This window comes from Myxocyprinus asiaticus, chromosome 16, assembly GCF_019703515.2.
Source record: "Myxocyprinus asiaticus isolate MX2 ecotype Aquarium Trade chromosome 16, UBuf_Myxa_2, whole genome shotgun sequence".
In the NCBI taxonomy this organism is placed as follows: domain Eukaryota; kingdom Metazoa; phylum Chordata; class Actinopteri; order Cypriniformes; family Catostomidae; genus Myxocyprinus; species Myxocyprinus asiaticus.
Window position 1 is genome coordinate 40567208 of NC_059359.1, and position 144179 is coordinate 40711386.

The following is a 144179-nucleotide window of genomic DNA, read 5'->3' on the forward strand; positions in this document are numbered from 1 at the left end:
TCTATAGTTTGTACAGTATAAAAATCATTAGGTCTATGGAGAGTCCTCACAATAATAGCTGCACCAACATGTGTGTGTGTGTGTGTGTGTGTGTGTGTGTGTGTGTGTGTGTGTGTATTAGTGAAGAGGCTGTTACTTCTATAGCAGCAGGGGAAGCCATTATCTCTGTAATCTACTGATGATTAAAATTAGCACTGCTGATCCCCTCAAAGCTGCAGTTGATGTGGTTTAGGCTCTAAAAGAGGACCACCCCTCAACCCCTCTCTGACCACACTCCTTCCTCTTTTGCCACTTAACAGCACAGCTAAAGCTAATTGTTGTCACCATTTTGCTTTACAATTACCCAGCATGCCCAATAAGTGACAGTAATTAACAAACTCCACAGAGTCTCAAAGAGGAAGTGGATAGTTGTATTATGACAAAACCTACAACACGACAAACTAGACTTTTAAATTTTTAAAAGAATATTTGAGTGGCGCTTGCATGTGCAAAAGTTTTGTGTGTGGTGCAAAAGTGTTGTGTGTGGTTGCCAGGGTGTTGCTATTCAGTTGCTAGGTTTATCTGGGTGTTTGCTAAGTGATTGCTTACTGGCCCCAGTCAACAGAACCTATCCCCTAGTCTCTATGACCCCATTTACATCTGGTATTAAGATGTGTCTCGTTATGTTGTCAGATGATACTGTAACTGTTTACACATGATCGCATAAATGCGTCTCCTGTGACAGCTTGTGTTAGGATTTCGAGGGAAGGATCTGTGATTTCATGACGACATACAACAGTCACTACAGTATATCATTGTATATCATTACTGCATGATAATAAACCACAAAAAGTAATAAAAGACAAGGACAGTGCGTACAAAACCAGTGCGTAGTTTCCACCACATGCAGTCATTAAATTTAAGCACATACGCAACATTTTGAGCAGAATTATCCATCATCTTAATGCACTACCTGTTAGCTGAGCTGCAGATGTGTGTGCTTCTCATCTGTGTCACTGCATGTTGATATCAGACACACTGAAGATGATCCATGAAGTAAACCCAATTTCGTACAATTGTATTACATATGCGGCATAGTGTAGGGGATAACACACTCATCAATGTATCTGAAAAACTCCATATTTGGGTTCGATAATGACTATCTTTATAAGCATACATATTTTAAAAAATGTGTTTATACAAAACAGTGTTTTTTTTTTTTTAATTGGTATTTAAAAATAATTTTGAAATGGTAATCATAAAAAGGCTGACTATGAATGACATATTCTGCAAAGATTTACATCTGTTTATTACAGGACATGGCAAGTAAATCATTTTTTGCATTGTGTTATTGCTGCAGCTTTTGACTTGAGTCTTCCTATTGCATTAACATGTCTGTGACCAGATGTTCTCAGTGTGCTGTGTTTCGAGCATTTCGAAACTGAATCATTTTCTGAAGCGATTGGTTCAACTGATTAAAGTTTTGAAAAGCTTTGTTTCTCTCATCACTAGTGTTTACACCTCAAATACAATGTGGTCACATGTGTTTTTGACTGCTTCTGTATGTGGTTTTTGTAATCCGATCTCAAAACGTTTTAGATCCCATTTAAACCTGTACAACTGTGATCGGACCACCCGAAATGCATCAAAATATCAAGTGTAAACAGGGTCTATAAAATTATTTTCCCTAGGAGTCAAGTTGGATTTTTTCATCTATTTAAAATTTTTGCCATGCGAAAAGTTTAAGTGATCACTTAGAAAAGTAACAGCACAGCTCTCCTCCACAAGCTGACCAATTTGAGGTATTACTTATATCCATAGCACAAACATGCGGGATAAGTTGCCCTGCAAATTTAATACTTAAAGTTGGTGTTTGTTAAAACAGACTGCTGCAGACTGCAGACGCTGTGAAATCGGGCAACAAGAGGTCAAATATTCTGCTGCTGAAATCAATCTGCGTTTACTGAAATTTGAACCACTGTCCCCAGTGGCCGAATCTGGAAGTGTTGTTGAATGAATGGGCATGTATGAGTGTTCATTTCTTTGTGAATTGCCCACAAAGTGGCACCAAAGCAAGTTGTATTTTTAATTGTAAATTATGTAATACAGTCAACAGGAGTTAATTTTATTAACCCTACCCCATTACCCAAACTCCAACCCTAAACCTAACCATCACTGGAGTAAAAATTTAATTTTAAAGTGAAAATGCAACCTCCGAATCACGCTCACCATTGTTTATGTGAATGCGATTACTTCCTGGTTCCCATGGGAACAGAACCTGTGTCTCAGAGGGTTTTTGCACAATGAGCTATAAATAGTGCTAGAAGGAAAGGTAAACACATTTGAATTGATGTGAAAATGTCTTATGGCGAATGTTGCTTGTCAGTAATTCGGCAGTATGAGGTTGGTTTCAGTGTTGTGTTCACAGTGTGATCAGTCTGGTTAATTTGCAAGTCTCTTAGAATTTAAGTAAAAAAGTATTTTACATGTAGTGTGTACACATCAGACAATGAATACAATTTTAAGAAAGCATTGCTGTCATTTTGGGCTCTGTCAGAATACGATGCCTGTGCTTGTCCCTGTGCTGTCGTGTAGATGTGGTTGACATCAGGAGACTGGCTCTAACCATCTGCCATGAAATGATACTGTGCTCACCTTGTGCAGTTCGCTGCTAAAACACAGTATCTTCAAACATCACCAAGAGCTCCATTTATTCACCAACCTCTAACATTCTTCTCAAACACACACCATAACCTGGAGCCAAAAGACAAGTCATATTCCTGAGTGCTGACAGAACCTCATATTAGTGCACTACTGTGACATTGGTTAGACTTCTTGGGAACACTGTGTTAGTGCTGTGTTCATTTCATACGCCATATGAATGCCTTAATGTTTACTTCTGTGTACTCACTACACAAGAATTGTCAACTAGGAACATCCATAAATGTGATTTATTGTCCTTAAAGTCCACAATTTCTTACACTGTAATTATATGCCAAAAACAGTCAATGTATTTTTTTTTCCTTCATAGTGTTTGTTATATGCCATTTCAAATATTAAATGAAAAATGTTTACATAATGCTTTTTTAATAACCATGTCTATCCAAATGTTCTACATTTATATGTCATAATGTAATGCTATATTTTTAAACTGCATAAAAAAAAGCCTTTATTATACATTTATGATAAAGTTCATTCATTAATAAATGAATTGTTGAAAAACCATCTGCTTTGTTCGTTATTAAATACAACGCAGAATATTATGTAGCAGATAACAACTAAGGGTCCTTAATCTATGTAAAATCATTTTACACAGGCAATTCAAGAGCTAATCCAATCAATAAAAACAACGTTTTAAACGCTGCCCATTATGCCAATTTAAAAATGTCCAACAGACGATCAATTTAAATTTTTTAGGAATCAAGTGCTTACTTAATCTAAACTACAACAAAATGGAGCTGCTCTGTATTGATTAGATTTTAGATTAGGACAATAACCTGTGCTTCAGCGACTTTCAATAGACCGCGGCTGTTCCCTCTTAAGTGTGTGTGTGTGTGTGTGTGTGTGTGTGTGGGAAAGAGAGAGAAAGAGAGGGAGATCTCTCTCTCTCTCTCTCTCTCTCTCTCTCTCTCTCTCTATATATATATATATACTGTATATATATATAGTGTCTGTTTTCTCACCATAGACTGATTCCAAATGCATGGTTACATTTTCACCCATCCCTTTTCAGAGAGCTCTCATGGCAGTGGATCGATTAAGTCACCTTGGTTAGCTATTTGTAGCCCATTGCCCATTGAAGTGTCAATGTTTTTGTGCTGTGTGTATGTGTGTGTGTGCGGGGGTCGAGGGGTTGTGGTGGGGGGGTCACAGGGATGGACATTAGTTCCACAGTCCCTCTCTCTTCTCACCTTTAGCTTGATCAAAGGAAACATTAGTTAAAGTCCATTATGCATATCTTACCCCAGTGTGCCAGCTAACAGTAGTGGAAATGCACAGGAATACAATGTAAATAGAAAAAAAAATAAATATTTTTTTTTTTTTTTTTTTATGCCAACAGCCTGTAAGACAGCGTAAAAAATAGAGGGAGAGAGAGAGGACAAAAAGAAAATTAGGCAATTCTTAAGCGTGCAGTTAAAGTCGCACCTTAAAAGACTCTTTAGAGCATGTGTGTGTGTGTGTTTATGTGTGGTTTAACAGGTTTATTAAAAGCACTATGGCTGTCATTTATACACTCACAGTTTTGCATCAGGGTGAAATAATGTTAGTGGCATTTTGAATATCACTCTTACTCCCTACGAGACGCTTAATTTGATCAGTTCTCTGATGTGGATGCTCCTTGTTTGGATTATATTTATATTCAAATATGGACGCTTGTGAGCGTTTATTTATTTAGCTATTTGCCAGCTTGGCAATCTCTTCCTTGCACTGGTACTTGTGGAGAAACTGTAAACCAAGCTGAATATTATATAAATGAAAATTCATTTGAAATTAATTTGTTGAATTGTTTAAATATGTGTATAACATATTTTAAAACATTACGGAATTAATAACTATGGTGGTCAAACAGGAAATAATTCTATATGTTTGAATACATAGTTGTAATTCTTATTATATTGTTTTAAACCATGAATATCCAGTATAAATCTGATTTTATATATATATATATATATATATATATATATATATATATATATATATATATATATATATATATATATATAAATTTGAATGTATATATACATTTTTATGTGTAATTATTCAATATAATATGTAGCTATAAATCCAGAATATATAGATATAAATATAAATGTATAATTATTAATTTGACAATTTAATTATAAATTATGGATATATAGCTGTATGTCAGAATATATAAATATCAATCCTAATGTATAATTATAAATGTGAATATATAGTTATAAAGTTATAGCTATAATTACAGGATATATAAAAGTAAATCATTAATACATAGTTGCAACTCTAAATAATAGGGGTTATAATTCTGAATATATAGTAAATATGAACATTAAAATGTAAGTCTAAATCGTTTTTTGGATTTATAACTATATTCAGGAACTGTATTTCCAGATTTGCATGTATATTCAAATCCAAAACTATATAATTATGGCCCCATGTTTTTTTATTTATTTTTTTATAATAATGGTTATTGTAAATGACTGTGTGTCAGTTTTTAGCTACTGACACGCCTGACTGATTCATGTTTGATACAATATTACAGAGATTTAGATCTGAATAAACATTATTATCAGACAATTATACACACTCATCTTTGCTCTAACATTTCATCCCTAACATTCATTATCATCCATTCTTTAGGAGGAATCAGCAATTCATACCTGCATGTTTTCATTTGATTATCTTTTGTTTGAGAAATGTGTGTGTCCTGCATTTTGATTTAACAGACAGGCTAATCTGTTTTTAGTCATACTGCTGTTGAAATGTGTATTAGTTTGAAAGAGAATGAGTTAAGCCGAGTTAACAATGGGAGCCAAATTTATATGATTTGTATGGTGACTACTTAAGATTTATAGAGCAATTCATTTGAATAGATTAGTGGGTTAGGCAATTCTGTAATTGAATGAGTCATGGTTCAAAGAAAAGAGTTGCTTTTCTTGAGCAATTACAGTAATTAGATTAACAGAACAAAAGTTTGTTAAAAAACTAAAAAACTAAAAACAAGGAAAGAAACCATGTATTGTTTGATACAACATTTGTCAAATATGTGGGATAAGTTCCTGGGTACGTTTTTTTCCTGGAATGTGCACAAAAGAAAAGTTGGCAAAGGTCAACTGTCCGGACATGAATCTCCAACCAAACATAATCTTATTAATTACTGAAATATGAGATGTTTAAATGTGAATTAATTTAATTATCATAATGATCTTATTAGTAATATTTTTACAGTTTTATTTTCACAGTTGTATTTGCTTTATAATAATTTGTATGTATGGGATACAATTCAAGTATTTACAAAGTGACTTTCTTAAATTCATACACTCTTAAAAAACAACATATGTCATCCAGAACAGTATAAATCAAACGATGATGTATTTTGACAGTATGACAGTATCCTAGCATGAGAAGAAGACTGCGGTCTTTAGAGGCGATGTACTGGAAGTTCTTTAATAGTAAGTGCTCAGATATGTCCTGTGTTCATAGAAAAAGGCAACATTCCAGACCCATCTTTGACTCTGGCTCTGATGCTCATGTCTCTTTCAAGTGGAAGCACTACGCCCCCTGAAGGTCACAAGAGAAAGTGTACTTTCACCCCTCTCCTCCACTAGCAGAACTAATATTAGCGGCTCCACCTCTCCACTCGGTCCTCGCCCTAACTCTGGGTTCTTCTATGATTTTGCTGCTGCGTGCCTCCATCTTAGCGCTTATGATCCATTTTCTCATGGCTGGGCAGATTTGAGAAGTTGCTTGCGGAAGAGAGCAGTCAATCAATGCCACTAAAATAGCAGAGCTCCATTAGCAGCCGGTAACAGTAGCTGTGTCCTTGCGCTGGGGACTCAAACTTGGCGACACTAGTCTATGTGCTCTCTCTTTTCCTGTATCACTTTTTAACTCTCACTATTTTGCTGCTTTTTCATATTTCCACTCTTCTCTGTGGGGCAAATTCACTAAAAAGTTTCATATTTCAGCACAAAAAAACAACCAACCACACTCAATCCAGTTTAACCTGCTGTTATCAGTACTGTTTTAGCCATGTGCAAGTCAGTGTCATTTTTTTCAGTGCAAACACGCCTCTGTTTTATTTAAATTAGGCTTATAGTGGATTGCACATTACTCACAAAAGTCAGTGCTGTTTGTCTGTTGCAATTAACATTGCGCTAATACCTGAGTTACTGAAATTTTGTTTAAAACAGACATTTCTAGATCATGACAGCAGTAATTTATCAAATGATGATTAAAGTATTATATGCATATATCCCAATACGCCGAGCAGTCAAGCACTAGGGATACCAAATACTATCAACATCGACATTGCCGTTATCGATACCAATACCTATAATTCTATTACGTTTTTTTTAATAGAATATAACCATTTATTTGGTTATTTTATAATTTTTTATTATTTATTATTACTATTTTTAAGCATTTATTGTTATATTATATTGTAACATTTATAGGCATAAACTGAAAATGATCAGACTTCTGTTTAATTAATCAAATTAATCATTTATTAACAACAATTACAGAATATTATATTAATGTTTTAAAAACGTTTAAAGCCTGGGTATACTACGTTTTGCTGTGTTCTGGATCACATTGCGCCACGAATAGGAACGCGTACGACGCATGCGCACTACAGCTGCTTTGTGACACTCCTTTAGTACAGTCAATGGCCAGCGCATGCGCAAACGATGTGCACTGATGAGGACTATGTGTGCGAGTCAAGAAAATCTAGGCGGCAAATGGCTGTGCTGATGAAACAGTTTGTGTCACACATACTGTGCGCGTAGAGATCCGCAACGTGCACACCTGAAGTATACTTTGGCATTTATTAATAAACATATTACAAACCCATTAATAAATGTTATATTTAGCTCCTTCGTTACTTAGTGAGAATTAACTAATTAATTAAAGTCTTTCTGACATTACCTCAAGCAAATATTGCTTCATCTAGTTTGAATGTGCGCCATCTGTGTATGAGCGCTTTTGTCTTTCAGCATTTCTGCGTGTTAAGACAAGCGGAAGAATAAATAGTTCCTATCCCACGCAATATCTGTTATATATATTATTATTATTATTATTATTATTTTTAATTCAAAGCTTATGATATGCATACAAGTTTGTGGTAAATCTATAATAAAATCACTGTTTTAAAAAAAAACAACTTTAGGATTTATATTTTTTCGCAAGGATCAATCCTCAATCTGGAAGTATCGAAACTTAAGGATCGATCCTCCCATCCCTATCAACATTTTCTGCATTTTAAATAGCCAATTTTTTGTGTCTGGATTGCAGTGATGTCAAGCAAAGTATACCAGACTGTGGTAGTCTGCTGCATCCTCCACAATTTAGCACTTTGAATCGGCCTGCAAGATGGACATGTTTAGCACAGTTACCAGATTTGCACAATTCCTTCAGTGAATTATGTGATAAAACCATGCAGACAGCCAGTGCAAATAAATGATGCTATCAGTGGGCACATTTCATTCTTAGTTATTTCTTCCCTCAGTCTCGTAGCTACTCGAAGTCGTATAGGCTTACCTTTCTCCATGTTTTGCTTTTTTCTTCTCTCTTCTCCACACCTCCATCACTCTCTTGCAGACTCATGGGTGTCACTTACCGCACTTACCCTGCCCTCACTGTACTGTTTCCCCTTAGTTTGTCACTGTTAAACAGCCATCTCTGCCTCTAAAGTATGTTGTGCTGACCGCCCTGTTCCACTCCCTCATTCTTTGTTTTGATGAAACCCAATACCTCAAAGCATCTTTTGTTTTACAAGAGGGGACGAAAAGGGTTTTCAGAGCAAAGCTAGTAAGCGAGAGAGAGTTTGAGAACACCCTGGGTTCCCCACCTGGCATACATGCCTCTCTCTCAATCATGGATTATTACAAGGAACATCTGCTCTGGGGTCGGCATTCACTGTCAGCTGGCACCGCTAGATATGACACGTGGACCATCCCCAGCTTCTTCTCTCTCCGCGCGAAGCGTTTGATGTGCGAACCCCATGCCTGTTATTCATCCGAGTTCGGATGTTAGGCCTGGCAAGAGGCAACTGTCTGACTGCTCAAACCAAGACTTGTAGATTTACTGTAAAAGCATACAGATCCACACTGCAGGGGACAGTTGTTAAATGAGATACATGTATTGTATTGTTACATCGCTCAATGTGAAATGCAAGTGTGGAGTTGAGAACTTTCCCATGAAATTCCCAGCGGCTTTAAGCCAAAGATTCAACGAACATGCAGAGTGTTTAGTGTGCACCTGGCACCAAACATCCAGCAGTCTCTCGAACCTTCGTTGCCCGCACATTTGGCACAGCTAAAGAAAACGCTGGTCCAAAAAATATATGCAGAGCTTTCTGAAAACAGCTTCTCAAAACCCAGAGCTGTTCTTGCTGGTGTCAAAATTTTTTATAAAATGGATAGTTCCGAAACTTAAATCTTATTGGATGATCCTCATTTGAAGCAGTTGTAAAACAGACATATCTCACTGTAAATTCGGCAAAAGGAGGTCGAAAGTTCTACTGATGAAATCAGTCTGTGCTTACTGAAATTCTAACCACTGCCCCCAGTGGCCAAAGCTGGAAGTGTTGTTGAATGCTGGGCACGTGTCAGCTCCAGTTTTTAGATGAAATGTCCACACAGTGGCACCAAAAGCAAGTTGTTTTTAGTTGTATCTCCTAACCCAAATCGCAACCCTAAACCAAACCATCAGCAGAGTAAAAATGTAATTTTTTAGGGAAAATGCAACCCAATTCCTGTGTGATGACTTCCCATGTGATCATGTTGACTGAACACAGGGGTTTAATTTTTAAAAGTTGAAATTCTTCTAACTTGACACAACACCTTAAAACGCTGCACTAATGATGCAAAATGTTGAATAAGGAGTGAGACACATTGCAACGATTAAAGATGTCCATCTAATCTATGTTTACATAGACCAAATATTAGAATAGCATATGGAATGCAAGAATGCACCGTGTGAATGACTCCTAAGGCTTCTGAAATGTAGTTCTTGGAGGAAGAATTGTTTATGATGTAACACTTTACAATACTTTTGTATCTGTTACTTTTAGTTAACTACATTAGTTAACGTGAAATAACAATGAACAATTGTATTTCCACAAATTAACATTAACCAAGACTAAAAAATGCTGTAAAAAAAAATATTGTTTATTGTTAGTTCATGAATGCACCTAATGCATTTAGCAATGTTAAAAAAATAGAACCTTACTGTAAAGCATTATCATTTATTCTGATTATTAATATATATTAAGCATTGGCATTACGCATCTATAGAACATTTGTGTTGTTTATCATATTGCTTTTGCCACCATTTTGTAAAGCAATAAGCCACTTGAAGCCTTCCGTTATTGGTTTCACCTCATCTTTGCTTTTTCACCCTTTCACCATCGTAAAATCACTGTAGCACATGGGCTCGAGTGACGAAGCTTGAAATGCTGTTGTCACAAAATGCAACCAAGATCACAAAACATTGATAACATTAATAATGGAGAATTGAAGCCTGATTGATGTAGAATTAAAGCAGCATTGATTGTTGGAGATAAGAAGAAGATATGAAAACTTCTAAGAGGTTAAGAAAAGGTCATCAGTCTCAGACTGTGTGATGCTTCTGTCTGGACATCTCAATCCCTGTACCACCTTTTTTCTGAGCCGCTGCACCACATGTTGTCACTCTTCAAAACCAGACCTAATCTCTGTTCAGAGCAGGGCCCCCTTTCCCAGTGCTCTCTCTCTCCCCCCCCCCCCCCCACGGGGGCATGAGAGATCATGGCATGCTGTATTGCTGTGTCAGGTGTTATTAGGCTGTGCGGGGTGGCGGCTTCATCAGTCTGATGCTCGTGTCCACTCCAGGATGGATAAGGACCAATTGTTTTAAGTACAGTGACAGAGCAGGGGGTGACTGGCAGCAACATGGTCCTGTCTAGGACAGGAGGACAACAGCTCTGCAGAAGTGTTATTCCAGCAACCTCCAATGAAGCATTGCACATGCACTCACACACAAATGCATGTGTGTTTTTTTTTACGTCTTTCCATGTGTGCATAAAATAGTGGACACAAATTTAGGAATTAATTTAGGCTTTGTCCACACTATACCTAATTCCATTTTTTTGATTTTTTGTTTGTTTTTGTTTTATTAAATGCTATATTTACGACTGAACATCCGCACAGTCATTTTGTAAGTAATGATATCAGATCCATTTTCTCATACCAGGGTTCCCACCCTTTTTATCCAATGAATTTCCATTACTTTTCCATGACCTTTCTGGGCATGTATGATTTCTGGATCATTTAGATTGAATTGTCAACCATTTTGACTAATTCATTTAAAAGTACAGACTCAAAACGATTCACTGACTAATCGGACATCACTATGACTTTTTACTCTACAAAAGAGCAATATTTTAGAAAAGAGAAAAACTACATACATATATTCATTATAGAAATTTCTTCATAGACTTTTCCAGGCCTGGAAAACACAATTTTAAAATTCCCTTATATTTCCAGGTTTTCCATGACCCCTGGAAAGCTATCAGACAGTATCAATGTCTGGTATACTGTCTGGTCTGGTATATAGTCGATTTCTGGAATATTCGCATTGATTTCCTTGGTTGTGACTTAACTATAAACTCCTTATGTAAACAGTTCATCTTATAATAATTTGACTGTGGGTGCTAATCTTCAATGTGCTTGCCATATATATATATATATATATATATATATATATATATATATATATATATATATATATATATATACCTACATATGTTTCAAAATTACAATTAATTTCTTTAGGAGTAAAAACATTTTAATGAGGAAAAAATACTGAGTGCACCTTTAAATTCTGAAAGTGTTTTCATATCTATGGTTGTACTTATCAGAAATCAAAAGTCTGGCTAACTTAACATGTGTAATACAAGCTCTTAAGGTAATATGGATGTACATATAAATTATAGACTATAAATTGCACTGCAATTATTTTATTATCTCAGTTTAAATACTAATTTAGTTTAATAGTGCTGTGCAACAGGTTAATAGCCCAGGTTATGTATTAATATAAACTCAGCAAAAAAAGAAACGTCCCTTTTTCAGGACACTGTATTTTAAAGATAATTTTGTGAAAATACAAATAACTTAACAGATCTTTATTGTAAAGGGTTTATACAGTGTTTTCCATGTTTGTTCAATGAACCATAAACAATTAATGAACATGCACCTGTGGAACGGTCGTTAAGACACTAACAGCTTACAGATGGTAGACAATTAAGGTCACAGTTATAAAAACTTAGGAAAACTCTGAAAAACACCAAAATAAATATGCCCAGGGTCCCTGCTCATCTGCGTGAACATGCCTTAGGCATGCTGCATGGAGGCATGAGGACTGCAGATGTGGCCAGGGCAATAAACTGCAATGTCCGTACTGTGAGATACCTAAGACAGCACTACAGGGAGACAGGAAGGACAGCTGATCATCCTCGCAGTGGCAGACCATGTGTAACAACACCTGCACAGGACCGGTACATCCCAATAACACACCTGCGGGACAGGTACAGGATAGCAACAACAACTGCCCAAGTTACACCAGGAATGCACAATCCCTCCATCAGTGCTCAGACTGTCTGCAATATGCTGAGAGAGGTTGGACTGAGGGCTTGTAAGCCTGTTGTAAGGCAGGTCCTTACCAGATATCACCGGCAACAATGTAGCCTATGGGCACAAACCCATCTTCGCTGGACCAGACAGGACTGGCAAAAAGTGCTCTTTACTGACGAGTCGTGGTTTTGTCTCACCAGGGGTGATGGTTGGACTCGCGTTTATCATCGAAGGAATGAGCGTTACACCGGGGCATTTACTCTGGAGCGGGATCGATTTGGAGGTGGAGGGTCCCTCATGGTCTGAGGCGGTGTGTCATAGCACCATCGGACTGAGCTTGTTGTCATTGAAGGCAATCTCAACGCTGTGTGTTACAGGGAAGACATCCTCCTCCCTCATGTGGTACCCTTCCTGCAGGCTCATCCTGACATGACCCTCAGGCATGACAATGCCATCAGCCATACTGCTCATTCTGTGTGTGATTTCCTGCAAGACAGGAATGTCAGTGTTCTGCCATGGCCAGCGAAGAGCCTGGATCTCAATCTCATCGGAGGGTGAGGGCAAGGGCCATTCCCCCCAGAAATGTCCGGGAACTTGCAAGTGCCTTGGTGAAAGAGTGGGGTAACATCTCACGGCAAGAACTGGCAAATCTGGTGCAGTCCATGAGGAGGAGATGCACTGCAGTACTTAATGCAGCTGGTGGCCACACCTGACGACAACCCCCCCCCCCCCCCCACACCTTTGTTCAGGGACACATTATTCCATTTCTGTTAGTCACATGTCTGTGAAACTTGTTCAGTTTGTCTTAGTTGTTGAGTCTTTTATTTTCATACAAATATTTACACGTTAAGTTTGCTGAAAATAAAAGCAGTTGAAAGTGAGAGGACGTACATTTTTTTGCTGAGTTTAGTTGCATTTGCGCACAAAGATGGGATAGGAGAAAGTATTTTAACACCAAACAATTTACACACTTCAGCTTTTATTCATACACACATGCTACTACTATCTGCACAATATACTACACTTTGTGTATGATGTTATGTTACATCTCAAATGAGGAAAAACACTTGTAATCCAGTCTAAGTGTTCAGACTGAAACACATTCCAAAAATCTTATTTTACATGGTTTTCAAACCACATATATTTGTGGTTTGGATCAGGCATGTAACACCAGATTTCCAGGGGTTATATACAATTCAGGCTACATACAACGAAGGATCTCAGTAGAATACGGCAAACAAATCTTAAGTTTTTCTGCCTATCTGAACAAAGCCGTAGATACCCTATGAAAGATTTACTTTCATTTCAATGATGTGTCATGTTAATGTGTTTATTCAATGCTATTTTGTTTCTTAAAAGAGAAATGAAAAAAATAACATTAACTTTTGGGGGAACTAAATATAGTTTACTACCTTTTTTATTTTGTTTGAAATTGTTGAAGATTTAAAACAACTTTGTATGCAGAGTCTACATAAGAAGTAAAACGTAATTCAGCTAATCAATTCAATTGATCATCTTCAGACAACTATTGATTGCTTATTCGCCATAGCAATCATTTCTATTAAACTCCACATCAGTCACTAAAGATACATTTGACATTTTAAATGTTCCTTTTGACTTCATACAAATTAATTTTAGTATTGTAATAAAACTGGGTCAGTTAAAATGATTGGTAATAATATTAGAACGTTATGCATCACAAATCAATACACCAATAATATTAGCATACAGCCCATTTAAAATGAACATTCTGGTAATGACAAGCATGAGTTTTAAGAGCTGGTTTGAACATTTTCATACCTACCATCCCTCGACTGAAGAGCCCCTTGAAACAACAATGCTTTTCTCTAAATTAGCATATCAGCTTCAACCATGGTATCTTTGCCTTGAGGAGAGAATGTGTTGGAGTCTGTGTTAAGATGTACTGATACTCCATCACAAAATAATTATGTTAAAATAATGATCGTTCTTTGGGCTATGGGCCCTCAGGAACTGTTCTGCACTGAAAGCTACACTCAAAGCCTTCATTTTTACAATTGGATATTGGAGAACTGATTTTCCCTCTGTGTGAACATATAACCCTTCACCATAACAGGTTAGTGTATGTTTGAGAGTCTGGCACATTACAAAGCTTACATTGTTTGTTGCTCATAACTGTATTATGTTTTGAGAGCACACAGAGTTATCATGGGGTAATAGGGTGGCAATGGTAGTGGCCCTGTGGAAAGATGAGAGGTTATTTATTTACTAGCTGAACCTTACAACAGATAAAAGCCCACTGGGAAGTTCTTGCAGCTATCTGTAATAATACAGAAGTTATCAAAGAGAGTTAAGGTGCCAATATACTTCCAGAAAAATTTAATAAAGTATGGCCAAAAAGAAGGTGCTTTTCAGTTCGTTGCAGTAGTTCGAGACAGCTTGCCAGTGCAAACTTTCAGGAACACTTTGTGTCGGCTGTTCTTAATGCCATTGGTCCATGTAATAGGTGAGTGGGACCCTGTGCTCCAACTACTTTGACACCAACATCTTTTTCCGGTTAATTTCTTCACTCAATCGAGAACAGTCGACATGGACACACTGGAGTGGAGTGCCCCCCTTTTATATGCCCATTTTTGCAGTAGTACTGATGCCGTACCCTTTTCATGATCGTACGTGGATTATTTTCACAAAATTCATCCGTAACGGTGCATATTATGCCCACATATAGCTTAGGTGTTAGCGGCATGAATGCAGAATGTAAGCATGACAAATTACTCATTATCTACTGTATATATATATATATATATATATATATATATATGACTTTAAATCATCATCGAGTGATTAAAACAGCTTCTATTACTGATCTCATGCGGATTCTATTCTTTGATGTCTTTGAGACATTTATGAATTAGAATGTTTGTAAATATGTGTAATTTAAGCAGTAAAACAACTGAAGCACAAAGTGATTCAAGAAAAAGCAAAAACATAAGAGATAGCATACAAAAATATCAAACTATTGTTAGGGCCAACAGAAATGGAAAGTAATAAATTGCATTAAATTAAAACATTTAAAACACATATGACAACCTGCCCCGATACAAACTTGCCCCCCCATTTAAATGTGACCACCTGACATAAAAATCAATCTAGTTGACCCTTTCATTGATGTTTGCTAGTGTGGTTTTATTGCTTGTTCATGTTCCTTATTATAGTCAATGCTTTTCTTACATCAGAAGCTAAGACAGTGTCTGGCTGGAACAATAGCTTATATTTGAGATCAGAGCTTCACATGTTTCCAATAGGATGTTCATGAATATCCCCAAAACAGCCAAAGTTCAGTGTTGCAACACGCCTGTCAACAGCACTGAAAAAAGATTGCTGGACCAGCTAAATAAAAGGCATTTTTGTTACTCACTTGGACCGAGCTTGACTCAAGATCACCTTTATGACCTAATTTGTACTCCAATATCTCTTTCCTGCCAAGCAAGAGGCTTCACTCACACAATGGCTCAGTGGGTTAGCACAAGCTCCTTATTTGGTTTGATGGGTGGCAGTGTGAGGCAGGTGATGATTTATAAATGGACTATTGGCTGGTGCAGCCCACAGGAATGGGGAGGACTTGGACACGGAGAGTGGGGAAAGTGCCAGAGTGCTTACTGGAGCTCTCACCAGCGAGCTGAGGCACATTAGCACAGGCTGTAGCATCTGCGAGCCGAGCGGGTCTCTCCTCACTGCAGGGCCATATGGAACAGACAGGATGCTGAGCACTAATTAATTTGAGTGAAGAAGATTTGCACAACAAAGAGAGATATAAAGTCCACCACCCCTCTTTTCAAACCCATGCATTTAGTTTTTGATTAAAGTATTTTTTAATTATGTATTATCTCCATCGACTATATCTTAAACTTACTTACACTAGAATATTTAAAATGATAAATGATTTTTTTTTATTTTTTTTTATTTTTTTAAGTAAATATCCCATAGCCTTCCAAATAATATGTGGTCATAAAAACTGAATGCATAATAATATTTTTTCCCCTAATTAAGTTGGCCAAAAAAGTGAACCGAGTGAAAAAGGACCCCCGTTTTCTTTGCATTCACACTGTCCGTTGCCATAAAAGTGGGCTCAGATCTCTTTTTGGTCCACTTTACCTGTTACAGGGTCTCAGTCCATTTTGCATTCACCCAGTATTGTTTTGTAAAACCCAACTCATATTATATTTAAAATATAATATTGAGGATAATTGCTATTATTAGGGCTATATTTTATGTTAAGGGTACAATTAGCTCTACATATTAACTTAGGAGATTAATTAAACATGTTTAATACTTTTATTAAGCCGCACTCACATGACTTCCCCGGTGCCACGTTGCGCTTTCATCATACACTGCGCTCAAATTCAAACAATTTTAACTTTGATCCAATTGCCACTGACACAATGATTATCGGACAATTAAAGTATCATTATGTGGACAGTACCAGTGCAAAAAGCAGAGCAAGATGTTGTCTGCAGTGCTTTTCATGTAGAGTCCAAATTGGCGTGAATCATGTGAATGCGGCTTCAAGGTTGCTGTAGCAAAGTGGATAGCCCAAGCCTGCCAGCCAAATAATATAGTGGAGGAATTGCGGTTTAAGAGATTTAATGTGCATTGCAATGAATACCCCTACCTATGGGGCTAGTTCTTTCAGTTAGTTAACCTCCCACTTAGACTTTAGGAAATGTTTAATGTTACTTGAACTGGTGCTATTGTAGTACATTTCTATCTTTGTACTGTAGAAGGCTTTGTTTGAAATACGTTAATAAAAAAAATATAGAACTAAATGCATTTTGACAGGAAAAGAACTATATATAAAGTCAAATATCAGCATGTTGATTGACTGACATGACTATTTTATTATCCATTAAAAGTTGTGATTTTTTTGAAGGAGCAAATAGCGTCAAGGTCAGCATAATGCTAGTATTCTGATTATATTTGTTCTGAACACTATAAATGTTGATACAATGAGATGCACATATGCAATACAGATACAGAGAATGTGTAAGACTGTTGTTGATATGTTGATGTGCAGTACTGCAGCTCCCTATACGCATATTACGCAGTCTGCATCGGGCATCTACTCCCTAGGGGGGCACCACCTTACCCTAAGGGGGCACCAAAAACTCCACCGGCTGCCCTTCCTCACACGTTATACATTATTTAAGGACCCGATAGCAGTCGCCGAACACAGAAGATCGCCTCGCAGCTTTCAGCTCGCACCACACCAACCCCCCTACAGTCCCCCCTTTGTCACCTACAGTGCCCTTAATTCTACCACAAAACATTCAATTCTGTGAGAGTTAAATAAGATTCTGAAATTATACTGACACAAATTCGTCAACTCCTCATGTAGCGGAAGGAGGGCAGACACCCAAATGTCCCTGCAGTGTAAAATGCAACTCGTGTGATGTTGGGTGGATGGCCTCTTTTTCAACACGATCTGCCTTATTAGTAGATGTTTGTCCCTTAACTCTAAAATCCCAGCAAATGACATGGGACTTAATTTAATACATCAGTCAGCTACAGATGAAAGGAACATAGTAATTAACACAGACTGATTAATGTTTGTCAGTATCTGAGTTTAAGAGAATGTAAAAACACATATTCAACAAAAACATATCGGCCTCTGTGAAAATGCCCCAATGGAGATGATAAAAACAGAGAATGTTAGATGTGTTCATGTATCATCCTTAAGATGAGTTTCCATAATAAGATCATTGTGTTAATGATGTCTTATACATGGTTTAAAGTTACTAATATATCATATGAACCAGTTGAATGTAAACATCTTGACATGTATGGGGAAAATCCCATGGTTTTCTTGTTTTTAGCGTTGTTTGGGATTTCAAAGTAATTCAAAATCTCTTTTCAATCATGTCAATGGCATTTCGAAAGTGTTTTCAATAAAGATAACATTGCATGATTCCTAAAAAAAAAAAAAAAAAATCAATGAATTATGTAAATTACTCACCAGTGTGGTTATTTACAAAAAGGGCTTATCACTTTACTAGATGAAATGCATATTAAAAAATATTTTCTAATTATTTGATATTGCCGATCAATTATTAGTAACCGTATTATTATATAATTATATAACCGTATAATTTAGGTGCCACAGATTTTATTTTAAGATTTTATTTTAGGTTTGAATGCATGTTACAAAAGAGTATCCAATATAATGTACATTTGTTTATTATGTAATTTTTTATTTATTTTTTTATTCATATGATTCACATTCCTAAAATGAGTTCACATAGTGTTTATGAACACGCAACCAACGTCAAGAATTTTACCAAATAATTATTTACATTTCAGGTTTACACCAAAGCCTATCCTATGCCTTTAGCATGAACTACTTTTTTTAAGCTTTAAAGTGAGTCACTATCAACTGCCATTGTACTGAAATAACGGATGAGGATATTCATTAACATGTATCTTGTGTTTTACTTAAAGGTGTGATACCCCATGAGGGTGAGTAAATGAAGATAGAATTTTCATTTTTTGGTTTAACTATTCATTTAAAGAACAGAAGGGCAAAGATGTGGTAAAGACTGAACACTTATGAGCATTAATGAAGCCAGATTTCTGTCTTGCTGCTCCATTCTCTCATCCCTTCTGGATTTTAGTGAGGTGAGAGGTCCCAAATCCCCCTCTGGATGGCTTAAACTCCTCAGACCCATTAGAGTGAGCAGAGGGTTAAGCTGAACTTATATGAATTGGAATTAATGCCTGGTTTCCTTCTTTCTCTAAATCAAGCAAAAAAAAAAAAAAAAAAAAAAAAAAAGAAGTGTGCTCCAGAGTGCATGTGAATCACAGAGAGCTGTGAGAGCAGCTTCCACCTCTAAAATATCCCAAAACTCACTAAGAGGAAATGGAAAGAACTTTCAGCCCAGCGAGGGAATAACAGCAGTGAGAAGCTTCCCTGGAAGTGTCTGTGGAGAGTGCTGTTCTCAAAATCAACTTCAGTAATAACCTCATTACTACTAGCTCTGATGGACGCTTATGTTTATTTCTAATTTACATTCTCTTTTGCACCTTTATTTCACATAACTGGAAAAAGCATCAACCTCGCCAATGTCCCATCGTAAGTGAACCTTATTATGTTTCCTTGTTTTCTTATTTAATGGAATAGTTCACCCAAAAAATAATAATAATAAAAAAGTTTTTTTAAAAAAAAACATCTGTCATTATTTTATCACCCTCATGTTGTTTGTTTTTGGCTTGCTTTCTTCTAATGGCAGAATTAAACATTTTGGGCTATCTATTCCTTAAGAAGAGGATATTTAATATGCAATGTCTTTCAATCAGACTGCTGCCGATATTGCAAGGGTGGTTGTGGGTGGGACAAATTGTCCGCTAAACAATCAGGGGTGCTTTTCCCATACAACTACATAACTCACTGCTTAACCACCATCCATCGTTCGAACCACGTTGGTTCAACAATACAGAGCTGTCTTTAATGATGTTATGCAGGGGGTGGAGTAATAACTTCTGAGGATATCAAAACATAATAGATTATTTACACGTACTCCAGAAAGATGTTTAATGTGCTAAAGCTGCTGAAGACATGAAAGCTGTGTGCACTGTATGTAAATGTGACAGATACATTGAACTGCAATAGGGGTCTCCCTTTACATCAGACTTTGGGGTTCCCCCAACGCACATGCGCACTCTTCAAAAACATATACGAAATTAATTTATGCAATAACATGGAAACATATGCCGTATTCTCTGACAGTGTTAAAGTGCTTTCTCTTGACAGCCTTTTATTCCTTAAACGGCTGCATTCGCATTTATGTGACGTTTGAACGCTGAAAAATCTTGGAGTAAGCAGTTTTCCTAAGTGCATGTAAATGTGATCAAAGTCTTGATAAAATTAAAGATATATATGGAGTGAAAGACATAGAAGCCTCAGTGATGTCAAATGATGTCCACACAACAAACTAACAAGGAACTATGCTTCTAACCACAGGTGGAGCAAATATTTGTTGGAACTATGGTTTCGGGAAACACCAAATCATTTAACTATGTTGGTAAGGATGGAACTTGCGAGCATTGTTGGCTAACTCTGCTTTTGGGAAACGCACCCCTGAAGCTTTTTCCAATGCAAATAGCACTGCTGAAGCTCCTATAGTCTCCCAGAGAAGCACAGCATCTGGGCAGACCCAAAATTATGTGTTTAGAGCCTCTTGTTCAATCAACATTGATCTTTACTCCATTGAAATCTAATGGTGCAGCTGTCTGCCATAGACTCCCAATGGGCCGCTCATCCACCGACTTCTATGGACGTATTCATGTAGAAAAAACACAGATTGCATGTAGATTGTATACTTTAATTTGCTTAATCTGTAAATATATTAAACATGGCATTGCTGCATTTCTTAAAAACATTTTAGAAGTTGTGCTTCCCCTGCAGTCTTCTGCAGAAATCTCCACTGTTTCGCAGAAACTATGATTACAGTGGTACAATTATGTAAGGACTTACTCCCCAGTAGTGTGTGGGAATCTTGCAAAGTTTTCTCTGACAATATTCATACATACATGAGATGACTTGGTTTCTGATTTCGAGCAAGATTTTCTGCAGATGTTTAGTTGTTAAAGTTTGTTTCGTTCAGTTTGGCTGAGTGCTTCACTCCAAACTTGTTTCCAGCACGATGGCTCCACTTGACCCCTCTTGTCCCCTGAATGGCTGCTACTATTCTGTCCTCTCATCTGTTAGCTCTGACGGATTATATGCATTTACGCTGTGAGTAGAAACGGCCGTTCTCCTGTTTATGTTAACATTGCCTCATAAAGAATAAATCACCCGTTTTAGAGGACTCTAAGTTCACTACTGTTGTTCAAGCGAGGAAACCAGTGAAAGTTGGCTATATATAGAAGTTTAAGTAGTTAATTTTTACATTTGCTTTTTATGCTTTTCATATCCTTCATGTTGAGAAGCTGAAGAACAAGGGAGCCGTTATCCACCAGGGCTAATAAAACAGTTATTGCTGCTATCTTTAACATGCTGGGAACATCCAGGGCCTTAAACTAAGTACTGTGCTGCAGAAATGATTAGCTACAATTTATTACGTCCACCCAAAGGAGCCATTCACTCTTCCCCCTTAAAATCGTATTTCACTCACATGACAACCATCAAGACTGCTCACGAGTGCAGTTTCTGAGGAAACATTTCCTTTTGACAGGTAAAACTATCTCACAGGTTAAAAAGGAAGTGTGTAATTTCTGCCGCACTAGCATCAAATGGTATTACAAATATAATGACTATCTTCAAACACTCACCCCATCTTCCACTGGTCGAAAAACAGAGAATTCTGACCCAAACTCAAGTCATTGGTTGATCTGATGTTGCTGTGTTGGGCTGGTCAGTCTGGGGCAGCATTATCACACAAGAAATCGGCATGTTGTTTCCAAGAGTTCCGGTATCCTTGGATCGGCCACATACCTGCAAACAACTAGCTTTTGGCACACCTCTGTGGATATTTCAACCCAAAAATGGAGCTCACACAGTCTTTCACCCAACAACACTTACCGGTTTGGCCACTGGGGAGAGTGTTTCGTATTTCGGTAACCACAGACCGATTTTAGGTAAAGGAAAGTCAACCTACTGTTTCCGATTTCACTGTGAGATCAGTCTGGGTCCGGATGCTCAAACTAGGGTTGTCAACTTTTTGCCACATGGATACAGGAGGCTTGAGCATTTTCCGCTTCAATACGAGACACGTCTTAGATATAGAATATTTCCCTGCCCGTTAAAATACGGGAAAATAGGCGACCCGTGCAGGACCTTCGCAATTTCTCAAAAAATACAGAGCTCAAACAGAATTCTTTTTGAAAGTGGCAGAGAACCACAGTGTTTACACCTTTCTGGGGAATTAACTTACAAGTGGATAACTTACAGTTGTTGCTGAGTAAGTTTCTATAGTTGCTTATTAAACTTTAATAGGAAAAAGTATTTTAACTAGGGCTGTCAATTGATAAAAAATGTTTATATATATATTATAATACAGAAAATTAAAATGCATTACATTATTTTGGCAAACATTAAAAAAGACAACACAAAAAGTGGCTATAGAATGCAATATATTGTTTACTTCCATATTATTGAACATAAACCTATCATTGACCTACCGTTCACAGCAATCCATTTTGAATTCGTCAATCAGTCGAAGATCTACTATAAGGGCTTGTCTAGGGACGCATCTACGTACACCTACATCAGATGGACACTTTTGGAGTGTCTCGGTTGCGTTGCATCATAAACATTCCGTTTTTAGGTCAGTGTGTCAAGTTAAAGGAAGTTTGAAACTTAAAAAAAAAAAAAAAAGTCTTGAGATCCCTGCTTTCGGATTTGAGCTCCATCAAGCTGTGTTTGTACGCAAGAACATTTGCTGTCAGATGTTGTCTGCTGTCGGTAAGTGTGGTTTGTTTGAGCAGCAAGTTGCCTATGCAGTGAGTTTTTGCATACTGCCCCCTGGAGAAAACAGGTGGTACTTAAAGCTTGAATTGCTTATATGGAAGGAATATTCCTTATTATGGTCCGAGGACAATTAATTGCATACTTTTTTTTGAACACGTTATTTTATATATAATTAGTCGCACTGAATTAATGCATTAAATTGACAGCCCTAATTTTAACAGAAAAAATATTATATAACCTTTAATTCTGGATGTCTTATTACCATTTCTTTATTAATGTACCTTCTTTTACGCTAGATTTAGATTATTAGTTTGTTTATCTTGCAAAACTTTTTGAAGCCAAGCAACTGACAAATAATTCACATAGTAACAAATAAGCGAGCAGCTCTTAAGAGAACCAAATGTGTGAGCACCAAACAATGTCTGCTCTGTAATGGATTATCTCTCTCAGACATTAGGTTTGGACTTGTCGAAAACAGGTTTTCAAGACTTGGAATCAGTCAGACATACGTTTATTTACACAGCTTCAACTGTTCATATGATAAGTAAATGAGTTACATGCTTGTATAAGTGATGTACCCCAGCTGCTAGAAAATAACAAGTGTGAATGTCGTGACATTTCATGACGCCTGGACCACGTTTGCATGTACAAACAATTTCACAAACACATGTTCATCAAGGTGGATGCTGTACACTGGTGGTGGTTGAGGAGACCCCTGTTCACTATGTAAAGTGGTTTGAGTGTAGTGTCAGAAAAGTGCTATATAGTGTATTGTAATGTTCATTCATTCATCTGTGTTCTGCTGAAGCATTCCAATGATGTCAACAAATGTTGTATAAATACACTTGATATGCCAAAAGTCTTTACTGACCTGGTGATTTTTTATTGACCCCATTTGAAACTAGAAAAAACAGATAAAAAGTGATGAAATACATTTTTTTAAAGCATTTTATTGAAAAAAATAAATACAAATGCTTTAAAAACATTAACTGCATTTCCTTTCAGTTTTATGTCACTTTTTCTGATGAATAACGAAGAGTGTTTTATCAAGTGTGTATCAAAAAATATGTGTTAGCAAAAAATAAAAAATCATATTGAACTTTTTCGCATGCAACAACGTCTTAAGCGCAGTGAGCACACCTGACACCATATAAGGAGAAAAAGGCGGGAGTAAATTTGTTTTGACAGTGCATCAAGTTGACTAAGGAGAATGTGGAAACAGCTACTCTTACAGGAAAAGGCCAGCCAGAGTTTATGTATATTCTCTGAGTTATAGTTTACCGTCCACAACTAATTACTCAAGAAGCCGATGTGCATGCACAGTTTCCATAAGCTTCATTATGAAAGGTCCAAATAAATCAATGCATATTTACAGAACATATGTTACAGGAGTAGGATTCTGGTCCATTAATGAATTGAGAGAGTGAGGGTTCATTACAGTAAAGATGTCAAGCATACTTCTATGCAAATGCCCGTAAAACACAAACGCTGAGCCTGTACATCATCGAGAAGGTCACTTAAATAAATTGACTTGCATCATTGCAATGCGTACCACAAACATATCCATGCGACTGACCTATCCATTTTAGAAATCATAACTTGTTTTCAATAAAGCCATGCCAACATTCAAATGCGTGGCATACATTATGTCAGGCAATATCTATTGGATTTCCTGTTGATATAAGACCACGGAGGTAAGTGGTTTGCCATTCCTTTGACAAATGCCCATTAACTTCCTCTGGATGCTCCTAAATGGCCATGTTTAATTGGCCCTTGAGGCTGAACCTCCAATTAATAATCAATGGTGTCAAGGGAACCAGGTCTGGTTTGTGTTTAAAGCAATAAATTACAGCATTATATTCATATTTATTCTAAGTAAGTCTTTGTTGTAATTGGCATGTTATTAGAGTGGGAGCTTTTAGTCTGTATCAAAGTAATTAAATTAAAACGTGAAATATAGATCCAGCTCGGATAAACAAACAACTCCGCTGTAATATGACAGAGGAACAGAGAACCATCTCGTTGACTCTCTCATTAATTGTGGCCCGTCTTCAGAAGATAAGAGGGTGAGCTGTGCGCTCACGAAGAAGAGTCAAAAACTACAGACCAACAGAATGAAGACAACTCATCCATCTACCTTCCCTCATTGCTTTGGTTGGATAATCACCGTGCCTGACACTAATGGTGAGGTACCCTGATGAAAAAAATAAATATAGAGAGAGAGAAAGAGACGAGAAGAGAAGAGAGAGAGAGAGAGAGCTTTTCTTTCTTAACTTCACTGTTCAGTCTGAAGATAATCCTAAGCTTCTTATCAATGAGAGGAATTTACCGCATTACTCTTGATAACACTGAGGGCTCTGGTAAAGCATGTTAAAAACCCTAACACAAGTCAACTAGAGACTTGGGGGTATGTTAACTTTATTTTAAGTGTGGTTCACAATGAGTGCGTTTACATGCAACACCAATAAGCTGATAACTATCAAAAATCAGGTAAATCAAAAAATCTGATAACACAATAAAACCACAATAGAAATTATCAAGGTTGTCTTCAGTTTTAATGTCAAAATGTAAACAAATTTGTTCACAAGACATGCACACATTGAATAAGCCGCAGAAATGGCAGTAGAGGTGTGCAGAGCGAAACTGGGATAATGGGTAAAATCTATGTATCTGTTGTTGCCAGCCGTGGCCCGTGCATTTTAAGTCTAGGCCTTCAGTGTGACTCATGCCATTAAGAAAACACAGTTTCACAATGAATAAGACACCGTATGTCTATCATACATTATGTGGCAGTCAACTAATAATACCAATTGACATTTTAAAAACACGTCCATGCATGAAAGCTAGAACCAAGGAAAAGCAATACCAAGAAAAATCTCTCTAATAATATTTGCGATTTAAATTTTGCTTGCAATAAATTTTGTTTCGTCAGTGTACACGGTTACACTGAATGCTCAAGCAGACTATTTTACACTTAGAAAACTCCTGATGTTGCTATAGCAATGCAAAAAGCACTTACCAATTTGCTTGAAGTGAAAATCAGTCCTCCTTTCTTGTTTACTTAATCAATCACACAATCATGCAGAACATCTCAGGTTTTTAAATCCATAAGGATATCTTTCTCAATGGTGATGAGGCAATGATGACATCTGTCTCGTCAGCAAGATCTCGCGCTCTTCACTTTCAAATTACGTACATCACTTAAAGCATGATTGTGTCAATCAAGGCCAGCTAGATGGCCTGGACTGGAACATGTCCTAAAGACCACACCCACCAAGAACAAATAAATCAATCTGATTGGCTGATGAATCTGACAATCTGACTTTAGATGCCTATTCACTGCAGTGTTGAGGGATTCTGTGGAGCTCAGACTCACGCGCTGCTTCGGCTAAGGAGCGTGGCTTCGGGCATGCGATTTGTGAAACAGTCATCACACTTTGCTTGTAAGCATAAAGGAATAAATTCTGATTGGATAAACTTTTTGTTTTTTGCTATTCGTTTGTAGATGAATTAGGAGTGGAAAGCGATTGAAATTACATAGGCAAAAAGGTCAATGAGAATGAAAAAATATTTATTTATTAGGTATGTTATGCCAGCAGAGAAGGCTTTGCTGGCCCTGCAAAATCGCCACTGGTTGTTACCAAGAAAACAGTTTAAGGCGTTTAAACAGCCTGATCTCATCAAGTTATGTAACAGTGGTGACATTTTTGCAAAATTATATTACATGGTTCATTACATGTATCACAGCAGTTTCAAGGTGAAATGTCCACTGTATGGTGCTAAAAGCAAGTTACATTTTGTCCCAAACAGATGAGGTTAATAAGCTTTTGAGTTTTAAATCGGCAAAGCCAACTTCCCTACCATAATCTAAACCTGACCGTTAGTGTCATAAAAAGCAAATATGACATGAAAAACCCAATTGCTGAAGCAACCATGTGATTTTTTGGTGCTTCTATGACATTTTCGACTCACATGTCGACTCGCATGCTCTTCAGGACTCATACCCCGGTTGAACTACCACGCAAGTTGATCATTCCGAAATAAGATTATAAATGTAGTTATGTATTAAAAAGGTTCAAATGTATCACCTCACAAGTCATGCACTATAGTAAGTGTTTTGATGTCATAAGATAGCATTGTGTGAGGAAAAAGGTTAAAAGTTAATGTATATGAACTGAAAATCTGCCCTTTTACTTGGGATTTGTGTTAGAGTAAATAAAAGTCATTGTTGTTCTAGTGCCTCTAGTGTTCATTTAACCAGGAAACTGCCACGATATGACAACAAGCCACATAAAATTACATTTTGCACAAATGTTGGTATAGTAATGTGATTCTATGAGACAAGGTTTACATGTTGTTGGGTCATTAATCATAATCGATGTAAGATTGTAAAGTGTGTGAACATGCTCAATGTCTATCGCTACATCACTTCAAATTTAAACGCTATGTGGGAAATTCAATAAAATGTAATTGTGCCTGCTAAGAGTGTTGTTCATTTGCACATGCTGTCTGCACTGTTTCAGTGGCCAATTCACTAAATAAATCATGTAAATCATGCAACGGCGCAAATTACATATGTTGTGTGTCGGTTCTAACTGGTAGGTTGTGGAGGTAGCACACTACTGCTTTTAAAAAATAACGAACTAGCTAAAATTTGATGTCTGTAATGTATTGATTTGAAATTCTGTTTGTTGGTTGGTTGGTCTCTATGGAAATAAAAGCCATGCTGTTTGAGCCAAGTCTTATGATATCTTACGATTATGGTGTCTCATTCGAATTTTTCCAATTTGTCATAAAACTATGTTGACTTTGTGGGTGGTTAGTGAATATAACGCAGGTTTTTGAGCTAAAATACAACACACAAATGAGGCACAACTTTTGTAAAAGTTGTACTGCTCTGTTTTACTTGGCAAAGACTTAAAATATAAGCCGCCAAGTGCATATGAATGCCAGATGTATATATTACTACCTATTCTGTGTTTTTCATGAAAACTGTGCATTGTGTCTCGAAAAGACTTACTGCCTCTCAAAGTCTTGATAAACACATAGAAAGCAAAATGGATGATTTTACGTTAAGTACTCAGATTAAATATTTTTATTCTGCAATAAGTGAGCCCTAATAACTTTAATAACAAGAAAGTCGCAGTCACCAAAATATTTATTTATTGGCAAGAATGAGTCTCACAAGACAAGCACAAAAGTGGCAGTTGCTGTGCATTGGAACATATTGCAACATTTTATGTGCGATAGAAATCAGAGAATGCTGGCAGAGCTCTGTGATTTACAGCTTTCAGAGAGCTTGACTGCGGTGGGGTTTGGGGAGGGTGGGAGATTTATCATTTCTATGAACTTTTTTACTAGACACTTGCCTTCTCCAGAAACAACAACACAGGTATTTAACCTGCTCCATGTCAGCCCTGCACGGAAAACTGACATTATTCACTGGGGGAGTAAGTGAACATTTGTTTATTTTCACGTTCAGCTAAAATGGCTAAACTATCTCTGTTAGTTTTCCAGGGGCGTGTAGAAGGTTGTGTTCCAGGAGGTGGGCTGATGGGAGCGGTTCACTCAGAGGTAACAGACGCACCAAGGGAAGCCTTTTCTCACCATCCATATTGTGCCCTACTGCATTCCATAGCAATGTATAAAGAACGGTCATTGATTTTCACTATTGTTTTTGAGAATGGGCAAGTGTGAAGATGTAAAAAAAAAATTCCTGTTCATTTAGTAGGATGATAATAGATCCTTAAAGGTGCTGTAAGTGATTTTATTTTATTTTATTTATTTATGTATTTATTTATTTTTAATATTCAGAAAACATCCGTATTACCTGATGGATATAATTGAAATAGGTGCCATTCCAATATCACACCTGTCTCTGTAACAAACCTAGGTGTCAGTGGGCCATGGTCAGATCATTTATATAGCCAATCAGAAGAAATTCTGTCTCTCAATCATTGTGCGCATTCACAAGGCAGCCCTTATATGCTGGTATAAGTGCTGGTACGGTGTCCTGCTTCCACAAAACGCTCATGGTCAGACGGCAAATTGCTCAGAGGGACCCATCACCCTCCATCTGCTCTAATAGAATGGTCTCCAAGTGTGTCTGTGTGTGTGACCAACAACTAATCTAATCAACAACTAAGTCTGCTGGAAGTTCCAGAATGGTTTAAATCGGTTGCAGCACCTTTAAGCACCCAATGAAAAATCTCTATACTTTGTTAGCTTAAAATGTTCACATTCACAAGAAATTGAAATGCTGTGATAGTTCAACAAGATAAAAATAGCAAATGAGATTTTTAAATTGAAGAAAATAATAACATATGATGTTGTGTTTTGTGATGTGAGGTGACGGTTAATCCCGGCTCTGAGACTGATCAAACTTGCTACACTATATTACAGAGGTTTAACAGAGTTTGAACAGAGGCATAAAACTATTGCAATGTCTCATTACAGAGGACAGCAGAGTAGGCACATTAAGCTCCTGAGACCCTAGCGTGACAGCTGTGTGCATTTTCCATTTCCCTTTTTTATTTGAAACTAGTAGCACCTAATAAAAATGTTCTAGAGCAAATAGTTTTCCTAAAAAATTATGGCCACATACAGTTGAAGTCAGAGGTTTACATACACCTTAGCCAAATACATTTAAACTCAGTTTTTCACAATTCATGACATTTAATTATAGAAAACATGCCCTGTCTTAGGTCAGTTCGGATCACTACTTTATTTTAAGAATGTGTAATGTCAGAATAATGGTAGATAGAATTATTTATTTCTTTCATCACATTCCCAGTGGATCAGAAGTTTACATACACTTTGTTAGTATTTGGTAGCATTGCCTTTAAATTGTTGAACTTGGGTCAAACGTTTTGGGTAGCCTTCCACAAGCGTCTCACAATAAGTTGCTGGAATTTTGGCCCATTCCTCCAGACAGAACTGGTGTAACTGAGTCAGGTTTGTAGGCCTTCTTGCTCGCACACACTTTTTCAGTTCTGTCCACACATTTTCTATTGGACTGAGGTCAGTGCTTTGTGATGGCCACTCCAATACCTTGACTTTGTTATCCTTAAGCCATTTTGCCACAACTTTGGAGGTATGCTTGGGGTTATTGTCCATTTGGAAGACCCATTTGCGACCAAGCTTTAACTTCCTGGCTGATGTCTTGAGATGTTGCTTCAATATATCCACATAATTTTCCTTCCTCATGATGCCATCTATTTTGTGAAGTGCACCAGCCCATCCTGCAGCAAAGTACCCCCACAACATGATGCTGCCACCCCATGCTTCACGGTTGGTGTTCTTTGGTTTACAAGCCTCACCCTTTTTCCTCCAAACATAATGATGGTCATTATGGCCAAACAGTTCCATTTTTTTTTCATCACACCAGAGGACATTTCTCCAGAAAGTAAGATCTTGTCCCCATGTGCACTTGCAAACTGTAGTCTGGCTTTTTTATGGTGGTTTTGGAGCAGTGGCTTCTTCCTTGCTGAGCAGCCTTTCAGGTTATGTCGATATAGGACTCATTTTACTGTGGGTATAGATACTTGTCTACCTGTTTCCTCCAGCATCTTCATAAGGTTCTTTGCTGTTGTTCTGGGACCGATCTGCACTTTTCACGCCAAACTACATTCATCTCTAGGAGACAGAATGTGTCTCCTTCCTGAGCGGTATGATGGCTGCATGGTCCCATGGTGTTTATACTTAACTACTATTGTTTGTACAGATGAATGTGGTACCTTCAGGTGTTTGGAAATTGCTCCCAAGGATGAACCAGACTTGTGGAGGTCCACATTTTTTTTTTCTGAGGTCTTGTCTGATTTCTTTTGATTTTCCCATGATGTCAAGCAAAGAGGCACTGAGTTTGAAGGTAGGCCTTAAAATACATCCACAGGTACACCTCCAATTCAGTACACCTCCTATCAGAAGCTAATTGTCTAATTGTCTAAAGACTTGACATAATTTTCTGGAATTTTCCAAGCTGCTTAAAGGCACAATTCACTTAGTGTATGTGAACTTCTGACCCACTGGAATTGTGATATAGTTAATTAAAAGTGAAACAATCTGTCTGTAAACAGTTGTTGGAAAAATTACTTGTGTCATGCACAAAGTAGATGTTCAAAACGACTTGCCAAAACTATAGTTTACTAATACTGAATCTGCGGAGTGGTTAAAAAATGAGTTTTAATGACTTCATCCTAAGTGTATGTAAACTTCTGACTTCAGTTGTATGTGAACAGCAGGACTAAGTTGTGAAATCTGAAATAATACTAAGCTATAGAAAGCCAGATTCTTTTTTTTTTTTAATCAAATTGTTTATGTTTCCAGGAGTGTTGGTTATTCAGGTTTTTGAGACGTTACAGTCATTACATCAGAAATTAGCATAAATATATCTGATTCAAAGTAATGGACAGCATCATCCAATCATTGTCAACCATGTTAAAATAAAATGTAACATTATAAATTCTGAACCTATGTACTGATTACCATTGTCCCATGTCTGCCAAATATGTTGAGTGGTCCAAACATCATCTGCAGCCTGATACTGAACTTTTGATTGGAAGTTTGGAAGCTATAGGATGCTCCCTTGCTCCCTACTTAGTGAATCCCTTAACTTCCAGTGTGCAGTCTGTCTGCACTGGTCTCAGTTCGAAATGCACCTTATTTTCATCCTAACTCCATAGAAAGCCTCTGAAAGCAAAATTGTTCAGCTTTTGGATGAACCCATTGATTCTCAATCTGATAATTCATTGTAAATATAGGGTTTATTAGGAAAAGATGCGCTAAATTAAACATTAGTGTACACTGTGTTTATCTTTGTGGCGTTTCACAATAAATAACTCAAATTTATAAAAATGATATAACGGATGAAACTAGAGACTAATCTTTTAAATCAAACAGGTTTCAATGTAAAAACTTAATTAGGTTTCTTACCAGATGTAGTTTGGTTGATGTTTCTCCCAAAGACAAACTTCACTGTGGCTGGCGCCATGTTGCTTGGTCATATGAATTAAAATGAAAGTTTAAAAACTTTAAATGAAAAGTTTAAATGAAAGTTTAACCCTTTACTCACAGCACAGAGTCTCCTGAACTGAGATCAGTCAGTGTAAATGAATTTAAATGATGCATTGCATATAGCGAAGCCAAAATACAACGTCCACACGTGTATGCAGGGTCGTAGAAGGTTAATATAGAAATGTGATTAAAACTGGAACTACCTGTGCATTAAACGGTTTTAACACACATATTCTAGCCAATCAGAATCAAGTATTTTCGAACAGACTATGGTATAAGCATTTATAACATGTAAGTTAAAAATTATTCGTGTTGTTATAACTGCATCAGATTTAGTATGCATTTGTAAATGAGTAATTAATCATTAATGAACCTCTTTATAAACTCTAAACAAAGGGAACATTAATATAAGTGTTACTTCATGATAAATGTATGCCAAACAATGTAAATTTCTTGATTTGAAAACATTTTAATTATTCAAGTGATTCAAAGTGTCAAGTGCAAACTTAACTTGTACAGAAACTTTAGAAGTTGCTTAGCATAAGCTTTAAACATCATTATTATTCCAAATAACAAGATACAGTTAAACCCCACACACTCCACCAAATATATATATATATATATATATATATATATATATATATATATATATATACATACATTAAAATGCAGATTTAGTTGACAGCAACAGAGTGACTCAGAGTCAACAGGAGTCTTCTCGGGCTGATATCGGAAACATTACCGGCTGTCAGGGCAAGCTACAGAGAATTCACATTACAGCAATCTCTATTTAGTAATGGAGAATTCAATTAGGGACATTCAGCAAGGAGAGTTATTTCCCAGGGGCCTCAGTGGCAAGGCAATATTCAGATTTCATTGTCAGCGACTTGTGACTGCAGTACAAAGGGTTTAGTCTGAGATACTGAGTGAGGTTTGGATGGTTCTATGAGCGGTATGATTTTCTGGGTAATTTTGTTGTGGCTTCCAATGTATATTATTTTGTCATTAAGAGCATTATTTGTCTCCCAAATTTGCATAAAATAGCCTAGTAATAATGTATTTTTATCTATTTAATTTAATGCATTGCAACAACAAACACATGCAGATTTAAAGTTGAAGCGTGTCATTTCTGCAACACTACCATCACCTTGGGGGCCTGGGTAGCTCAGCAAGTAAAGACGCTGATACCACACCTGGAGTCACAAGTTCGAATCCAGGGCGTGCTGAGTGACACCAGTCAGGCTTCCTAAGCAACCAATTGGCCCAGTTGCCAGGGTGGGTAGAGTCACGTTGGGTTAACCTCCTCGTGGTCTCTATAATGTGGTTCGCTCTCGGTGGGGCGCGTGGTGAGTTGTGCATGGATGCCACGGAGAATAGCATGAGCCTCCACACATGCTAGGTCTCCACGGTAAGGCGCTAAACAAACCACGTGATAAGATGTGTGGATTGACTGTCTCAGACACAGAGGCAACTGAGATTTGTCCTCTGCCACCCGGAGTGAGGCGAGTCACTATGCCACCACGAGGACTTAGAGCGCATTGGGAATTGGGCATGCCAAAATTGGGGAGAAAATCCAAAACAAAACAAAAAACTACCATCAACAAACAGAATTTTTTAAAGGACTGTTATCAAAAATGTTTTCCAGAAGAACCTTCAAATGGCTTACTCATATGTCTATACTCTAATGGCTTACTAACAAAACTACAAATGGCTTATTTATAATTGTCAATGCATATTAAGCTGGGATATGAGAAAGTATTAATCAAATAAATTACACACTTCAGATTTAACTTACAGTTTATATATTGTCTTCACAAAACACTGCGAATTATTACAGAGGGTCAATAATACGTTAAAATCAGATGCTGAATTTATGAAGAATCCGGTGACATAATTGAAGAATGGCTTCGACATCATCCCTGACAACCGCAGAATTTCCACATGTGTAGATCATGACTTTCAAGACTATGAAAGATTATTGCTTAGAGCCAATTCTGTTTATGGTATTAAAATATCTTTGCTACACCTGTTCTGACCTGAAATCCGATCATCAGTTGACATATTATTGCCTGTAATACCTTAACCAGTTCAGTAGCCTCCAGGGTCATGACTGGCCATAAATTCAGCCTCCTAAAGATGTTATACATGTAACTTAGATGCAGACAAATCAATTCACACTTTTACAATTTGACCGTAAAACTCATGGAAATTATTATGAAAATGCTGTGGGATGTATATTCATTCTGCCACAGATGAGATTTCCAAATGTACCCTTTTGTGATTTGACAACCAGAGCAGATAATCTTAATGGCCTTTATTATCAAATAAAATTGCTAGAGCTGAGCTCAGTGGTGTAAATAAGAGGCCATTTGAGAGTTGCAGAAGTGTGCTAATTGAAATCTTAATCAACTGACCGAAATCTAATCTGAAGACAATCAGGTTGGATAGAGGAAATGGACCCTCCTCAGACCTTTAGAAACTCTAGGGTGAATTCACTAAACAGTTGCGCCACTTTAGTGTGTTGTATTTCAATGCAAGCCTCACGTCTTATTAACTAACTTCCCACAATTTAGTTTAAGTGGGTGCAAAATGTACTGAAAACATTATTTTCAGCACAAACACTCATCCTTTCTATGTAAATTAGGCTTATTAGATTGTGTAGATATTCACAAAACTCAGCACTACTTGCCTGGTGCAATTAAGATAACACTGGAATCACCCACAAAAAGCAGGTGGTAAATTAAATTGTATTTAAGAGCCCTTCAGGTGCCTGGATTGCAGTGATAATGTACAGTCTCAGTAAAGTATGCTGAATTGCGGTAGTTTGCTGCATCCTCCACAACCAAGCACTCAGAACTGAGAAGCAAGATCATTAGCACACAAAATGTTGGTGTGTTTGCACCTTTACCTGATTTTGCATATTACCTTTAGTGAATCTGGAGCTAAAGCAAAGCAGACAGCACATGCAAATAAATCATGCTATCAGCACTCTTAATGAACTCCCCTGTTCTATGAGTTAGCATGACTGAAACCAGCAAAATTTTTCTACAAACTCAAATTAGTATTGCACTCTTATCTTGTGATACCTTAAGACAAAAATCCAGGGCTCTTAAAAAATGCAGTTGATTGTGGGAGATAGTGCTCATGAGAAAGCCTTTCGTAACACATATTAAATGACAAAAGACGTGGCATATTCAGACAGGCTCCTAAGATTTATTCTGAAATCCAAGCAGATCGCATAGCCATCTCAGAGAAATATAAACTGTATCTTCGACTCTTCATGCATCAAACAGTATATAATGCATGTAACCACCCGATTTACACTTGCTCACATGTGCTATTCGAGCATCCGGGAAATGTCTTCTGATATCAGGTCAAATAATAGGGGAGACCAGGGCTAGTTGTCAGACAGGGACAAGGGCTATATGTCAATAAAATTTACACAAATTACACAAATGCTTGTTTTCTGTATAGTTTTGTATGTTGGTTTATCATTTACTTAAATACCCTATTAAATTAGAATATGTTTTGTAAATTCCTTCAAACATAAATTCCAATATTGTCATATTTTTGTAATAGCTGTTGGATAAACATTGACAAAATGTCCCATGACAATGTGTGTTCAATTAAGTGTATAACTTTTAGTAGTTTTTTTAGCCAAGACTTTAAGGTACACTACCAGTCAAAGTTTTGAAATACTTGACTGAAATGTTTCACATGATCTTAAAAATCTTTTGATCTGAAGGTGTATGCTTAAATGTTTGAAATTAGTTTTGTAGACAAAAATATAATTGTGCCACTATATTAATTTATTTCATTATAAAACTAAAATGTAATGAAAAAAAAAATTAAAAAAAAGTTTTTGAAATGGATGACTTGGACCAAATAATAAAGAAAAGCAGCCAATAAGTGCCCAACATAGATGGGAATTCCTTCAATACTGTTTAAAAATCTTCCCAGGGTGATACCTCAAGAAGTTGGTTGAGAAAATGTCAAGAGTACATGTCTGCAAATTCTTGGCAAAGGGTGACTACTTTGAAGATGCTAAAATATAACACAGTTTTGATTTATTTTGGATTTTTAATCACAACATAATTCCCATAGTTCCATTTATGTTATTCCATAGTTTTGATGACATTACTATTATTCTAAAATGTGAAGAAAAAAAATAAAATAAAAATAGTAATAATAATAATAATAATAATAATAATAATAATATATATATATAAAGAATGATTAAGTGTTTCAAAACTTTTGAGCGGTAGTGTATATGTCTATATATATACTGACTTTCAGAAATAAACCCACCCTGAGAAATATACACTGAAGTAAAAGTGTGACAACTAGTCCTGGCCTTTCCTATTTGATCACTTATACTGGTATTATCAGTCACCAATATCTGACGTTGAGCACTTTGGCTGACAAAGTCCTCTTCCACTCTCAATGACATGGGCCAACGTCTTTTAATGAAGAGCGACTGGTCATTTCTCTCCAGATCTGAGCGCAGCTGCTATCAGCAGTGCTTAGCCTGTGGTTTCCACAACCCTCCGAGGAGCCCGACATCATCACTAACTGCAGTAATGCCCTTCGCCCAAACAGTGGGCATCCACTCATTTAAAACCACGGGAAAGTTTACAGAAAAGTCCTTTGTATTGCCGCAGAGACTTTTTGCATTTTTTCCATCTGGCAAAGTTTTGACTGAAGTGCTTTTTTCGAGGAGCGATGGGGCAGGGGGACACAACAGCGACCATATGTTCAAAGTGACCCTCATTATTCTCAATTAGGGCAGCCATCCATGGAATGGTCTTGCTGATAACAGTCCACAACACATTTGGAGAGAATGGTGTATGTGTCTCTTTCCACTGCGGAAGATGAGGCTGGGTTCCTGGAAGGCATACTGCAGGATCGGGGTCGAAGGCCCCTCGGCGGGGCGTCGCGATGGATGACTTGATTGAGAATAATGGGGGTCATATTGAACAGCTGATGTAAGGAGACTAACCTTATGCCTACTCGTTAATGACATTACCAGTTAGTGGCACCATTTCTCTTGTTCTGAGGGATGAAACACTAGAACAATTATTTCAAGGAAGGGAAATACAGTGCTAATGGCCTGATTACCTTTGTTTTCCACTTGGCATTGATAAGTGTGTGCGTGAGTGGGAAAGGTGACCCTCTAGTTTGGGGCAGGAAGTGCAGCATGCCACAACACGAGAGCCTTATCTTTGACACAAAACATGTATGTGCATCTAAAATGTGCTACAAAACGTTCTATTTTCATTTAAAGATTCTGGGTTACACTTCATATATTAAATACGTTCAGGTAGTAATAATGTAGGATACTAATAAGCAGGGTTGGGGAGTAAAGGGATACATGTACGTATTTAAAATACAAAATATTAGTAACTGTATTCCACTACAGTTACAATTTTAATTATTGGTAATTAGAATACAGTTACATTCAAAAAGTATTTTGATTAATGAAGAGATTACTCTGCACTTTATTGTCATTTGTTTCATTTAATATTTAGTCCTTTCAGATGGAAAAATATATACATATAAATGATGCGATCCAAAGTGCATTTGAACAGCGGTGAAACACTTTCTTATGATGTGTTACATTCATACGAGCAGACAGAGAAGTAAGTTTGAAGTAAGTTTGGAGCACAAGAAATAGAAATAATCCTTGAGTAAATTGTTAGCTTTACGCTAAGCTAAAATGCTGTTTCTAGCCATTTTACGTTACCAGGCACGATCATATTTTTTTATCAAGAAAATTCACGTTGGATCATAATTTCTTTTTTTTCTAGTAAGACCTTTGATATTAGGGCAAAAATCTTATTCTTAATAATAATTTTTGTATTGTTTTCCTGTAAAAATATCTAAAAATCCTTAAAAAAAAGATCAATTTGATTTATCTTGTTTTAGAAACAACACTGCATAATATATTTAGGTTTTTCAGAGAATGTATTTTTAACACGTGTATTTTGTCTTACTGTACTGGCAGAGTTTTTATAGTCAAAACAAGTGAAAAAATCTACCAGTGCTGAAGAAGTAATCCAAAGTATTTAGAATACGTTACTGACCTTGAGTAATCTAACAGAATACGTTACAAATTACATTTTACAGCATTTATTCTGTAATCTGTCGTGGAATACATTTCAAAAGTAACCCTCCCAACCCTGCTAATAAGGTAGCATCCTAAAGGAGATATATGGTCATAGGTGACTGATTTGGAATGCTCCACATAGGCAGGAACTCGATGCACTTCACATATAGCACTCCACATGAGATTCAATTTATTCCAATAGAGTTTGATGATAACATGTTGCTAAGCTAACCAACACAAAAAAAATGGTTGGTAAGATTCAAAGCAACCATGGAATCAAGTCATTGAATCAAAACATTGTTAGTTAACAGACATGCCCTGATTCAGAGGATTGTAAAGTAAAATTTGTTGAATTTAAATGAAAAGGGAGTGCTTATTGGCTGTTTTATCATAAACTGATATCCCTTACCCCTTTATATAGAGATGCAAAGTTACCTAACATTGACATCACACTTTTGATGCAGTGTGTTAATACTAAGTATTTTGTACGTACTTAGCATTCAAAGGAACTGGTTACAGAAAAATAAAATGTAATTATTTACTCACCCTCATGCCGTTCCTAACCCATTTTATTTTCTTTATTTTGTGAAACAAAAAGGAGAATTTTTAAAGAATCTGCATGTAGCTCTTACAATGCCAGTTCACAGTGACCACAAGTGTTGGGTAAGTTCAGCTACAAATTACCAATTACTTCTTAAAATCAGATTACCAATTGCTTCATCAAGAAAGTAATCTCATTACTTTACTTTTAAGTTACTTTATTAAAACACTTTTCCATGAAAGCACACATACTTCTCTGAGATGTCTGTTTTAGATCTTTTCATCTGGAAAGCATCACAGTCTAATTAACATCTGCTAAACAAGATCAGATTTACAAACATTCTAAATCTCAAAGACATCTGATGAATGTTTTATTGACATCCGAGACATTCTTATTGACATACTTGGGATGTCTCAATACCATTTTTTTGAGAATGAGTACCAATATTTTTTTTTTTTGGTACTCGTCAATACCGAGTCCGATACCTTTTTTTTATCAACAGTTTATTTAAATTTTATCATTAAAAAGGTGTTTAAATGAATTAATTCATTAAAACTTTTATCAAATGAAAGTATAACAATTAGTGCTGTCAGTCGATTAACATTTTTAATCACGATTAATTGCATTTTTGTTTTGTTAATCGTGAATAATCGCAGATTTTGAAAATGCTGAAATTTGACACTATATATACTTATTTTCTTGTCAAAATGTATTTATTTCCATCTTAGAAAGAAAACAAAACAATATGTAGCAATATAATGCTTTTATTAACATTTTCCAAACAAAGCCTTCCACAAAGAATACATAGAAATGCACTAAAATAGCACCAACTCAAGTCACATCAAACGGTTCCCAAAGTCTAAAGGGGAGTTTGACTAATTGAAAGAACTTGTCTCCCCATAAGTTGCATATTCATTGCAATGGGCATTAAATCTCTTAACACTCTCTTCATCCACAATATTAATCTACCGGTAGACTGTGGCTATCCGCATTCCTACAGCAATCGTAAAGCTGCATTCATGATTCGCGTCAGGGCGGCAATGCCAGCGTCGAGCGCCGCTTTGAACTCACCAGTACATGAGCGTGGTAGCGGACCCGATTCCGATATCAATATCGGTATCGGTACATCCCTATTATAGACGTATACTTCTTCCAGATGGAAACACACACAACAAATAGACATCTGGGTGATTTACATGTGCTATCAGGGTTCACGGACATGTGTTTATTTTCCCGCTCAACATATTCAAAATAATGTCTATATTCCTCCAGTTTCATTGTGGCATGCAAGTCATTTTTGGGTGAACTATTCCTTTAAGTTTAAATAATATTTAAGTATTCCTTGACAACCTATCTGTGAAGGTTCCAACAAAGAGAAAAAATAAAGAATGACCTTTGGACTGACACAATGACACTGTTGTGCTAATGTTCTTGCAAAATGGAATGGCAGACTGTGGCCCTTATAACCATAAACAAACTCTTCTGTACCCCCTCAAAAAACACAACCATACAAGTTCGAAATTGATGAGTGCACCACTACAAGTTCATGACTTTGACCTACAGGGCATTTGATCCCTTGACATCAAGTTTATTTTTCCAAAGCTACACCTTGATATTCCAGCACTTAATTTAAGAGCGCAGTTAAATCACAGAAGCCATAATATGTCAAGTGATCCCACTGGTAGCTAGCGAGGGGGACAAAAGAGTAAGTAATGAAAAAGCTATGATTGCTTTTCTGTCCCACCAAATGACAGTTATCACCTCAATGACCTGCTCGGGGCTGGCCCCATCTAGAAATCACACGTTACGGCATAACGTCATCTAACAGGGTAGTTACAAAAATCAATACAAAACCCATTTCAAAGACACTCGGTCGGGGCGAGACAGGCCCCCTCTCTTGCGTTCATTTATTGAATAGCCCTGAAGGGAAAAAAACAAACTTTCTCTGATCCAAACACATTACCTTCTGAGCAAAGGCATCTGAAGACGAGGTCTGAGCTGATTATTGCATTCGTTGTCTATTACTTAACCTTGCACTGGTTACTCTAGAGGAGTTAGAGTCATGTCTCGGCAGTGGCACGGCATTTCTGCACTCAGTTTGCAATTCTGATGCCGTTAAGTAAGGATCAGGTTACAGAAGAATCACTCTTTGTCCGTCACTTGTCTCCTGGGACGATCGATAGTGTCCTCGCCAACTCTTCCAGTAAACACATGTAGACTTGCTAGGCAAGATGTGTGGCTATCTGGTCAAGCCCCTGGCCTTCAAAAACACTACCATATATTATTCCGCTTAGATTTGCTGTCAATACACAATCAAGTGGAAGATGGGTACGAGCTTGTGAGAGCAAAACTGTATGTTAAGCAGACAAATGAACTGTAGATACGTACGTCAATCCCAACAGGCCCGTCAGCCCACCCCCAATGAAATACTGCACATAAGCACGATTTATAGACAGTAACATGGTAAAGTGCTTGCAGCCAGCTGGGTCAATAGCTGACACCTCTGACATGGCTTATTCTTCAGCTTTATACATCATAAAGGCCTTATGCAGTTTGAACAATGGGGTATAGCAAAATGGCTTTGTTTGAGCAGGAACAGTTTGTTTGAGAAATCGTTTGGCCAATAGACATTTGTGAAGAGTAAAGAGCTGGTCAATTCAATGATTTGGTGAGACCGGTGTGTAAATAACATCAGGACAATCACAGCATTACAATACAGGTCAAACACAAAAAATATTCACATATTTGTAAGATTATTTTATCTGAAGCAACTTACAGTGCATGCATGGTATACATTTAAACAGTTTGTGTGTATCCTGTAAATCAAACCTTCTTGGCTGGTTCTGCTTCAGGACCAAGAGTCTACATTGGACATACAAAATACAACTTATTTTACCTTATATTAAAGGCCTGGCAAAAATGACCCCAGGTTATACTAAACCTGTGCGAACTGACATGCTGGTAAAAAGCTAGTGAAACTGCACTGTGTGTCTTTTAACTATAGTTGTTTCTCAAGTGCTCCAAGGGTCTAAAGTGGATGTTGGCCAATGAAAAGACATCAGAAAATATAAGACACACTTCAAAACTTCAGATAATGCTGACTTTTGCAGATGGACTGATGCATGTTTTTCTCAAGCATTTTATGTTGTCGAGTGTTATTTACTCATGTAAAGAGAAAGATTAGGAAAATTTGAAAAATTTGTTTTGATTAGGAAAATTTGAAAAGTACACATGCACATAATTTTGTGATGGTGGAAATTGTGTTTTCGAACATATTTCCATAGGGTCAAATACAATTACATAATGTGAACAGATTGTCCTTTTTTTTATTTTTTATTCAAGAGTGTAATATGGGATTAAAGGCTCGCTAATGTCAGCAGTTTGGTTGTATTTTGCCAGATATTCCAACCAGTTTCTTCCAGTAATCCCAGATACAGTGTATGCTATTTTTTATATTATCTTCATATTTAATCAGCACATTAAATGTATATTCCGAACTGTCAGTTATGTGATGACAGTGTGTAAATGCAGTAAATACACCCATCTCTGTAAATTCTACAGACATCGCTAATCCTGTGCAAATCAACTGTAAACATTACAGATGTCCACAGTAATAATTACTTTACAGACATACACTGGCGGCCAAAAGTTTGGAATAATGTACAGATTTTACTGTTTCGGAGTATGTTAATTTACCAAAGTGGCATTCAACTAATCACAAAGTATAGTCAGGACATTACTGATGTAAAAAACAGCACCATCACTATTTAGAAAAAGTCATTTTTGATCAAATCTAGATAGGCCCCATTTCCAGCAGCCATCACTCCATCACACCTTAGCCTTGAGTAATCATGCTAAATTGTTAATTTAGTACTAGAAAATCACTTGCCATTATATCAAATGCAGTAGAAAGCTATTTGATTCGTTAAATGAAGCTTAACATTGTCTTTGTTTTTGAGTTGCCACAGTATGCAATAGACTGGCATGTCTTAAGGTCAATATTAGGCCAAAAATGGCAACAAAGAAACAGCTTTCTCTGGAAACTTGTCAGACAATCATTGTTTTGAGGAATGAAGGCTATACAATGCTTGAAATTGCCAAAAAACTGAAAATTTCATACAAAGTTGTACACTACAGTCTTCAAAGACAAAGGACAACTGGCTCTAACAAGGACAGAAAGAGATGTGGAAGACCAGATGTACAACTAAACAAGAGGATAAGTTCATCAGAGTCTCTAGTTTGAGAAATAGACGCCTCACATGTCCTCAGCTGACAGCTTCATTGAATTCTACCTGCTCAACACCAGTTTCATGTACAATAGTAAAGAGAAGACTCAAGGGTGCAGGCCTTATGGGAAGAATTGCAAAGAAAAAGCCACTTTTGAAACAGAAAATCAAAAAGAAAAGGTTAGAGTGGGCAAAGAAACAGACACTGGACAACAGATAATTGGAAAAGAGTGTTATGGATCTTTACCCCATTGAGCTTTTGTGGGATCAGCTAGACTGTAAGGTGCGTGAGAAGTGCCCGACAAGACATCCACATCTATGGCAAGTGCTACAGGAAGTGTGGGGTGAAATGTCACCTGAGTATCTGGACAAACTGACAGCTAGAATGCCAAGGATCTGAAAAGCTGTCATTGCTGCATGTGGAGGATTTTTTGATGAGAACTCTTTGAAGTAGTTTAAGAAGTTCTGAACATATTTTTCAAATTGTAATAGTAATTTTTCATGTTATTAATGTCCTGACTATACATTGTGATTAGTTGAATGCCACTTTGGTGAATAAAAGTACCAATTTATTTCCATAAGAGCAAAATCTGTATATTATTCCAAACTTTTGGCCGGCAGTGTATTTCCAGTAAACTAATCCCATCTAAATAATACTTTAGATTTACACTGCCTCTAAATTGAGGGTTTGGTTTCTAAATGTCTTGAATTTTGATGGTTTCATGCTCTCGGCAGCCAATAATTCACTGCACAAACTATGTTTATCATTACTGTAAGTGAATACATATTTAATATAGTCTGGGTCATATTTTCTATTGCCTTGTGCAGTTTAGGATTTTTGATGATAAGGGCATGCAATACAACTGGTCCCCATTGGTATGTGCCTAATTTATCTAGGTTCTACAATAATAGATGAATTTGCAGCCAAATACAACTGAGTTTGAATGGTTCACAGCCTTTAACGTCAACAACAAAAGATGCAAAGTTTGTTCTCATCCCTTTTAAGAGTTAAAAAGCCTATTTTGCTATGCTGCATGGTTCTGTGGTTAGTTGCATTTTAATATTTTGACCTTTTATGTGAATGTTATGTGAAAACCAAAAATAGCAATCTACAAGACTTTCTCTGTTTACTATAATAATATATGTTTAAAAAAAATGTTTTTAATTTTTTTAACTGATTCTTGGGTTGGAGCCATGGCCTAGCAATTAGTGCATGTGTTTCAAATGTTTTGAGTCTTGGCGCTTAAGGGTAAGATTCAGGATTGAGTCTGGCCTGTAGCACGTCCCTTCCTCTCTTGCCCAATGTAATTCCCTGTCTTTGCTCAACTTTTGCTCTCAATAAAAATGTCAAAAAAGCCAACAAAATGAAATAAGCTTAGATGGGATACTTGAGTTTCAATTCCATGTGTGGGTAACATGAAGGAGCTTTTGAGTGCAGCAATGGAATAGGTTTGTCTCAGGCTTTGTAGCTGCTGATTTGATTGTGTTTTCTTGTTACGTGTCTACAGATACTGAGAATGCATGCGTGTGCATATGACAAGAATGTTCATTCTCCCAGTTATATATTATATAACCTTTACATGATTCTTTCCCTTACACACACTCTCTCACTCATACACACTCATTCCTGTTTCTATTCAATGAAACAATGGTACAGAAGTGTCTCATGTAAGGCAAAAAGACCTCACCTCATAATTAAAAAGTCAGAGAGAGAGAAGCATTTCAGAGAAGTAGGAATGGAAGAGAATACCAATCAGTGCACCAAATGCATTTCTGAACTATATTTAAGGCTGTGACATGCTACCGCAGATGTACATATGTCCAAGTTTCTATTTTGCAAAAGATATGGCTTGTGATAACCTATTACAAGACATTGTTGGAGTTCCCCTCTCCCATACCATGGTAAGGAAAAATTCCATCACTCCCTGCTGTCAGAAAATGCAATACAGAAACAAATTATGGTTGGAATTGAAAAGTCACCGGCATATTCTGTCTTAATAACCGTCTGTCAGAAGAGCTAAGTGCAGAGGTAGAGAGACTCCCCAAATGTTCTTACAGTATGATTAGCTGTGACACCTGGACCTGCGAGAGATGGACTACCTCTCCTCTGCTGCTGTTTTTTTTTTTTTTTTTATCCTTTCATCCTTTTCATTCGTTTTTCACCTTTAACATTAACTGTGTCCATCTGTGTCCATATATATATATATATATATATATATATATATATATATATATATATATATATATATATATATATATATATATAAGCATTATCAAGGTATTATTAATGCATTATAAAGGTGTTAATAATGCTTTTACTACACATTGAATATTTTCTGATTAAAAAAAACTGGGTAACACTTTACAGTATAGTTCCATTCGTTAACATTAGTTAATGCATTAGGTATCATGAACTAACAATGGACAATATATTTTTTTACAGCATTTATTAACCTTTGTTAATAAATAAAGTATTCATTGTTAGTTCATGTTAACAGAGCATTAACTAATGTTAACATACAGCTTTTGATTTTGAAAATATATTACTATATGTACAAATTAAAATTAACCAAGATTAATAAATGCTGTAAAAATATTGTTTATTGTTGGTTCATGTTAACTAATTTTGTTAACTAATGTTAACAAATTGAACCTTATTGTGAAGTGTTACCAATAATTTAAACCAGTTATAATAGGCCTTCAAAATAATTTCTACCTTTCGTACATTTAAAAGGTATAGTGGATTTTAACTAATGCTAACACATGACATAAGTCATTTTTATTTTATATAGCACTTTTCACAACACACATCATTTCAAAGCAGCTTTACTGAAAATCATGCATTAACAGAAAATGAAACTGTAATATCTATAAAGTCTTAAAAATAATTAAATAGTTAAAAAATAATTGTATTTAGAACCTGTGAGCAAACTGAAGGCAACTTTGGCAAGGAACATAAAACTCCATAAAATTTTGGTTTTAATTACATGAATTAAGTACATTTATTTTTGATCATGTGTTTTAATGCATAATACTATTTTTTAAGTTATAACCATGAATATGGTTGTAGTGAAAAGCATTATTTATGTTGATACACATATTTAGAAGAGCATATTTATAATGCATACAGGCTTCATTGAATGTGTTACTTTTTTTTCTGGTATAGTGGGTAAAGGGCTAACTGAATGATTTGATGCTTTCTATGAAGTCTGCATATAAAGCATTATAAAGGTATTATTAATGCATTATAAACATGTTAATAATGCCTTTTAATGCATGCTGAATATTTGTTGATAATTGAAACCACAATTATAACCCTTACAATATAATGCCTAGCTATCTTACCATTGAAAATTATACCTCATGATAACACATGACATAATTCGTGTTGATCATGTGTTTTAATGCATACTACTTTTTTATAACCATAAGGGTAGTAGTATTAAGAATTATTTATTTCCATACACTTATTTTGATGAAAATATGGTGTATTGTAGGGCATGTAATGCATTTATAATATGTTTATAATACATACAGGCTTCATAGGATGTGTTGCCTATATGTTTTGGTGTGGTGGGTGAAGGGCTAACTGAATGACTTGATGCTTTCTATGAAGCCTGTATATTGAAACCATAGTTATGATAGTCATTTAATATAATTCCTACCTTAACTTTAAAGTATAATGAATTGTAATGCATGATAACACATTCATTCTATTTATTGTTGAACGTGTTTACATTTATGATATATATATATATATATATATATATATTTTACCATGCATTGGGTAGTAGTATAAATCATTATTTATGCTGATACACTTAATTAGAAGAAGATACAATGCATTCTATACATGTTATAATGCATTTAGAATACATTTGTAAAACATTATCTGTACAGGCTTCATAGAATATGTTACAGCAGAATATATTTCTTGATATGGTGAGTGAATTTATAACCATTATTATAAATTATGTCATTTACCTTCCTTTTTGAAGACATTTAAAGTTCAGTGGAGTCAGATACTTTCTGGATACTTTCTTTCATGAGCAGCATTGTCATTTAACACATGTAGTGGCAGGGCCAGCCCGTGGGTTTTTGGGTCCCTAGGCAAAATCATGAAAATGGGCCCCCAGTGTGAAAATTGTCATAACTTTAAAACATTGATAGAACCACTGCAAACGTGATGAGCAGATTTTTCTAATAGAAAGCACTTAAAAAGAAGCACTATATAGCTTTTCTCCCCCCCCCCCCCCAACATGAAGATGTTTGGTTAAAATGTACATGAATGCATAAGGGAATATGTGTATTTTAGTTGCTGTGACAAGTCACCAATTTATTGAATTATTTTGATCACCTTTCAACCTTTTTCTATAAGTACAAATAAACCAGTGTCTCAATTAATATTATGTCATGGAAACTGCAAGTATGATAATTATTGGGTAACATTTTACAATAAGGTTTACATTAGGCATCATTAACAATGTATAATACAATGTTCTTAAATTATACATTTATTAATCTTGGCTAATGTCAATCTATAAAAATACAATTGTTTATTGTTTGTTCATGTTATTTCATATTGTATTAACTAATGTTAAAAATGGAACAGTACTGTATATGAAGAAATTAACATTAAATAAGATTTTTAAGTATTGTTCATTGTTGGTTCATGTTAACTAATTTTGTTAACTAATGTTAACAAATTGAACCTTATTGTAAAGTGTTACCAATAATTTAAACCAGTTATAATAGGCCTTCAAAACAATTTCTACCTTTCGTACAATGTAGGTAACTAACGTTAACAAGCATGACCACCGCGTAGCCAATGCGTGGTCTGGTTGAACATGCTTAATGTGCGTTCTTGCGTTACTGTGGCGGGAACAAACCTTAGTACTCAAGGGGGCAATTGATTTACCTTCAAATGTCTGTGCCTAAACTGGATGTGTTATTATTCAGGTAAGTGGCTATAAATATACTGACTTTAAATTACTTGTTCAGAAATATTCACTTCAAACTGATGCTCCACAATGACAGTAGTTATGTTGGAAGAAAAAACACAGTAGAAGCGGACAGTTGACACTAATCTTGCTCTAGTGCCCCTTGCGGCAACGTTGAAAATGCAACGTGTAGTTGCGTTAAATTATGAGGGTGGGGGGTTGGGATTATGTATAAATAATATTACATATATTAAATAGGGCCTATAAACACAACACCTTGAATATATATTTGTAAACAAATGTAAAGAATAAACACATACCTATTAGAGAGCAGAGATCTTTACAGATAGGATGGTTTGTTTGTTTTTTCCAGATTAACTGCTCATATTTTCAGAGTTTTTTGTGTCTTTATATCGACTGTGTCTGAATTCCTTACCCAGCAGATTATTCTTGTGAAAATGTGAAAAGCCCTAATGATGTCAAGCGCTTTTTCTGCTATACTTTACACAAAATAAGCCTCAATAGCCACACAGCAATATTTTTCATAACTCATTTCCTGCGTTTCTGTCAGGCGTGCGCATTAATCAGCAAGATGTGCAATCTGTGTCTAATAATACTGTAAAAAGAAGCCGTGCAGTTCCCAGCAATGCTTTGCGCTATGAATAAATTATGCAGATTAGCGTGTACTGCTTAGCTTTACTTCTTGCATATTTTAGATATACTGCTGTTATTTTATTTGTTGTAACTTTGTTATTTGTCTTTTTGTGATTATTCAGACTTAATTTTATACTTAATATGTTGTTTTTAGTTTTCACCGTTCTTGTGATTTGTATGTTAAATGATCACGTCCACGCGTTGCATGCTCTTTTGAGTGTGTGCGCGACAGAAACCATTGGACTGCTGAGAATTTCAAAATAAAAGTCATCAATGTGTCTTAATCTTATGACTTGTTCATTTACTCTGCACATGTTTGCGCCTTCACGGGGCCCCCCACGCAGGTCAGGGCCCTAGGCAGCCACCTATTTCGCCTGTAGGACGGGTCGGCGCTGTGTAGTGGAAATGATACAGTGGGCTGTCTGTCCTTATATGGATTTTTCAGGATAGTGCAGGCATATAGTAAACACATGGTTAATATTGTTTTGTGTGTTGTGGACAGCAGTTTTCTTGTCGGGTTTGTTTCAACAAATGTAAAGGTCTTGCCTAGTCTACAAACTCTGATTGAAAAAGCAATTCAGCTCTTGAGTTCAACAATAAAAATCTCTAATCCTACTTTATTACCAGGAATATTGAACACGGTGGATGTTACCACACTGGCCTGAAGGTATCTTTCCCTCTTTTATCAGGGCAGTAACTCTCGCTAATGCCTCACAAAGCTGAAGATTTTTCTTATCACTGGAGATCAAACAGCTTTGAAGTACAGAACATACATAATTTGGAATACAACTTTCAGATCTCTTTCTATATGAGAGCTTAACCTGAAAAATTATGTAGGATTTTGTGGGTGTTTTAAACACAGAGGGGCTCATTGAAGTAGACACATCTCATCAGGGGAACTGACCTCTTGACCTGGCTGAACTCTCTCCAGCACAACCGTGAAGGGAAACGAGACCCCGCTTTACTCTTGTGGGTAAGAGGAGCCCATCAATAATTAAAAAGCATCTGATTGAAATTTTAAATTCACTGCTACCGTCCTAATCAGAAGAGGGGCAGCACTCTGAGGACAGGGCAGCTCTCCAACACTGCATTTACTAACTCTTCAACGTCAATTAGCTCTGAACTCTGAGCAATCATATAGAGCAATGGATAAACATATTGAATTTGACAATATTCATCCTTTTTAAAATGTGATGCATAATGAGAATATGAAAACAACTTTGTACTATTAGTTGTGTACATGTGTTAAATAAATAAATCGTTTCCATAATGTCCAATAATAATATTTCCTGAGCAAAACCTATTTCTAATGGGAAGACCATATGTATTACAAATATTTAGGCCTACTGTGCAAGGATGGTAATTATTTGATATTTAGTTTTTAAGAGGCACTTATTTGGAGAGAAACGTCAAATAACCTGTTTTGTCAGGCTTACTACCGTAATGTCAAAATCACAAGAAAAATAGCCAGCGATCTCATTTACATTTCTGCAATTGCTTAATATGCATTCAAGATATACATTTGATCAATTTGTGTATTTCCTGGCAAACAAAACCATAATTTGGGAATTGGTAGCACCATAAAACCCATTACAGAAACAGTAACAAATAATTATAATTATATTTATTTATCACACATTATACATTTGCACATATACAGTGAAATTCTTTTTTTTTTTTTTCACATATCCCAGCTAAACTGGGGCCAGAGTGCAGGGTCAGCTGTGATATGGCGCCCCTGGAGCAGATAGGGTCAGGGGCCTTGCTCAAGGGCCCAACAGTGGCATATATATATATATATATATATATATATATATATATATATATATATATATATATATATATATATATATATATTTTTTTTTTTTTTTTTTCACATTTTAGAATAATAGTAAAGTCATTAAAACTATGGAATAACATAAATGGAACTATGGGAATTATGTTGTGACTAAAAAAAAAATCCAAAATAAATCAAAACTGTGTTATATTTTAGCATCTTCAAAGTAGTCACCCTTTGCCTAGAATTTGCAGACATGTACTCTTGACATTTTCTCAACCAACTTCTTGAGATATCACCCTGGGATGCTTTTTAAACAGTATTGAAGGAGTTATTGGAAGGAGTTATTGGCTGCTTTTCTTTATTATTTAGTCCAAGTCATCAATTTCAAAAAATGTTTTTTTTATTTTTTTTTTATTACATTTTAGTTTTATAATGAAATAAATTAATATGGTGGCACAATTATATTTTTGTCTACAAAACTAATTTCAAACATTTAATCATACGCCTTCAAATCAAAAGATTTTTAAGATCATGAGAAACATTTCAGTCAAGCGTTTCAAAACTTTTGACCGGTAGTGTGTATACAGTATATGCAGTGTTAATCTCGTCAACAAAATCACTGATGGAAACGTTTGTTGACAAAGGGTTGTTTGATTTCATCAACGATAACAAAAACAAGACAAAAAAGGCGCATAAAGACGATAATTCAATTTTTTTATTAAAGCATACTGTTGACAAAAATATGACGAGATAAAAATTATACTGCAAGATATTAACAGCACAAGATATAACCAGAAAAAGAAACATCTAGAGAATCTGTATATAGAAGAAGATATTAGATGGATTAATCTAATCCATTAATTCAGAATTTTAAGGATTTTTCCACTTGAGCTGCACGGCAAAAGTAACCGCTTTAACATGGGGAAAATACCTAATACAAATGCATCCTATTTATACATGATTTTAATCACTATAGTGGCTTATATACACAACATACAGTATGCAATATATCAATTTACATCTGCACAGTGAAGCGAATGAACAGGTGATCTTGAACTAAATGACGTGCAAGTCAGAATATGCGTAATTTGTTTAAAAATCATGTTTAAATTCGAAAATACTTATATATATATATATATATATATATAATTTTTGTTTTTTTTTTTCTGAATGAAAATTAATATTTTATTAAAGTTTGGTCTGTTACAGTTTGACACACTTATTTGTCCATTTTGCACATCATCATAAACTAAAAGATATTATTTCCGTTGACTAAAATTGCATGTCATTTTTAACATTTTTAATTTTGACATTAATGTCAAAATTAATGAATATGACATGATGAAATATTGACTAATTTTAAGAAATTTTCATCAAAAGACTAAACTATGACTAAAACCAAAAACTGTGAAAAAAATAACACAGCATTAATGTATAGTTTTTTTTAAGGTTTTATAAAATGGTTTATGAATGACTACTAAGTCATTTACAAATGCATTGTAAATCATTTAAATGTAGTTATAACAACATGCATGTTAAAACATTAGTATTGTGTTGTTCCTGCAATACTGACTAAAATGTGAGCCATTTTACCTCACGTTACACATGCTCAATAACACTACTTCAACATTAGTAACCTATGAAAATGTACCTTAATGTAAAGTGGACACATATGAATAAATTATTAATTGTGGAGTTGCCTACTTTAGAAACCTATATGCATAAAGTTAAGTTTGGTTTAATGGTCGTCAGGCTTTATTTTATGATTTATGCTGAATATGAGCATGACAAAGAAAGCGACAACACAAGTGAATCAAGACATTACCGTAATTAATATAAACACAAAGCGGACTGTAGCAAAATGGCATAATACCTTCTTTTAATCTCACTATACCTATTTTTGACGCATTGTGACATAATTCAAGAATTAGGACATTTTATGTTTTGATTAACAGAAGTATGAATAAGTGTTTATTAAGCTTTAATAACATGTTAACAGGTTCAAATGCTCAATATTTGCTCCTTCTATTCATGTTATTATAACTGCATATCAGTTATTTATAATGCATTTTAAATGACTTATTAGTCATTAATGAACTCTTTATAAACCATTAACAAAGGCAATATTAATGGAAAACATTACCCTTCTGCTTTTCAGAATGCAGTCCTTGCCGCATGAATTTGCTGTGTATTGTCACGCACGACATTTCAATCTCACAGTTTCATTCAATTTAGCTCTGATTAAAGAAGTGTCTAGCTTTTTAAAGTACTAATAAATGATAATGTTCTTCAGTATTAACCATGGGGTCTTCTTCTAATGGGGGGCCCAGTGTGGGGGACCGAACTGGCTCCATTGAGGTCAGGCCGAACATTCATCCTGATGCCTGGGGCCAGTCATCCACTCTGGCCTTTATGGAGGCATTAAGGCAGTGGGCTATTGGAGTGTGTCTGATTAGATGCTCTAATATGCTATTTGTGACTAATTTCCACTGCTGCGAAGTCACAGATGATGGCCTTTCTCCATAAATCCTTACCTCCCAGACTTCTTTCAGCTCTCTCTCTTTCTTGCTGACCCTGTGTGAATACGCTTGGGCTGTTTAGGCAGGTTATAAAAGTGATGGATTTCTTATGCAATCTGTCATAGTCTGACTAGTCAAACACCTCTACACACAATGATAAGTATTTTGCATCTTGCGTTATGTATTTTTATCTGAAACAAACAAACAAAAATCCAATGTTTCTCATCCCACTTAAATTTCTTCTGCACTAACAATCACACACGTGTGCCATTCAAAATTGAGAAATGCCTTGCAATTTTATTCCAATATGATTTAAATTTAAAATTTTATTTTATTATTATTATTATTGTTGTTGTTGTTGTAAAAAGTACCAACAATTATGTCGTCATATGCACAACATATAGGGTATTTCTGGAAATATTGGGCAATACCAATAAATAATGTTTGAAATGCCACCTATAGAAATGTGTATTTAATTAAAATTTTTCTTTATATTTGAATTCACTTTTTACCATTTTATGGACCATGATAGAAGAACATCATTTTTCAGAATGCTCTTATTTGATATATAATTCATATGTTGGCGTAAATATTTAATTTGAGAAAGTTGTCTGAAACCAGTGTTATGCACGTTTAGTGGTACTGTATGGCAAAATTTACATATGTTTTGATGTTTATGTTAATTGTATTTAGTTTAGAGTCTAATCAGTTGAGGAAATAAATGTATTCCACACACTGTTAAAGTGGTATCTTGCAATTGTTACCTTAAGGAGCTATTTTTATAAGATTTAACCCTCAAAATTAGTTTTGTTGGTGTAAACTTGATTCAGTTATGGTAAATAATACTTTTTTACTTGAATAAAACCAATTAATATAGATGTTGCCACATGAAGCACATTTTGGGATAGCATGTTTCTGTGTATATCAAGAAATACAAACTGTAGGCATAATTATTCAAAATTAATGACGTAATGTTGTGTTACAATACGCGTGACTGTGTTGAACTTCTTTGAATTGCAATTCAGTAAATTTACTTTACCATCCTCTGCAGAGTGGCCAATCCATTGCAATTTAAATTGAAAAGGAGCCAGTTCTTATATTCTGTATTTTGCCTAACCATACTAACAAGGTCGTTCAATCACATTTGTGCTTAAGTAGTTTGCAAAAATGTAAGCAGCATGAGTTAATCAGTGTCTCTGGCCACTTAAAAGGTGTGAATAATGAAAAACAGCTTCCTGTAGCAAAAATTCACTCATCTACAGGTTTTGTATTGTTTTTATCGTTTAGATATTGTTGTATAAATACAAACAAACAATAGCATATCCTGTCTGATTCCAACATTTGATGGCAATGATATTTTGTCAAGAGTTCCCTGTTTCAGCGACTTCCCTGTTATCCCTGATCAGTGTTTGCCTGACCCTAGCTTGAGTTTTGACAGGCATGGGGCGTAGGGTTGCTGGGCTAATGCTGCCATGGAGAATGGGGGCATGGGAGGGGCTGTAGGGGATGTGGGGTGGCCCATCTGGGACTGAAGGCCTGAAGCTAACACCAGGGGTTGTAGGAGAATGCTGTCAGCTTAGAGGACATACTACTAAAGCAGAGGTCACACAAACACACCAACACACAAGGGAGAATTCACTAATAATGATTTGCGGCTTCTGATAGTGTTGTTTATTTAAACTCACTGTCTGTGTCATTTTAGTGTCTGATTAACTTCAAATCAGGAAAAGGCACAATCATGCCTTCAGAATCATAACCTGGTGTCACAGAATCATGTTACTATACCTTCATTTTTGCAAAATGATTTTTTACGTTGCTCGTTTTACTTATCGCGGCAGTTTTCTGGTGAAACGATCACTAGAGGCACTACAACAACAATGAATTTTATTTCCTTTCACACAAATCACTGGTAAAAACAGCAGATTATTAGTTTATAAACAAATACTTTTCACTCTGTTCCTCACACAATGCTATCTCATGAGGTATATTATGGGGCTAAATTGCGGTGAAATGGCTTGCAACAACCTTCTGGCACATCCGATTAAAAAAATAAAATAAAAATGTTGTCAGTTTGTTCGTCACTTCATTCTATTGATAGGTTTTCCCTCGTCAAAAATCCTAATTCACACAGACCTACATGACTATACACAGAAGACATTTCGCCTCAGAACTGCCTCGATACGTTTAAGGAACTATGTGATATCATTTTGCAAAAATCTTTTTTGTAAAAAATCATTTATATTCCTGTCACATTAAATGAGATCAGATTGGAGAGAGATCAGAGGATGTGACCCAAATGCAAAGAAGGTGGATAAGTTTGTGTAAACCCACTGCAAAAAGTCCAGTGTTTGTATAAGGTTCTGACAAAGACAGTAAAGGAGAGGTTTACATCTCTCCCACAATCATCCAGATCTCACAGATAATTCACCAAGAGATGGAGGGAAACAGAGGTCAGAGGCAGCTTGTAAACCCACCGGTCTCACACAATTAAACACAAGAGGTTAAAATATAGTGGAAATAATTGCATGCACCTCCAGACAGGTAAGTTAGTGTGAGATGTTTTCTCTTCACCCCCAGCAGATCCTTTCAAATGCTGGCGGAGGCTCTGCTGTATGAAAATGAGATACAAAGAGGTGTGTAAATACCACTGCACGCGAGAAGGTGCCAAAAAATGTCCCTGGCATCACATTACACAAACACATCCAGCCTTCACTTCCAGCATTAGGGACATTAAGAATCACAAACCGAAGACCTGCTAATTATTACTCTTTCCGCACAGACCGGCAGCCAATGGAGCACAGACCACCAAATTCTCAATGTCAATTTCGCAGGGTAACAAATATATAAAGGTAAGAGAGTTCGCTCCCAGGGAATAAGAGCAGTGGTGAGGTGCTTAATGATGTGTTTCTGCCCCTGATCACCCACAGATGGCTGGGTTAAGATTATACTGCCCCCTGCAGTTCTGGGGATTAACACTGGTGGACAAAGTTAACAAGCCGGGTAACAATATTAATAACACAACACAATAGAATAATTTAACTATTGTGACCATGTTGATTACAATGTTAAAATAAAAAAAATGCTTGAATGTTATTAACCAAATGCACCCACTCAAATTGAAAACTTCTGTTTAATTGTTGCTTCAAAATTTTAAGTAAAATCAAAGTGGTTAAAAAGTAAAAAATTGAGAGAAGTTAATACTTACATTTACAAGTACTTACATTACCTTGCACTTTACTCACATTTACTTTTGATATACTGAAACTGAGTAGAAACTTTGAAAACTTGTGGAAATGGCAAACATCATTATGACAAATTAAATGCATGAAAACACTGTTGTATAACATAATGATTTTTTTTTTTTTTTTTTTTTTAAATGTCTCCATATATATATATATATATATAAAGAATTATGAATTGGAAATGCAAGAGACATTTTGGGGTAACTGATGGGTCAGGATGTCAGCTTGTCGATTACTAGACAGTTACTGGGTTCGACTGAGTTCATCTTTTTACATTTATGTTAACCTTTATAGCATGTAAACAGTAGTTGTTGAAGTGTCAGCATGCTAAAACCCTCTTCAAGGAGTTATTCTCTAAAGTCATTTACTTCAAAGCAACACTTTTTGCAACAAATGTATCACCTTAATTAATACATTCCATTTTTATATTGTTGAAAAGTGGTGGTGATTAGGCATAGGGGTTGGGTTAAGGGATCTAAAATGTCTACAAATAGTAAAAAAAATAAATAAAAAAAAAAGATCTATACAAATACATTTATAACAAATAATATATACAGCTCTGGAAAAAAATTAAGAGACCACTCCAAATGTTCAGTTTCTCTGGATTTACTATTTATAGGTATGTGTTTGAGTAAAATGAACATTTTTGTTTTATTCTATAAACTACTGACAACATTTCTTCCAAATTCCAAATAAACATATTGTCATTTAGAGCATTTATTTGCCAAAAATGACAACTGGTCAAAATAACAAAAAAGATGCCGTTTTCAGACCTCGAATAATGCTAAGAAATCAAGTTAATATTAATTTTGAAACAACACAATACTAATGTTTTAACTTCAGAAATCAATATTTGGTGGAATAACCCTGATTTTCAATCAAAGCTTTCATGCGTCCTTGCATGATTGCTGTTGGATGACATTATGCCACTCCTTGCGCAGAAATTCAAGCAGGAATTCAACAGACACTGGAATGGAATGGCTGACATACATGTAGAGATGCTTATTTAATAAACATTTGGAGTGGTCTCTTAATTTTTTCCAGAGCTGTATATTTATGTGCATGTATGTGAATTTCCAAAGTTTGAGTCCACTTGTGAAAATGTTTCTATTTTGAATTTTTCTAATTTAATAGTTTATTTTTCATTACAAATTATATTATCATAACAGTTTGAGTGAAAAGTTTGTGCAAAACCCAATGATTATGATATAATCTTGATCCTGCATGCAAATTTTCACAGAGCATCTTGTGAAAGTGCTTTAATGAAAGAAAACCTGTCCTTTTGTACAAAATGAGTTAACACAGTTAATGTCACAAATTTGCTTATTTGATGACTGATCACGAAATTGTGTGGAATCTTAAATATTTCTTAAATTATGTAATACATTTTTCAAAATCACACAGAGGGTCACTTATACGCAAGCAATAGCAAGAGCGGAGCAGGCTATTTTATTTATATGAAGTTCTTTCGCACCTGCATTCCAATCTACATCTTGATGTAATCCTCATGATCACGCAGCATGTTTTCATCAGCTGAATAAACACCATTAAAGTGTGACGAAACTCTTATATCCAGGTTTAATTTATATTTTGAATAGACTCAGACTTTTATGTTTTATATTTTCTCTTTTAATCGTTTAATGTAATTTTGAGTGTGACCATGGTTTAAGGAGGGAGTACCTGTATGCTGGGCTTGAAATCTCAAGGATTAATAGTGGTGTTTTCCTTATTACATCACATGTTGTTCTGTAAACAAAAAGAAAACAATTAAACATGGAATGTAAGCTGTCAATCATTCGTGCAGCCTAACCGAAGACTCTATGAGGTGAGCTACCGCCGAAGCTAATCACATTGGAATAAGTGTGTAAATGTAGGTGAGTCTATAATACAGGCGTTAAAATATATCTTCTTTCAAATTAAAATATGTAATAATTGGGCTAGTTGGGCTTACACAAATGTTTATGTTTGATCATTTAAATATAATATGTCACACTAAAGTCACTAAAACATCTAGCTACTTCTAAAAAGAAAACAATCACATACTGTACCATCACCAGGGACATTGTTTGGAGATTGCTCAAGGCTTTTGACACAATTAAAATATAAAATATATTTAAAAAATGTGTCTAAGCCTGCTGATTGTGGCCACAAATAACACCACACCAGAAACAGTCGACAACTCAAAAAAGATGGTCCATTAAAGAACATGTGATGCCTAACAATGAGTCTGTGTTGTTGGGCCAACTGTGAGCACTACACTTTTAACTGACATTTGTTTTGATATGTGGGGACAGTAATTAAGTTCCTCACCTAATGGAGAAGGTGATCTCTTCTTTCAGATTGATAGGACTCCCAGCCACAGGTAAAGCCAAATAGTTACATGCTTGGTAGCAGCAGAGGAAACAAATGGTATAATGATTGCATGAGAGCGCAGGCATGACTCCAAGCTGTTACCAGTGACAGCATCTCCTTGTGAGCAATGGCAGAATGTAACGTCCTCGGCAGGGTCATTATTGCTTATGACATACTGATGTTACCCAAAGCAGCAGAAAACAGGGTTGTGTTTGGACCAGGTTGGTGATAGTATTATGTTTGCTCAGACCATTCTTTAAAGACTTTATTACTTAAGTTAATTAGATGACCTGTATACAGTAGGGGTTGCATGACTACTGAATTTTAATAGTCAAATTGTTGAGCCCATTAGTCGAGTTGAATTTAACTAGTCATTACATCATTTCACCCCCAAACCACTGCACACCCGACCCCGAACCTGAGGTGTCAATAATGGCAGACGGTCTTAGCGTTGTTTTGTATGTGAACAGATTAGATCAGATAAAATAAGCATCAACCATAACATTATGTCCTGGTGAGCATCTTTCTATTAGAAGTGTGTCAACATAGGTAGGCATATGTCAAACTGTAACGTAGCTGTAAGTTAAAATAAGTGTCTGAACATATTTAGCTTAGCTTGGACTACCTGTAGCTGCAGGCAGTTCCATGTCCTCTTGCAGCTGCTTGCTCACATAGTTTCACAATGAGAATTCTTTCTGTCAGTGCACTTGAAGCGCTTTTCTAAACTGTCGTCGTATAGTGTCCTTGAAGGAGCGAACAGCATCCAAGTCAGATGTCCCAACATACAAGCTGACAACTGGGATGTATTCCAAAAGGTCATCAAGCTCCAACTTAAAGAACTTTTTGATCAGACTGATAGTGTCGACAATGCTAGTTGTTGTTCAAATACAAATCTGTTATATACAGATGCAAGGGAATGTATGGCAGAGGAGGGTATGTTGGATAAATATAAATAAACTAAGCTGTGTATTGCACAAAATTATTGCTCAATGGGGCAGTTTTAACTGTTCATGAGCTGGATAGCCGGAGGGAAAAAAAACGTTCCTTTGCCTGACAGTTCTGTTGCTCAGTGCTCTGTAGCACCATCCAGAAGGCAACTGTACAAAAAGGTAATGGGCTGGGTGAGTGGGGTCCAGAATGATTTTTCCAGCCCTTTTCCTCACTCTGGAAGTGTACTGTTCTTGAAGGGAGGGCAGGGGGCAACCAATAATCCTCTCAGCAGTCCGAACTGTCCTTTGTAGTCTTCTGATGTCCAATTCCATAGCTGAACCAAACCAGACAGTTATTGAAGTGCAGAGGACAGACTCAATGAGTGTTGAGTTAAACTGTATCAGCAGCGCCTGTGGCAGGTTGAATTTCCTGAGCTGGCGAAGAGAGTACAACCTCTGATGGGCCTTTTTCACAGTGGAGTCAATGTGGGTCTCCCACTTCAGGTCCTGTGGGATGGTAGAGCCCAGGAACCTGAATGACTCCACTGCTGCCACAGTGCTGTTCAGAATGGTGAGCAGGGTCAATGTTGGGGTGTTACTCCTAAAGTCCACTATCATCTTCACTGTTTTGAGCGTGTTCAGCTCCAGGTTGTTTTGACTGCACCAAGGAGCCAGCCATTCAACCTCCCTTCTCAACAGACTCATCATTGTCTTGGATGAGGCCGATGACAGTAATGTCGTCTGAAAACTTCAGGAGCTTGACAGAGGGGTCCTTGGCAGTCCAGTCATTGGTATACAGGGAAAAGGGTAGCTATGTACAAAGTACTGCTCACACAGAGGTCACTGCCAAAGCAATTGGTCAATGATGCGAATTTGCCAAACTTGAACTCCATCCAAAATTCACATATGGAAATTTTTGCCACCAGAAGTCCATCAGGCGAAATTCGTGATTGTGTGGATTCCCATTGAAATGACTGCATTTCACCCACATAATATCACCATGCAAAGGTAAATGTGACCGTACTTCAGGCAAATATCCCAATTGCACAGATTCCCATTGAGATGACCGTGTTTTGCTCACAGAATTTTTTTGTGAAAACGTAAATGTGACTGTGCCTTCATGTAAAATTAAAGTTTGCACAGATTCCTATTGAGATAACTGTATTTCGCTTGTGGAATTTCGCCATGCAAAGGTATGTGTGACAGCGCCTTCAGGCAAAATTCCTGATTGCACAGATTCCCATTGAGATGACCTTATCTCTCTCATGGAATTTTGTCGACTAAAAGTAAATGTGACTGTACCTTCATGCAAAATTCCAGTTTGCACAGATTCCCATCGAGATGACAGTATTTCACCTTTTTTGCTGTGCAAAGATAAATGTGACCGCACCTTCAGGAAAATATCCCAATTGTATGAATTCCCATTGAAATATCCATATTTCGCTCACTGAATTTTGTCTTGTAAATGTGACTGTGCCTTCATGCAATATTCCAGTTTGCACAGATTCCCACTGAGCTGACTGTATTTTGTTTGCAGAATTTTGCCGTACAAAGGTAAATATGATGCTGCCTTCAGGCAAAATTCCCAATTGCGTGGGTTCCCATTGAGATGACCATATTTCACTTGTGGAATTTTGCTATGTAAAGGTATATGTGACAATGCCTTCAGGTGATGTTTTGATTCAGTTTTTTGTCTAGGGTATCCATTGCAAACCACAGCCTTAAATGTTACTGTCACCTGAGAAGAGTTTAAAGATGCATTTATCAACTTTTTTTGGCACTCACTGCTGTGGGCCTGTGTTTTTATCTTTTACTCTACCCACTCACACCCATCTAATTATTGTAGCAAAGAGGAAACAATTACACTTAAGATCTGAGCAATACATGACTTTAAGACCAGGTGAAGGGGTGGTCTGTGTTACCAGCTGTTCACTGTGCTGCAAACATGTGTTTTACTGTGGTCTTAAACAAGGAGTGTTTTGATGCCACCTCATCAGACATTCTGTAAAAATTAAGTTGTCACTAGCTTGTCAAAATCACAATTATTGTTTTTTTTTTTTACCTTGAAGAAGATTCAAAATTAAATTTTAAGTAACTTTATGACACTTAAAATTAAAGACCTAGTGACAGACCCTTCTATAAATTATGACCAGGAAACTTTAATTAAATACAGATCAAATTATTTCATCCATTAGGCATATGTTGAATTGTCAACACAGGCACATTTTGACTGGCGACAATCTGTCCACCTCAAAATAAACATATATTTCTGTGCAAATATACGACAGACACATTTCTCCTACCATGGGTCAACTCAGACCACGGAACCTGGCACGAAGTGTGATTTTGGTTTGGACGATTTATCAATCTACTGGCTACATTAAACGGATTTCTTAATGAAGAGAAATCTTTATAAGGATTAGCCCGCCACCTGCAAGGTGCCACCTGCTCATCCAGTATAATTGGCAGGCTTGGCAGAGCTGCCATCAGCATAAAGATACTGAGAGAGGGCAAAGGAGCAAGCGAATGCAGTGTCAGAAAACGAATATGAGCGTCCACACAAATATCTCTGGGAAAAACAAAGTATCTTATGACACAAAGTGAGCATCCAACTTTTTTGCTTGTTCTGGCTCTCTCATATCAACTTTGACATGGATCACACCCCCAACTGTACCAAATACAGGGTGCACTGTTAATACGCACAATCTTTTTGTAAAAAAAATTAGGCACAATCTTTTTTGCAACAAAATAATGTCAACACCCATGAAAGTGTTTCATTTATTCACAGAGGTAACTTTTATTGTTCGAAAATTTATCTTTCAGAACTCAGAAACTTTCAGTGAGGTCTTAGTCATGTTTTGTTTAAATACCACCATTGTTTCGCTTAATGTTATTTGGGTGAAATAAAAAATATATGAGACAAATAAGACAATTGTTTACATACATTAAGAGTATAAAGCTATAAAATGAATGTGGATTGCATAGCTCAGATCATTTAGTCTTGTAAGACTTTATTGAGAAATGTTTGTTCATATTACAATATCTGACTTTTGATTGCAGACAAATCTAAGAATAGTTTTGAAATCTCTTCTGAAACTTTTGAAAATCTTATTTGAGGTTTCTCTGTTCTAGGTTCAAACCTGAGATGACTTACTCAATGCTGATTTCCCATGCTATAGTGTAAGTGAAACCAGTTTAACCTGTCGCCAGATGTTCTGCAGGCGATTGTATAATTATTGTGCCTTGATTTATGTCTAATTACATATTTCATGATTGAAAGGAAACAAGTACAACTTGGAATAGGTGTGTGTGAAATGTGTGTGCTTGTGCATTTCATTTTCAAATGCCAGAAAGTATGGTTTGAAACTTTGCTATAAGTTAGTGGCGGGGGGGCGGGGGAGGGTCTGGATATGACTGGATTCTTCATTTTAATGTGAGTTGTCATGATTTCCTACATATATAGCAAAATTACAATTCATGCTTTTAGGAGTTAAACTTTTTTAATCAAGTAAAAATTACTGAGTGCACCTTTAAGAGTGGACATGATTACTTCCTGGTTTCAATGGGACCTCAGAGGCTGCTGACCTGCTGCTGATCAGTAGAGCCTCATCAAATGGAACACACAATTGAATTGATGCAAAAATGTCTGTTGGGGGATGTCAATAATTCAGCAGAATGGGGTTGAACATTTGGAAGCAACATGTTGATTTCCTGTGTGAATTCATGCTGAACTGTATGCCACTTGCTAAAGTAAACATGCAATATGTTGAGGCCATGTGACAACAATTTAGCATGTTACTGATTGAAACATTTACTATCGAATAATGTTCCCTACTGTTTCAATACCCTTTTTTTTTCAAATAGTAGGCAGTATACAGTGTATACATTGCACTATTCAGTGAGTCGTAACCTAGTATTCCATTCCAAACATAGACAATGTGTGTCTTTTTGGCTGATTTGAAAGAAGGGTGAAAACTATAGGTAAAAAGCTTTCATAGAGAGATCTCTTTGAACCTGGTTGCCCTACAGTGTGTTGACTACAACAGAGGGCTGGTGTAGGGGTTACTTTGGATTGCTAAATGATGAGACTGCTTCAGTATCCAAGTCCTAAGGGTTAGAAAGTCATCAACAGTGTCACACCAAAGGACTGATGTGGCAGTCATTGCGGGATAGTGTTACACTGTTGCATCTACCAGGAAATGTGCCAAGGACGGCCCATCTGATAGCAATTGCAGCCCCTCTGTACAATCGTCTGACCATTGGTATCTATTTTTTTATTTATTTTGAAGTTTTGCTGCTAAAACAATCTCTCCTCTTTTAAATGTTGTCAAATGATAATGGAATATGTCTGGGTTACTGGAGTAACCCCTGTTCCCTGATGGAGGGAACGAGACGTTGTGTCGATGTAGTGACACTAGGGGTTTGATCTTGAGAGCCCCAATCACCTTTGCTTAAAATAGAAAAGGCCAATGAGAATTGGCGAGTGGAATTCGCATGCTATTCTCTGCCCCGGACATATGGGTATAAAAGGAGATGGCGTGCACCACTCATTCAGATTTATGCTGAGGAGTCGAAAGAGAGTCCCAGCCATGTCAGCGGTCGGTTCAGCACCACGGCAGGAGGGACACAACGTCTCGTTCCCTCCATCAGGGAACAGGGGTTACACCAGTAACCAAGATGTTCCCTGTCTGTCACTCACTCGACGTTGTGTCAATGTAGTGACACTAGGATTTCCTATAGGAAACGGTTCAGGCGCTGAACCATGTCACAAGGTACGGAAGAGTGGACACGGGCAAGCTGCTGCGTGCTTCGCAGTGAGCGCTCGACCACATCGTGACCTTCCAGCGAGTTAGGTAAGGCATCTCCCTAGTCCCGTTAAGGGGGGAGGAGGCACTTACCCAAGGAGGCTACAGGCGGTGGCTTTTCCTGATTTTTGCTGTTAAGCAATTTTCCGCTGAGCACCTTCTAGAATAGCGCTGGGAAGTGCTCTTACCTCTCCAGGAGGGAGGGCACTATGGAGACCACATCCTACCAGAGGGAGGTTAATATGTGGAGAATACCTGCACGGACTTACCAATGGGGAAGTATGCATATGGATTGATACCACCGGGAGGACCCTATCTACGGTGAGGATACACAGCAACAGTGGCCGAAGCAGAACGAGGCTCTGATGAGGGGAAACACAGGGTTCACCAGAGGGGAAAACGAACAGTGGAAACGCATCCTATGGGATTACCAAGGGGGGAATCACCACGTATGGAGCATTGAGCCCAAGTACACGAGCTCACCTGAAAAGGGGCATACCATGAGTACTGGGCCTGGTGGTGTCACTCCTCCGCCGAGTTAGTCACCAAACAGTGCTTAAGATTTAAAGAGGCGTCCAGGGTTCACCAGTTATGGGGAACTGTTGTGGACAAAATAATGCACATTATCACCTTGAAAAAGGGGAAAGGCGTAAACACAAGCGGTACACCCAACCGGCTGCTCGGCCTACCTGCTGTTACCTCGTAACACTCGGGATGAAACCGGTTCTATGCGTAGGTTGTAAAACCTCACAAAGGTATTGGGTGTAGACCAACCCGCAGCTCAGCATATGTCTGCTAGAGAGGCCACCGTCGCCAGTGCCCAGGAGGACGCAACACCTCTAGTGGAGTGCGCCCGGACTCCCAAGGGGCACGGCAGGTCTTGCGATGCCAAGGAAATGGCATCCACAATCCGATGGGCCGACCTCTGTTTGGAGACAGCTTTCCCCTTCTGCTGCCCTCCAAAACAGACAAAAGAGCTGCTCCGAGCATCTAAAGCTCTGCGTGCAGTCCAGATAAATGCGCAGAGCATGAACTGGACATAGCAATGACAAGGCCGGGTCTTCCTCCTCTGAAGGGAGCGCTTGCAGGTTCACCACCTGATCCCGGAAGGAAGTGGTGGGAACTTTGGGCATGTAATCGGGCCGGGGTCTCAGGACCACGTGAGAGTGTGCCAGCCCGAACTCCAGGCATTCGCTGGTGACAGAGAGCACCTATAGGTCCCCCCCACCAATGGAAGTGAGTGCCACCAGGAGGGCCGTTTTCAGTGACAAAGTGCTGAGCTCGGCCTGCTCCAGGGTCTCAAAGGGGCTCTCTGTAGGCAGGTAGGACCACAGAGAGATCCCAAGAGGAAATCAGACGCGGTCTAGGATGATTCAACCTCCTTCCACCTTCGACAAACCTGGTGACCAGGTCGCACTGTCGTAAGGCTCTCCCATCCAGTGTATCATGATACACTACCATAACAGCCACGTACACATTCAGGGTAGGGGGAGACAGTGGTCTCTCCAGCCCTTCCTGCAGGAAAGACAGCACAAATCCGACCATGCACCTCTGTGGGTCTTCCCCACGGGGAGAACACCAGTTCGCAAAGAGATGCCACTTCAAGGCATACAGCCGCCTTGTGGAGGGACTCTGGCCTGAGTGACCATATTTCCCATCACTGGTGGAAGATCTGCTAGGTCTTTCGCGACCAGGAGCCAGAAGTGGAGGTACCAGAGGTCTTGCCGCGGGTGCCGTAGCGTGCCCTGCCCCTGAGTGAGAAGGTCCTGCCTCAGGGGAATGCGCCAGGGAGGGACTACTGCCAGGAGCATCTGAGAGCCAGTCCAGTTGGACCAGTACAGCGCAAGGAACAGGACTTGCTGCCCATTCTCCCTGACTTTGCACAGAGTCTGTGCAATGAGGCTCACTAGAGGAAACACATACTTGCGTAGGCCACGAGGCCAGCTGTGCACCAAGGAATCCATGCTGAGGGACGCCTTGGACAGGGAGTACCAAAAGGGGGCAGTGAGAGGACACTCGGGAGGCGAACAGGTCTACCTGCGCCTTCCAGAATCACTCCCAAATCAGCTGGAGCGTTACCTGCCATGAGAGCGTGTCCGCTGTGCGGTTGAGGACGCCCGGAAGGTGAGTGGCTCGCAGAGATTTCAACGTCTGCTGACTCCAAAGGAGGAGGCGGCAGGCGAGTTGCGACATGCGACGCGAGCATATGCCGCCTTGGCGATTAATGTATGCCATGGTCACCATGATGTCAGTCTGGACCAACACATGCTTGTCCTGAATCAACGGCCGAAGCCTCCGCAGGGCGAGCAATACCGCCAGCAACTGTAAGCAGTTGATGCCACTGGAGTCGAGGCCCTGTCCAGAGCCCCGATACTGCTTGCCCATTGCAAATGGTGCCCCAGCCCGAGTTTGAGGCATCTGTCATGACCACGACACACCTTGAGACCTGCTCTAAGAGAAGGCCCACCCATAGAAATGCCAGGTCCGACCAAGGGCTGAAAGTCTGATGGAACTGTGGCGTGATAGTCACACGCTGGGTGCTGTGGCACCATGCCCGCCTCGGGACTTGAGTATGTAGCCAGTGCTGAAGCGGTCTCAAATGCATCAACCCGAGGGGGAGAACCACCGCCGAGGATGTCATATGACCCAGGAGCCTCTGAAATTGTTTCACTGGTGCCACTACCTTCTGCCTGAAGGTTTTCAGGCAGGACAGCACTGACTGAGCATGCTTGGTCATAAGACGTGCCATGAGAGTGACCAACTCCACACTGAGAAAAGAGATGCTCACAATAGATCTCATGAGTGAGCTAGGATTAACCAGTCATCGAGATAAGTCGAGGAAGGATCGATACGTGGAAGCACACGTCCTTCAGGTCGATGACCGCAAACCAATCCTGATGTCGTACTGATGCTGGGATGCACTTCTCCATCAACATCCTGAATGGAAGCTTGTGTAAGGCCCCGTTCAAGGCATGCAGGTCCAAGATTGGGCACGAATCTCCCCCTCTCTCGGGCACGATAAAACAAGGACTCGTCTACGGGGACGGGTCCTAATGCTCCCTTCGCCAGAGGGGTGGGAACCTCCACGTGGAGGACAGAGGCACCCTTTCCCCACACTGAATTGGAGAGAACACCACTGAACCTGGACGGGCGTCTGGCGAACTGGATCATGTAGCCGAGACGAATCGTCCTGATGAGCCACCGCGAGGGGCTGGAGAATGCTAACCAGGCCTCCAGGATCCGTGCCAGAGGCACCAAGGGGACGACTGGATTTACCACGCCTGGGGAGAGTGGCTCGCCGTCACGCATCTCCACAAGGTTGAGCCACAGGTGCCACTCTTGGACAACCAGATTGGACATCGTTCAGCCCAGGGCACGCGCCGTGACCTTCGTCGCCTGTAGGGCGAGGTCGGTCATGGTATGCAGTTCCTGCACAAGCCTGGGTCGGTTCTACCCTCATGCAGACCTGCCTTGGCCTGGTGGACCTGCAGGATGGCCATGGTGTGCAGGGTGGAGGCGGCCTGACCCACGGCCTTGTAAGCCTTCGTCCCCAACAAGGAAGATAACTTACAGGCCTTGGAAGGGAGTCTTGGTCGGTCCCTCCAGGTGGCTGCGCCCTGCGGGCATCCGCTACAGAGCACTCTACCTGGGGAAGCTCGACGTATCCCTTAGCCGCACCGCCGTCGAGGGTAGTTAGGATGGACGAGCCCGCGAAATGTGTACGGGCAGAAAAAGGTGCCTTCCATGACTTCATTAGCTCCTTGTGCACTTCCGGGAAGAAAGGCACCGGGGCGGTGCACGGCCATGAGTCACGCTCCGAACCCAGAAACCAATAATCCAGCCGCGAATGCTCAGGGCAAGGCGGAGGGTTCCACTTTAGCCCGATGTTCGCAGCCACCCGGGCAAGCACAGCTGCCATCTCAGTGTCCGCCTCATCCTGAGCTCTACCACACGTGAGCGGGATTCATCCGCTTCCGACAGCAGAAGCCCACCCTCCGATGCTGTGACCGATAACTCATCCTCGTCACGTGCCACGAGCGAGACATTAAATCCGCCGAGGCGGACCGCCTGCATCGCTCGACAGCTCTAGAACGAGCATGGTAGAACGAGCATGCTGGGGGATGGGAGACCCGCTGACCCGGCCACCTGAGTTTCAACCCAGGATGGAGCAGGTTGGGAAGCAGCCACGGTGGCTCCTTGCTTCACGAAGAAGGAAGTGAGCCACAACCGCAACATTCTCATGGGCATGTTCTCACAATGAGAACATAACCACTCCACGAAAGCTGCATCGGCGTGCTGGCACCCCAAGCACTCGAGACAGATTTCATGGCTATCCGGAGGGGAGAGATAACGGCCACATCCAGTAACACAAAGGCGAAAGACCATCTTTAAAAAGACACCAATCGTTTGTGCGAGCTCGTTTAGTAGGAAATATACTCTTTTAGATTTATACTCTTTTAGCACCTGTAGACTCGGCCGCCGAAGCGCCCAGGGGAAGCACAACATTCGACCGTGCAAGGGTACGCTGATATGCGCTGTAAATCCTAGCAGTGTAAGCGTAGGTGATAGGACGAACACAATACATGCATTTGGCTCGGAAGAAAAAATCTGAATGAGTGGTGCACGCCATCTCCTTTTATACCCGTATGTCCGGGGCGGAGAGTGGCATGCAAATTCCACTCGCCAATTCTCATTGGCCTTTTCTATTTTAAGCAAAGGTGATTGGGGCTCTCAAGATCGAACCCCTAGTGTCACTACATCGACACAACGTGACAGACAGGGAGCATTTGTATACTTTGTCTAGATGTTTGTACAAAATGTTAGAGACTTAGTGTTGGGCTCTATTGACTTGGACCAGTAAGTAACCATTCAGCAACAACCAGAAACCAGCCAGATCTCACTAGCAGGGCCAGCCCGTGGGTTTGTGGGACCCTGGGTGAAATCATGAAAATGGGCCCCCCAGTGTGAAAATTGTCATAACTTTAAAACATCCATAGAACCACTGCAAACATGATAAGCAGATTTTTTAAATAGAAAACACTAAAAAAGAAGCACTATACAGTATAGCTTGGTAAATTACAAATAATGTGTCCAATAGCTTTTTTTTTTTCGCCAACATGAAGATGTTAGGTTAAAACTTACATGAATGCATAAGGGAATATGTGTATTTTAGATGCTGTGACAAGTCACCAATTTATCGCCTTATTTTGACTGCCTTTCAACTTTTTTCTAGAAGTACAAATAAACCAGTGTCTCAATTAATATGATGTCATGGAAACTGCAAATATGATAATTACTGGGTAACAGTATTATGTAATAATGAAATTACACATTTTAAATAGGGCTTATAAACACAAAAAGCAATATTTTTCATAACTTATTTCCTGCATTTCTGTCAGGCGTGCGGTCTAATAATACCGTCTAATAATACTGTTATAAGAAGCCATGCTCCATTTCCCAGCAATGCTTTGCATTATGAATAAATTATGCAGATTAGTGTGTACTGCATAGCTTTACTTCTTGCCAATTTTAGATACACTGCTGTTATTTTATTTGTTGTAACTCTGTTATTTTTTTTATTTTATTTTTTTATGATTATTCAGAGCTCATTTTATACTTAATATGTAGTTTCATTAACAAGGTTTGGGAGGAGCAAGTTCTTTTAGTCCAACCAATCACACAGTCAGAGCAAGAGTATATAAACAGCTGCTTACCTCAATGTGGTACTGAGAGTTTTCGGCATTCAGCCCTTTAATCTAGCAAACAGTTATGTTCAGGCATCCGCAGACACTACATTTACCACGTTACCTTGTTTACCATTGGCTTAATACCTAAGCAGCACAAACATGCCATCCAGGTGCCATAAGTGCAGCGTCTTTCAGGCCATGTGACTATTCCTCCCACTACATTACAAACAGCACAGACGCGCTGTCCAAGTGCCGCAACTGTGACGTCTTTCGGGCCATGCGACAAACTCCCACTACACTGCAAACAGTGCAATGCACCGTCCAAGCGCGCGCTGTCCAAGCGCCGCAACTGTGGTGACTTCAGGCCGTGCAGCAATCTCCTACTACATTGCAAACAGCGCAATGCACCTATCACAGGCTACAACCACGGCACATCTTTCAAGCCATGCGTCTAAGCATCCAAGGCCCCTCTGCCTCCTTCTCTTCCTCTCCAAGCTACCACAACAAATCTCACTCAATAACAGTTCTCTCAACAATACCATCCCCCTACATGCAGCAAGCCCACCATCCATCCTTTGAAATTTCCACCATTCACACAGGCTGCTTCTCTCGTACTCCATCGGCAACCATTCCAAATGCCTGTTTTTCCGACACAGTCCATTCCTCATGCTAACATCCTCCCCCCTACTTCTTCCTATCCATGGGCCACTGGTCACCACCAGCAAACACCGCCCAGGCACATTCCCCTCCTCACTTTACCCCCCTCCTTCCTACCATACTATTCTCCCCTACCATGGAACCATTCCTTGCACGAGGCCTTGCTTTTTCAGCCAGCCCAGAATTTCCATCAAAGCTACAACCTGTCATTTCCCAATTTTTATCTCCTCTCCATATCTTTCTTCACCTCACATCTCAACCAGTCCAAAACCTCCATCCAGGAACCATCAAGGGGTACCTAAGCGGCATCCATTTCTTCTATAAACTAATTTTCGGCAAAAACTCTTCCTCAATAAACCATCCCACTTCTCATCAAGGGTATCCACAAAATCCAACCCACCAGAACCGATTCTAGGCTACCCCTCACCATTGACCTGCTCATCCGATGTCTAAATACCCTCTACCAGGGCTACATATCTCCAAACACCTCAAAAACACTAGACACAACGTTCATCCTCACATTCTTTGGCTTCCTCTGATATTCAGAACTCACTAACGCAGCAAAATTCGACACAAGAATCCATCCCACCGTTTCAGACCTCTATATCATAGACCAAGAGACAATCAGATACCTTATCAAACAGAGTAATACAGACCAGATCAAAAGAGGGCATCCAATTTTCATTGCCCACTCCCATCCAGCCCTTTCAATCACTAGCACTTTACCTCCACTACAGAGGTTCACAATCCAAAAAACTCTCTCAATCCACTCATTGTAGATGACAAAAACCAAGCAGTTTCCCGATTCAGGTTCCTAAAACACCTCAAATACATTCTGATTAAATCCGGCATCTCAGAAAAAAACTATATTCAAGCCATTCCTTCCGCATCGGCGCTGCAACCACTGCAGCCCAAAAAAGGCCTGCCCGAGCAACAAATATGATTAAAATACAGGTTGGTCATCTGACGCTTACTAGATCCATACCAACCGTCTTCACATCAAAAAACACACAACAAGCCCACTTCTCCTTAAAGGTATACACAAATTCCAACCCACCAGAACTGACACCAGGCTCCCCCTAACCATCGACCTGCTAATCAGGTGGGGCAGTGGTGGCTTGGCGGTTAAGGCTCTGGGTTACTGACCAGAAGGTCAGGGGTTCAAGCCCCAACACTGCCATGATACCAATGTTGGGCCCTTGAGCAAGGCCTTTGATCTCATCTGCTCCAAGGGCGCTGTATCATGGCTGACCCTGCACTCTGACCCCAGCTTAGCTGGGATATGCAAAAACTATTGCATTTCATTGGCTCTGTACCTGTACTCTGCACAATGACAATAAAGTTTAATCTAAATCTAATCAGATGCTTAAATACTCTCCGACAGGGCATCATTTCCCCAAACACTGTAAAAACACAAGACGCAATGTTCATCCTCACCTTCTACAGCTTCCTTTGCTGTTCAGAACTCACTACTAAATTCGACCCAAGAATCCACCTCACCATTTCAGACTTCCATATCATAGACGAGACAATCAGATACTTTATCAAACAAAGCAAAACAGATCAGACCAAAAAAAGGGCATCCAATTTTCATTTTCAATCTGCCAACTCCCATCCAGCCCATTCAATCGCTAACACACTATCTCCATTAGGGAAAATCCCTAACCAGAACCCCTCTTGCTACACTTTTATAGACAACAAAAACAATGCAGTTTCCTGATTCTGGTTCCAAAAACACCTAAAATCCGTCCTTATCAAATCCATCATCCCTGAAAAACTAGACTCAAGCCATTCCTTCTGCTTTGCCCTGGAGGACGCTTGCTTATCCTTGCCAACCATGGTGGCCCCACCGTTTGGACGCTGCAGGGGTCTGCAGTTTCCTGATTCTGGTTCCAAAAACACCTAAAATCCATCCTTATCAAATCCATCATCCCTGAAAAACTAGACTCAAGCCATTCCTTCTGCTTTGCCCTGGAGGACGCTTGCTTATCCTTGTCAACCATGGTGGCCCCACCGTTTGGACGCTGCAGGGGTCTCTCTGACCAGTCCGGTGCCCACCCCCTTCTCAAAGTGCTGAACAGGCCTGCCACTACACTCAAGGGCCCTCCAGTTTGAATCACAGCAGGGGGTTCTACCATTCAAGAGCATGTGAGCTAACTCTTGTTTATATGTATTGTGGGCATTTGAAGTGCAAGGAGGACTCCCCTTTTAGAATGCTGTGAGGGCCCTTCCATTGCGTCTGGAGGGGGAGCCAGTTCGGTTTCAAGTGGCTAGGATTCACGCTTCCACTGAAGCTGATCCTGCCAGGTCACGCGTTGCAGACCCCTCCAACACAATCCATTCAAGGGCTCTCCCATTCGATCAGCAGCGGGATCAAGCCCATCTGTCAAACCAAGCCAGGAGGGAGATTTAAGGTCAGTCCAGGCAGCTAGGATTCATGCCTCTGTCTGGGGCGACCCTGCCCTTTCACAGGGGTGCTCCTCACGTTAGGGCATAACAACCCCTCCTGCACACCACAGCCCTTCACAGAGCTCATTTCCCTGCGGCCAATACTGCCACTGTCCCTCAACTTGCATTCACTCTCCAATCTTCCTATCCTACACCTCCCAGTTTGGCATGACTTCATCCACTTGACCAGATCGAGGGCCCCTTTCTAGTAAGATCAGTCAACAGGCTGGTGACATCAGAGTAAATAGGCATAAACTTTCGGCAGTAGCCAGCCAGCCCCAGAAACTGTATTACCTCCTTTTTGGACTTGGGCCTCAGGCAGGCCGCAATCAGCGCAGTTTTGTTAACCTGGGGCCGCACCTGTCCGTGACCCAAGTGGAACCCCAGATACCGAACTTCCACCCACCCAATTGCGCACTTCTTCGGGTTGGCCTTGAGTCCCTCCATCGCGGCGACCTCAGGACATCTCTCAGATGTTGCACGTGCCACCGCCAGTCATTATTATAGATAATAATATCATCTAAATACGTGGCGGCATATGCCATATGTGGTCTGTGAATTTTGTCCATGAGATGCTGGAATGTGGCCGGGGCCTCAGACAAACTGTACAGCAGGGTCACAAATTGGTGTAAGCTGAACAGTGTGGAAAAAGCAATTTTTTCTCGGGATATTGGAGTTAAAGGGATCTACCAATAACCCTTTGTTAAGTCATGTCGAATAAAAATTGAGCCACGCCCAACCGATCGAGCAATTTGTCAATCTGAGGCATTGAGTATGCGTCAAATTTGGACACCGCATTCACTTTGCGATATTCTACACAGAACCAGACCATACCGTCGCTCTTAGGTACCAGAACCATCAGGCTGGTCCAATCGCTGTGTGACTCCTCTATTACACCCATCTCAAGCATTGCCTCCAATTCTTCCTGAACAACCCTTTTCTTGTGTTCAGGAAGGTGATAGGGGCAGCTACGATCCACCACCCCTGGGGTGGTCTCAATATGGTGTCCTATGTGGTTTGTGCGACCGGGAAGAGGCGGGAACACGTCCGCACATTCCGATTGCAACTTGGCCACGTCTGTGAGCTGCGACGGTGAGAGGTGGTCTCCACACGAATCCGGGGTGAATTAATTTGGTTTGAAAGTCACATCCGGCCCAAGCTCCGCCCTCTCCGGAACTACCATCACCAAAGCCACAGGGACCGCCTCCCTCCATGATTTTAGGAGGTTGAGGTGGTAAACTTGACGTGCTCCACCCCTATCCATTCGCCTAACCTCATAATCGAGATCTCCGACAGGCCGTGTGATCTCAAAGGGCCCTTGCCTCATGGCGAGTAATTTAGAGCTTGAGGTGGGCAGTAAAACAAGCACTTTATCTCCCGGTGCGAATTCCCACAGTTGAGTGCCGCTGTCATACAGTCAGCTTTGACGTTCCTGAGCTTGGAGAAAATTCTCCTGTGTTAATCTAACTAAAGTGTGGAGTTTTGCTCTAAGCTCAAAACATACTGAATTTAATTTTTACTGTTTGAAGGTGCCTCCTCCCAAGCTTCCCGTATGATGTCGAGTATGCCGCATGGCCGATGTCCATACAGCAGCTCGAATGGGGAAAACCCTGTGGAGGCTTGTGGGACCTCTCATACTACAAATAACAGGGGTTCGAGCCACTTATCCCAATTCCTAGCGTCCTCGTGTATGAACTTACAAATCATATTTTTTTAAGGTTTTACTAAATCGTTCCACCAACCCATCTGTTTGTGGGTGGTAAACACGTGTGAATTTATTTAATTCCTAATAATTCGTACAGTTCGCATAGTGTTAATGACATAAAGGTTGTGCCTTTATCAGTGAGGATTTCTTTTGGAATCCCCACTCGGGAGATTATTCTGAAGAGTGCCTTCACAAAACTATGTGCTGAGATGTTGCACAGGGGCACTGCTTCTGGATATCATGTTGCATAGTCCAACAGAACTAATACAAAGTGATGCCCACGTGCGGGCCGTTCTAATGGCCTGACAAGGTCCATGCCAATTCTTTCAAAGGGGACCTCGATCAGCGGTAGAGGGCGCAATGGCACTTTAGGGGTAGCCCGTGGATTCACCAACTGATATTCATGGCACGCCACACGCTACCTGCAGACGTCCCCGTGAATGCCAGGCCAAAAAAACGGGGCATTATTCGGTTAAGCATTTTCTCGTAAACTAAATAGCCAGCAATTGGATTATTGTGAGCCGCCTGGAAGAGGGTTTCCCGACGGCTCTTCGGTACGAATAACTGTGTAGTATTTTCTTTTGTTTGAGTGTCCTGTGTCACTCGATACAACCAATCTTTAATAATTGAAAAATAGTGGTACGTTAGTGCAATGCCAGTGTGGAGTTGTTGACCATCGATGACTGTCACTTGGTCAAATGTGTGTTTGAGGGACTCATCACATGCCTGCTCTAGAGGGAAATCCCCCTCAGGGAACCCCCTGAGGATGGGAATTCCCTCTGTGTCATCTTGAAAGAGAGGAGGAGATAGAGCCTTGGGTTCGCTGCCTCCCGGAAATGCCGTCATGTAGATTTCTGCCAGCTGGACGGCCTTTTCCAGCGATGCCAGGGAAAAGCCATCCCCCAAGGGAGTTGAGAGATAAACTGCTCCAGTGTCACCAGGTCGATGATATCCACGATGCCACAGGTTCTCTCAGCCAGCAGCCATCTTCGACAGACATCCCAGAGCTGTTGCGCGAAAGCAAACGGGCGGCCGTGCTTCCCAAACTACAGGGTCCTGAAGTGCTGGCTGTTCTGCTCCGGACTACAGCCAACCCGTTGCACAATCACCTTCTTTAGGTCTCTGTAGTTGAGGAGGCTGGTGGCAGGAAGTTGCTGGGCCGCTAGCTCTTCCCCGGAGAGCAGAGGTAACAGGTAGGCCGCCCACTGGTCAGGTGGCCATCTCCACACCTCGTTCGTCTTCTCAAATAAGTCGAGGTAGGCCTCACCTGGCCCCATCTTGATGAGGTTAACCGGGGTTGTGGGCTCCGGGGTCACAGCTGCAGCCCCCTCTCTGGCGATCAGGCTCTGGAACACCTGCCGATCCTCCGCTTGGGCCTGGAGCAGGAATTGGAAACGCTGTTCCTGCTTCAGGCGTAAATCTATGAGGGCTTGATGTTGGTCCTGCTGGATGCTGGCGAGGGACTTGATTACTTTGCCCAGTGGTTAAGGGTCCATGACGATGTTATCCTCTAAATCCCGGGTTTCGGCACCAGGTTAACAGAGTTCGTAGTTTCAGGGCAAATGGAGGAGTCAGGAGGCAGTGGAACTGTCAACGCGAGTATTTTTATTACTCTTATAGCATCACACAAAACTTAAACAAAAAAGGGCTCTTTGCGGCCAAATACACACACAGGCGAGTAAAATGAGAGTTGGCATTATTATTCGTAGTCATGCACACAGCCGACTCTCTCTCTGCTTCCTCTTTCTGCCAATTGATGCCCTTGTCGGCCTTTTCAGGTCTCCCTCTGCCATCACTATAACGAGAGTGTTAATGATAATGACAGCCCAGGTGACGAGCCTTACCGCTCTCCCTCTCCCGCAGACAGACACACGACCACGCTCCCATCCCCACAAAAGGATTACAGTAACTTGTAGTTTCATTATCATGGTTCAGGAGGAGCAAGTTAATTTAGTCCAACCAATCACATAGCCAGAGCAAGAGTATATAAACAGCTGCTTACCACTACGTGGCACTGAGAGTTTTCGGCATCCCTCCTCCTCCCTATCTCCTCCTATCTGTTCCATCAATACTAATCCAGTCCGGGGGGTATTCGAGCTCGGGTCAAGTCTCGAGCCCTTCTCCCAGGACAGCGAGCCACACGTTTACACTATCCTTAATACAGGATTACATTAACTTTTTGTTTTTAGTTTTCACTGTCATAGTGATTTGTATGTTAACTGATCAAGTCCATGCCCCCCATATCGCCTGTAGGATGGGCAGGCCCTGCTTACTAGCAACGTCCTAGCAACCACATATCAACGTGCTAAAAACCATCCACAACACCTTATAACTGAGCTGGTGACTTTTTAATGGGTATATATTTGTCTGTGTTTTTGTTAAAATGTTCAATGATTGATACAAATGGTTCCATTGCCCTGAAAAAAGGGCTTGTGGTTCACAACAGTCTCTTGGCAACCAGATGCCAATCACATCATATTTTTATCATTCAGTGAAAGCACAACAAAGGTAAAAGCCAGCTAAACAATCATATTGCAGGACAATCTATGCTAGCATCTTCAAAATATAATGCAGAAAACCAGCAAGCATGCACAAAATCAACTCCCTTGGCAACATTTTGAACGTCGCTCGACATCCAAAATTGTTATTCAGAAAGACATGTTGAAGGCCTCAGGCATAAAAATAAACTTAGGTCTTAAAGGAATTGTGAAAAATAACAAAATTCTGTCATTATTTACTCATAATGTCGTTCCAAACTAATTTTTCTGTGGAACACAAAAGGAGAATTTTTTTTTTGTTGTTTTTTTTTTGTTTTTTTTTTTGACGTTAAGAATCTTTAAGCAACTCTTTCCATACAATGACAGTTCATAAATATACTTACAAATTAAAAAAATCTCATAAATCATATTTCTTTTCCACAGAAAAAATAAATAAATAAATAAAAATAATAACAGCATACAGGCTTGAAATGGCATGAGGGTGAGTAAATAATGACATAATTTGCCTTTTTGGAAATATACCTTTTCATAACACAAGGTAAGAGGCATTCTACAAATTATGCTCTCAAATAAACAACCAGCAGATATTTTAGAGCGTTTACATTTCTCAGAACTAAAGACAAAACTCACAAAGACCAAACTGTCATGTGGAAAACTTAAGGAAGGGCACTATTGGACATGACTGCTAGGGGTCACACTTCACCACACATCATCTCAGTAAACACACAGACCACATTAGAGCCTGTGGGACAGAGTTCAACATAAATTACATGAACCTCTTGCCCAAAGGTGACTAGGATAAGATAGAATTGAGTGCAGAGAAAAGCCACACAAGTGCCCTCATTTATCTGAAACCACATTGTTTCACCCTGTGGTCTTATTGGAAAGCAGCACAAAACAGATCTCTCAAGACTGAGATTCAATGACAACTTCTCTGTTTCTGTTGTACCGAGTAGGGTGATCTCACTTGTATTAGCAGGTATATGTATGTACTTTTGTGCATTTGTATAGATAATTAATAGTATAATATATTCAGCAGATACTGACAGCATCTAAAATGTAAAACCTTTTATGTATGTGTAACTTTAGAGATGTACAAATCTTTTTAAGACTGGTTGGAACTGTAAATGCTGGAAACTTTGTGAAAGTACAACTGCAGATGACTAAGTGCAACACCTAGACACAATCCCATAGCAAAACTCTCATTTATCAGTGAATAATGGAGAAACTTTGTTTGAGAAAGACAAACACAGTCTCATAATTCATAGGAGATAGCGAAATCATAAGATATCGTATGAGTTGGCTCACACAAAATGGTATGACTTTTATAGGTATAAATTTTATATATTTACTAATATTACTAAATGCGCTGTCACACATACCTTTGCATGGCAAAATTATGTGGGCAAAATACAGTCATCTCAATGGGAATCTGCGAAATGGACTTCCGGTTTTTCACATAGGGTTCAAGCTTGGTGAACTTTGATAGGCAAATTTGCTGCTTTGACCAATGGGATGTTACTTGGTTTGGCAGTGACCTCTATGTGGGCAGTGCTTCATACACAGCTACACTGAATATTCACAATGTACAAGGATATGACAATGCTTGACAATTATATTGTTTATGGTTTCACACGCGTTCAACGTCTGCCCATGCCATCTTCGCCCGCTGAATTTCATCGTGCAAAGGTACGTATGTGTGACCGTGCCCTTACACTACACATTTTGGATGTCTCCTTTATCTAACACACCTGATTTTATTGATACGTTAATTAGTAGAGTGCTCTATTATCTGAACTGGGTGTGTCAAATAATGAAGACATCCAAAATATGTAGGATTAGTGGTACTACAGGAAAGGATTGAGAAACACAGGGTTAGGGGGTACAGTTCATAAATATGCATTCCTGTTGACTGTATTACATAAGTTACAACTAAAAATACAACTTGCATTTGACACTATTCTGTAGACATTTCACTCGGAAACTGGAGCTCACAAGTGCCCTTACATTCAACAACACTTCCAGTTTCAGCCACTGGGGGGCAGTGATTTAAATTTTGGCAAGCACAAACCAATTTCCCCAGCATCACCTTTCAACCCACTGCCGAATTTGTAGGGTGCTTCTCAATCAGAAGGCTGCAGCCTCGTTAGGCTGGATATCTTGTCTGCCACGTCATCAAGCACCATCAGGCAGGCAGTCTCATTTTGCACCCTTCATTTGCCATATTTTGGAAGATGCATCAGGTGTATCCGTTGTGGCCTTCAATCACCCACAATCCTTTGCACATGTCCCAAATTATTTTAAAAAAAGAGCGGAAAACCACAGATGCAGAAACTTTATGACGCAGCTTGCTTTTTTCTCCCTCTTCAAGTTTTCATTCACATTTGCAGCCATGCAGTGTTGGGCAAGCTAATCAAAAAATTTAGCTAGCTAAGCTACCAACTACTCAACAAAAAAATGTGTTAAGTTAAGCTAAAAGCTACACCTCAGAGAAAGTATCAAGTTACACTACAAGGTACACACCAAAAGTAGCTTGTTACATTTAAGCTACATTATTTTTTCAACCAGATGCACAGAGCGTACTATACTGTCATAGACAAAGCATCTAATCGCATGATGTTTATCTAAGCTATGGTACAGTATAGTGCAATACAGTATGCAATATTAAATGTATGTGCATGTAAAAAAAAACAAAAAACAAACGTAAATATTAATATAAATATGATATTTATACTACTGCCTCTACAAACCCATGTCCATTTGAACATAATTTCCTTTGCACATCCCTGTATAAAAACTCATATATATTCTATTCACCTTATCCTGTAATTGTGTCTAGCTATTGTATTTCTTTATGTACTAGATGCTTCTGATCAGAGGCTAATTCTTTGTGTGTGTGTGTGTGTGTGTGTGTGTGTACATCTGGGCAAAAACAATGTGATATCTGATGGTAATACCATGGTACTTTGAGATACAATTACCATATTTTTACTATATATATATATATGTATATACTATTCTGTATTTACATGGTGCTTCAAAGTACTTCAAAGAATACCATGGTACTACTATGGTGCATTACTATATGATTAACTTATACAATTGTCTTAACATGGCGCCCCCAGGTAATGGTACATGTCCAGCAAACATGGTAATGCCATGGTACATTTTTATGTGTTTTTGTGTAGGTTACTAAATGTTTTGATACTCTTTTGGTGGTAAAATGTCTTTACCTGCAGTACCGTTCACAAGCTGCACACGTGTTGAAATTAATAAAGACCTTCTTCATCACTGGCAAATGATAGGACGGATTTGCAGGTTTCATTTCCATTGATTGTAGATCCACTGTAACCAGCATTATTTTTTGTTTCCGTATTTTTAAATATTGTGTAAGCATTTTAGCAAGTGAGAGCACGCACCAAATGATTCAGCAGCACGTGCGTGAGCTTTCTGAGTCATTCAGATTGAATCATGAACCGATTCAGACCGCTTTGCTATCACGTGTGACCAATTCATTGTAAAGAACCGACTCAGATGAGCGATTCATTTGTGAGTCTGACATCTTTAGTTCTGATTCAAAACTGGCAGTAGTAAACACCGGTGTAATGTATGATGTAGCGGTGTAGCTTTTGTCAAAGCTACATTGCTACCTAACCAAAAATATAGATTTGCTACTTAAAAACTGCTTGATTTAAACTATAGCGAAGCTACCACCTCGCTACTCAGAAATGTACAGCAGTTAAACTAATAGCTTCGCTATTTGTAGCGAAGCTACTGCCCATCACTGCAGCTGTGACAATATGCAGAAAAAAGTGGTTTAGACAATACAACAAATTAGAAGATACAATTTGTACAAAAATAAATTAAATGAATAAAGGGCAATTAAATGGATATGAAAAGCTTTAAAAGTTTTATAGTTTTTACAAGTCTAGGATTCTGTTTAATTTTTTAATTTCTTTTTTTATATATATATATATATATATATATATATATATATATATATATATATATGTATTTGAAAGGGTTCAAATATAAATTCTAAGATCAGTGAAATTTATTATATACAGGATTTTTTGAGTGACTCTAGCTTTGTAAATAAAACATTTTGCTAAAATAATTAAGGGATTAAGGACATATTTATCGTTTTCTGAAGTATATGGGTTTTCTAAACAAAGTAAAATATCACATGGTTCTAAGCTTATTGCTCGCCATGCACTCTTACTAGACCGTCTCATTCTAGCACTGAATGCTGAGGAGGAGTCTACCCTACAGCATCCAAAGGACTGGTCTAGGAAGGACGCAGCCTTACTAGGCTGCAGCCTTCCATTTGAGAAGCACCCTCAGTGTTTCAGTCTGGTATTCCATGGAATTTCATGAAATTATTTTAATTTAGCAACTTCAATATTCTATGAACCATGTCTAAAGTTTGCATACATAAAGAGGTTTACTTGTCAGATGCTGTCCATTAGTTGATATACTGTACTGTATCAGTTTCTTTCCAAACGTAACAAAAATGTATATTTGAGAATCTCACTTTACCTACTTATGCCTACGAATACAAATGAGTTCATGGCAGGGTAGTATAACGTGTCTCCAACCTGTTGTGGTAAGTCACATGAACTAAATCACATCCCATGACATCCCATGAATTTATTTTCACATGTATCTTGTTTGCAAAAGCTCTTGGCTCAAGGCTCAGTTAATTAACACCTAATAATATCTGGGCACAGTGTTCTTGTGGAGGTTAGCACGGCCGTATATCATGCAGCAATTTGCCGTGTGATCCCAAGCGGAGCTGCAAAGATCTAAGAGAAGGGTTTCAGCCGATATCTGTAGACCCCTGGCCCAGTTAGTGGCACTCCGAATCTTACATAACCCAGGGCTTCTAAAAGCATGCCGGCTCCGGACTGCAGATGGGTAATTTGTTTTGATCTGTGATTATCACGCCCATGTTCTGAAGAAGATGTAAACCTCTTGTAAGGCTGTAAGGTAAATCCCACAATGTGAGGAAACCGCCCGAGGGTCTGAAGTTCTCAACCTTTTTACCTTTCATTCCTATGAAAGTCAAAGACACCTGACAGATCCCAAACCCCCTCGAGATCTTATCATGCCGAGTGTGAAACTACAAATCTAGAAAGAAAACGAATGTGCAGGTGAGAATTGAGAGTGAGAGGGTCACAGACAGAATTCATTTTTAATTACAAAAAAAAAAAAAAAAAGTAATCTTGTTACATGTAACCAACAGATTTTTATTTCTGTCTCCACTTGAAATTAATGTTAACAGGCCAAGCTGCCATGGGGCAATGCTCAAACACTCTTGTACCTGCCTAAACACGGCATTCCGAGCTGGCTGCCAGACATACCTAGGACATTATTGACTAATTACATTTATTACATCTAGTATATTTACATTTACTAATTCTAAATACATTTGCTTGAGTAAAAAAAAAAAACACACAAAAAAAAAACAGCATGCTTAATTGCCAGCGCTGTTTCCATTCCCCTCCAAGGGGGAGCTGGATTATCTGAAAGAGCTCATTATATTAATGCCAGTAATTATGTATTTTGCTTACTTTTGATGCACCTCTGTTCTAATTGGGGCCCTTAACATGAGATGATGCAAATATGTCAAAAGCCCTTTTGTGTTGCCACTGAATGTGCATTGTTTTTGAGTTTTTTCATGTTGGAGTCCCAAAAAAGCTCAAAAGAATGGTATTACAGAGAGGTTATGAAAGCTTAGGATCAAATCTTCACTCCTTTTCTTGCATTATTCATCTGTGCTCCCTGAGGCCTTCAAAACGGGTTGGGAGGGGCCACAGGAGAGATAGAGAAGCACCATTGTTTCATTCCATAATGGTGTTTGAAATGGCCTGGTATGCAGTACCGGCAATTCTGTGCTATTCTGTTCACAGAACCGGGTATTATTCATGCATACTGGCATACAGGTACTCTCTTCTGTTCCTGCTTGACAAGACAGTCTGCCCTGTCACTTACAAGACAAAGATGGTCTCACAAGCCAAAGATTTTTGTCCATTACCATTAATCTGGCCAAGAACATCCATTCAGATATGAGGGGGCTGGCAACATTGGCATATCTTGTTGTTTTGAAGTCATTATCGTGCATTTTCGAAGGTCTCCGTTTTAAAGGTCCACTTGGTCCCTGCGTTCCAAATGCAATAAATCAGCCTCTTAAGGGCACTTCAAAGGGATTTCCAAACCAAAGTGCTTATAAATAGCTTCTTCGAAGGGCCATTACAGAAACAAAAATTTCCGTAGGGTTCAACTGATGGACACTTTGCTGCCAAGGGGACCAGAACCAGACCAGACATCATAAATCTGCAGGTTTGCCAAGTGCAATGTAAATAAAACAAACTGCAACTGCAAACACACTGGTTCATGCAACATAAACATGTGACATTCCTTCATTCCTTCAGCTTTATAAAAGCTTTTAATTATTGTAATGAACTTTTAAAACATTTTAACCATTACTTTCTGTTTTAAATGGCTATTGCTTGATATATATAACTGCAATTACTGTAAATTCACTTGATCCGATACAGTATTCTAAAAAAATAAACACAAATATTTAAATATGAAGCTTAAATTTCTTCATGAAGTCTTAAATTTTTAAATGTAAAAAACAATTAAAGTTTATTTATTTTTAGTTTTGCATTCTGAAAGTAGTTAATAGTGAGACAAAAACATGTGTAAATATTTCTGATTAGGTATAAATGATGTACATTTCCACTATCGGGCCAAATGTTCCCAGTGTCACTTCCAGGGCATCATCGTGCTTCCTCTGGGCTTTCTCGTGGCCAGCGGCCAATGGCCTTTGGCCCGCCAATTATCCTTGGGACAAACAAGGCCAAGCAGGGATTGAGGTGGGTTCAATGTCAAAGGCTGAGTTTCGCCAAACATCCCAGGTTGTGTATCTAGCACACAACGGTACAGATTCGGGAAATAAAATATTTAAAAAATGTGGGAACAGTACAAATCCGTTAAAATGCCCAAAAGACAAAGCAATGCCCAAAGAAATGACTTTCCATGGTTCAGTGAACTTTTATAGACAGTGTGCTGGGACATTGTCCCACTGTTATTGGAGAGACCACCCCGGACACCATGGCAGTTACAGTCGGTGAGTTGTCAACGGTAACTTATCTTGCTGTTTACATTTGATATAAACTCGATATTCTAGATAACTAGATAACATGATACCTCAGCTTGAGCTTCCCTCTTGCTTGTGAAATGGGCAGGGTGTGTGACGTTGGCACCGCATGGTTATTGGTCCGATGGTGGGAACGCAGATCGATTTTGGTGTTGCGGCTCGAGGTCCAAGGCTACTGGCCCCGGCTTGTCAGTTGATAGCCCTGGTTCACACTGGCCCGATAGTGGAAAAGCAGCTAATGGCTCTTTTAGTTTGGATAGATGATGCTGAAGTGCTTTCTGAATGACCAATATTTTTGAGCCCTACACTCTTCAACACTCCAAAGCTCTCACTCTGGAGGGTAAACCCTTTGATGGGATTAGGGCGTAGGAATGAGCCCTTCGGAATATAATGAACCCATTTACTTTATTGTTTGTGTCATCTTAGACTTACAGTGACACCTAGAGGTGTGGATGCAGCATCATTCACAATTAATAGTTTCCGGTTAGTGATGCCATTGTAGAAATTAGTATTCACAGCCAGCAATGATTAAATTAATCCATGACTGATATTATCCAATATCAGGGCAGTTACTGAGATTAAACAATTCGTTTTTGACTGGTCATGTGATCCTAACATGGCAGCCCCCATGAGGAGACCCTCACCATGTAGATTAAAACTACATTTATAAGGTTACTGATATGACTCGAGACTTCATCTCATGTGAGTGCTCATGATTTTATACGTTGGTTTCAAAATTACAATTAATTTCTTAAGGAGAACAACTTTTTAATGAGGAAAAAATTACTGAGAGCACCTTTAAGTTGAGGTAAATGGCGTAAATTTAGCAAAGAGTGCATTCCCTATCGATTCAGTTCACCGGACACTGCTGTAAGCACTATGAGGGAAGTCCAATCTTCTGATTGGCAATGGTGTCTGAGCCCCGCCCTTTTAGGCATACAGTTGGCCTATTTAGGTGGGCACTCAGTCACCATTTCTTCAGAATTTTCTTCCTTCAAGACTACGAACTTCATCGTCATCTTGGAACCCTTCTGCTTCACCGTCGATATACATTTTCAGCAGACGGAACTTCTCAGCAAGATGTGAACAGGACGACTCGTCGCCTGTGCTCAGTGCCTGCACCGAGAGGCTTTTTGCTCCCCTGTGTGTTCCGGTGAAGAGTTCTCCACATTGCCGTCAAAGACGCTCTCAGTGAACGGGTTCTTTGCTATATTTGTTTGTTGCTGATCAACATGCCATTTCAGTGAATTTCTACCTGCTTCCCACAGTGCACCGGCTGGAGTTACTGTATCCTTTTTATATATATATACAATATTAACTAAAGCCTCTTGTGTGATACACGTCTTTTTAAAGATGTTGTTCTGCAAGAGTTTCCTATGCGAACGGCACATCCTGCCATCTGATCAGCATGAGAGCTGTGTTCACTGCCTGGGCTGCGCGCATGCACAAGCAACTCTCATGGAGACAGTCTGCCCTCACTGCAAGGGCATGACTCTCCGGACATTTCGCATTAGGATCGACCTCATTCTGAGGGAAAATCCAGCCTCTCGTGCCCTCCCACCCGCCTCTTCTGTGTTGAGTCCTGAGGGACCACATGAGGAGGCACAGCAGGGCAGTAAGGTTGAGCTGGAAGAACTAGAGGAGGATCTCGTGCCGGCGCAAGCCCTGCGAGCCTCCCGTACTTCTGATCTAACGTCCTCGCCTGTACAATATTCGCGTGATGAGCTACGTCCCTCTATTGAAGTGCACGGCCTCATTACGTTTGGTGGCTCTGACAATGGGGATGATGCTGTCACTTGCAGCTTCAGGCGAGTGGTTCACAGAGGATGTTGCCACCCCTTCCCCCAGCAAGTGTGAAGAACATGCACACCCCATGGACAAGGAGCTTCTTCGTGTTCTCGAAAGAGTGTTTGAAGAGCTCAGTCTTGAGTGGTCTCCTCCAGAACAGCCAGAAGATCTCATCTGGATGAATTGTTTTTGCAAACCGGCTGTCGTCAGCAGACCGTGGTCCTGGAGGAGCTCACCATTCTTCCCTGAGGTCCACGTGGAGCTCACAAAGACCTGGCATGTGCCCTACTTTTTGCACACTCAGGTCAGAGATGCTGCCATCCTCACTAAAGTGGACCACACCGAGGAAAAAGGCTGTGTAGTGAGCAGGGCAGGGCCAAGCGGAGCAGGGCAGAGTGAGGCTGGGAAGATAAGTAGTGAATGAGGTCCACCTGTGTGCCACAATGGTCTCTTGTTCCAGTGAGGGGCGGCGGGAGTATTTAAGGAGAGGAGACAGCAGCAGATGAGAGAAAGAGAGACGTACAAAGCTGCCTATGTGTAGTGTTGAGCTGAAAAGCCAACAGAGTTATGTGCAGTGAAGCTGAAAAGCATAACGTAGTGTGAAGCAGTGTTATTGTGTGCGGCAACAATAAATGTCTAAGTGTTTTGTCAAGCCAGACCCAGCTTCCTCCTTTCCACAAACTATTACAGGCTACTCAAAACTTCACCCAGTAGAACAGGCGGTCGCAGCTCACCTCTGCCATAATACTGCCATGGGATGGAAATCCCGCTCCGCCCACCCCTCCAAGCTGCATAGACTGACATCCGCACTGGCTAGAAGAGCTTATACAGCAGCGGGCCAAGCTGGTTCAGCACTCCACAGCATGTCGATGCTCCAGGTTTTTCAGCTAAGCTCCACAAACAAATGGATGAGCAAGGTCCCAATCCAGAGCTGTTCAAAGAGCTACCACTCAAGCCATCAGTAAAGCGATGAGCAGCCTGGTGGTTCTGGACCGGCATATTTGGCTAACTCTCATGGAGATGTGTGACAGAGAAAGTTGCCCTCCTCTACACCCTGGTGTCGCCAGACGGTCTTTTTGTAAACACCGTGGAAGGATTTATAGAGTGCTTCATCGAGGCACAAAGCAGTCTCAAGCGATGAAACATTTTCTGCCAAAGAGAAGTAGCACTTTCCCTTTGCCGGCATGCTCCCGATCTAATTCCGGTCAGCGCCCACCTAAGAATCCATCTCTCACTGCCTCAGTGCAGCCAAAATCTACTGATGAGCTGTCTGTGAAGCCACGCAAACGTGGCCCAAGCATAAGCAACCGCCGTCTCAGTGTGAAAAATGCGGCGACAGAAAAACCCCAGCCAGGCAGCAGAAACGTTCTTGACATGCCCAGCCCCGTGAAGAGGAACCCAGAGCTCACTGTTATTCACGTCTCAGAGCCGAAGAAGGCTCGATTCGAGGTGCACAGTGTTTCTCCCCTCTTCCCCATTATAGTTCAATGGGAATGGGACATTGGTAAAAATGTTGCTGTGGTGATGGGGGCATGGTCATGTGTCTGTCTGCAGGAGAGAGGGAGTGGTGTGGCTCGTCAAGCTGGTTGACATGATTTTTAACAGTTGTTTCTCATTACAGTGATAGCAGAGAGGCACCTTAAAACTGCTGAACATGCCAGAGAAGGCAGAGAGAACGGCATGAGAGCAGTGACTGGTGTGCCTTATTGTGTATTTTAGTGTTGTATTGTGAAGCTGAAGAGTTTGAGAAGTTTTGTGTTAACTGAGAGTTTTGTGACATTGAACTGACTGAAATAAGAAAAGCCCTGAGAACGCTGCACTCAAGAGACTGAAGACAGAAAATAAAAAGCCTACCTGAAGTGTGCCACTGCTCCCAGTCTCCTCCTTCCATACCCGAACCTGAAGTACTGTGACAGTTCAATCTGTATATTACTCAAACAGAGGTTGTTCTCACAAAAGAGAGAAAAAAAAGGCCATTGTACAAACACGGGATGCTCACACAATCTCAGAAAATGGCCATTTCCTCTTCACGTATCATACATCCCACACACTCTGCTCAACCACTTCCCTATGGTGAGCTGCACTCTATTTCCTATAGCGAGTGAATCAATAAGCCCACTGTCCTGCTGCGTGAACGTGTGGTGAGCTCTCACAGGCGTGTCAGACTGGGTGTTAAAAATGATTGAGCACCGTTACATGATTCAGTTTGTACACTGGCCACCTCGCTTCACCGGCATTTTGCAATCTGTGGTCTGACCACAGGATGTGCTATTGTTGTTCGCAGAGATTCACAGTCTCCTCGCAAAAAACACAATAGAGACTGTCCCAGACTGCAACACGTACAGCAGGGTTTACAGCCGAAGTTTACTCCCTCCAAAGAAAGACAGCAGGCTTTGGGCCATTCTAGATCTGAGACGCTTGAATCGCGCATTCGTGAAGCGCCCATTCAAAATGATAACTCAGAAACAGATCTTATCGCACATCCGTCCTCAGGACTGGTTTGCGTCAATAGAGCTGAAGGACACATACTTTGATGCTCCACATCATGTTTGATTGCACCACATCACAGGTGGTTTTTGAGATTCGTGTTTGAGGGAACTGCGTATCGATTCAAAGTCCTTAGTTTCGGTCTGTCTCTGGTTCATTGAAAATGAACAGTGTGCGTGTTTTCAATTACTTCGTCAATTGGCTATTACTAGCCCAATCAGAGGCACTATTGAACGAACATAGAGACTTGCTGTTTTGCCATCTGAAAAATCTGGGTCTGAATGTCAACTGGGCGAAAAGCACACTTTTCCCCAGCCAAGAATTATTTTCTTTAGGGGTTCGTATCGACTCCGTGAGCATGCGCGGACACCTCACAAATGAGCGTGTACAGACCATTCTTTGGTGTCTTTTTCAGTTCAAACTGCGGAAAACATTGCCACTGAAGTCATTTCAGAGAATGCTGGGTTTTATGGTAGCAGCATCCACCATCATACATTAGGTCTGATACATGAGACCTCTCCAACACTAACTCAAGTGGCACGCTCCACATCGCGCCTGGAGCCTCGAGCACATGTGTATCGTGGTGACTCATTGCTGTCTGGCTGCTCTAGCACCATGGACAGTGCCAGCCTTCTACCAACAGGGTGTTATGCTGGGTGAAATTTTCAGAAGTGGTGACCACAGATGCAACCAACACAGGTTGGGGTGCGGTGTGCAATGGACTCCCGACTTACGGTACCTGGACAGGTGTGATACGGGCATGGCACATCAACTGCATAGAACTACAGGCTGTCTTTCTAGCTTTGAGAGCTTTTCATCCGACATTGTGAATCACCACGTTCAGATTCATTCGGACAACACAACAGTAGGGGCGTACATAAATCGCCAGGGTGGATTCTGATCGCCACAATTAATGAACATGACACAACGCCTCCTCAAATGGAGTGGGCATCTTCTCCTCTCGTTGCGTACAACACATGTCCTGGGCCACCAGAATTTCGGAGCGGATCTGTTGTCATGCCAGGGAGTATTACCAGGGGAATGGAGACTTCATCTTCAAACAGTGATGAGGATTTGGTAAATATTCTGCAAAGCGGAAGTTGACCTATTCGCCTCCATGGAGAACGCCCACTGTCCCCTCTGGTACTCCATGTCCCAAGCCCCACTAGGCATGGACACACTGGATCACAAATGGCCGGCAAAATGTAAGCATGCATTTTCCCCAGTGTGCCTCCTTCGTTCTGTTATCAGCAAAGTCAGAGAGGAAAGAAACAGTTCTGTTAATTGCGCTGAAATGGTCCAGTCAGTCCTGGTTTCCAGAAATGATAGAAATACTAGATAGCCCTCTGTGGGAAATACTGCTGAGGAGAGACCTTCTCTCTCAAGCACAAGGCATGATTTGGCACACCCAGCCAGAGCTGTAGAACCTATACATGTGGCCTCTGAATGGAGCACATCAGACAAGCCAGAACTGGCTCAGTCAGTGATGAATACCATTTTACAGGCTAGAGCACCATCCATGAGACACCTCTATGCGCTTAAATGGCACATGTTTACAAATTGGTGGTAAAAACCCGGTGAATTGCCCCATAGATGAGGTTTTGACATTTCTTCAAGAGCAGCTGGATGCTAGTCTTAACCCGTTCAAGGTTTATGTATCGACTATCTCAGCATACCATGCACTGGAGGCTGGCTCTAGATAGTGGTCCAGATCTGTCAAAAGCCACCATTAAACCTAGAAAATGCTATGTGCCTAAAGTTTTATCAATGCCCTTCAGGGCTCAGGTGGTTCATTTACAAGCCTTCTTTCCCCTACCAGTTAATTCAGATGAAGAGCAATCTATGCATATGTTATGCCCCGTGAGTGCATTGCATACATATGTTGAGCGCACCTGTCAGTTTAGGCTGTCGGATCAGCTCTTTATTTGTTATGGAGGATGCACAAAAGGAATGTCTGTCTCCAAACAAAGGCTCTCTTGCTGGATCATTGATGCGATCGCCCTTGCTTAGGAATCACAGGGCGTGAACTGCCCTATTGGTGTCAAAGTGCATTAACCAAAGGCATGGCCTCTTCATGGGCATGGACAAATGGTGTGTCCTTACAGGACAGATGTTTGGCAGCAGGATGGTCCTCACAAAACACATTTGTGAGGTTTTATAACCTGGAAGTGGCGTCCATCTCTTCACAAGTCCTCTCTGTATAGAGTGCTTCTTAGGTAACACTTTATTTTGATGGTCCCAAATAGATATTGAACTGACTATGAGTGGCTTATCAACTGACTTGCTATCGCTAGTAAACGGTGTTTCAACAAACACTCAGTAGACTTTCAGTAGCCTGTATATAGACCTCTATTAATGACCTACTTACATTATTGTTGAGAACATCAGTTCATTAAAAGGTCATTAATAAAGATCTATATACAGGCTACTGAAGTCTACTGAATATTTGTTGAAACACTGTTTACTGCCTATAGCAAGTCAGTCGATAAGTTGTTATTTTGCTGCTGTTAAACAGGCTATTGAAAGTCTACTGAATGTTTGTTGAAACACTGTTTACTAGCTATAGCAAGCCAGTTGATAAGTCACTTATAGTCAGTTAAATATCTATTTGGGACCATCAAAATAAAGTGTTCCCGCTTCTTACTTTCAAGCTGGTGAGCCCAAGCCCTTATTACGGGTGGGCTACCGACTATAATCAACACAGCCACCTAATTATATGCTGTTGAACTGCTTCTTTTAAAGTCATAAACATGCCCATAAGAAATAAAACCTACTTTCCCAACCTTGTTGTGAGAGGGTTAATAATCCATACTGTGTATATATACATATATGGTTCATATAGATCCCAGACTACATTACTTTCCATCTAGCATCCACCATGTGGGACTATTCATATACACTTTATAATCATCGGCCTGTGGCCTGTGACTCCTTATGAATATCTCTATTTAGTGTTATTACTCTGGGAGTGTAATGTCATGTAGTGCGGCATGATAGGATATCGTTCCCCATAGTGCTTACGGCAGTGTCATGTGAACTGAATCTATAGGGAACATCTCCAGTTACACGTGTAACCTCGGTTCCCTGAGATGAAGCGAACGAGACATTTGCAAAGCTGGCCACCTTACTACTTCAGAGTTTCATAATACGAGAGACTCACTCTTGTCCCTCAGTCAGAAAATTCTGAAGAAATGGTGACTGAGCGCCCGCTTATATAGGCCAACTGAGTGCCTAAAGGTGCGGGTATCAGACAAGGTCGACTAGAAGGACTTCCCCCATAGTGCTTACGGCAATGTCTTGTTCCCTTCATCTCAGGGAACAGAAGTTACATGTGTCACTGGAGACATTTTCAAACTAAAATGGATTAATGTGGATGTGGCCTAGATTATGACTTAGATAGCATTGTTCATCCTCTGCAGTTTGGTTGCCAGGAGAGTTTGTTGACAGTCGAACACCTGCTAAGCTAATGGTAGCATTGGTGTTCCTTTCTTAATACATTTCTTTATATGTGAGTTTACAGAAAAATAGCATTATGCAAGAAGGGCCCAACTGACCAATAAGAAGTTAACAACCACAGTGTGCCTACTAACATATTAGATCTGAGCACAGTTTAATGCAGCGTCCACACAAATACGTTTTTATTTTAATACATATTATTTAGCTTTGTTTAGGTCTCTCATCCACACAAGGGTGGTGTTTTCTGAAAATGCTCTCTATGTACTTTTGAAAATGATGACGCTAGGAAACTGGATAAGGATGTGTGTGGATGTGGCCTAACATATTCAGTTATAATCACTTAAAGAGATAGCATTCACTTACAAAATGAAAAATAACATTTGCACTGGTGCTCAAGTGATGTAAAACTCCCTATTCAGTATGACTTGTTATGAGCTCATGTTGAGAGCTCTCTCTCTCTCCACCTCTTTTCTTCTCTTTCACACAACTTCATGAGTAAAGATGTCATTTTAACACCTTCAATGTGAAAATATCAAATTATCAATGAAGCTTCATTTTGCTGGGATGTCTTGAAATCCCTTCTGTAGGTCTTTAAAGCCATACGGTGGACACAAGACACCAGATAATTGAATGTTTTTTTTTACTTTAAAATGCCCTCAGCGCTGTTTCTCTGTTGAGCGCAGACATTTAGCCAGTTTTCATCCTCAGAGCGCATTAATTCATAGGAAGTCTTCATAACCCACGCCCCAACCACCTTCACACACAAACACCTTCACTTGACATGATAGCGGTGGAGATCCAGTTAAAGGTATAACCTCTTAAAGGGTTCTTCTCTTTGTTTCGCAGCCCCAGGACCGCGTGGGGGAGTTTCATGTTGAATAACTGTGTGGTTTACATTCCACCCGTGTTGTGAAAACACGTTTCACAGGCATCTCAATTGTGGCTTTGAGGTTTGCCTTTTTTTCTGCTTGATATCAAAGAACTGCTTTAAATAGGAGACAAGCAGCCATCCTGGAATGGATTAAGGTTACACTGACTGTAATCTCGAGTATCAGACGCTCAGCCTAAGCGGAAACAAAAGGCACATTTACATCTTTGTTTCGCTACAGGAAAGGTTATCACGCTCAGTAGAAACTCGAACATCTATCTCTTGACAAGATATGCATGGGTGACATTAAAAACTGGATTGGTAAAACTTTGTAAATTGTAAACGAACTTTGCTGGTGGAAGGGGCAGAGTTGTAAGTAGCATTTTTTTTTTAATTAGCCTACACACGAAAATAAGACACTAATAGGCTAGAGACAAAAATTAGTGACAAACATTCTGTCTTTTTTTACTCACCCTCATGTTGTTACAAAATAACTATTTATTTATATAGCTAGCATTAGCCAGTTTAATTTGACTGGTAACGTTAACCAAACAGGCTATTTGAAATATTTGTTTTTATCTAAAATTTTTCTATTTAAAATTGTGGTTGAAATTAATAGAGAACTATGTGACTGGCACTCATTTGCACAGACATTTTTTGAACAGACCACAAAGTCGTAGCTGGGTACCAAATGGCAGCAACGATGTGCTTACATTCCTAGAAAACAATGTTTTTTTAAATTGTAGGATGCTCTATCTCGTTCACCTGCCCCGTCTGATGTGCAGTATTCTTTTGACACATCACACAAGTTTGCATTAATATTATAGTGCTGTAGAGATGGGAACGAAGTTGTGTAAGGGCCATAATTTTGAGAATACTAACTCTAAACACCTGTGTCTCATTTAAGTGATGGCGGAGACGGGCTTTAAAAGGCTGGCGGAACACCAGACTGGGAGAGAGAGTCTGGGTCACACACCCATAACCTGTCTGGAGCTAAACACTGAAAAGCTTTTAATTTTGTTGTATCTGATGAGTTAATGTTGACTGTTAACCCTGAAGCTGATGTGTGTGATCCAAATTTCCTACTGAAAAGACATAGTGTGAGTGAAACCTTGAGAATAAAGAGAACGCTTCTGGGCCAGTCTGAATAGTGCACTGAGGGAATTGATGCCTCCAGCTGATCCTTACTGGACGCTCGGTGAATATGTGGAGAAGGCCCTGGAACTTTGCGGGTCCCATTATACAGTGGATTATGGCGGGAACCCCAGGACAAAACCTTCGTCCACGGCCCCAGTCTTGAAGCCTTCCATGGCCCCAGTCTCGAAGCCTTCCACGGCCCCTGTCTCGAAGCCTTGTCTCCAAGTTGTATGATCTGCCACTGATGTCGGTCCGTAGGTCCATGAAGACCCTACCTCAAAAATTGTCTGCGCCCACGCCTGCCACGGCCAAAGAGTTGCCATCCTCTTCCGTCCCAGAGCCAGCGTTGCCAGCCTTGTCCGTCCCAGAGCCAGCGTTGCCAGCCTCGTCCGTCCCAGAGCCAGCGTTGCCAGCCTCACCTGTCCCAGAGCCAGCGTTGCCAACTTTGGCCATCCAGAGGAGGAGGAAGAGAAGAAAAGTTTCTGTTCCCAAGTCTCTTCCAGTGTACATAACCACAGAGGTCGTTCCCGAGTCTCCACCCATGCCCACGACCACAGAGGTCGTTCCCAAGTCTCTTCCCATGCCCACGACCACAGAGGTCATTCCCGGGTCTCTGCCCATGTTCACGACCATGGAGGTCGTTCCCGAGTCTCCGCCCATGACCACGACTACAGAGGTCATTCCCGAGTCTCTTACCATGCCCACAACCATGGAGGTCATTCCCAATTCTCTTCCCATGTACAAGACCACAGAGGTCGTTCCCAAGTCTCCGCCCATGCCCACGACCACAGAGGTCGTTCCCAAGTCTCTTCCCATGTACACGACCACGGAGGTCGTTCCTGAGTCACCGCCCATGCCCACGACCACAGAGGTCGTTCCTGAGTCTCTGCCCATGTTCACGACCACAGAGGTCATTCCTGAGTCTCAGCCCATGCCTACAACCACAGAGGTCATTCCCGAGTCTCCTCCCATGTCTACGACCACTGAGGTCGTTCCTGAGTCTCTTCCCATGCCCATGACCACAGAGGTCATTCCCAAGTCTCTTCCCGTGTACAGGACCACGGAGGTCATTCCCAGGTCTCTGCCCATGCCCACAACCACAGAGGTCGTTCCCGAGTCTCTGCCCATGTTCACAACCACGGAGGTCATTCCTGAGTCTCCACCCATGCCCATGACCACAGAGGTCGTTCCCGAGTCTTCTCCCATCCCCACAACCACAGAGGTCGTTCCCAAGTCTCTTCCCATGCTTGCGACCACGGAGGTCGTTTCCCATTCATCCAGGACTCTTTGTCTCTAGCCTTCCATGGCTTCACCCCCAGAGTCTTCCACGGCTCCACCCACTCCCCCAGAGACTATTTCCCCAGCGGCTCCGCCCGTTCCCCCAGAGACTCCTCCTACAGCGGATCTGCCGCCTGACCCAGTCCCTGTCCTGCAGCCACCTCCCAGGCCTCCTGACCCTTTCTCAGCCCTGCGGCCGCTTCCCAGGCCTCCTGACCCTGTCTCGGCCCTGCGGCAACCTCTCAGGCCTCCTGACCCTGTCTCGGCCCTGCGGCCGCCTCCCAGGACTCCTGACCCGGTCCTCACCTTGAGGTCATCACCTTGGTCTACTGGCCATCTGCCTGATCTGCTCTGGTCTCCTTGGTCTCCTGGTCGTCCGCCTGATCTGCTCTGGTCTCCCTGGTCTCCTGGCCATCCGCCTGATCTGCTCTCGTCTCCCTGGTCTCCTGGCCGTCCGCCTGATCTGCTCTGGTCTCCCTGGTCTCCTGGCCATCCTCCTGATCTGCTCTGGTTTCCTTGGTCTCCTGGCCATCCGCCTGATCTGCTCTGGTCTCCCTGGTCTCCTGGCCATCCACCTGATATGCTCTGGTCTACCTGGTCTTCCAAGTCTGCAGTGTCACCCTGGCTCTCCATCCCTTCGGCTCCGCCTTGGTTCCAAGCCTCCCTGACTTTGCCTTGTTCCTCTGCTCCCCTTGCCCCTTGTGCCCCCCTGAACTACCTGTTTTCCCCCACACCCCATGGACAATTTGGTTTTTTGTTTTGTTTTTGGAGTGTCTGGAATCTGCTTCTTAAAAGGGGAGCTCTGTCACATATTCCGTGTTTTTGCTTAGACATTTAATCTGAAATTCTTGTTTAGTTCCCTGTTCCTGTTTCCTGTTAATTTTGTAGTCCTTTGTAGTTTCTTTTCATGATTGGTTTTCTCCTGATTGTTTTCCCCAGGTGTTCCTCGTTCCCTATCTGTCACTCACTCAACATTGTGTCGATGTTTTGTCGAAAAACACCTCTAGCTTTTTTGAAAAAAGGCCAATGAGAATTGGCGAGTGGAATTTGCATGCCACTCCCCCAGACATACGGGTATAAAAGGAGCTGGTATGCAACCACTCATTCAGATTTTTCTCTTCGGAGCTGAGCGGTTCTATTCATTAAGCTTATTCATTCATCCGCTGAGTTCATTCACCTCTCTCTGCTGGATATTATGGTGCATTTCAGCGGCTTCTCCCCCTCTGCATCTGTGGTTTGCAGAGAACACCCCTGGGCACTTCGGCAGAACATTTAAAAGACTATATTCTAAAAGAGTATATTTTCTTTCTGAAAGAGCAGCACACAAGAACATCTTTTTAAAGACACATCTTTTTAAAGATGTCTTTCCATTTGTGTGTTATTCCTGGTTGCGGTCGTTATCTCTCCGATCCTGAGGCCCCGACCAGGCTTTGTGCCCAAGGTTCCCACGTCCCCTTTTAGGGATCAGGAGGAGGCAGACGCAGCTTTGGCGTTGCTGTTTTCTGTGCGAGCTTTAAGCATCTATTTGGATCGCACGCAGAGCTTTAGGACCTCCGAGCAGCTCTTTGTCTGCTTTGGTGGACAGCAGAAAGGAAGCGCTGTCTCCAAACAGAGGCTCGCCCACTGGGTCATTGACACCATCGCTATGGCATATCAAGCTCACGACGTGCCTCCCCCTGCGGGGTTACGAGGGCCCTCTGCTCCGGTCGCCATGCTTGTAGAAACTCCTCCCCCCTTGGGTAGGACCTACCATGCGACTCTCCACATGGCATACTTCTGACAAGACTCGGTAAGACCATGTGATGTAATTCCACTTGAAGTACCCCCCCCCCTTTCTCTGGGCGGGGTGTGGTCTCCGCGGTGTCTTCCCCATGGGACTGACACCCCCCCCCCCGATGGATCCCAGTCCGTTAACAACATTTTTTGTGAGAGAAAAAAGAGGGAAAAGAGGCCTCGGCTGGGCTAGCCTGTCCCTATTTGTTGAGCAGTCGACTTGTTCCTGAACGGAACGACTTGTTCCGTTCAACCCTCATAGCAGCGTTGGGGGAGGTTACGTGACAGCCACACAAAAGTCTGCCCGTCTCGCACTGCTAGTCCACGTAACACAGTTCAGCTAGTTGTGGCATTTTGTATAGAGACCCCTAGTGTCAACTACATCGACACAACATCGAGTGAGTGACAGAAAGGGAACGTCCTGGTTATTTTCGTAACCTCTGTTCTCTGATGGAGGTAACAAGACGTTGTGTCCCTCTTGCCACAACACTGAACTACCCGCTGAAATGGCCGGGACCTGGTCTCGGCTCCTCAGCACAAAACCTGAATGAGTGGTTGCATACCAGCTCCTTTTATACCCGTATGTGCTGGCGAGTGGCATGCAAAATCCACTCGCCAATTCTCATTGGCCTTTTTAAAAAAAGCAGAGGTGTTTGGGGCTCCCAAGGGTGACCCCTAGTGTCACTACATCGACACAATGTCTCGTTCCCTCCATCAGGGAACAGAGGTTATGAAAGTAACCAGGATGTTTCCTTGTTTGCCCATTTGTATTTAAGCCCTTGTTTCCCCTGGTTTCTTTGTCAGTCTTCACATGTGTTGTCACGTTCTGTGCCCGGTTTCCTGTGTTTTGTTTTGTTTTATTCTGAGTACTTTGTTTACCTTTTTGTTCCATTAAAAGCTGCATTTAGATCCTCATTCCTCGCCTGCCTCCTCACAGTGTGAATCACATGCGATTAATTAAAAAAGTTTATCGAGTACATTTTTCTTAATCACGATTAACGCATTTACCGTTAATACATCATAAACCAGCATAAAAACTTGTTGGGAAGGCAGAACCTTTTTTTATTTTAATTACCTATCTTACCTTAATTAACTATCACTCTGTTTTCCCCGTGGAGTTTAAAGTGCCGCTGTACGCTGGCATTGACTCTCTGACACAAATGAATGCAGCTTCACGATTGCTGTAGGAAAGCGTATAGTCACAGTGAACTGGCAATTAGGTGTATTTTCACAGAGGAGGAATAAATAAATTTTCACAGCAGTTGCAAATGCACAAACAATGTTATGAGATGAATATTTTAAATATCAAATTATGAATATAGAAATATGAAATGAATGAATACTCAACCTATAGGGACTTTCAACAAGTCAACCTCCCAATTAGACTTTGGTAAACGTTTAATGTTACTTGAATAGGTGACATTATATGGTGGAAGACTTTGTTTGGAAAATGTTAATAAAGCATTATATTGTTACATATTGTTTTGTATTATTTCCTAAAATGGATATAAATACATTTTGACAGAAAAATAAGTATTTATGTTGTCAAATTTTAGCATTTTCAAAATCTGTGATTAATTGTGATTTAAAATTTTAATCGACTGACAGCCCTAATATACAGTATATATATATATATATATATATATATATATATATATATATATATATATATATATATATATATATATATGCAGGGTTGCTAAAGACCTGAGTATTGTAATAATAACCCATGCATTTAAAGGTTAAATACAGTATCTAATAACTTTTGTGATCATACAATCCCTCCATGTAGAGAACCGATAGTCTCAGCTAAACTGTGCTGTGCCATGGATTAACAGTTGCTCTGGATTATTCTCACTGATGAATATTCTTGTCGAAACTACTGCCCTTATTGAGTTAAACTCCGTAAATTGTTAGCTGACTTTTACCACCGCCCCTTAAAACATGAGCTCATGATGTTAGAATCTCATTAAATATGTAAAGTATATGCTTGGCTGCGATAACACTATTTTATCTCATGCTCCATTTTCAGCACAATTTTGCTGTACATGTATATTCATTTAAATCAGTGTCTTATCAATGGCTCTAAGTGAGCGAAAGTTCATATCACCGATGGTAGGGAGAAAAGTGGCAGTTCATTTAGCGAACATCTAATTTCAGCACAGTGACACTTAAAATTTGTGGTACGAGGTAATTCACAGTTAAAAAGATGAGCAACACTACAGTTACAGGTGTGAACAGGCAATTAGCTGTCTATTCAAATCAAGGTCAGCGTACTTTGAGGATAATTATCTGGTAATGGAAGTTCATTTACTTTCTCTTTTAGGGTGTGATAAGGCAGGAGAGATTAGGCCCAGTGAATCATCTCTTTTGTCTGCTTTGCTTTACTAGACAGTGAGATCTCATGTATTCATAGGTAAAGTGCATTAAGTCAAACTGCTAGTGTTATTGCATGAGTCATTAGAAGATTTGGGCCAAATCACAGAAAAGAATATTGTCATATAAAATAATCTTGGATAATATAGTAGCATGTGAGGTCATTTGTAATTTGTTCAGTGTAATTTACACAAGGTACTGTGAGCACATGAAAACAAAGAATAGTCAAATGAAAAAAGAAAGATTTTGGACTTTCACTGACAGCAAAGGTGTCACTGTTATTCTAAACCTGTAATTAGATGACATACTTTATTGTTTATATAATAAACCACTTTTATATAGTCTGCATTTTATGGAATGATAACTTTATTTCAAATGATCTCACTGTAAAAAAATAAGTTATGAGAAAACTCAGAATATCATGGCAACATGATGAAAGAGTAACATGTTTAGCTTTGCACTGTAAAAAAGTAATAGTTAAATAAAATAGTTAATAATAGTTAATAAAATGTTTATAAATCAAGGTAACACAAAGCACTGAGATTTTAGAGTTCTCTCAACCAGTGAAATTCTCTCAGTTCTATAGCCAACTTGGATTTGTTTGCTCATTAAATTCTAAATGTCTCTTTCAGCCATGAAAACTCTTGTGATAACAACTAATGATCTCAGCAAATTACATGTTTTAGGGGTTTCATACATTAGATGTTACTTTTTAAATTAGCAAAACTTTCTTTTGTCTGGGTTAGGGTTAGGGTTTGGTTAGCCTAATCCTGTTGCATTTTACTTACATTTAACATACCTGCATTTAATTGCATCTGTAGTTACACTGGTAATCCTACTCCTAACCCTAACTCCTAACCCTTAAACACTAACCCTAATCTAAACCCTAACCCTAAACCTACCCATACCTCAACCTCAGTAGCAGCAAATGTAAATCTTTTGATATTTTTTCAGAACAACATGTACTTACACAATAATTGTAGTGTATGTATTTTAATGGTAGTACATAGAAGTTAAAGACACTTAATATAAAGTGGGACCAAAAAGCTTTAAAAAAGTAAAGTAAAAAGATGAGCTCTGAACATCACTACTCACAAATAACAATTTTTAACATATTCATGAAGCAAAGCATGCTGGAACCCTTAACAAATCAGCAGCAGAGTTCATTTGAATGTGTTTGTTAGTCCACGCTAATGTGTTTTCAACAGAAAACCAGTGGTATAGTCGGGGCCATACGCACGTATACACCGTATGCTTACTTTGTTCCCAGGGCTGTTTGCGTATAATGACTTCTAAGGATCAATATTTGCATATATCCTTGGTATACCCACTTGTTTTGCTGCTTCAGAAGTCCATAATCTACTGTCGTTAGTTTCCCTTTAACTGTATTGGATGCTTTTTTGTGAGACTGGAGATTCTTTTTTATAATTGGTGCATTATCACTTGAATTCTACTATTCTCCGCTCCTGACAACCGTTGTCACTGCCATCATTGACTGAGGGAATTTATGACAGTAAGTGGAGAGAGAGAGAGAGTCACCCTCACGCTGAAGCAGTATCAGGTAAAATTAATTAACGAAATATGCCAATTGTCCCGTAATTAAGGGAAAAATTTGTGTTCCGTATGAAATCCATTCCCGATACTGTTTGTCCCGTATTTTAGCGTCACACACCCAAATTGCTGAGAATGTTTCACAAATCGAGAGAAATGGATCTGAAATGAGTTTTCTGTCAGAGGCAAGATAATTTTGTCAAAATCATATAAAAATCTAATCCAATCACTTTAATTAACTAATTAATTAATTAACTCAATAGCATTCAAGTGCATGATAACTATTCCCCACCATTGGGATTTTAAAACACCAGTAAACGCACCTATTCATGACCATTACATTTTATTGCTCGTTCTGGAAGAGAGAGAGAGAGAGAGAGAGAGAGAGGTAATAAAAACTGTATTACTGCATTAATTTAAAATAAAAGTACAGTAGTACAGGTTTAGATAAAACACTTAACATGATTTTCTTACATTTCCCTTATTATTAAACACTGTTTACTGCCAAACAACAACACCAATCCAAGGAGAAATACACTATTTTCATGTTAAGCCTTTTCTCTCCCTTTCTCTCTTCTTCCTGGTCCTTGTATTAAAGTATTTTTCATTTTAAGTTTAGTAGGGGACAGCGTCTTGCACAGGAACATCTGTAAATATGGGTCATTCCTACGATTCTTTGACATTTAAGTTGCCATTATAAGTGTGTGTGTGGTATTTATATTGTTTAATTTCACCCGATTACAATTTTGATAGGCTTGCTAAAAAGAATAAAGACTTTTTATAATGTTACACTCTTCTGTAGGCTTTAAAGTTAAATTTTGTGTCACTTCCTCATATCCCAAAAACTGCACGTCAAACATCTCTGACAAAAATAAATGATAAATCATTGGATTTCTATTTTTCCCTCATGTACAGTTAAGAGTTTACTGTTACATTCTCTCACTAACATGTATTCATTTGTGGTAAATGTGTAATTATATCACTGATAGTGGAGGTTTTTTTGTGTGTCCTTTGATTTATGAAATCATGACCTTTCATTGAAGATACACTGTATGTTAGGAAATTACATCACACACACTGGATGTGTACATCACCCTTTCTGCAAAATTACTTTGACTTATTTGAAGTTTATAACTCTATTGTTTTATTTATGTTTTCCATTATTTTGTGGTGTTAGTCATATGTGCATAACATGTCCACCCTGTTATGGGAAGATATATGGAAAATTAATATAATTAAAAATTTCAATATACAGTATTTATGTTAACAGAAATAAAATCGTAAATATTAGTTTACAAATATGTTTTCTAGATATCAATCACAACCATGTAGTGGCTCATTTATCCACTGAATGTCCACCCTGTTATTGTCCACCCTGATGCTGCCCATTTAACTGGATAGACATCTAATTTTGTTTTAGTAATTTAGCTTGACCAGTATGACTAATACAATCTTTAAAATGTCCCTGTTATGATGAAACATGAAGAAACATGTAAAAGTATGTTTTATTTTTCAAAAGTTTCAAAACCCAGAATGTCACCGAATTGTAGGAATGACCCATTTACAATACGGTATAAACTTTCTGCTATATATTCAACATTTTCTGACATTTATCATGCTAATTAGAATGGATATGTATAATCCCATATCGATAATGCAGACTTTTGTGTCCTATATATATATATGGACACCCACATCACCAGGCAAATCTCATGCTGCAATTTGTCTGGACAGAACTAGAGGGCCATCACAACAGTGACCCCCTCCACATCATTATCTCACACAGTAAATAAGCCACTCTGCTATTTCTGAGTGCCCTCCAACACTCAACGACCTAAACAAACCCCTCTTAAAGCCGAGAAGAAAAGTAAGCGAGCAAGGCAGTGATGGTGAGACACAGGGGTAGGGGGTAGCTGTTGATGGAGTGCAAAGAGGAAGAGAGATAATGGTATTGGTATCAGATTTATTCAGAGGAAGGGGGTGGCAGCAATTTCTTCCCCATCTCCCTCCTGATTGTGTGGGAGACATGCAGAGAGGTCGGAGGGTCAAGCCAAAAGGAGACAGCATTGTGTAGCAACTGTCATGCACCGCCACCTATTTTGACATGCACAAGGCCGTTTGTTGTCTGTCGAACATGCAAATTGTTGGCCTGCTGTCATAAGGCAGCAGCTATATGCTGGAGAAAAATGAGACCACCTGTAACTGCTGAGGGGGCTGATGGACAAGCATTCAGCAGCATCTCCCTCCCCCAGACCCCCACATGAATGCTCCATTCTCCATATTCAAAGACAGGAAGTGAGGGGGAATTACAGTAGGAAAAGCCCAAACCCGAGACTTTTTAATGGCTTCCAGGGCACTCGCAGCTGATCCACCCGCAGGAATTTCCTTACTCTGGACGTAACTGGATAACCTTAATAACTGGATTTATAATGGGGAAAAAAACATTTACGGTACTATTATGATTTAGCACAATTGAATGTCTGTGCATCGTATCATTAGCATGGGCCTGTAGCTCCAACAGCAACAGGATGTTCTCATCAAGTAGACCGATGATTCTCAACAAGGGGTTTTAGGAGATACTTGGAAAGACTTAGATTTAGATTTGTTAAACTTAAAACAGAAAATGGAGTCAAATAACTAACTGTAATTAATTTAACTTCTTTTTCCAGTCTATATATTAAAGAAAGAGGTAATAATATGTTCAACATTTATACATTTGTATGGATGACACTCGCAGCAGAATATATGTGCTACTTGGCGAGTCTGTTACTCACAGTAATTATTGCAAAACCTTTTTTGTCTTATGTATCCACACAGCACCATTAATACTGCTAATAATTAAAGGAATATTCCAGGTTCAGTACAAGTTAAGCTCAATTGACAGCATTTGTGGCATAATGTTAATTACCACAAAAATTAATTTTGACTTGTCCCTCTTTTCTTTAAAAAAAAAAAAAAAAAAAAATAATAAAAATCTGGGTTACATTGACTTGGTACTTACAATGGAAGTTAATGGTGCCAATCTGTAAACATTAAAATACTCACTGTTTCAAAAGTATAGCCACAAGATGTAAACAATTTGCATGTTAACATGATTTTAGTGTGATAAAATCACTTACTAACCTTTCTATGTACAGTTATATTAAATTTTGAATCTTCATTGCCTGATGACGTAACACTGTAAACCCTGTAATCCCACAAAAATGACAATTTAAACAACTTTACAGCTCAAATAATACACAAGTTTTAACAGAAGAATTAATGTAAGTGCTTTTATAAAATTACAAGATTCACATTTCTGCCTTTAAACCCTCCAAAAATTGGCCTCATTATCATTGTAAGTGCCTCACTGAAACCACAAATTGAAACATTTTTAAAGAAAAGGAAGGACAAGTTCAAATTAATTTTTGTAGTACAACCCCAAATCCGAAAAAGTTGGGACATTATGAAAAATGCTAATAAAAACAAATAGGAGTGATTTGTAAATAATATTCACCTTTGCTATATTGAAAGCACTACAACTACACAATATATGATGTTTTACCTTGAGAGTTAATGTAGAGTAATTTCAAATCAGATGATTGCAACACGCTCCAAAAAAATTGGGACAGCCGAGTGTTCACCACTGTGAAACATCACCATTTCTTATAATAACACTTATTAAGCAAGTTTAAGTTTAGAAAATTGAATTTTCCTCAATTCACCTATTATGCAGGTCTTCAGCTGGGTCTTCATTGCCATCTAATGCGCTTCATAATGCGCCACACATTCTCAATTAGAGACAGGTCAGGACTGCAGGCAGGCCAATCTATCATCCACACTCTCTGTTTACGCAGCCATGCACTTGAAATCCGGGCAGTATGTGGTTTAAAGCTGTCCTGCTGGAAAATGCAGGGACGTCCTCACAGATGTGCGACTTACCCATGCCATGGGCACTGACACACCCCTGGCCCATACAGACACTGGCTTTTGGACCTGACGCTAATAACAGCTTGGATGGCCCTTTTCCTCTTTGGCCCGGAGAACACGACGGCTGTGTTTTTCAAAAACTTGTTGAAATGTGGACTTGTCAGACCACAAAACACAGTTCCACTGTTCTACTTTCCATCTAAGATGAGACCGAGCCCAGAGAAGTCGGCAGCGCTTCTGGACAGTGTTGATGTATGGCTTCTGCTTTGCATAGTAATGTGTTAACTTGCATCTGTGGATGCAGCGGCGAGTGGTGTTGACTAACAAAGGTTACTAAAGTAATCCCAAGCCCATGTTCATGTTCATGATATCCATTACAGATGAATGATGTTTTTTTTAAGATAGTGACGTCTGTGGGATCAGAGATCATGCGGATTCAGAAGTGGTTTGACCAGATTCCTTGAATCTTTTAACTATATTGTGCACATAGAGTGTGAAATACCCCAAATCCTTCCAATTTGTCTTTGGGGAACTATGTTCTCAAAGTGCTGGATTATTTGCTGAAGCATCTGTTGGCAAATTGTGAAGTCTCGAATGATCCTTGCTCTTAAAGGACTAGGCTGTTTTTGGAGGCTCCTTATATACTATGGCACGATTGCCTCACCATCTTCTGTTGCACATCGCCTTGCTATTTCAACTCGTCAAATTGTTATTAGTCTTGAATTGCCCCTGTCTCAACTTTTTTGGAGCGTGTTGCAATCATCTGATTTGAAATTACTGTAAAAAAAAAAAAATTATATATATATATATATATATATATATATATATTTTTTTTTTTTTTTTTTGTGTACTTTTTGTGATTAACATTTTTATTGATTCCCACAGAAGACACGAAAAACAAAACATATATACATGGCATCAACATTTAACATTTAATCCCCACCACTACCCCTCCCCCTCCCAATCCCCAACCCCACCCCGACCCCCAACAAACACTCCCATGGCCACATGATCATATTCACACAGAAATAAATAAATTATAAATAAAAATAAATTATTAAAAAACAAATATATATTATATAATCACACACATCTACATCTAAACCTCTCTCTTCACTACCTCCCCCCGAGAGCCCCCCCAAGAACACCAACCACTTGCCCAATTTCCCAACAAACAAATCCAAATTACCCAGTCTACTAAATACCATTTCCTCATATGCTGCCACCCACCCCATCTCTGTGCTCCACTCCTGAAATGCCAACTTCCATCCCCTCAAAACAATCTGTCTGGCAACCATCACACTTGTCAGAACCCAGTTCTTTATGTTTTTATTCCCCACATCGATGACCTCCCCATTGCCCAAAACACAGAGTCTTGGGCAAAAGGAAATCTGAGTGCCCAACACGTCACACACAACACTCTGAACCTTCATCCAAAACCCCTGGATCTCAACACACCACCAAAAAACATGGGCCGTATCTCCATCCTCTGATTGGCATCACCAGCAGGTGGGTGTGTCTTTAAGACCGAGCCTATACAACCTAGAGGGGGTCCAATAGAACGATGTATAATCTAGAATTGCATAAGGCGCACCCTTACATCTCTAGATGCAGACTTGATGTTTTTTTTAAAATCCTAGCCCACACTCCTTCCTCCAATACCAAGTTTAAATCTTTCTCCTATAATCTCTTGATAGAAGTTAAAGCTCCGTCCCCCAGACTCTGAATTAGCAGGGAGTAATACACTGATGCCTCATGACCTTTTCCAAAAGCAGTAATAACCACTCCCAGAGTATCTGCCACTTTGGGGGTGTATGCTTCTCCCAAAAATAGTACAGGGCAGGTGGCACAGCTGTAAATACCTAAAAAAACTGAGATCTAGGAATCTTAAATTGTTGAACCAAATCTTCAAAAGACCTCAACACTCCGCTCTCATATAAGTCACTGAGTGTTGTAACCCCCCTCACAATCCACTCTAACCAGCAGAAAGGGGACTTATCAATACATAAATTAAGGTTAAGGGTGCTTGAGGCAACATTTCAAATAAATGTCCGGATTAAACATTCTGGACACTTTTGTTCATACTGAGTGCAAATGCGAGATAACGGGGTGTAACTTAACTTCTCCGATTAGTTTGGTAGAAAGGCTTTGCAATGGTGAAATAGGGGCAAGAACTTCCTGTTCAATACAAAACCAGGGAGGGGCTCTCTCAGGTGGAAGCGACCAATGAGCCAAATGTCAAAGACCGAATGCATAATAATAAAACAGAATTTTGGGTACTCTAGGATGCTTACCTTTCTAAATGAAGGTTTTCGCTATGCTATCAAATTGCTTGAAATAAGAGAGGGGGACATCTACAGGGACAGATTGTAGCAGGTAGTTGAATTTTGGAATACAATTAATTTTAATAACATTAACCTTCCCAATCATAGATAAATGTAATGAAGCCCACCTGCTCAGATTGCTCGAAAACCTTTTTATTAAGAGGTCAAAATTAACTATAACTAAATGAAACAAATTTGCTGGTAATAAAATGCCCAAATGTTTTACACTATCCCTTGAAAATCATCCTCCATTCTTATCGCAGCTGCTAATGGCTCTAGGGCAAGACAGAACAATAATGGTACTCAAGATGGCGCCGAGTATGGCTGCTGCGTTGCGAGCTCCGACACAACATAGCAATGGTTTGTTTGTTTTGTTTACAATTCTTATGTTTTTTGTCTTGGATGTTGTCTGCCTTATTGTCTACGACAGACAAACACTTTTGGACATTGGTTCAGTGATCTCACACCGAAAACCGGACTTCACATTCCTCAATGCCGACCTGCTGTTTACAAACACGCAAGGGGAGCCCTTTGTCTGGGCAGCACGGCCGCGGAAACGCAGGAGGAAAAGGGGAAACAGAGCCGGCGTTCTCATCAGAGTAAGACGCCGCGCAAATCGACCCCCGCTACCCACTATTCTACTGGCAAATGTTCAGTCTCTGGATAACAAGCTCTGCGAGCTGAAAGCGCGGATCTCTTTCCAACGAGAGACGAGGGACTGCTGCATTATCTGCCTTACGGAAACTTGGATGTCTGCGGAGATTCCAGACTCAGCCATTGAACCCGCGGGGTTCTCCATGCTCCGAGCGGACAGAGCGAAAGACCTCTCAGGTAAAACTAGAGGAGGTGGTGTATGTTTTATGATCAACAAATCCTGGTGTGATCAGAGGAACGTACATTCCATCAAGTCTTTCTGTTCTCCTGATCTGGAATTTCTTATGCTTCTGTGTCGACCATTCTGGCTACCGAGGGAATTCACAGCGGTCATTATCACTGCTGTGTACATTCCCCCACAAGCCGACACAGACCGGGCACTCAAGGAACTGTATGGGAGTATAAGTGAGCAGGAAACCGCGCACCCTGAGGCCGCGTTCATTGTGACCGGGGACTTTAATAAAGCCAGTTTAAAATCAGTCGCACCAAAATATCACCAGCACATTAGTTTCAACACACGAGGGGACCGGGTTTTGGACCATTGCTACTCTCCTTTCCGGGATGGCTACAAATCCCTCCCCCGCCCACCATTTGGCAAATCGGACCACTCTTCCATTCTGCTTCTGCCCGCTTACAGGCAGAAATTGAAACAGGAAGCACCCACCCTCAGAACGATCCAGTGCTGGTCGGACCAATCAGACTCTACGCTACAAGACTGTTTTGATCGCACGGACTGGGAGATGTTCCGGTCCGCCTCTGATGACGACATCGAGCTTTACGCTGATAGCGTAATGTGTTTCATCAGAACGTGTGTAGAGGAAGTGATTCCGACCAGAACTGTGCGAATCTATCCGAATCAGAAGCCGTGGATTAATAGCGATGTTCGCGCGGCACTTAATGTGCGGACGTCCGCTTTTAATTCCGGGAACACGGAGGAGCATAAACAAGCCAGTTATGCCCTCAAAACAGTCAAAACGCCAGTACAGGAGCAAGATTGAAGGACAGTTTAACACCACCAACTCTAGAAGCATGTGGCAGGGAATTAACATCATCACGGACTTTAAAGGGAATAAAAACTTCGCCATGAACACCGCTGCCTCTCTACCGGATGAGCTAAATACTTTTTATGCTCGTTTCGAGGGAAATAACACCGCCCTTGCGGAGAGAGCTCCCGCGGCTGAAGCTACAGAGGTTAGTTCACTCTCCGTCTCTGTAGCGGATGTAACCCGATCCTTCCGACGGGTGAATATCCGCAAAGCCGCGGGTCCAGACGGCATTCCGGGCCGCGTCATCAGAGCATGCGCAAACCAGCTGGCTGGTGTTTTTACGGACATTTTCAACCTTTCCCTCTCTTTGTCTGTAGTCCCCACATGCTTTAAAACATCCACCATTGTGCCTGTTCCAAAACAATCAAAAATAACGTGTTTAAATGACTGGCGTCCTGTTGCTCTGACCCCCATCATCAGCAAATGTTTTGAGAGACTAATCAGAGATTACATCTGCTCTGTATTACCACTCAATCTTGACCCGCTGCAGTTTGCATACCGCAACAACCGCTCCACTGATGATGCCATTGCATCTACAATACACACTGCTCTCTCCCACCTGGAAAAAAGAACACTTATGTGAGAATGCTGTTTGTAGACTACAGCTCAGCATTCAACACCATAGTGCCCTCCAAGCTAGATGAGAAACTCCAGGCTCTGGGCTTAAACAGCTCGCTGTGCAGCTGGATCCTGGACTTCCTGTCAAGCAGACGCCAGGTGGTTAGAATAGGCAGCAACATCTCCTCATCACTGACCCTCAACACTGGAGCCCCGCAGGGCTGTGTTCTCAGCCCACTACTGTATTCCCTGTACACACATGACTGTGTGGCAACACATAACTCCAATGCCATCATTAAGTTTGCTGATGACACGACGGTGGTAGGTCTGATCACTGACAATGATGAAACAGCCTACAGAGAGGAGGTGCAAACTCTGACACACTGGTGTCAGGAGCACAACCTCTCCCTCAATGTCAGTAAGACAAAGGAGCTTGTGGTGGACTTCAGAAGAAAAGACAGAGAACACAGTCCCATCACCATCAATGGAGCACCAGTGGAGAGAGTCAGCAGCTTCAAGTTCCTGGGTGTCCACATCACTGAGGAACTCACATGGTCCGTCCACACTGAAGTCGTTGTGAAGAAGGCTCATCAGCGCCTCTTCTTCCTGAGACGGCTGAGGAAGTTTGGAATGAACCGCCACATCCTCACACGGTTCTACACCTGCACTGTATATTTTTTTAACCCGTATATTTCAAACGGCTTTTTCGGCATCAAGTGAGATGGCAGCGACCAGTGTCTGATCATTCGCCACTTACCACATGATATGGATGAAATGCCTAATGTTATCAGAAGAGCTGTGGCCCTGAATAAACCCCACCTGATCTATATGTATAAGAGATGTCATAACTTACAGGTGCATCTCAATAAATTAGAATGTCGTGGAAAAGTTCATTTATTTCAGCAATTCAACTCAAATTGTGAAACTCGTGTATTAAATAAATTCAGTGCACACAGACTGAAGTAGTTTAAGTCTTTGGTTCTTTTAATTGTGATGATTTTGGCTCACATTTAACAAAAACCCACCAATTCACTATCTCAAAAAATTAGAATACATCATAAGACCAATAAAAAAAAAAACATTTTTAGTGAATTGTTGGCCTTCTGGAAAGTATGTTCATTTACTGTATATGTACTCAATACTTGGTAGGGGCTCCTTTTGCTTTAATTACTGCCTCAATTCGGCGTGGCACGGAGGTGATCAGTTTGTGGCACTGCTGAGGTGGTATGGAAGCCCAGGTTTCTTTGACAGTGGCCTTCAGCTCATCTGCATTTTTTGGTCTCTTGTTTCTCATTTTCCTCTTGACAATACCCCATAGATTCTCTATGGGGTTCAGGTCTGGCGAGTTTGCTGGCCAGTCAAGCACACCAACACCATGGTCATTTAACCAACTTTTGGTGCTTTTGGCAGTGTGGGCAGGTGCCAAATCCTGCTGGAAAATGAAATCAGCATCTTTAAAAAGCTGGTCAGCAGAGGGAAGCATGAAGTGCTCCAAAATGTCTTGGTAAACGGGTGCAGTGACTTTGGTTTTCAAAAAACACAATGGACCAACACCAGCAGATGACATTGCACCCCAAATCATTACAGACTGTGGAAACTTAACACTGGACTTCAAGCAACTTGGGCTATGAGCTTCTCCACCCTTCCTCCAGACTCTAGGACCTTGGTTTCCAAATGAAATACAAAACTTGCTCTCATCTGAAAAGAGGACTTTGGACCACTGGGCAACAGTCCAGTTCTTCTTCTCCTTAGCCCAGGTAAGACGCCTTTGACGTTGTCTGTGGTTCAGGAGTGGCTTAACAAGAGGAATATGACAACTGTAGCCAAATTCCTTGACATGTCTGTGTGTGGTGGCTCTTGATGCCTTGACCCCAGCCTCAGTCCATTCCTTGTGAAGTTCACCCAAATTCTTGAATCAATTTTGCTTGACAATCCTCAGAAGGCTGCGGTTCTCTCAGTTGGTTGTGCATCTTTTTCTTCCACACTTTTTCCTTCCACTCAACTTTCTGTTAACATGCTTGGATACAGCACTCTGTGAACAGCCAGCTTCTTTGGCAATGAATGTTTGTGGCTTACCCTCCTTGTGAAGAGTGTTAATGATTGTCTTCTGGACAACTGTCAGATCAGCAGTCTTCCGCATGATTGTGTAGCCTAGTGAACCAAACTGAGAGACCATTTTGAAGGCTCAGGAAACCTTTGCAGGTGTTTTGAGTTGATTAGCTGATTGGCATGTCACCATATTCTAATTTTTTGAGATAGTGAATTGGTGGGTTTTTGTTAAATGTGAGCCAAAATCATCACAATTAAAAGAACCAAAGACTTAAACTATTTCAGTCTGTGTGCATTGAATTTATTTAATACACGAGTTTCACAATTTGAGTTGAATTACTGAAATAAATGAACTTTTCCACGACATTCTAATTTATTGAGATGCACCTGTATATTTTGCCAATATTTTTACATCGAGCTGGATCAGGGAAATCGGATGGTAACTCTTGCACTTGCTTGGATCTTTGTCCTTTTTAAGAATCAGACTGATCCGGGCTTGTGTCATGGTTGGCGGAAGCTTTCCATTCTTTAAAAATTTGATTGAAATACAGATATAATACTGTTTTGTCATGGAAGGTGGAGTTTTGGCTATTCAGGGCAAGACAGTCATACTTTGAGTCAGGGGACAAAACAGGGAAGCTTTTGACTAGATACATAAAGTAGAGAGAGTCTTTTTCTACCATTCCCTCTACCATTCTGGTGGTGAAATATTTACCTCAGCCATTGATATTAATAATACTTTTAAAGATTTCTATCTTGATCTCTATAGTTCCACATCTTCATCTACTGATGAAGATATTAGAAACTTTGTGGAACCATTAGAACTCCACACTTACAGCACTGGAGGCTCATGCTATTCTCTGTGATCCACACACAACTTACCACACGCCCCATTGAGAGCGAGAACCACTTATCGCGACCACAAGGAGGTTACCCCATATGACTCTACCCTCCCTAGCAACAGGGCCAATTTGGTTGCTTAGGAGACCTGGCTGGAGTCACTCAGCACACCCTGGATTCGAACTCGTGACTCCAGGGGTGGTAGTCAGTGTCAATACTCGGTGAGCTACCCAGGTTTTGTTTTTATAGCATTTTTCATTCTGTCCCAGCTTTTTCAGAATTGGGGTTGTAATCAACCGTATGTCACAAATGTTCTCGATTGAGCTTAACCCGTATTGAACCCAGAATTTTCCTTAAATGGTAACACTAAATGATAACAGTATAATATCAATATGAGTTAAAAGGAACACATTTCAATGAAGAACTTACTTGAGCATTATTAATGTTGCTGTTGGGCTACATAAGACAAAAAAAAGGTTTTAAAAAACTAGCAGATTTTTCAAATTCAATCAGACACATTTAAAAGAACTAAAGGCCATTAGAGAGCTGCAATTGTAAAATTATTAATCACCTTTGGTGAAAACAAAGCATTTTACATGCATATTATCTAATCATTACTCATCCATCGGCACAATTTTCTAAAATCTTCAAGCTATAAATGTTGTAAGTGGAAAAATTAAGAGTAAGTAATAATGTTTTGGTCTTGATTTAGTATAACATCAGTTATCAGAATTTATGCAACAGTTAGTTTGGTCCTCGAATCTGATAAGACGAGAGGCGTTCCATCAGCTCTAGGACGCTATACTGTTTGTATCACTCTGCTTGTGTCTGTGGGATTCCAAACATGTAAGAGCAGTGCAGATGAGTGAATTTCATTCATCCCTGTGACATTAAAGATTTGAGCTAACAGCTGGCGATAAAGGAGCATCTTGTGTGTGCTATAAGCGAGTTGAACTGTTTTGTTAGTCAGTGCATGAGTTTTTTTAAGTCATCTGGAATTGTTTCTCCAAAACTCCATGACTGATTGGATTACTACTACAATATAGCTGAGAAGTAGAGTTAAACTAACAGCTTTAGCATTACTGCCGATCACAGATGAGAGTCGTGAAAGATGGAGTAACCAAACAAGCTCAGGGCACCTACCTGAATCAGAGTTGGGAGAAGATGTAAACTTTCAACATGGTGGAAGAGAGAACGCTTACTTTGTTGGTGTTAAAATAAAAGTTCCCCAAGAAATGTACAAGAATGAAACTGGTGTCCTCCATGTTTTCTGTTCTACAACAAAACACTTGAAAGAGTGTTAAATACTCGTAGGACAATTCCAATAACATGTATGCAGCATCACTCCACAATCGGAGTGGATTACTATCACACTACAGCTGAGGAACAGAGTTAAACTAACAGCTGCAGTATTACTGTTCATCACTGCAAGGTAATCACACACACAGTCTCTTTCTCATACACAAACATACATCCTTGTTTCTCCAATAACTTCTTAGAAGCAGTCCAAGCTGTTGTTACTAATTCTAAACTGTGCTTTTCAAATTAGTAACGAAGGCTTGGGCGCATCTTTCGAGCAACGGCAGAACCTGTGGCGTAAAAAAGTAATTCCACACACAAGAGCGAGGGGGGATGGGGACAGTTCTTATTTTTTCCCTACTTATTTGTTTGTTAAACTGTTGTATGAAAGCAATATCACACTCGCAAGCATGCTGTATTGTCCACCTATCAGCGCGGCTGTGATTACCTGCGGCCTCGTGCCTAAGGCCGAATTACAACCATGCTGATAGCTGGACCATGCTGATACAGCACACTTGCTCATGTGATAGTGCTTTAATATATTTGATTTGATGGACATTGATTCAGTTTGTGATCAAGTCAAGTGACAATAATGTAAATTTCATTCTATAGGCCAACTTCTTTAATGATATGGACATCAACCATTCTTATTATAATAATAATTTAGTTCACTCAAATATATACAAATGCCTCCTAATCCTCAAATAATCCCAATAAAAAACTTGATTACTGATCTGAAAAAACTAAAGATGATTGTGCATTGTGTCATTATCATAGGCCTGTAGCTCCAACAGCAATAATTTTGGGGTAAATTATAAGGATGTGCTCATCAAGAAGACTGAATCAAATTTATTCATCTGACTCCAGGTTCCCGAAATAAAATCCAATTTAAAAATGTATTTGAGAGCTGCAATAAGAAAACAATCCATATTAATCATTACTCATACATGTGCAATTTTCTAAACCCTGCAATCAATAAAGAACAGTGAAAAAGCAAATGCAAGTGATGTTTTGGTTTTGATGTGGTTGAACATCATGTAAATATATCAGAATATCTCACTCGGCATGGCATTAATTCAGTTTATGATGGCAGTCAAGAGACTAATAGAAACTCATGAAGCCTAGTTTGACCCATAATATATCATGGCCGTAACAAAGCAATGATAGTGCAACAATTTACAAGTGCTGATAAATTAAATATATTGCACACCCTTTTATAATATTCAGCCTTTAGTCAAAGCTCAGTGTCTATTGAATTACGATTCCCCCAACCCACCCCCAGCTGCTGTGTATGTGTGTGTGTGTCATGAGGCGATCTTTAATTTATGGGTGTTTTGAACAGAGAAGTTAAAAGAACAGTGCTATTCCCCCTAGACACCTCTGAACTTGGATATCAAGAGGCAAAAGGAGATTTATGTATAGAATCTGCATGGAGATTCTATAAATAAATCTCCATGTAGACACAATCTGTGCCTTCTATAGCATGTCACTTCGTGAGGTATACATGCACCTAAAATGGCCTATTAAAACTGAGGATTAGGCCCACGTTTTAAACCATTTGACCAGTAACCAATCTTATTATATAAATTAGTTTACTCAAATGTATTCAAATGCTACCTTTAAAATCCCAGAGGTGTTTTGCATAAATTGAATAAATCAAGCAGATATTCCAAGAGAATCAAACATATCAAAGGTTTCCTGTCTTTGAAGTGTGGTAGTCTTTAATTCCAAAACAGATTTTCATGATAAATAAATACATTATTTATGAATTGGTGATAGAGGGAGGGAGTGAGGGGGGAAAACAACACTCAAAATGCATGAATCATTTTAAGCCATGAAAATGTCAAGAGGCGAAATGACACATTGGTTGGTACCGCCGTAGCACACATACGGCCCTCTATGTTGTGCTCATTAGCGTACATACAGTTGAAAATCAGAATAAAATGCCTCACTTCTGTTTGTGTCCCTTGCATGAATAAAAAAGTGTCAATTATTAATTTGAACCAAAAGAAGCATTATTATCATTTACAGTGTTCGTAAGCATTGACATATGTAAACTCGTGGATGTCAGTCATCGGATGTGCATCTCAGTTAATTCTAATGATGTTTCTGGTGAGTTTAGATATTTTTCTCTCTCACTGACAGTTCTTTCAAAGCAAATTACAGCAATATTGGGAAGTGTTAATATGTTACGTGTCAGAATTGACTGTAAATCTCACATTGCCTTTAATGAGCTATCGCCTTTCATTATAAATTGCATGTAATTTATTAACTTTACAACCATGTTAATCTTAAACTATGGTTTAACATCATATCTTTGCCTTCGCCTCTGGCTAGACTATAAACACCTAGTTCAGAAGGAAAGTGTTAAATGGGCGATATTAGGCAATGGAGTGTGTCTAAAATGTTCCCTGCAAACAGCTTAAATGGTGGTTTATGGGGTGGTATGTAAAGATAATTAAAATCTTGAGTAAGAGAAAGTGAGACAGGAAGAGAGTGGAAAATGTTAGAAGATTCATGTTTTTTTATGATACACCAACAAGCCTCAACAATAAGGAATATTTTCTGCTGGTTCAAATGATGCAGTATTTTAGATTTTGACTTACCCTTCCAACAATGTACCCACTACTAAAAACTATAAATAAACATACACACATATTTTATTTTAGTAATACTTTTTATTTGTCTGAAAAATATATTGATATTTTTCATTAAACATTGTTGTCTGTCATAAATGACAAATAATTTATTAACCTAATTTGCAATAATAACTGCTGTAATGTTAACCGCTGTAATGTTCTGCTGTAATGTTCCTTGACTATAAATGCCTTGCTTTAAAATAATGAACATTTTTAAAATGACAATGTCCAAAACATTACAGAAAACCAACTATTTGAGTTTTCAAGGCATTAAAAACACATACACTATATTGCCAAAAGTATTCGCTCACCCATCCAAATAATTGAATTTAGGTGTTCCAATCACTTCCATGGCCACAGGTGTATAAAATGAAGCACCTAGGCATGCAGACTGCTTCTACAAACATTTGTGAAAGAATGGGCCGCTCTCAGGAGCTCAGTGAATTCCAGCGTGGTACTGTGATAGGATGCCACCTGTGCAACAAGTCCAGTCGTGAAATTTCCTCGCTACTAAATATTCCACAGTCAACTGTCAGTGGTATTATAACAAAGTGGAAGCGATTGGGAATGACAGCAACTCAGCCACGAAGTGGTAGGACACATAAAATGACAGAGCGGGGTCAGTGGATGCTGAGGCTCATAGTGCGCAGAGGTCGCCAACTTTCTGCAGATTCAATCGCTACAGACCTCCAAAGTTCATGTGGCCTTCAGATTAGCTCAAGAACAGTGCGTAGAGAGCTTCATGGAATGGGTTTCCATGGCCGAGCAGCTACATCCAAGCCATACATCACCAAGTGCAATGCAAAGCGTCGGATGCAGTGGTGTAAAGCACGCCGCCACTGGACTCTAGAGCAGTGGAGACACGTTCTCTGGAGTGACGAATCACGCTTCTCCATCTGGCAATCTGATGGACGAGTCTGGGTTTGGCGGTTGCCAGGAGAATGGTACTTGTCTGACTGCATTGTGCCAACTGTGAAGTTTGGTGGAGGGGGGATTATGGTGTGGGGTTGTTTTTCAGGAGCTGGGCTTGGCCCCTTAGTTCCAGTGAAAGGAACTCTGAATGCTTCAGCATACCAAGAGATTTTGGACAATTCCATGCTCCCAACTTTGTGGGAAAGTTTGGGGATGGCCCCTTCCTGTTCCAACATGACTGCGCACCAGTGCACAAAACAAGGTCCATAAAGACATGGATGAGAGAGTTTGGTGTGGAAGAACTTGACTGGCCTGCACAGAGTCCTGACCTCAACCCGATAGAGCACCTTTGGGATGAATTAGAGCGAAGACTGCGAGCCAGGCCTTCTTGTCCAACATCAGTGTCTGACCTCACAAATGCGTTTCTGGAAGAATGGTAAAAAATTCCCATAAACACACTCCTAAACCTTGTGGAAAGCCTTCCCGGAAGAGTTGAAGCTGTTATAGCTGCAAAGGGTGGGCCGATGTCATATTAAACCCTATGGATTAAGAATGGGATGTCACTTAAGTTCATATGCGTCTGAAGGCAGATGAGCGAATACTTTTGGCAATATAGTGTATATGATAAAACATTTTTTGGAATGTACTGTAAGAATGTAAGCACTGACCTGAGAGCAGGAGACAGTTTCCTCGAAACTCTTTCATTGTAAATCTACGAAGCCCCTTGGAGGCTATACTTTTTTCTGAAATAATTTTGCATTCCCTCATAATAGTTTGCATTCCCTTGCCATAAGTTTTGCATTCCCTCACAATAAATTTTGTGCTCCGTTGCAATACATTTACATGTAAATGTAAGTTTTACATGGTTTTACTACAGTCACCATATTTTAACCTTGATATTCATAGTAAAACCATAGTAATAATAAAGGAAAACAAAAACTAGGGTGGTAAAAAATCATAATTTTTGGTTATTATGGTTTTACTACAATTACCATGGTAAAACCATAGTTACCACAAGATTAACCATGGTTAATCCATAGTAAAACCATGGTTACTATATGGATACAGTATACTGTATTAAAACCATGGTTTCCGAAAAAAAAAAAAAAAAACATGGAACATGGAACAGTCATGGTTACATATTGTAAAGTCATGGTTTTACTACAGTAACCATAATGAAATTATGTTATTATTATAGTAAAACCATAATAACCCAAATATATATATATATATATATATATATATATATATATATATATATATATATATAATTTTTATTAGCATAGTTTTTGTTTTCCTGTATTATCACTATGATATCACTATAATGACTATCATGGTTAAAATATGGTTACTGTAGAAAATCATGGTAAATTTATTGTGAGGGCACGCAAAACTATTTCAGGAAAAAAAAAAAAAATTCCGCATTGTCCTCTAAAGGGCTCCGTATGAATCCTAGGAAACCTCATAACAGAAAATATATTTATATTTTTAAATGTAGTCTTTTGGGAAGTACAGGTCATAAGTTGTGTTCCACTTGATTGTATATTTATAATGGCAAAAACAATGCTATTGGTTATTTAACAAAGCCTTCTGCCAAGAACTACGAGAAAAAAAAAAAAAAAGAAGCAAATGCAAGGTTTTAAATTAATAAATGAAACTAGGTAAACACAGTGCGGTAGATTACAATGGCTGCTGTCGGTATAAGTGATGATCCATGCTCCTCTGTGAATGCTCATTTAACCTGTGAACCCCAAGGTTATTCCTGTACCTTCACCATTCTCAACAGCCCGGCTGATGATTTATGTGTGCGAATCCATCTTCATCGTCTGCACACTCACCTTTATCTCCATCAGTGTTAATTAAAGGAAGGTCAACGTCTACCTGTTTTAACATAATAAATCACCTCCAGGCCACCATACCAAAGCCACAGAGAGCGACACAGCAAGCACCTACATACATATTTAACCAGTTCACAAATGAACGGGAGTAAATCAGATAACATACAGTAATTTATACCTCAGGCAAACTCAATACATTAATGTAGAAGTGAGAAATAAGGAAGGTCTGGTTCTTGTAGGTTTTTGGCAGCTGGCCGTTTAGGCCGTTCGATGAAAGTGTAAGATGGACTGAAGTGCGCGTTATTAGAACTGACAGCCCAAAACTAAAAAGCTACGCAGACGCCACGCTTATGTGGGTTAATGCAAAATAGTGACCGGATACGCAGCCTTATTATCATATCCTGCCCAGACACCCTGAATGAATGAAAGCATGATGTAGCCAAATATTTTATTCAGCTTGTAAAAGTGTCCTACTCATTGAAGCCGTGGCCTAATGCAGGGATCTTCAAGTGAAGCAATAGTTCACACAAAAAGGAAAAATCTGTCATTATTTACTCAACCTCATGTCATTCCAAACCCATTTGACATTCTTTCATAATTTCATGGGTGTTCCAGAAGGATAAAAAGGACACAAAATCCTTTTTCTATACAATGAAAATGAATGGTGACCACAGCCGTCAAGCAACATTTTCGAGGCAAGATTTTCAGTTTCAGTTTGTTCCTCAAACAAAGCTATCATATGTCTTCAAAAGACTTGGAATATAATGCACATGTCTTGCTTTTATGGTGCTTTTTCACCTTTTTGGAGCTTGACATCCCCTGGTCCCCTTCCACTTTCATTGTATGGAAGCAGCTCTGATATTTTGCCAACAGGTTCCAAGAGGTGGAGTCCCTAAATTTCCTTCCCAGCAAAGGTCAGTGCAATCAAAGGGCTCAAAATACCGCAAACTTTGTCAAGAGGCAATATATTTTGGCTATAAAAAATTAAATAAGCAAAGTGCATTTCAAGTGAATTCATTGTACATTTTTAAGTTAGCCATTGTAGGCACTTTCGACGGTGGATAGGGGTCAATTTGTCCCTTGTCAAAGTCGCTCAGGTCTTTAATCTGCCCATTTCTCCTGCATTCAACACGTTGACTACGAGAACTGATTGTTTGCTTACCATCTAATCTACCCAGACCTTGATATGTGGCCTTGTTTGGAGATGATCAACGTTATTCTTTTCACCTGTGAGTGGTCATAATGTTTTGGCTCATCAGTGTATGATGCTTCCAATGCTTTGTTTCTCTGAATGGAGAAAAAATGCTATGTTTATAATTACATTAATTTATGAAAAATGACTCGCAGTCTGGATGGAATCAATGTTGTGTCTGGATCTGGGCCACTGTCTGCTAATTGGTGACCTCTGGCCTATAGTGGTTATATACTCCAACATATTGAGTCCATGCTAGCTCGAGTCTGGTTCGTGTTATTTGCCAATCCCATTCCCTGCTTTTCTCCCAAGCATCTCCCTACTATAACTATCAATAAAATCGTGAAAAGGCCCAACAATAATATAAAGAAACGTAATGCTAGTACCACTAGTGAGCAGTATCTACATCAACAAAAAGCTTAAAGAAGAGGAAGATAAAGGTCTTTAGTGTTAAATCTAAACTGCAGACTCTTAAATATCTCTGATTGGTTTTCCAGGGCACTTCTGTAATTTCAGAAGCATTCTAACTGTCCCTTATCACCAGATAGCACATGTTCTATCCGCAAGCCCCCTCTCTTCAGCCTCATAGATATAATTGAGCAGCTTGTGTGCTGTCAGACAGGGTAGGCCACTCAGGCTCAATAGCTTATGCTATTGGAGAACTCTAAAGCAAAAGAGAGTATGGTGCCTACAGTCCCCATCAATACATTTCAATTCCACTAATTGTTCAGAATTATTAACTCAAGTCTTATATGGGGAACTGGAATTGAGTGACAAACTCAAAGCAATGGACGTTCATGCAAAGTATTGCAGTGGGGATTTAATATTATTTTGTTTTTATTTTGGATCATGTTTTGGTCTTGTCCAGTGTTCAATGGATCACATGTCCCATTCCCTCTCTCCAAAAATGTCCTGTCCTTGTCAAATGTCTTGCCATATAAAGGCATTAAGGTTAATATTTATAAAGTCTCATGTGAACTAGTAGTTAGGGTTGGGCAAAATTCTGAATTTAAGAATTGCCTAATTTTCAATTCATGAGATTGAATTTTAAGTGAACTGTTCAAAATTTTAACTGTCAAACAACAGAAGAATATAATTTAGTCTAATGCATGTTTTGCAAGAGATCTTGTAAGCCTACTTTATGTTGTTTGGCTCCATCCAAACTTTGGGGAATATTCTGTGATTCTGAGAAATGAAGTGTTCTAAAAAAAAACAAAAAAAAAAAAACACTAATAAGTTTACTTTACTAAATTGATCGAGTAAACTTGTTCCCTCCGTTGAATTGAGTAATAGCATCTGCAAACTGCAAAACGTGCAGTTAAGTTCACTTAACTTGGTTATCATATAGGATTAATTTAACTATTCAAGTTAAGGTAACTAGATGCAAATATACTTAACTCAGATATGTAAATGCTGTTGTTTCTACTTAATATTTTTAATTGAATGGACTCAAATTTAGGTACAATAAAACAAAATTACTGATTCTAGGTGAATAATAAAATTAACTTAATTCTTCACAAAAATGCAAATATGCCTATCCTTCCATTACACATGCGCAAAGAGTACTGAGATAAAATGAACAACTTGACCAAAGGGGACACAGATCAAACTCATGGTTATATCACACCAAATAATTATTTGTAACAAACCATAAATAATACTACAAACGAGCTTAAACCTATATGAATTCTTGATAACTATTTAAATGCCCCCATATTTTCCCTTTGAGCAAGGAAAAATTATTAAAATAATATAATAGCAAGGCATTATGGGTATTCCCCATAGCCTCAATTGTGTACTCAGTAGTTTGAGTTATTAACACTTAAAATCTTAAGTCTATGTAATTTTAAGACAAAAAAGTTCAAGAAACAAATATGTTTGAGTTATGAGCCCAAAACTTGACATTTCAAATAATGTTTAATTAAGAAAACTTGATTTTTTCCAGTAATGACAACATCAGGGTTTACAATGTATAATGAAATACACTGTATAAAATAAATTAAGACAAATTTATGTAGATCACATTTCAAACATTATTTTTAATATAATCTAATGTTTCAGGAAATTCCCCATATGTTGTATGTTAACTTGCTTTTGGGTAAATCATACAAAAAAATAAAATTGTATTATTTAATACATTAACAGCAGCTAAATGTTTATTATTATTATTATTATTATTATTATTATTATTATTATTATTATTATTTCATTCCACTTTAGTTCTACTTCAATTCATATTTTAATTCTGCATCCTGTTTGCTACCTCAATTTTAATGCAGCAACAGAATTGGAATGAACAGGAAGGAATTCTCAGTTAAATTCAGAGTACTACACAACCCTGCTACTAAGAAGGTTGTAAAGTTTCTAATGAAGTTAAAAATGTCAAACAATTAGTATGGTTGTTGTTAAGATTATGGTTATGTTATTGTGCATCAGTGAATCCATAAACCAACAACCAGGTATGTGAAATGTAAGTCCTATTTACAAAAAAACAATGCCATCATGACAGTTCCTCTCTTGTCAAGGGAGGTCAATAGGATTTCCTATTGAAAAACAGACCTTTCATTGCTCAAGGTCAAACACAAACTCTACTGGACATAGTTTTGCATCCACCACCCCCATCATTCACTGTAAATTCTAGAAACTCACCTCAAAATCACCATTGTCCCTCTATCGCTCTTTTTTTCTTTGATTTTCTCCCCTTTTCACCCCAATTTGGAATGCCCAATTCCCAATGCACTCTAAGTCCTCGTGGTGGTGTAGTGACTTGCCTCAATCCAGGTGGCGGAGAACGAATCTCAGTTGCCTCCGTGTCTGAGACTGTCAATCCGCGCATCTTATCACGTGGCTTGTTGAGTGCATTACCGCAGAGACGTAGAGCGTGTGGAGGCCCACACTATTCTCCGCAGCATCCACGCACAACTCACCACGCACCCCACCGAGAGTGAGAACCACATTATAGCAACCACGAGGAGGTTACACCATGTCACTCTACCCTCCCTAGCAATTGGGCCAATTTGGTTGCTCAGGAGACCTGGCTGGAGTCACTCAGCACGCCCTGGATTCGAACTCGCGACTCAAGGATGGTAGTCAGTGTCAATACTTGCCGAGCTACCCAGACCCAGCCCCCCCCCCCCCCCCTTCCATCTCTCTCTTTTAACAAGACTCCTGTCTGCTCTGGTGAGCTGAGGAGGTCAAGATGTCAACACCTACCTGCCATGTCCACTGTCATATGGCTCCAGAGGGCAGTCAGGGGCAAAGGCATTTGAGATGAAGCTAGTCAAATGCTTTCACCACTGTGCATGTCTTCAAATGCATTTTTAAGCTTTTTTTTAAGCTTACATGATATGAAAGACCAGAGATAGAAATTCAAGAGTAAGAGTCTCAAATGTGACCTTGACTAATGACTGTTGAAAATCAACTTGCGTGTTGACTTGTGAACAGTAGATAAGCAGACTGTTGATAAATGGCTTAGACACCAACTTAGAGACTACACAAAATTATTACTAAAAGGATTTGACTTGGACTCCACCTCAAAGACTTGAGACTAGACTTAGACTGGTCCTTGGAAGACTTGAGACTTGGCTTGGACTTAAGGCCTTTGCACACCAGAGAGGACGCGATAATTCTAAACGAATAGCAGACGAATGGCCCTTTCACATTAAAAGTGTGATAAATTATTGCCGTTAGCACATCCACACCTTTATAATATGTGCAGCTAAGTGACAAGGAATTTTATCCCCAGTACATTAGGTAGCACAAAGCACCTTTCAGCTGATCTGCCCCTTGCAAAAAAAGAAATGGAAGCTTAAGTGATAGTTCTCACGGAGGACTCGTGGTAACATTACGTCATTCATCATTCAATTCCGGCATCTCATCCTATCATAATCTAGCCTATGTCTCATAAGGCCACAGCTGTCTTCCTCTGCTCATATGACGCGTGGCTTTTACCTACCTCCACCCCAACACCACCAGTTTAGGTCCTGTCCTGCTCCAGGGGTAAGCTCCTCTCCCCTGCCATCTTCGCCTTCTGGCAGGATCTGATAATTCAAGCGAGAATCCTGACGCTGAGCCATAGGACGGGGCTTACGCCATAGAAAACTAATTTATCACTAACTCATGTTATTCCTATTGATTCCTCTGAGATAACTAGTTCCGTAGTGAGCCGATTTATCAAATAAAAAGCATCTCTCTACAAGCTGCAGCAGCAATGACGAGTGTGTTGTTGATTTGCTCACTGAGGCAGAAAACATTCGAGACTCTTTCACAAACTATTGAAATTCACCTGCTGGACAAGTTGACTGACAGTATTATTATGTAGACACAGTCTGAGGTGTTAAATCACTGTGTAATGCACACACATAATGACTGTTAACACTTACAGTATGTTGTCAATTGGAATGATAAATGTTCTGTGCTTATATAGTGCCTTTTTTAACCTTAGTGGTTCCAAAGTGCTTTACACTGTGACTTATTCACACACACACACACACACACACACACACCAATAACAGCAGAGCTGCCATGCAAGGTGCTAACCTGCCATTGGGAGCAACTTGGGGTTCAGTGTCTTGCCCAAGGACACTTTGGCATGTGGAGTCATGTGGGCTGGGAATCAAACCACTAACCCTGTGATTAGTGGCTAACCTGCGCTACCACCTGAGCCACAGCTGCCCCCAATATTGATTGTATCTTATTGCACTGTACATCTACTTGTATTATATATTTTTTTAAACCCTGCATGTTACTAATTAAACATGACTATGTCTAGATGCTCCAAGAGTCTTTTTAATGCACACAAGACATTTGTTTAAAATCACTGCGTAATGCGCTCACATAATGACTATTAAAACAAATGTAAACCCTACATGTAACGAATTTAATGTGTCTACATCTAAACACAAAACCCATCCTAAGTCAACTCAAGTAATTTTTATTTGTATAGTGCTTTTCATAACACACATCTTTTCAAAGCAGATTTACAGAAAATCATGCATTAACAAAAAAATAAAAAAATAAAATACTGTATTTCTATAAAGTCTTAGAGTGATCATTATGCATTGTGTATACAAATAAAATAATAAAATAATAATTGTATTTAGAACCCCTGTGAGCAAGCTGTAGGTGACTGTGGAAAGGAACACAAAACTCCATAAGATGTTGGTTAATGAAGAAAAATAACCTTGGGAGAAACCAGGCCCTCTGTGGGGGCCAGTTCCCCTCTGGCTAAACAATATGAATATAATGCCAATATTAGTTATTTGTGTGCAGTGCAAGTCATGGTTTAAAATTTGTAAGTGTTTAGGTCCAGTGTTTAATTTAAAAAAAAAAAAAAAAAAAAAAAAAAATTTATGAACTTTATGATTAATGACTAATGTCTTTGAAGTCAATCCTGGATTAACTGCAGAAGTTCACATAGATGCATTGTCCTTTGTTAGTTGGCTGATGAAGGCTTTTGTTGGCAATTAAATGGTAGTCTATGTATTCCATTTCAAGAGTGTAGTCCATCAATAGACAAAGGTTATCCAGGCAGAGATCAATGAGGTGCATCGCAGTTCAACCGGCAGGTAATTTCGGTGAGATTCTGTTGGGTCCATCATAAGTCCAAGGTTCAGGCAGTGGCATATAAAGTATCCAATGTCTTACGGTTGTTGTTGGCATCAGTTCAGCCTCATAAGTCCATCATAAAAGACTGAAGTGATGTCTGGCTAGCACCGGCTGTATTTTGTCTTCATCACTCAGTGACATGTAGCAATGGACTCCGACACCAAGCAGGAATGGAGCTGGATCTGGCCGACTCTGGTAACCTCAGGATATGAATTCCGAAGTTGAGACGTGGAAACAAATAGAATAATATTAGTGTAGATGCCATTCAATTGTATGCAGAGTTATAGATCATGATAGATGTTTCTGGTTCCGGCAGACCTAACTAAAGCAGCCTAATTGTGAGTTGATGGCTAAATTAGGTGTATGCCTGGCTAAATATATGAGTATTTAGTCTAGACGTAAACTGAGTGAGTGTGTCTGCATCCCAAACAGTGTTAGGGAGACTATTCCATAGTTTGAGAGATCTACATCCTTTTGTGGATTTTGATATTCTAGGAAATATTAACAAGCCAGAATTTTGTGATCAAAAATCCTGGTGTGATCAGAGAAACGTACATTCTATCAAGTCCTTCTGCTCTCCTGATCTGGAATTTCTCATGCTTCTGTGTTGACCATTCTGGCTACCGAGGGAATTCACAGCAATCATTATCACTGCTGTGTGCATCCCCCCACAAGCCGAAACAGACCGGGCGCTCAAGGAACTGTATGGGATTATAAGCAAGCAGGAAATTGCAGAAAACGCGTTCATTGTGACCGGGGACTTTAATAAAGCCAGTTTCAAATCAGTCGCACCAAAATACCACCAACACATCAGTTTCAACACACGAGGGGACCGGGTTTTGGACCATTGCTACTCTCCCTTCCGGGATGGCTACAAATCCCTCCCCCACCCACCATTTGGCAAATCGGACCACTCTTCCATTCTGCTTCTGCCCGCTTACAGGCAAAAACTGAAACAGGAAGCACCCATCCTCAGAACGATCCAGTGCTGGTCGGACCAATCAGAATCTACGCTACAAGACTGTTTTGATTACATGGACTGGGAGATGTTCCGGTCCGCCTCTGATGACGACATTGAGCTTTACGCTGATAGCGTAATGTGTTTCATCAGAAAGTGAGTAGAGGACATCATTCCGACCAGAACAGTATGGATCTATGCGAACCAGAAGCCATGGATCAATAGCGATCTCCGCTTTTAATTCTAGGAATGCGGAGGAGCATAAATAAGCCAGTTATGTCCTCCGAAAAACTATCAGAACAGCAAAACGTCAATACAGGAACAAGATTGAAGGACAGTTTAACACCACCAACTCTAGAAGCATGTGGCAGGGAATTAACATCATCACAGAATAAAAACTCTGCCATGAACACTGCTGCATCTCTCCCGGATAAGCTAAATAATTTTTATGCTCGTTTTGAGGGAAATAACACCGCCCTCGTGGAGAGAGCTCTCGCGGCCGAAGCTACAGAGGTTAGTTCTTCCGACGGGTGAATATCCGCAAAGCCGCGTGTCCAGACGGCATTCCGGGCCGCGTCATCAGAGCTTGTGCGAACCAACTGGCTGGTGTTTTTACGTACATTTTCAACCTTTCCCTCTCTTTGTCTTTAGTCCCCACATGCTTTAAAACGTCCACCATTGTGCCTGTTCCAAAGCAATCCAAAATCACTTGCTTAAATTACTGGCGCCCTGTTGCTCTGACCCCCATCATCAGCAAATGCTTTGAGAGACTAATCAGAGATTACATCTGCTCTGTGCTGCCTCTCTCTCTAGACCCATTGCAGTTTGCTTACCGCAACAACCGCTCCACTGATGATGCCATTGCATCTACAATACACACTGCTCTCTCCCACCTGGAAAAAAGAACACTTATGTGAGAATGCTGTTTGTAGACTACAGCTCAGCATTCAACACCATAGTGCCCTCCAAGCTTGATGAGAAACTCTGGGCTCTGGGCTTAAACAGCTCGATGTGCAGCTGGATCCTGGACTTCCTGTCAAGCAGACGCCAGGTGGTTAGAATAGGCAGCAATATCTCCTCATCACTGACCCTCAACACTGGAGCCCCGCAGGGCTGTGTTCTCAGCCCACTCTTGTATTCTCTGTACACACATGACTGTGTGGCAACACATAGCTCCAATGCCATCATTAAGTTTGCTGATGACACGACGGTGGTAGGTCTGATCACTGACAATGATGAAACAGCCTACAGAGAGGAGGTGCACACTCTGACACACTGGTGTCAGGAGCACAACCTCTCCCTCAACGTCAGTAAGACAAAGGAGCTTGTGGTGGACTTCAGAAGAAAAGACAGAGAACACAGTCCCATAACCATCAATGGAGCACCAGTGGAGAGAGTCATCAGCTTCAAGTTCCTGGGTGTCCACACCACTGAGGAACTCACATGGTCCATCCACACTGAAGTCGTTGTGAAGAAGGCTCATCAGTGCCTCCTGAGATGGCTGAGGAAGTTTGGAATGAACCGCCACATCCTCACATGGTTCTACACCTGCACTGTAGAGAGCATCCTGACTAGCTGCATCTCTTCCTGGTATGGCAATAGCACCACCCACAACCGCAAAGCACTGCAAAGGGTGGTGCGAACTGCCAAACACATCATCGGAGGTGAGCTTCCCTCCCTCCAGGACATATATACAAGGCGGTGTGTGAAAAAAGCTCGGAGGATCATCAGAGACTCCAGCCACCCGAGCCATGGGCTGTTCACATTGCTACCATCAGGCAGGCGATATCGCAGCATCAGGACCCGCACCAGCCAACTTCATGATAGCTTCTTCCCCCGAGCAATCAGACTTTTGAACTCTTGATCTCCCACGATCAAAATACATCAGCACTGCACTTTATTACTCTTACTCGTATATCTCACACCGGACTGTCATAAATTATATTATTATTATATTATATTCTTTCTTAACAACTTACTATCAACTGACAGCCTGAATGTCAATACAGTACAATACTGTACATTCTATATATACTATATATACTTTTTTTATTGAATAATGTGTATCTATATTGTGTGTATTGTGTATGTTATTATTTGTATATTGTGTTGTGTGTAATCATGTGTATATTAGACTTTAAATTGTGTTGTGTTAATCTGATGTTTATTGTAAATTGGTATATGTCTCATCACTGTCACGACTGCTATGTTGCTCGGAATTGCACCCAAGAATTTCATACACCATTGAACTTGTGTATATGGCTGTGTGACAATAAAAGTGATTTGATTTTGATTTGATTTAACTGATCCAAATGTTTATAATTAATTATAACAAGTTATGATTAATTAGTCATATTTCCATTTTAAGGATAATTTGACTGTGGTATATTTTGATAAATTATCTCATCCCTGTTTTTAAAAGATGTCGCTTCAAAGCTGTACCTAAATATGTGTAATATTATTTTCAATAAGCCATGAGAATATTATTACTCCAATAAGATAATTAATCATAATTCCCTTATTAAAGCTAATTCCTTACAATAGAAATTGTGAGCAGATACAAAGAGACCTTGTATTACAATTTTAATGGTGGAGAATTTTATTCAGACAAATAATCTAGTTATTTGTCATTTATCTAATTTATAATGGTTGTTGAACGTGACTAATTCCGTTATAAATTTCTTTACATAATAATGTAGAATAAGGACAGTTTAATTTAATTCCTAGCTCACACATACTGTTTCTCTACATATAATGGTGGGAGAATGCGTGCAATGATCTAAATTATTTATTTGATGTAATTCGCTACAGCCGTGACATTTGATTGCATAGTTGCATAGTATATTTCTGATTATTTTAATTTTATCAGTAGAGAAATTAATGAAGTCATTACTATTATGCTGCAATGGAATATCTGGTTCAGTCGATGCTTTATTCCTAACCAATTTAACCACAGTACTGAATAAACACCTAGGATTGTTGTGGTTATTTTCTATGAGTTTGCTAAAATATGCTGACCTGGCAGCTTTTAGTGCCTGTCGCTACAGACACTATCCTTCCATGCACCGCGAAATACCTCTAATTTTGTATTCTTCCACTTGCACTCCATTTTCCGAGCTGCTCTCTTGAGAGCATGAGTGTGATCATTGTACCCTGGTGCGAAGGGGGGTGACACTATCAAGAGTGTTAGAGAAGACTATTTATATTTTCTGTTTTTACATGAAGTTCTTCTAGAGTATGTGAGAAGATTTTTAGAGAAGCTATCTTTAGTGGTCGAAAGAATAGTTCTACCTGAACGAGAGCATGGTGTAGATTGAGTGACATTAGCTGATCGCCGCAAACAAGAGACGAGGTAATGATCTGAGATGTCATTGCTCTGAGGTAGAATTTCTATAGTATCAACATCAACTCTATATGACAGAATTAAATCTAGTGTATGATTATGGCGATGAGTTGGTGAAGTCACATTTTGTCTGAAAGAAATGTGAGAATATCGATAAATGCTAATCCAAATGTGCCATTTTCATTATCTATGTGAATGTTGAAGTCACCAACAATTAAAGCTCTATCTACATTAACTACTAGATCTGAGAATTTGCAAATTCACCAAGGAAACCAGAGTACGGCCCGGGTGATCTAATCACTGTAGCAAGGACAAAAGATGACAGAGATTTTTTATTTATATCTGATAGTGTCACATTAAGCATTATTAGTTCAAAAGACTTAAACTTATATCCTGTCCTCTGAGTAACACCAAAAACTTAACTGTACATTGTAGCAACACCTCCTCCTCAACCCTTCAGATGAGGCTCATGTTTATAACAAAAACCTGAGGGAGTAGATTCATTTAAACTAATATATTAATCCGGTTTAAGCCAGGTTTCAGTCAAACAGAGCACATCCAAACTATGATCTGTAATAATTTCATTTGCAATTAGTGTTTTTGTAGAAAGATTTCTAATGTTTAGTAGCCCTACCTTTATATGATGTTTTTTCTTAAATTATTTATATTTTTCCAAGTTTGACCTTAATCAATTTTAGTGAGAGTTTTGTGTTTGGTAGGTCAGGGAACAGACACAGTCTCTATATGATATCTTGGTGATAAATACTCTATGTGCTGTAGTTCTTGTGACCTGTGTGATGTCTCAAGGCAGCTAGCAGATGTTCGGATTAGCCAGTTTGTCTGCTTCCTGATCTGGGCCCCAGTTAGTCAGATACTATCACTATTAAGACTATGAGCCAAATTACTAGAGAAGAGAGTGGCACCTTCCCTGGAGGGATGGAGTCCATCTCTCTTTAGCAGGTCAGGTCTATGCCAAAAACTCTTCCAATTGTCTATAAATCCTATGCTATTCTCCAGACACCACTAAGACATCCAGCCATTCAGAGACACTAATCTACTATAAACTGTGTCACCATGATGAGCAGGGAGGGGGCCAGAGCACATTATAGTGTCTACAGTGTCAGTGTGTTTTTGCAAGTTCACATACCTCTTTAACATTATTTTTAGTGATCTCCGAATGGCGTAGTTAGTGCCGACATGAATAACAATTTTTGAAAATCTATGTCTCGAATTAGCCAGCACTTGTAAATTGTATCTATTGTATTTCCACATTCCTTACAATAGAATCACCAATTATTAAGGCTCTTTCAACATGATTCTCAGTGGGTGCATCACTGAGTGGGGAGAATCGATTGGAAACCCTAAAAGGAACGGGAGAGTGGTGTTGCTTTGCTGAGTGAGTATGCCGCCAAGACGTCACCCAAATGCCCTGCTGCAAGGGCTCGCTGTACTACCTGCATCTGAAACAGTATCTACAGGCTTCTCTTTCTCACTGACCTCAACTAGTGTTCAGATGTGTGCCTCTAACTCATTAACCTTCTCTGTCAGCCTGACTAATTCCTTACATTTATCACATGTAAACCCCTCACTGCTGATGGAAGAAGCTATAGTAAACATGTGGTATGCAATGCAGGAAAAAAATAACATGAGCAGATGCCGTGACTTACCACAATTGTTTGTTGTTGTTTTTTATTTATTTATTTTTTATGATTTTTTTTTTTTTTAAAACACGCAGTTGAAACAGTAGAAAAGCGGAAAAACTCGAAGCACGTGGTAAAATGGCAAAGGATAAAACTATGAACATATAAGAATAAGAATAAGCAATGCTAAGCAGGATAGCAAGCTACAAACATTCGTGCAGCGTGCTGTCAGCAACCGGAACAGGAAGTCACCAATATACTACTAAGCCTGACCAGTTATAAGTTACTTTACTGTTAATGACAGTACAGCTGTTAATGACTGTTAACGATCACACATCAATAACGATCACATAATTTTGTGGAGAAACCACCACATTTTTGGTATACACATAGTGCACTGAAAGTCACAGCAATAGTATTAGTAGTATTAATACCTGGTGAAGAAAAACACTTAAGATCTGTAAAGTTTAAATGTAAAGGTAATAAATGTAGCAGTATGGGATACATTATTAAGACAATCCATGTTAGATCAGAGAGTTTTTTAAAAAGGGGATGTTAGGCTGTGATGCAGCAGTATCCTGTTTAGATTTAAATAAGCAAATACTTAAGAGCTTATGATTGGATCATTATTGCAGTGATTAATATGTTTCAGCAGGCAACAACTATTTTAACCCTAACTGATGCAGTGTGTAGCTTCTCATTTCTTAAACAACCATGATGGAAGATGTATCCCGTGGTCGTGAAAAAAGCGGTGAAGTAAAATCATAAAAAATGGACAGTAGAACTCACAGTTATGTTTAATAGTGAAAGTAAGAGCATTTCTACACACACAATGCAACGATAATTTACAGGATTGGGACTAAACAGCTGTGTGGCTACAAGAAAGCCACTTGTTAGTGAGGCTAATCGGAAAAAACAACTTCAATTTGCTAGGGAGCATAAAGATTGGACTGTGGAGCAATGGAAAAAGGTCAAGTGGTCTGATGAGTCCATATTTACCCTATTCCAAAGCGATAGGTTCGTCAGATTAAGAAGGGAAGTGCATGAACCGATGCACCCATCATGCATAATGCCCACTGTACAAGCCTCTGGAGGCAGTGTTGTGATCTGGGGTTGCTTCAATTGGTCAGGTCTAGGCTCAGCAATGTTATGCGGCAATAAAATTAAGTCAGCTGACTACCTGAATGTACTGAATGGCCAGGTTATTCCATCAATAGATTTTTTCTTCCCTGACAGCATGGGCATATTCCAGAACAACAATGCCAAGATTCATCAGGCTCAAATTGTGAAGGAGCAGTTATGGGGGCATGAGGAATCATTTTCACATATTAATTGGCTACCACAGAGTCCTGACCTTATCACCATTGAAAGTGTTTGGGATGTGCTGGAGAAAACTTTACAGAGTGGTTCAACTCTCCTGCCATCAATACAAGATCTGGGCCAAAAATTAATGCAACTCTGAAATATGGAAATAAATGTTGTGATGTTGCATAAGGTTATCAAAACAAAGGTGGTCCAACGAAATATTTGAGTATGCATTTTTTTTTTTTTTTTTGGCCAGGCAGTGTGTGAAAATAATTTATTCAGTTTTAAAGGCATTTGATGCAAATTAAATACACATTCTAACTGTTGGTTCAGGATTTCTTCCTTGAGTTACTTCAGGGTTTAATGTTTTCTGTGCTTTTGTGGCACAGGTTGCTCTGGTTTTAGTGACTTAAGCGGCTCCTGACACGTGGTCCAATGCTCATAATTTTATTGGTCAGGGCATTTCATCATTGGGCAAAGAAAAAAATCGACACACTGTAAAAAAAAACAAAAAAAAAAACTTGCTTTCTCTGTGTGCGAATGTTTGCTCCAGCTGTTAACTGGCTTCATCGGAATCCATTGTTTCTATTTAAAATGTTCATGTAGATAAATTGCAGCAAAAAATTGCTTTTGGTGTGCAAAGGCCTTTAAACTTGTTCTTGAAAGACTTCAAACTTGGCTTGGTCTCCACCTCAAGACTTGAGAATTCACTTGGACTTGTCTTTGAAAGACTTGAGGCTTCACCTTAAAGATTTGAGACCTGAATTAGACTTGTTCTTGGAAGACTTGAGACTTGGCTTGGACTCCACCTCAAAGACTTGAGGCTTGACTCAGACTTATCATTGAAAAACGTGAGAGTTAGCTTGGACTCCACCTCAAGACTTGAGACTTGACTTGGTCTGTGCTTAAATGATTTGAGACTTGACTCACACTTGTCCTTGAAAGACTTGAGACTTCACTTGGACTTCACCATAAAGATTTGAGACCTGACTCAGACTCGTCCTTGAAATACTTGAAACTTGGCTTGGACTCAACCTCAAGAACTGCGACTTCACTTGGCTGCACATTAAAGATTTCAGACTTTACTTAGATTTGTCCTTGAAAAACTTGAGACTTGGCTTGGGCTCCACCTCAAATACTTGAGACTTGACTTGGATCCCAAATCAAAGACTTGACTCCAGATCATAGGCTTGACTCAGACTTGTCCTTGAAATACCTGAGGCTTGGCTTGGACTCCACTTCAAAGATTTGAAACTTGGCTTGGACTCAACATTGAAGATTTTAAACTTGACTTAGACTTGTCCTTGAAATACATGAGAATTGGCTTGGTCTTCACCTCAAAGATTTGAGACTTGACTTGGACTCCAGATCAAAGACTTGAGACTTGATTTAGACTTATCAGATGTCTGAAAATTGTGAACATGTCTGTAAGAGACTGTGGCATGGAGTTGTAATAATGCAGATGGATCACGGAAACAGGTTTGAAAAGCAGGAAACAGCTTTACTAGGCCGGATGGACAGACTGTTTTGATGCAGTTGAAAGGGGTTGTAAAAAATGCCACATTCATCCGAAGTTTATTTCATTTGCTGTAAAGCTTGACTGCCGAGAGTGGTTTTTACTCAGATATTCGCAGTCTCCACAGTACGCTAAAGACAACACGGCAGCTATACGCTTGTTTTAAGTGATTCATATCCATACAGTCACAGCAGACACCTCTGCGAAGAGAGATGCATGAGTAACGAAAAGGGAAAGAGACAGTGAGCAGGAGAAAGAGAGAGAGCATTCACATATCCAGTCTAAGGCCAACCCATTGACACTGAGTGATGTCGAAATCTACTGATCCTTTCCATACTCACTCGCAATCACTCACCACACATCCACCCACTCACACACACACTGCTCACTCAACCACAACACACACTCACATTGGGCCCTGCTCTACGACACTCAAGACGAAGGCCCTTCAGAGTGTGTCTGTCAGCTTAGCCCTTAATCTGCCACACACATACACACACGATCATGGGGACTTCCCAGCACCATAATTATGGCGTATATCTTCCTGTGTCAGAGCGAACATCAATAACTGTAATGACAGGCCTGATCTCATTATGGTCCTTTCTGTACATCGGGAGAGAAATAGAAATGGCTTACACAGCAGCTCTCTCTAACACACATTCACACAGAAGCTTGTACAACTTTTACACACTGCTGCTCTTAGCACTAAGGAAAACACCATCTTGAAAACTCTTTCGACCTTTCCCTAGCTGCCAGTAATCCAGCTCTCATCACCAGCGCTGAAACAGGAAATAGCTATTGTCAAGCTCTAGTTTAGTGCCACAACCTGAGGAAAAGTTTGGCAGAGAGAAAGACAGAAAATTCCGCATATGTGTGGATCTGTGCAAAAGATAGGAGAAATAATGTGCAAAAGAGGAATACACTGAAAACTTGTGTCAGTTCACTCTGAGAAATGCCTCGCACCTGCTCGGCTTGTCGCAATGCTTGGTGAGTTTGTGTGTGTGAGTTGAAATACTTTTGTTTTTCTTGTGTGTGTGTGTGTGTGTGTGTGTGTGTTTTTGGGCCCAGGATAACTAGGCAAGAGATATGGGTGTCGTAATATACATACTGTGACATTAGTTTATCTGTTTGTGCATTAGTCACAAAAGAATATGAGTGTTAAAAAAAAAGTTCTTGGTAACATTTTACAATGAAGTTGTATTTGTTAACATAAGTTAACTACATTAGCTAACATGAACTAATGAACCATTACTTTTTAGCACTATTTTTATTTCAACATATACTAATACATTTTTAAGTTGGTTTATCTTTAGTTCATGATATGTGTCAAATTATGTTTACAAATAGAACCTCATTGTAGAGTGTACTGGAAACTTTTATGGGGTACTTTTCATCAAGTTCAAGCCTCTGATACTGGCATACAGAACAGTCATCAGGTCTGCGCCAGCTTACATACAATCATTCCTGCAGAGCTACGTTCCCACCAGAAAGCTGTGGTCTGCAAATGAGTGGCGTCTTGTGATACCAACACACAGAGGCACCACGGTACTTTCCCAGAATTTTGGCTACACTGTACCTCGATGGAGGAATGACCTTCCCAGCACCATGCGTGAAGCAGACTCCCTCTCTGTCTTCAAAACACGGCTAAAGACACAACTTTTCTGTGAGCACTTAACTAAACACCCTATATATATATATATATATATATATATATATATATATATATATATATATATATATATATATATATATATATATATATATATTTATTGTTTGCACTCTAATCTCTGTTTTTGCCCATACTTTTCCAATACAGTCTGCTTAAGATTAATAGCTTATGTTATATCCTTCCTCATTTTGTAAGTTGCTTTGGATAAAAGTGTCTGCTAAATGAATAAATTTCAATTTACTTTTTAATCATGTACATGTGTTATAGGTCCTTGTTAATGCAGAGTATTGCTCTATCTTAATATTTTTATTTGAATGAAAAATAGCACAAGCCCTCTTGTCAAACAAAACATTTAACAGTTTTTTGGATTTGAATGATAAAAAAAAAAAAAGATAAGATATATGGTAACACTTCATTAGTGTCCCCTTTGTTAAAAGATTATAAAGGGTTCATTAAAGCTCATTAATGAGTAATAATTAATTTATAAATGCATTAAAAATAATTGATATGCAGTTATTACAACATGCATAAAAAGGGTGACTTTCATGCAATACCAGAAGAATAGTGAGCCATTTTACCTCACAATAATAACAGTTATTCAACATTACTAACCTAAGAACATGTACCTTATTGTAAGAGGAGACATGCAGCATTTATTAAGGAGTTGCCAACATTAAAAACCTATGACTTCAGGTAAAAAGTACTAGTTACGTTGGGACAGCACTCAGAGTAGCACCATTCCTTTGACATCAACATGACAAGGAAAGTGACAACACACGTGAGTCAATGAATTACAGTAATGAATATAAACACAAGGTGGACAATAGCAAAATGACACAATCCCTCAAATTAATCTCACTATATTAGTCTATTTTTGTTGCATTCTGAAATAAATCATGACTTAAGGCATTTTTAAGTAATTGATTCATATAAGTATGAATAAGTGTATTTATTATGCATTTATAACATGTAATTTAAAATGCTTACTATTTGGCAAGTATTGCATGAAAGTCCCCCTTTTTATTAATGTTGTTATAATTGCATATCAATGATTTTAAGTGCATTTATAAATGACTTTTTAGTCATTAATAAACTCCTTTATAAAGCCTTAACATAGGGAGCATGAATGTAAAGTCTTACCAAAATACTATATATATCTATCCATCCTGCCTAATATTCCTATTTTTCTTTTATTTCATATCTAATAAAACAGCTTACCCTATTTCCAGGTACTATTAAACCTACATTCAACCTTGATTGCTTTACATATAACCAACTTTATCAGTAACTCCATGATTAGATCAATCCTAAAGTGTTTCGAGTACGGGTGGAGGAGATGTGTTGCTATAAAACAGTCACATTTGACATGAGCCAAATATTTCTCACTAATGGATATGTTGATAAAACATGCCATCTGCCATTACTCTTTTCTCTAAGGTGTCTTTGCAACACAAAGTTCCTCTCTCTAAAGTTACCTCAGAGATCCTCCGGAAGATCCTGATGCCATTATCTTTATAAATGAAGCTGATTTGGCATACATTCATTCAGGAGGACATCTTAACTGAGTTATGACTAACTCTTGCCCTCATTCAGACGGTTTGTGTTTCAGGGCAGATGCGTTTCTGTACAGAGCGGGACCAATGACAATATCACATGCTACTTCCAGCAGCTATTGTTTTCAGGGACAATCATATGCAATCCATCAAAAACCACCCAGGCCCACCCTGTAATGTGAGCACTCTATCCTGGATGTGCACGCACACACATATCGCTGGAGGATCGTCTGTACAGTTAGACAGCACTGGCCTCATCTGGCCGCTCACAGCCATTACACCATCAAACCAGTTAACCCAGGGCAAAGCTTTAATTAAGAGACAGCCTTAGCCCACCAACCACAGCAAATCCCCTGTCCCAGCGCTCAACCGAGCACCTATTTGCACTGATAACTGTGAAATTCACGCAGTGCATGAAGAAAAAGGGAAAATAATTTCAGTGATAGCTGTAATGGGTTTAATTGGGGCTGGCAGCGGGCCAGGAAGAGCTCACGAGCAGAAGCCAGCCATGTTCTTTTATTGTCTGATGAGATTTTTGAAGAAATGAGGCTGCGAGTGACGCATCCTTTGGTTCCTCCTCCATGATGCTGTGGCTGATAGCAGGGATCGTTTCTACAATGGGGATTTGAATAGTAATTAATGTAATTGATAAGAGGAACAATGGTATGGTGTGTATGCTGGATGTTCATATTAGAAAGTCTTTCCTTTCCACATAGATACTTTAGCAATGGGAGAGGAAAGCCAGGGATCATTCCTCACAGTGTTCCCAGCATTTCAAGAGGAGGAATGTTGCTCTGTTCAGGGATTAAGTGGAATGGCATACAGTCAATGCAGTATTAATCTTTAGAAAAATTACATAAAATCATATAGGCCAAATAAACAATTTAAACATGTTGACATGATAAACATAGTTAACATTATAGTTGGACTATGAGAACAGATGACCCAAAATGAAAATTATGTATTTATTTAGCTTACTCACCTTTGTTTTGTTCCAAAATAGAAAAAAAAAAATAAAAAAAAAATAAAATAAAATACCGGTAACACTTTACAGTAAAAGTCCCTTTGTCAGGGGTTTATTATATTATTAGATTTATAATGGGTTCATTAATGATTAATAATTAATTTACAAATGTATTATAATCATTGATATGTGATTACAACAGCATGCATAAAAAGGGTGACTTTCATGCAATACTTGCCAAATAGTGTGGCATTTTACCTCCCGTTATAAAAGCTTAACAGGGCCGTGCACATACATTTTTAGGGGCAGTGGCTCAAACTGAGATATATTTTTATTTATTATTTATATATATATATATATATATATATATATATATATATATATATATATATATAGATAGAGAGAGAGAGAGAGAGAGAGAGAGAGAGAGAGAGAGAGAGAGACTAATATGCTAAATACACAACTCATGTAAAATAATGTATATACCTTTACTTATCTTTTTATTTTATTTTATTTTTTATCTGTAAAAAAATATTAATATTAATTTAACTTAAAATAGTCTTTACTTGCAAACACAAAGTTATACATTACTTCCTCCAATGGCAAATGATTTTGAGGATCTGTTGCTATATATTTTCATCATGATTCAACTGCTTGCTTGCTGGTGTTTTGAATCCAGCTTTGCAAATAAACATTCCCTTTAGTAGCATTCCTCTGCTCTTTCTATTTTTGTCTCAATCTTCTTTTTTTGTAAAGGTGTGATACTATAAACAGTGTGCAACACACAGCTTGAACATATACAATATGCAGAGCATAATGTGATGCCTGATTTACAGACCTGGTGTTATTTAACATTATGCAGTTAAATTCCAAGGTTACTTAAGTGTTATTATCACTCTCTTCACTGTTATTTATATGTAGGACTGGCATAGGCTTTATATACAGTTGTGCTCAAAAGTTTGCATACCCTTGGAGAATTGGTAATATATGTACCATTTTTAAAGAAAACATGAGTGAGCAGGCAAAACACATTTCTTTTATTTCTTATGGGATTCATATTCAACTGTAGGTTATAACAGAATGGCACAATCATAAAACAAAACATGGCAACAAAGAAAAAAATGAAATGACCCCTGTTCAAAAGTCTGCATACCCTTAGTTCTTAATACTGTGTATTGCCCCCTTTATCATCAATGACAGCGTGCAGTCTTTTGTAATAGTTGTCTATGAGGCCCCAAATTCTTGCAGGTGGTATAGCTGCCCATTCATCTTGGCAAAATGCCTCCAGGTCATGCAAAGTCTTTGGTCGTCTTGCATGAACCGCACGTTTGAGATCTCCCCAGAGTGGCTCGATGATATTAAGGTCAGGAGACTGTGATGGCCACTCCAGAACCTTCATCTTTTTCTGCTGTAACCACTGAAGGGTCAACTTGGCCTTGTGCTTAGGGTCATTGTCATGCTGGAAAGTCCAAGAGCGTCCCATGCGCAGCTTTCGTGCAGAAGAATGCAAATTGTCTGCCAGTATTTTCTGATAACATGCTACATTCATCTTGCCATCAATTTTCACAAGATTCCCCGTGCCTTTAGAGCTCACACACCCCCAAAACATCAGTGAGCCACCACCATGCATCACAGTGGGGATGATATTCTTTTCACTATAGGCCTTGTTGACCCATCTCCAAACATAGCGCTTATGGTTGTGACCATAAAGCTCTATTTTGGTCTTATCACTCCAAATTACAGTGTGCCAGAAGCTGTGAGGTATGTCAAGGTGTTGTCGGGCATATTGTAACCGGGCTTTTTTTGTGGCAAAGGCTTCTTTCTGGCAACTCGACCATGCAGCTCATTTTTGTTCAAGTATCGTCATATTGTGCTCCTTGAAACAACCACACCATATTTTTCCAGAGCAGCCTGTATTTCTTCTGAGGTTACCTGTGGGTTTTTCTTTGTATCCCGAACAATTCTTCTGGCAGTTGTGGCTGAAATATTTCTTGGTCTACCTGACCTTGGCTTGTATCAAGAGATCCCTGAATTTTCCACTTCTTAATAAGTGATTGAACAGTACTGACTGGCATTTTCAAGGCTTTGGATATCTTTTTATATCCTTTTCCATCTTTATAAAGTTCCATTACCTTGTTACACAGGTCTTTTGACAGTTCTTTTCTGCTCCCCATGGCTCAGTATCTAGCCTGCTCAGTGCATCCACGTGAGAGCTAACAAACTCTTTATACACTGTTTATAACTGTTTATACACAGACACTAATTGCAATTTAAAAAGCCACAGGCGTGGGAAATTAACCTTTAATTGCCATTTAAATCTGTGTGTGTCACCTTGTGTGTCTGTAACAAGGCCAAACATTCAAGGGTATGTAAAATATTGATCAGGGCCATTTGGGTGATTTCTGTTATCATTATGATTTAAAAAAGAGCCAAACAACTATGTGATAATAAATGGCTTCATATGATCACTTCCCTTAAATATGCATATGTGCCCGCTCAAGCAATGTCAATACTAATTAATGTGCATTTTTTTAATGCATTTGGACCCGCTCAAGTGTCAAGTGCCCCACCCCTGCCCCGCCTGATCTGCTGCCTGCAAAACAAGAGACGCGATGCAACAGCCAAAGACAGTCGTCTTGAGCATGTTTACATAAACAATAGAAAACAATTACGCAGAGAGTGTTTTACTGTTCATCATGTATTATTCGCTATGAGGCTGTGGATAAAAAGCGTCTGCAAAATGAATATTTGCAAATATAATTTCTTTCTCCAGAGGGGCACTTCACCCCAGGAGGACAAAGGGGCAGTGGCTTGGGCCTGTGCAAGTCCCTGATGCATAATAACATTTATTCAACCTTAGTAACCTATATACGTAAAGTTCTGTATGGTTTAATGGTCATCAGGCTTTATTATATGATATATGATGAATGAGCATGAAGACCTGAAAAGTTTTTTTTTTTTTTTTTTTTCTTCAGAGGACCAGTGGTGGAAATTGTGCTGATTTTTTTTTTTTTTTTTTTTTTTACTTAAGTAAATGTACTGATACTTAAGAAATAATAGACCTGAGTACAAGTAGAAGTACTGAGAAATATTATGACTCAAGTAAGATTTACTATTCAAGTAATTACGTTACTTTATGAAAATTAAATGATATATAGTATATACACTTCCATTTTGAAAGAAATTGATCCTTCCTTTACCAAGGATGCATTAAATTGATCAAAAATATTGTCAAAATCATTAATTGCAAATTATTATTACGATTTGAAATAATTGTTTTAAGTGGTATTTATTCAATTTTTCTTTACCTGTGATGGCAAACATATACTGTCGCCTATTCCTTACAAAAGCATTCTAAAGTGATAATTTGGTTCTCAAGAAAGTGTTCTTATTATTAGAACAATTGAAAATGGTTGCGTTACCATGCGGAAATCACAATCCAGTGGGTTTTTTTCCCCATTTGCTGAGGTATTGAATTCTTACAAGTTGCTTTACACTTACAAATACAATTTTGGTTTTATAAATAGGCAAAAACAAACACATTTCTCCTGAAATTCTATTTTCTCCTAAAGTCTATAGTGTTAGAGAGATGAAGGCTATTCCATGATTACTGTTTTTAAAAAAGAATATCTAACCAGGATAGAGAGGGAAGTGGACGGCCAGGTGCACAACAAAAAGACAAGTAAATCACTGTCTCTAGTTTGAGAAACAGACTCCTCACAGGTCCTTAACTAGCAGCTTCTAAATGCCAAAGACCTGCATTGCTGCAAGAGGATTCTTGGACAAAAAGAAAATTTTAAGAATACAACATTTTTTTAAATAGAAATAGCCATTTGTAACATTCTAAATGTCTCTAAATCATCTCTAAACTACATAATGTGCATTGTGACTGACACATTCCTATTTCAGGTTTATTCTCATTCACGTATGTCCAAGTATTTTGGCTATTAAGTTAACATACTGTACAAAACTAATATACTGCAATATCATAGAGGAAATTTATCCTTTATGATATTGCAGCAATTATCCAGATATGGAATGAGATTATTAAGCAAACTGTTATCAACTCCTACATGCCAACTGAATAAAATAAGGCAAAAAATAAACATTTCACACAGTGTTTAGTGAGAGATATGATTGATTCAAACACTAAAAGTGGTTGGTCTGTATATGTATTAAAGTTGTAATAATAAAGTCTTAATTAACATTATGGTTATTTAACATATTGAGATATTATTATTAAGTAAATTGTAGCATTTGGTTACATTATTTTATTATTATTATTTTAATTTTTTTTTGTGATTTCTCATACCTTCTTTATATAACATCCATCCCTTGCGCACTTTTGGCCTCTAGTGGGTGTGGCTTTTCAGACAGATAAACAGCAGCCCAGGGCAGGGAAGTACAGTACAGCACTGTGAGCGAGATTGTTACCTGCTAGGACAGTTTATTTTGAACAGGAGGGGCAAACGGTTATGGAATATAACGTGGGAGTACAATATCGCACTGATGTGGATTGATATAAGTGGACAGCCCCCCTGTGCACGTGATGGTGCGAGGAACCAGACGGCAGGAAAAAAAAATAATGTTTGGTGAAAAGCCAAAAGAAGATCGCAATGTATATAATTGTAACTATATCAGATACTATTAATACAACATGGGAACTCATTGCGTGAGCATTTTTGCCCCCATATTTTGAATTTCAGGGATATTTTTGTCAATTTTGGTGGCATTTTTGCCCAGAGTCCCCATAAATTTCCGACAATATTGACATTGTATCTTTCTAAGGTATTTAAAAAGTTTGTTTTAGACATATAGTAGCAAGTAAACAAGATATCCCCACATATATGTCAAACTACATTGTGTTAATGTTTGACACAGTTAAAGCATTGCCTACCTTAAAATCAAGTGAAGTTTGATCAGTGGTTAAACGTGTTCAGACGGTTCCCTTGTACCTGAATGAATGGCTCCTTTCCAGAATAAAATTAAATATGCAGAAAATCACAGTATTACAGTTCTATCAGGAAGACTCAAAGATGAGTGAAATTTAAGATGACATTTATTTGATTAATATAAAACAGAAATGTAATGTCTTTATTTGGCGTAAGCCCTGTCTGGCAGTCCAAAGAAGTTGTATTCGGAACCGTCATATCCTACTGGAGATAGGAGGCAGGGGCGAGTAGCCTACCCCCGTGCAGGACTGGACTCAACTGATGGTGGTGGGGTGGTGGAGGTTGCCATGTTAGCACACTGAAACGCAATGTGATAGATTGTGAGCAGACTTATAAAGCATTGGCTTGCATGTGATTGGCTAGGAGTTACCTAGCTAATGGTGCGATGATGTACAGCTGCTAGTCTTCCCGCTAGAACTAAGTCTTGGAGAAGCTAGAGAAGAGAGGACACTGGTGGCAGTTTATGCAAGCTACTGCTGTGCTCATGATGCTGTGCCCTGAGGGCTTCCGTCATGCAGCGCACAGCGTGTTTTAGTTTCTAAACAGATTTAACGCTTATAACTTTCTTATTCCCAAAAATTACAAAACATTATGTTTTTTTGTTTTTGTTTTTTGTTTACTTTGTAATTGTGGTGAAAAATAACTGTAGCAAAGTTGAATACTTCATTTTTAATCAACTCAAGTAAAAGTAAAAATAC